The sequence below is a fragment of the Akebia trifoliata genome, unplaced genomic scaffold, assembly GCF_017979445.1.
Source record: "Akebia trifoliata isolate Shusen 1 unplaced genomic scaffold, ASM1797944v1 Contig00147, whole genome shotgun sequence".
Classification (NCBI taxonomy): Eukaryota; Viridiplantae; Streptophyta; class Magnoliopsida; order Ranunculales; family Lardizabalaceae; genus Akebia; species Akebia trifoliata.
The window spans coordinates 129,075-273,253 of NW_028236852.1; the positions used below are offsets into that span (position 1 = coordinate 129,075).

Consider the following 144,179-nt stretch of genomic DNA (forward strand, 5'->3'; position numbering starts at 1 on the left):
TTCAAAGTCCAAATAAATGATCAATAATTGAACCAACATAATAATAAAAACAAAAATAAATTAATAAAGAAACAATTAAAAAATGAAAATAAAAACCAACTAAAAATAAAAATAAAATAAAAAACTAGGTCATTTTGACAATGTTCCCTTACTTGGGGTTTTTCAAGTCTGATCCTCAATGATCCCCAGTGAAGTCGCCACTGAAAGTGCCTTCGATCCGCAGGGTGCGCAGATCCGCTTTTAACCTTTTAGATTTGGGAGTCGCCACATAGTTATTACGGTCTAGGAACTGAATATCGACCCTAAACAAATAAAAACAAGTAATCTATTTAAAAAAAATAACTGAGTTCGGGGATCAAATTACGGGGTTGGAAGGTGTTAGGCACCAACCCCGTCGGGCAAACGCAGTTCTCTACTAATTCCCAAATAAACTACATTGCTAAAAGACCTAAGTAATAAATAATAAAAATAAGAAATATATACATTTCCAAAGATAACGGTCTTATTCCCTCAGATATGATAGAACAGCTCCTTGTACAATACTCCTCGCTTCGTTTTGTCTCCGAATCTGATTTCTGATCTCCGAGACAATGTATCTCTTTCTTAGATCTGGATTCTTCGAATTTTTTTATGGATTTCTGGGTGTTTTTGAAGGGCTTCTAGGTGTTTTTCGAGCTAAAGTTGAGGTATGGGTGTTAGGTAAGGAGTTAGGACTTCAAAATTAGGATTTATAAGAGGCTAGCGAAACTTTTTGACCTACTTCACTTATGATTTATTATTTGATACGAAAATAGGGTGTAGACCCCTATTTATAAAAAAATTTAAGTGCCTTTTAGATATAGTTAATGTTTAATTATAATTCTTTTAAAGAAAGTTATTGTTTAATTATAATTATTTTAGGTAGAGTTATTATTTAATTAGAATTCTATTAAATAAAGTTATTATTTAGTTAGAATTCTATAAAATAGAGTTATTATTTAGTTAGAATTCTATTAAATAGAATTATTATTTAATTAGAACTCTATTAGGGTTTTGACTTTTAGTCTCATTTGATTGACTTTAAGATTTTGACTTTAGTCTTACTTGATTGACTTTTATATCTTGACTTTAGTCTTACTTGATTGACTTTAAGATCTTGACTTGAGTTTTACTTGATTAAATTTGAGATTGACTTTAGTCTTACTTGATTGACTTTAATTTTTTGGAGAACCCCCTTTTATTATATCTTTAATTCTTTGAGCCCCCAAATGGAGGGGTCCTTGAATAAATATCTTAGCAACCATCAACAATTTTGCCTAAGAACCTGATTGATCGATTTTTTTGTTTAAATTTTTAAATTAATTTTATTAATATTTCACTTTACATTATTTAATATTTTATTTATTAATTTCGAAATTATAAAATTTTTAATTGAAAAATTATCGTTTTACTCTGAAGAGAACTTTTGTGTTTCAAGTCGGTCTTTTATATTCCAAGATGTTTTAGAATCGATTTTTCGTAAGGAATTCAATGAGAATATTGGTTTGTGTCATTTATGAAGTTTTTTGTGTGAAATGATCGTGAACTTTATGAAGGGTATTTTCATAATTTTGTCAAATTTTGTGAAAATTTGTAAAATGATTTATTTGATTTTGATTTGTTGTTTTATGTGTTTGAAAGGGTTTTCTTAAGCGTAATGTAGGCTCTAGGGTTATTTTGATATTAGGGTATTTTAGTAATTTGGTTATTTTTTAGTAATTTTTATCCTAAAGCTTCTTTTTGTCGACAAGAAGATGATTTCTACGTTTTTGGGATTATATTTTCCTAGCGTAGTGTGGTTTCTATAGTTTTATCAATTCGAGATACCTTATCTGAATTTCTGAAACATATCTAGTAACAAAATAAAGCATTGGAATAAACATCCATCATTGAGAACTGTTGCGATTGGGTTGACGAGTTGATTAATCAGGCAAGTACAAAAATGAGGTGTCTACATGCTCAGTTATCGCCGAGGGTTTTCTGGGAATTATGCTCAGTTACCACTGAGGGTTTCTCGAAATTATGCTCAAATACTGTCGAGGGTTTTCTCAGAATTATGCTCAGATGCCGCCGAAAGTTTTCTCAGAATTATGCTCAGTTTATACTCACTTTATGTTCAGATTCTACTCAATTCCCACTTAAACTCTTTGAAATTTATCTTAGATTTTAAGTGCACGTACTTGCACATTTGTTTCGCTAGTCAATGAGAATTTTCTAAAATTCAAGGATCTGACATTGTTAGTGAGAGCTCGTGCTCAAGGACCTGACAAATTTTAGTTCGAAGAGAGTTTTACACTAAAGGATCCGAAAGCCCCAACGAATTACTAAATCAAGCTGCAAAATGAACTGTCACTACCTTTGGCATTCAGATATCACACTATCTACCAAAATAAATTTGCTATCTAGTTTGTTTCAACCCTCTGTCAAAGAGGGGGGATCTGTAGACACCCCATTTTTGTACTCGCCTGATCAATCAACTCGTCAACCCGATTGCAACAGTTCCCAATGATGGATGATTATTCCAATGCTATATTTTGTTGCTAGATATATTTTAGAAATTCGGATGAGGTATCTCAAATTCACAAAACTTTAGAAACCGCGATACGCTAGGAAAATATTACTCCCAAAACATAAAAATCATCATCTTGCAGACAAAAAGAAGCTTCATGATAAAAATCATTAAAAAATGACCAAATTACAAAAATACCCTAACATCAAAACAATCCTAAAGCCTACATTATGCTTAGGAAAACCCTTTCAAACACATAAAATAACAAATCGAAATCACATAAACCATTTTGTCGATTTTCATAAAATTCAATAAAATTACGAAAATGCCCCTCATAAAGTTCACGATCATTTCGTACAAAAAATTTCATAAATGACACAAACCAATATTCTCATTGAATTCTTTACGAAAAATCGATTCCGAAACATCGTGAAACATTGAAAAATAACTTAAAATACAAAAAAGTCATCTGCGAGGGCAAAACGATAATTTTACAATTTTAATAATAAAAAATTCTGAAATTAATAATTAAAATATTAATTAATCCTAATTAAAATTAAATTTTTTAAGTCAAATCAATCAAGTAAGACTTAAGTCAAAATCCTAAAGTCAAGTCAATCAAGTGAAACTTAAATCAAAACCCTAATCAATCTAGTAAGACCAAAGTCAAACCCTAACCTTAATAGAATTCTAATTAAACTCTAAAACTACCTAATAGAATTTCAATCAAACTCTAACACTAACTGTAGTACCCCGCCAAACGCTAACACAAATCCCCATGTCAGATCTCAAGGTACTAGGTGGCACCTCGAAATTTCGGCATGGTCTCCTCTGTTATGTTAGCATTACAAGGCGTTCAATCTGCACCTGATAAACGATATACAATCATGCATATACATACAAAATATAATAACTAGTGGAAGCGTATATACATCTAATATCGTACGATAGATCAGAGTGCGGAAGAAGGAATTAATATACAAGATTATACAAAACTCCTCACTCTAACAAAAGTCTTAACGCTCATGACAAAATCAATAAGACTACTTGGATGAACTGACACCACTAGGGGAGTATAGTCCCAATACTCACCAAGTAACGGACTTTGGTCGTTTATTTGACCTACCAGATAGTCCTCACTCGTGTTCTACACCTGCTTTGCCAAGCACCAGATCTGAAACTAAAAAAATGAAGAAGGAAAGGGTGAGTAACATTGGTTACCTAGTAAGGAAGCAAATAATTTCTGCCAATAACCTCTCCAGACATGAACGAATAAACATACTGAATCATTTTAAAATATGCAAAATTTTACAAAAAAAAACTACGATTAACTGGTACATATAACCAGGGATGAGCAACTAAATATTTTAAAACTCACATTACATCGATCAGTAGTACTCAGTATAACATTATCTTTTTATACAAATCTAATTGATCAAATGGAAACATTAAACATGCATTTCATTTTATATATCAAATTAAGATAATAGATACATAATACACAATGGTGGAGTATTAGAATTAGAGAGCTGGGATTCACGACTGGATCCTTCCCAGTCGGGACATGATGTTACAATTCTTCTCTAGCTTTTAGTTCCTATTTTGTGGTCGGTCGCTGCATTTACCATGTTTGGTTGACCATTTATCAGGCTCAGGCTGGCCGTTTGACGTGACCGTAAGCAATGAATCTCTTCTTGATGTGTTAGAACGTTCGACTACTATAGATTGTTAGTGATCACTAACTAATCATCTTCGTCTATGCCTATCAAGCGTGCATATGATTCCCAAATATACAAACCATTCATATACGACCACCTTTATAGTACAAGTTCACTGATAAAGATAGAGAGGAATATCCTAGATTCCAGTTGTGACTCCACTCTCATACGCGTCCCATACCACGTATGAGTTTGGTGGTCCCTACCGTACATCCCAGGATAGTACACCACTCCGGATGATATGACGCACTATCCCTTCAAGCATTCATAGACTCTTTAACAGCTCACAAAATAGCTACATATATATATATATATATATATATATATATATATATATATATATATATATATATATATATATATTACTTTCATTTGAAAACAAAAGAGAAATTAACAATACCAGGTTGAGAATGGATATCCAGTTTCCTACCATGTAAGTGTGGCCACCCGGCCTAAAATAAATAATATAACGGAAAAGTAAGCAGTGCCTCGCGCTAACAGAAATTTAAATAAACATAAACTAGCAATATTATCCCCGGATATCTGTTCACCAACCCACACAAAACATAACAACGTAAAATGCAAACATCACCCCTCGGGTGTGACTCTAACATTTTACCTTTTCATACCCTTTTTCCCTTTTTTCAATTTTTACAATTTTTAATCTCTTCAATAAAATATCCATTTTCTGATATTCATCAACTCAATATGAGTTCATTGAATATTAAATCACATTTTCCAACTATAGAATTTATTTTTATCAATAATATTGAAAAAGAATACAAATTTTATATTAAAACGGGGTCCGAGCAGTACACAAGACCCAATTAATGGAAATAACTCGTTAAAATATCCTACCCACGTATAATTTGTTAAAAAATACAATTAAACATATTAAACATGCAATTTCTGTCGTGAATTTTGAAATAACAAAAGAATTCTATATTTTTGGAAACTCACCATAAATTTTTAATAAAATCCTAAATGCAATTTTCACAATCTACGATTACTAATAGAAATTGAGAGTTCCTTACAATCTCTATGCGAGATGATCGAAGCACGTACGTAGAAATCGAGGCAAATGGCACGAAAATCAAGATGGATCGAACTTCAAGACGGCTGATTTTTGAATCTAGCCTAGTGATTTTGAAGATCTCGACGTCGTCATCCTTTCTCCCTTCTGCGCCGGAGGACAGTTTGACCTCGAAATCGATGAAATTCGATGTCGAAGTTTCAAAATTTTTGTATATAAATACGACTGATTTTTGACGATATCGGGTGAAATAGAAAGAGAAACGAAAAAATTTTGGGTGGATTTTATAAATGTCGAGGCTGCGAACGTTTCTCCCTTCTACTTCAGAAAACGGTTTGATCCCTAAACGGATGAAATCCAAGGTCAAAATTTCAAAATTTTCGTATATAAATACGGCTGATTTTTGATGATTTTGGATGAAAAAGAAAGTGAAATGGAAAGTGGTTGGGTGGGTTTTGTAGAGAACGCAGCTGTGGACATTTCTCCCTTTTGCGTTGGTCGTCAACGGCGAGCCGTTTGTGAGAGATCTGAGGTGGACGATCGGAAGAAATAAAAAAAAAAATTGTATTTTGTTGGCTGGTTTTGAACAGGTTGAGGATGACAATGAATTAAAAAATATTTTAAAAAAATTATTTATATAAAACTTGGGACGAAATCGGTATTTCGCCTATTATTTCGATCGATGATAACTTGACCGTGCGGACTCCAAAACTGACAAATGAATACTCTATTTCACATAATTTTTCATTTCAGATTCAATGGTATGGTCAATTTCTACAAATTTTATCTCTAAAAAAAATTTACATTTTTGACTAGAGATGACCTCTAAAATTGACGATATTTTCATTTTTGATGATAATTCGACTTTCTGTGCTCCAAAAATGATAAATAAACTGTCCATATTCAATAATTTTTTGTTACGAATCAAATGGTGTAATCGAATCTTAATAATTCTTACTCTAGCAAAAAGTCACTATTTTAGCCTGATCCGACTCGGTAATCGAGGATTTTGTAACTTTTATATTCGGACTCGCATTTGAGCGTGCTTACAGGCTAAAGTGTATTTTTCAATCATTTTGAATTCAATGGTAAGGTCAGATTCTATTAAAAATGATCAGAAACATCCTAAAGTTTTATCCCTAAGTCCCACTTTCAAGATTTTCTTAAAATTTCACTATTTATTTTTTCCTCGAGTACGAATTGAAAATTCAGGGTTTAACACTGACTCTATAATTCTAATTAAACACTAACTCGATCTAAAAAGCACCTAAAAAAATCTATAAATAGGGACCTCTACAACATATTTTCGTATAAAAAAATAAATCCTAGAAAAAGTAGGTCAAAAAGCTTCCCTAGCCTCCCATAAACCCTAATTTTGAAGTCCTAACTCCTTACCTAACATCCATACCCAACTTTAACTCAAAAAACACCTAGAAACTCTTAAAAAATACTCAAAAATTCATTAAAAAAATCAGAAAATTTAGATCTAAAGAAAGTACCTCGTCTGGGAGATCTGAAGTGAATCCGGTGATAGAACGAAGCGAGGAGTGCTGTACGAGGAATTATTTTATCAGATCTGAGGGAAAAAAACTGTTGCGTTCATAAAGGTAAATTTTTTTATTATTATTTAGGTTTTTTTAGCAATGTAATTTTATTTGAGAAAAGTAGAGACCAGTATTTGCCGGGCGGAGTTGGTGCCTAACACCTTCCAACCCTGTAACATAATCCCCAGACCCGTATTTTCTTTCATAGATTAGTGTTATTTGTCTTTTAGAGTCAAAGTTCGGTTCCTAGACCGTAAGAACTAGGTGGTGACTCCCAAACCTCAAAGGTCAAAAGCAGATCCGCCCACCCCGCTGATCGAGGGCGCTTTCAGGGACATAATTTCAAACTATTATTGAAATCTTGAAGATGTCAAAAAAATTCATATTGGATTTATGATAGAAATTCTAAGCGAGTGGAAGTCCAATCTTCCATTAGCATCCCCTCTCTTCCTATTTGATGGATTCAGTTTTGTGGGATTGTGTTTGTGAAAGCGCCCTCGATCCACGGGGTGCGCGGATCCGCTTTTGACTCTTGAGGTTTGGGAGTCGCCACTTAGTTATTGTGGTCTAGGAACCAAACTGACTCTAACATGGATAAAAAGAACTAATCTACCACAAAAAATCTGAATTCGGGGATCATGTTACGGGGTTGGAAGGTGTTAGGCACCAACCCCGCCCGGCCAAAGTCGGTCTCTACTAACTTCCCAAATATATCACATTGCTAAAAACCTAGATAAAAATAAAAAATTACATACCTTTCCGATAGCAAGGATTTTGTTCCCTCAGATCTGACAAAAAGAGCTCCTTGTACTGTACTCCCTTGCTTCGTTCTGTCTCCGGATTTGACTTCGGATCTCCTAGATCAAGGTATCTCCTTGTTTTTGGATCTGAACTCTTCAAGTTTATTGTGGATTTGGGGGTGTTTTTGGAGGGATTTTAGGTGTTTTCTAGACTAAAATTGAAGGAGGGATGTTAGGTAAGGAGTTGGGACTCCAAAACTAGGGTTTATGGGGGGCTAGGGGAGTTTCTAGACCTACTTCTCTTAGGGTTTATGATTTGATACGAAAATAGGGTGTGAGCACCTCTATTTATAGATTTTTTTAGGGGTTGATTTGGATGGAGTTAGTATTTAATTAGAGTTCTTTTAATTAGAGTTGTTTTTTAGTTAGACTTGTTTTAGGTAGAATTGTGTTTTAATTAGAATTGTTTTTTAGTTAGAACTCTATTAGATAGAGTTATTTTTTTTATTAGAACTCTATTATGACTCTTGGTCTTATTTGATTGACTTTTAATGTTTTGACTTTAGTCTTAATTGATTGACTTTTAATATCTTGACTTCAGTCTTGCTTAATTGACTTTAATTTTGACTTCAGTTTCACTTGATTGACTTTAATACCTTGACTTCAGTCTTGCTTGATTTACTTTAATTTTTGGAGAACCCCCCTCTATTATATTTTTAATTCTTTGGACCCCCAAATGGAGGGGTCCTTAAAGAAATATCTCCACGAACCCTCAACAATTTTACTTGAAAGCTCGATTGATCGATTTTTTAGTTCAAAATTTTAAATTAATTTCATCAATGTTTCACTTTAATTATTTAATGTTTTATTTATTAATTTCGAATTTTTTATTATGAAAATTGTGAAATTACCGTTTTGCCCCCGAGAGGACTTTTCACGTTTTAAGTCGGTTTTTAATGTTCTAGGATGTTTTAGAATCGTTTTTCGTAAGGAATTCAATGAAAATATTAGTTTGTATCATTTATGAAATTTTTTGTGTGAAATGGTCATGAACTTTATGAGGGGCATTTTCGTAATTTTATCGAATTCTGTGAAAATTGACGAAATGATTTATTTGGTTTCGATTTGTTATTTTATGTGTTTGAAAGGGTTTTCCTAATCGTAACATAGGCTCTAGGGTTATTTTGATGTTAGGGGTATTTTGGTAATCTGGTCATTTTTAGTGATTTTTATCGTGAAGCTTCTTTTTAGTCTACAAGATGATTATTTCTATGTTTCTAGAGTCGTATTTTCCTAGCGTAGCGTGGTTTCTAAGGTTTTGTCAGTTCGAGATACCTCATCCGGATTTCTGAAACACATCTGGTAACAAAATAAAGTAACGGAATACACAGCCATCATTGGGAATCATTGCAATCGGATTGACGAGTTGATTAATCAGGCGAGTGCAAAAATGGGGTGTCTACAGATGCCCCTCTTTGGCAGAGGGTTGAAGCAAACTAGATAGCAAATCTATTTTGGTAGATAGTGCGATATATGAATGCCAAAGCTAGTGACAGTTCATTTTGCAGCCTGATTTAGCAATTCGTCGGGGTGTTCGGATCCTTGAGGGTAAAGCTCTCCCCGAATTAAAAGATTGTCAGGTCCTTGAGCGAGAGCTCTCACTGACAGTGTCAGATCCTTGAATTTTAGAGAATTCTCCCTGACTAAAAAGTGCAAGTGTGTGCACTGTGTGAAATTGAGTAAAATCTGAGTAAAACAAAACTCGAGAAAATTTGAATGATATTTGAGACAAATCTGAGCAAAAGTTGGGAGAAAGTTAAATGTCCTACTCTACCTACTCTAGGTGAAAGAGTAATGAATTTATATTTTGAAAGTCTTATTCTACCTACTTAGAGTGAAAGAGTAATGCACTAAATTTTTTTTTGGGAAGTTCTACTCTACCTACTCGGAGTGAAAGAGTAATGAACTAAGCTTTTTAGAAGTCCTACTCTACCTGCCCAGGGTGAAAGAGTAATGAACTAATTTTTTGGGAAGTTCTACTCTACCTACTCGGAGTGAAAGAGTAATGAACTAATTTTTTAGGAGTCCTACTCTACCTATCCAGGGTGAAAGAGTAATGAACTAATTTTTTTTTTGGAAAGTACTACTCTACCTACTCGGAGTGAAAGAGTAATGAACTAAATTTTTTTTTGGGAAGTTCTACTCTACCTACCCGGAGTGAAAGAGTAATGAACTATTTTTTTTTTTGGAAGTTCTACTCTACCTACTCGGAGTGAAAGAGTAATGAACTAAGCTTTTTAGAAGTCCTACTCTACCTGCCCAGGGTGAAAGAGTAATGAACTAATTTTTTGGGAAGTTCTACTCTACCTACTCGGAGTGAAAGAGTAATGAACTAATTTTTTAGGAGTCCTACTCTACCTGCCCAGGGTGAAAGAGTAATGAACTAATTTTTTTTTGGAAAGTTCTACTCTACCTACTCGGAGTGAAAGAGTAATGAACTAAATTTTTTTTTGGGAAGTTCTACTCTACCTACCCGGAGTGAAAGAGTAATGAACTTTTTTTTTTTGGAAGTTCTACTCTACCTACTCGGAGTGAAAGAGTAATGAACTAAGCTTTTTAGAAGTCCTACTCTACCTGCCCAGGGTGAAAGAGTAATGAACTAATTTTTTTGGGAAGTTCTACTCTACCTACTCGGAGTGAAAGAGTAATGAACTAATTTTTTAGGAGTCCTACTCTACCTGCCCAGGGTGAAAGAGTAATGAACTATTTTTTTTTTGAAAGTTCTACTCTACCTATTCGGAGTGAAAGAGTAATGAACTAAGCTTTTTAGAAGTCCTACTCTACTTGCCTAGGGTGAAAGAGTAATGAACTAATTTTTTTTTTTTTGCAAGTTATACTCTATCTACTCAGAGTGAAAGAGTAATGAACTAAGCTTTGAGGGAACAAACGGGGGATTAACCTCGCATTTGATTTTTTTTTTTTAATAAAAAGTTGGATTTTATGAAGGTCCGGTAAACATTTTAACTCTCTTTGAATCTGAGGAGTTTTCAAAATTGCTATCAAGAGGGTAACCTTTAATTCAAAGTTAACCTTATCCTTTGGGGTTGAAATTGACCAGGCATCAGAACAAAAATGCCCCTAGTTTGACAAGGAACATTGCACTGGGGATAATTGAACATAATTTGAAAATAAATGCCCCTAGTGTAAGGGGGGAAACTGTACTCTTTAGAAAAAGGAAGTGCCCTTGTTATGAAAGTTTGAAATCCTTGATTACCGCAAGCGCAATAAAGGTTTAACTTTTAATTTTGACTTTTTATATTGAAGATTTTGAGTCAGGCTCAAAGACATTGGAACAAAATATTTCTTTCTGAAATTCATCATAGAATTTGTTCTTTCTCCCCGTCGGTTCGCTTAGGGACATGAAACTCTTCAGATCAATCATAGACGAGATACTTGTATCCACTGAGTCTATATTTGGTTCAAACTGGGTATTGAAACTTGATCATTCGGACTTCTGATATTTCGGCTCGGACTACCTTTTCAGCTTCTCAACTCAACGGAGATTTTCTTTTATTTTTTGATAGCTCTAAGTTTTGCCTAGATTGCCTATTCAGGTTTTCAATCTAGCGAGCATGCTCTAGCTTTTGCCTAGATCGCCTTTTTAGGTTTTCGATCTAGCGAGCTTACAATTTTTTCTCTTTTCTTTGCTTTGATTGTTGGCAAGGTCGTCCTTTCAGATTTTCAACCTTGCGAGCTTACCTTAATTTTTGCCTAAGCCGCCCTTTTTGGGTTTTCAACTTAGCAGATTTTTTTCTTTTTCTTCCCTTCTGAACTTCTGGAGTTGCTGTCTGATTATGCTTTGCTATCTTCCTTAACTTCTCGCACGGTACTTAGGAGGACTTTCATGGGTAAGCTTAGGACTAGGTATAAAAAGAAAGGGATTTTGAGGCTCAAAAACCCAAATGCCCCTTGTGTGACATTTCCTTTTAAATTATTTTCTTTTTCCTGGAATTTTCTTCCCCACTTTGACAATTTTTTTCTTTTGAATTTTTTTTTTTAGATTTTTTCTTTGTCGGGGAATCTATTTTTATTTTTTTGATGTGGTCGGGCCTGAAGTAACTTCTCAGGTTGCCTACGTACCCCAGAATTTTGGGATCAGACCAAAACGTAGTTCGAATATTTTTCCCTCCCTTAGGTTAGGTGATCGGGCTAAGAAAGAAGAAGGCATAATTTTTTTCTTTTTGAAAAGGCTGCGAAAGGGTTGAGAAAGGATATATTGAACTGGGTAATAAGAGAATTGATTCGGCCAAAGATGGCCTCCTTAAATGTAGTACCGTTTGATTTGGTCAAGGTTGGTTGATTCTGGTAATTCGATTCCATCATGATCTTGAAGTCTAACAGTTTTTCCAGATAATATTTCCTTGATGATTGAATCTCTCCAATTGAGTTCAAACTTTCTATGATCGAGAAGAATACTCAAAAAAAAATTTGGGTAGTCTGATGCTTAGATCTTTGACTTATAAGTGATGAACTTTGACTTTCTTGTCAAACATGCAAGTGACTCCTCTCCATTGACAGACCCAATCTGTTTCTAACAATTAACTTCTATCAAGACCTTGAGATACAGGATTTTCCCTTTTAACCGGTAAGATTGCTTCCATATCATACTAGAGTGACTCTAGTAGAAGACTGTATTGAAGTGTAATATGTCCATAATGCGAATGGTAACTTTTCTGGCCAATCCTGGTGTGATATGTGATTGACACATTTTCACGATGATTGTCTTGAGATTTTTACTGGCTGCTTCAACTATTCCATCGATTTTAAAATTCCAGCACTGATACATTTTATAATCCCTCCTCTGACTATGTTAGTCAATTCTGGTTTGTATATGTGGTGTTCTCATAGGATGGGTATATATTTCATGTTGAACAACACTCCAAATTTAACTGACATATCCTCATAGGACCATGTAAGCAAGTCTTTTGAATTTTCTGAATAAATTCATCATCTCTTTGTGATCCTCTGGGGATAAGTTAGTTCCAATATGAATTTCTTGGGAATTATTTTTATTTCGAGGTCAATGACCTTTAGTTCCTCGAGCAAGACATTTATCTTCTCATTCAAGAGGGGGTTCCTTATTAGAGGAATTTCTCTTTGAAGCCAGTTATTAGTTAACTCGTTAATGCGCTCAAGGTATTCAAAAATTTTCTTTATTCAATTAAATTTAGATGGGGCGACTGACACCATTGCAGACTCAACAAACTAACTTGACTAGAACAAAATAAGAAATAAAAAGACAGATTTGATTACTAACTTGATAGAAAGAACCGGACTCAAGACTCATAAACAACTAAAGACAATTACCCACAACGGGCTTGATTACAGACTGAGAATTCGAGAAACTATTTCCAAGCGGTTAGACTGAGTTTTCTTCTTCAGATTCTTTGCATTCTTCAGACTTACTTCTTCTCTCTTGGCCAAGACTGCATTTGGTGGTGAAAACCTCATTAGGGACCGTCACTTTGGTAAAAGGAGGGCTAGGAGGTTTATGATTGACTGATCGGATGAGAAGGATTGGGTCAAACAAGAGTTGAGTATTGGATACCATGTTCAAAGTCTGAGGAGGTTGGTAACTGGGTAGAGGGTTGGTAGTAACATTCGGTTGCTCAGGGGCAGGGACAGTAATTTTTTTGGCGTCGATGAGGTCTTGAACTGTATGACGAAGAGCGACACAACGATCAGTAAGATGACCGGGATTTTGGTGAAACTCACAAAATAGGTTGGGATTGTGAGAAGTGGGGAGTGGATTTGGTAAAGGTCGAGGTTGGAGAGGTGCAATGAGCCCTTTACTTAATAGTTTTTGAAGGACAATGCTCAAAGGCATCCCAAGATTGGTGAATTTCCTACGCGGTCGAGGTTGATTAGGGTTAACTTGGTTACTAGGCAAGATAGTAGATTGGACGGGTGTAGTAGACGTATTGGCTACATAGGCGTGATCAGTACTAGACTTAGAATTGGTAAAAGGCTTTTTGAACTTGTTGTCAGAAGGATTGGAAAGGATTCCGGAAGCGAAAGCATCTTCCAATTGGCTACCAGCTTGCAATAGAGACTCGAATGTAGGAAGGTATTGGGAAACTAGATGTCGGGCATACCCTTGCGAGAGGTTTTTTAAGATAATAGCCACTTGTTCTTTCTCTGAAGGTCTATCCCACATTTGTGCAGCCTTGGCCCTCCAGCGACCAATGAAATCAGTGAATGTCTCCCCATTTTTCTGTTTAGTTGCTTCCAAATCCCTTCTTGAGGTCTCAATCTCAGTACTGTATTTATACTGATGCCAGAAGGCCTTTGACATGTTTTCCCATGTACCCACAGTAACTGGATCTTGAGACATTAACCAACGTAGTGCTGATCCCGATAGAGTTCTTTGGAACAACAATGTCATTTGTTCGTCGCTGAGCCCCATAGTGCGCATGTTGGTAACATACACCTTAAGATGTGTTTTTGCACACCCTGTCCCACTGAACTTGTCCATTTCAGGCATCACAAACTTCTCTGGCAAATGGATTCTAGGGATGCGATTTAAAGCTTCAATGCCTGCTGCAATTTCATCAATACCCTTTATACTTTTCATCGCTGACTCCAATTGAGACATTCTATTAGATAATGCCGGATTCTCATCAACATACTCTTCATCTCCGTCGAGCTCGAAGACTTCACGTGGACGTTTCTCTTCAACCTTTTTCCCCTTTAGGTCATCTAGGGGAATTCCCGTTGATTCCGAGGTCTGTTCTAACATTTCCACTTTGCCTTTTATATTGCTGATATCATTGGCAAAGGCTGCCAAGATCTTACGGATCTCTGTGAGCTCAGATTCTGAAGCCATCTCTGCTTGTTGACTTGGTACTGTGGTTCTTTCTAACCGACTGGACTTACGACTCCAACTAGGAGGTGGACGCTTGAGTTTGGGCGCAATGATAATCCTATATGACCCCATCAAAGGTAGATTTAGTCAATTTCGGTATTAACCCCTTGATAACATTTTTAAGAATCCTGAGATTTTATTGAATATATCATTTGTAAATCATTTTTCCTTCATTCTCTTTTCTTCTAGAAAACATTTTTTTTTTTGAAAAATCTTGTTCTTATGGAAAACACTTTTTCTGGAAAATATATATATATTTTTTAGAGAACATTTCTTCTAGAAAATACTTTCCTTTTGTAAACCATTTCTCTTCTTTAAAAATGGGTTGAAACCCGAATTTAGAAAAGAATTTGATTTCCATTTTGATCTAAATGGCCCGACCCATCATGATTATTGGATCGAGATGGACTGGGTCATTATAAATTATTGCAAAAAATGGATTCTTTATTGGGTCGGTGCACCCATTTTAATTTTCAAAAAAAAATTTTTATCCTTGAGGACAACCATACATTCTTGATCTCATCATTCACATCACTCACATACATTCATCAATCACATGCATTCATTCAATAAACAACCCGGGAACACCCACGATAAGTTCGAGTCGTGACCTACTGGGAAGGTTTCTAGACTCTAAGCTTACTACGTGCAATGCATTTTTATCTGGCCACCCTTGCCCAAGCACACCTATATACCTTTCGATACGTGGTGACTTGGTTTGATATACCGTATAGGTGATAATCTAAAACCTCAATTCACTTCTCTGAAGTCAAAAACAGCCAGTTTGATCTCCAGTTGAGAGGTGGCGCACAATGCTGAGCAAGGGCCCACTTAAATACCTCTCGTCTAGAATAGACGTAGTCTATCCCCCTCGTACAGTAGGGTACAGCGGGGCAAGATCTTGCTTAGGCACCGGTTTTGACCAAGAAGTGCAATTGATATACTTAGACTATCTTTTATACCTACGGGTACGAGTCAAGAGTTGTAGCTTTCATAAATGGTTTGGCATCCCACGAGGGGACCGACCACGTACTAGTACTACGTTGGCAATCGGGACATGTGACTGTGTGGCTTACAATAGGTCAAAGGCTCAGGTCGCTCCAGCCTGGGTGCATCAACATACTTCTCAGAATCACCTGATCAGATGGTATTGATGCCCCCAGTTTGATATACCCTAAGGTACGTGACTGGAGTTGTGGGTTTCATGAATGACGTCGCATCTCCGAAGAGACCGGGCCACGCACTAGTGCCACGTTGGCTAAATGGGACGTGTAAGTGAGTAAAACAGTAAACGTGCATGTGGTGTGTGCAAAACAGGGTGGGGTGTGCCCGGGACCTTTTTCAAACAAATGGGCCCATGGATCCAATCAAACCAATCATACATTTAATCAAAACCAAAATCATTCAAATCATATGAATATTCAATTAAGATCACATTATTCCCATCACATAAGCACATTAACATTACGATCAACATCAATCATGTATTTCAAGCAAGATCATGGTAAATTAATCAATAAATATGGCATATGATAATGATCAAACAAACATTGCAATAGGCATAATTTTATAATTTTTAAGGTCCAATCAATGATCACTTTTGGGTGATCCAAAATAAATCGAGATTCCAATAGGTGTTACATTGATGATAGAATGACAATGGTTGAGATGAGCTCACTCTCAAGAACATTAATTGTGCCAACATTAGATAAATTCAGATTTTCTGTGAATTAGGAAAATACAATCTGAACTTGCATCGATGATATCTAAGGCTCCCGATAACGAAATCGAGTGAACTCAAGTTCTAAATTAATCTACTCGATGAGATCTACATTTTATTAATAGGTGTCCAGACTTAGTTCTCACCAGAATGTTCTGTAAAAACGTTTTAACGTTGCTGTCCCAACTTTCATTCAGAAATAATTCCAGATTTACAGATTGAACTTGCATCGATGATATCTAAGGCTTCCGATAACGAAATTGAGTGAACTCAGATTCTAAATTAATCTACTCGACGAGATCTATGTTTTATTAAGAGGCTCCCAGACTTAATTCTCACTAGAATATTCTCTAAAAAAGTTTTAACATTGTGTCCCAACTTTCATTCAGAAATAATTCCAGATTTACAGATTGAACTTGCATCGATGATATCTAAGGCTTCCGATAACGAAATTGAGTGAACTCAGATTCTAAATTAATCTACTCGACGAGATCTATTTTTATTAAGAGGCTCCCAGACTTAATTCTCACTAGAATATTCTCTAAAACATTTTAATATTTCTGTCCAACCTTCATCATTTCATCATTTTCATAGGTCAATTTGAATCTTTCATTATTTAGGGGTCATCAAAAAGTGATCCTTAATTGGAAAAAAAAATGCAATACCCAAAATCATCTACAATCAAGACAAAAAATAAATAAACAGAAAAAATAATAAAATAAATCCAACTAAATAATAAAAAAAAAAAAAAACTAAGTCATCTTGGTAATGCTCCCATACTTGGGGTTTTTCAAATTTGATCCTCAATAGTCCCCAGTGGAGTCGCCACTGAAAGCGCCCTCGATCCACGGGGTGCGTGGATCCGCTTTTGACTCTTGAGGTTTGGGAGTCGCCACCTAGTTATTGTGGTCTAGGAACCAAACTGACTCTAACATGGATAAAAAGAACTAATCTACCACAAAAAATCTGAATTCGGGGATCATGTTACGGGGTTGGAAGGTGTTAGGCACCAACCCCGTCCGGCCAAAGCCGGTCTCTACTAACTTCCCAAATATATCACATTGCTAAAAACCTAGATAAAAATAAAAAATTACATACCTTTCCGATAGCAAGGATTTTGTTCCCTCAGATCTGACAAAAAGAGCTCCTTGTACTGTACTCCCTTGCTTCGTTCTGTCTCCGGATTTGACTTCGGATCTCCTAGATCAAGGTATCTCCTTGTTTTTGGATCTGAACTCTTCAAGTTTGTTGCGGATTTGGGGGTGTTTTTGGAGGGATTTTAGGTGTTTTCTAGACTAAAATTGAAGGAGGGATGTTAGGTAAGGAGTTGGGACTCCAAAACTAGGGTTTATGGGGGGCTAGGGGAGCTTCTAGACCTACTTCTCTTAGGGTTTATGATTTGATACGAAAATAGGGTGTGAGCACCTCTATTTATAGATTTTTTTAGGGGTTGATTTGGATAGAGTTAGTGTTTAATTAGAGATCTTTTAATTAGAGTTGTTTTTTAGTTAGACTTGTTTTAGGTAGAATTGTGTTTTAATTAGAATTGTTTTTTAGTTAGAACTCTATTAGATAGAGTTATTTTTTTATTAGAACTCTATTATGACTTTGGTCTTATTTGATTGACTTTTAATGTTTTGACTTTAGTCTTAATTGATTGACTTTTAATATCTTGACTTCAGTCTTGCTTAATTGACTTTAATTTTGACTTCAGTCTCACTTGATTGACTTTAATACCTTGACTTCAGTCTTGCTTGATTGACTTTAATTTTTGGAGAACCCCCCTCCATTATTTTTAATTCTTTGGACCCCCAAATGGAGGGGTCCTTAAAGAAATATCTCACGAACCCTCAACAATTTTACTTGAAAGTCGATTGATCGATTTTTTAGTTCAAAATTTTAAATTAATTTCATCAATGTTTCACTTTAATTATTTAATGTTTTATTTATTAATTTCGAATTTTTTTATTATGAAAATTGTGAAATTACCGTTTTGCCCCCGAAGAGGACTTTTCACGTTTTAAGTCGGTTTTTAATGTTCTAGGATGTTTTAGAATCAGTTTTTCGTAAGGAATTTAATGAAAACATTAGTTTGTATCATTTATGAAATTTTTTGTGTGAAATGGTCATTGTGAACTTTATGAGGGGCATTTTCATAATTTTATCGAATTCTGTGAAAATTGACGAAATGATTTATTTGGTTTCGATTTGTTATTTTATGTGTTTGAAAGTTTTCCTAAGCGTAACGTAGGCTCTAGGGTTGTTTTGAGGTTAGGGGTATTTTGGTAATCTGGTCATTTTTAGTGATTTTTATCGTGAAGCTTCTTTTTAGTCTACAAGATGATTATTTCTATGTTTCTAGAGTCGTATTTTCCTAGCGTAGCGTGATTTCTAAGGTTTTGTCAGTTCGAGATACCTCATCCGGATTTCTGAAACACATCTGGTAACAAAATAAAGCAACGGAATACACATCCATCATTGGGAATCATTGCAATCGGATTGACGAGTTGATTAATCAGGTGAGTGCAAAAATGGGGTGTCTAAAATATTAAATAATGTAAAGTGAAACATTAATAAAATTAATTTAAAATTTTGAACCAAAAAAATCGATCAATCAGGCTTTCAGGAAAAATTGTTGATAGTTGCTCGGATATTTATTAAAGGACCCCTCCATCTAGGGACCTAACGAATTAAAGATATAATAAAGGGGGGGTTCTCCAAAAAATTAAAGTCAATCTCATAAGACTAAAGTTAAAACTCTAATTAAAACCCTAATCAAGTCAATCTCATAAAACTAAAGTCAAAATCCTAATTAAAACCTTAATAAGACTAAGTCAATCTCATAAGACTAAAGTCAAAACCCTAATTAAAATCCTAAAGGAAACCTAATTAAATACTACCTCTACCCATAAAAATTTATAAATAGGAGCCTCCACACCCTATTTTCATATCCAAGGAAAAATCCTAAGAGAAGTAGGTCAAAAAGCTTCCCTGGCCTCCCATAAACCCTAATTTTGAAGCCCTAATTCCTTACCTAACACCCATACTTCAATTTTAGCTTGAAAAACACCTAGAAGCCCTTCAAAAACACCCAGAAATCCATAAACAAATCCGAAGAATCCAGATATAAGAAAGAGATACTTTGCTCAGAGATCAGAAATCAGATCCGGAGATAGAATAAAGCTAGGAGTACTGTACAAGGAGCGATTTTACCAGATCTGAGGAAATAGAATCATTGCGTTCGAAGTAAAATTCTTTTATTTTTTTTATCTAGGTCTTTTTGTTAGCAATGTAGTTTTATTTAGGATAAGTAGAGACCAGCGTTGGTCGGGCGGGGTTGGTGCCTAACACCTTCCAACCCCGTAATGTGATCCTCGGACCCATATTTTTTGTAGTAGATTAGTTGATTTATCCGTTTAGAGTCCAAGTTCGGTTCCTAGACCGTAATAATTAGGTGGCGACTCCCAAATCTCAAAGGTCAAAAGTGGATCCGCGCACCCCACGAATCGAGGGCGCTTTTAGTGGCAACTCCACTGGAGATCATTGAGGATCAAACTTGAAATATAGGAGCATTGCTAAAATGACCTAGAATGTTTTTATTTATTTTTATTTGTTTATTTGTTTATTTATTATTATATTTGCATCTTTGTTTTTTATTTTTGGGTCGATTATTGAGCATGTGTTTTGACTTTGAATATTTTCCTTCAGCATATTATTTTTGTGAGTTAATCAAGGGTCATCTAAGGTGATCCTAAATAATGCAGGGTTTCAAGATGGTTGATTTTATTGAAGATAATATGATGACTGTTGGACCATGACGTTTGATTTCTTTTTCTTATTACATGTGTAGATCTATTTTAAATATATATATATATTTTTTTTAGGGTGTGTGCAATTGATCCATGAATAGCATTTTCTTTTCTTAGTTTTTTTTTTTTAATTTAAAAAAAAAAGTGTGATTAGTATGTTTTTTTAAAAGAAATAAAATAAATTTTTTTTTTTTAGGGAAGTTGTGCTGTCCATTGACAGCAAGCAAAAAATAGCAAGAAAAAAAAGGAAGGCAATTTGTTAGTGTGTTATTAGCAACAGCAACTATCCATCGTGTTAATGGGTGTGTCCTTAGTAAAACAAAAAAATTTAACCCTCACACCATCTTCTTAATCGGTTTTCAGCCATTTTCAACATTTTTTCAGCAGAGACTGATCTAGTCTCTCAATCCGATCGGTTGAGGTCAGTCCGGTCGATTTAAAACTCCTTATTTATCACCGATTTCTTGTGATTTAGTGCTTACAACCGTTAAATCATCTTGAAACCGATTGGAGTTCAAGTGATTTAATCAAGAGAAAATCATTTTTGTTCTCATCTGTCGAAGAGAGATTTCGAAGGTCGCTAGTTCAGATCGGTAGGAGATCTTTTGAACCAAAATTCAGCAATCTGATTGACTTATTTTCAGAGGACCGATTGGAAATTGGTTATATAAGTTACCAGATTTCTCTGTCTGTGGTTCTTTTTGCATGTGTATGCAATGCGTTTTATCTACCGAGGAAGCTACATGCACCCGTATTAACCAAGCGAATCAGTATTCACTAAAGTTAATTCCTCGACTTCGATTGAAACCGGGCCCCCTTTTAGCTATTACAGCCTCACTGCAAACCAGAAGGAGGGATAAGGAAAGTGTGGAGAATTTAGGAAGCTCCTAATGGGAGTCAGATTGACAACTCCTCACATCGATTCTGTATGAACATAAACGAGTATCTATCTATGCATTACGAACCCACTAAGCGACCTTGAAGTCAAGCTAATGAAATAGAGAATGCCTCTATTCTTTGGGAGTTGTTATTGCCACACCTATTGTTACTAACGCAGCATCAGTTGAGCACGGTTTTTTTTTTTTTACATGAGAAGCGATGAGGGGCATTAGTAAAAGTTGATACGGTAATAACAGCCCTCTTGTCATTTACGTGGGCAGTACGCTAAGAATCTTGCTGGAGTAACAAAATATTACATGTTGCTTTGAAATCTAGCAAAGAGAATGTTTTTTTTTTAAAGGGAAAAAAAGGAGTTTTGTTTTTTTGGTGTGTGGCAGCAATATAATAAAAGAAAAGAATGGATTCATGCATTGGCAATGACTAAAGAGTTTTTTTTTTTTTTTAAGAAAAAAAGGTTGTTTTTTTTTTTAAATAAAAAAAAAATTTATATCATCAATCATTGTTCTATTTTCAATATCCCTTGAGATGTCGGATTATTTCGGGTTGTCAAGAGTAACCCCCGATTGGACCATTAAATTTTTTTTTTTTTTAATCTCCTTAGTTAAACTCATAGTATACCATGCGATATTCGATTTTTTTTTGGTGGGGCATTTTGTTGTGATATGTGGGTAATTACGATTTAACTAAGCTATTGATTGGTATATATCTTGATTATTGACCTTAGACCATGCTTTGATGCATAAGGTATATCCAACCTTCTTAAATACCTTGATCACATGCCATTGATTGACGATCAATTCATTTATTGATTTGATAGTAAATATTTATGTGATATCTCATACACATGCTATGATCCTAATTTTGATGTACATGCCCTGATTTGGAATTAGATGCTATGGTTTATGTATTTTGATATGTTAATAGTATGATCAGGCCCATTTGTTTGGAAAAGGCCCCGGGCACACCCCACCACGAGCACGTTTACTGCTTTGCACGCTTGCATGTCCCATATAGCCAACGTGGCACTAGTGCGTGGCCCGTCTCTTCAGAGATGCGATGTCATTCACGAAAGTCACAATTCCAGTCACGTACCTTAGGGTATATCAAACTGGGGCATCAATACCGTCTAATCAGGTGACTCTGAAAGGTATATTGATGCATCCAGGCCGGAGCGACCTGAGCCTTTGACCTATTGTGAGCCACACAGTCATATGTCCCGTTTGCCAACGTAATACTAGTACGTGGTCGGTTCCCTCGTGGGATGCCAAACCATTTCTGAAAGCTACAACTCTTGACCCGTACCCATAGGTATATCAAAGATAATTCAAGTACATCAATTGCACTTCTTGGTCAAAATCGGTGCCTAACCGAGATCCTGCCTCGCTGTACCCTACTGTACGAGTGGGATAGACTATGTCTATTCTAAACGAAAGGTATTTAAGTGGGCTCTTGCTCAGCATCGTGCGCCACCTCTCAACTGGGGATCAAATTGACTATTTTTCGCTTCAGAGAAGTGAGTTGAAGTTTAGATTATCACCTATACGATATATCAAACTAAGTCACCACGTACCGTCTGATTGAGTACGCTCGAGAGGTATATAGGTGTGTTTGGGCAAGGGTGGCCAGATAAAAATGCATTGCACGTAGTAAGCTTAGAGTCTAGAAACATCTCCTATAGGTCACAACTCGAACTTATTGGCTATTCCCGGGTTGTTTATTGGACATTGTGATTGATAAATATATGTGAATGATGTGAATGATGAAATCAAAATGTATGGTTGTCCTCAAGGATTAAAGTTTTTCTTTTACCTAATTAAAATGGGTGCACCGAACCAATAAAGAATCCATTCTTTTGCAATAATGACCCAGTCAATCTCGATCCAACAATAATGATGGGCCGGGCCATTTAAATCAAAATGAAAATCAAATTTTCAAAAAAGAAAAATGATTTACAAAGGGAAAGTATTTTCCAGAAAAAGTATTTTTCAAAGGAAGTGTTCTCTAGCAAAAATATTTTTCAAGAAAAAATGTTTTCCAAAAAATATTTTCCATAAGAACAAGATTTTTCAAAAGAAAAAGTAATTTTACATGGACCTTGGAAGTGTACTAAAATACCCTTTTGTGTCAAACTAGGATGCTAGTCGCAGGCAATAATCCGATCGACCAGTTAATCAAAACAACCGTCATAGGGATGCACCCTGTAGAGAAGATCAATTTTGGGAGATTCATGTTGAGGGGTGTTCTCTACTTCTATGAGTTTGAAATAGATTGGAACCTCTTACGTGCTATGGCTAAGCGCTAGAACCCTTACCTTCACATATTCCATATAGGGCATATGCACTTGTGCCCCACTCACGAAGATTATTGTGGCATCATGGGGATATCCATTTCAAGACCTCTAGTCAGGCCCTCATTGAAGATCGGATATTCTGGTGCCCTTGCTACAAGACTGAATATTTTCAAGGAAGAAGCTAAGGCCTTAGTCCATAACGGGAGATTGGACTTAGTACCTTTATTGGGCCCGTATCGCTCCCGCAGTCATCCTGTCAATGTAAAACCCGAAGCTTAACGATCCACTAGAGACTATCGATTGTCCCTAGGAATCCTAGCCCAATACATTCTGACCTCCGAGAGTGATGGCCAAACTATCCCTGAGTCCTTTATAGATATAGCCTCTCAACTTTCAGAGAAAGCCAACTCTATACCTCTTATCCTAGCAGAAACTTTCTTAGGTCTAAATGGCATAAAGAATCGGGAGAGGGAAAGCTTCAAGGGAAGTCCACACCTACTCTATATGTGGTTTTGTGATCGTCTCAAGATTGTAGATGTTCCTCAAACCTCAAGTATGGGCCAGATTATTTTTCCAAAAGAAACCTGTTAGTGCGTCACAGCTCCGTCAAGGCTTGAAGCAAATGGTTGGATTCCTGCCTTGCCCGTTATATCGGTTTAGGATGCCCTTGGTGGATGACTGACCCCCCTGTTCTAAGAACCAAAGGATCCCATTATGTTCGTTTAATTAGACTAAAGGAAACATCTTTTTACCCTTCTAACTTGATCCCAGAACAGTACGAAGTACCTACAGAGGTCTTTTTGCCTCAACCCAAAGCTTTCTTTCCTCCCGAGCCACTGACTGAAAAGTTAGTGCATCTCATTGAAAAGGCTTGGAACAAACGCACCTTAGGTTATCCAGACGGACCAGCAGAATTCAAAAAGTCTGTTGTTAGAGCCAAGAGGGTCAAGCCTGACAGCAATCTTGATAACCATCAAAACAAAGCCAAGCGTCCATGTAAAAATAGTTTAAGTCAAATTTGTTGAAAGATGTTTTAATAAGAACATTTCTTTATCAATCATTTTCAATAAAACTATTTTTCTTTTGAATAAATATTTATTTTCTTTTTGAATGTTCATTGCGTGAATGGATTAATTAATAGATTGGTGCACAAATCTCAATAAAATGATTTCTTAAAATGTTATCAAGGGGGTAATACTAAAATTGACTAAATCTACCTTTGATGGAGTCATATAGGATTATCATTGTGCCCAAACTCAAGTATCCACCTCCTAGTTGGAGTCGTAAGTCCAGTCGGTTAGAACGAGCTACAGTACCAAGTCAACAAGCAGAAATGGTTTCAGAATCTGAGCTCACAGAGATCCGTAAGATCTTGACAGCCTTTGCCAATGATATCAACAGTATAAAAGGCAAAGTGGAAGTGTTAGAACAAACCTCAGAATCAACGGGCAATCCCCTAGAAGACCCAAAATGAAAGAAGGTAGAAGAGAAATGTCCACGTGAAGTTTTCAAATTTGACGGAGACGAAGAGTATGTCGATGAAAATTCGGTGTTAGCTAACAGAATGTCTCAATTAGAGTCAACTATGAAGAGTACAAAGGGAATCGAAGAGAAGTTTGTGATGTCTGAAATGGACAAGTTCAGTGGAACAAGGTTTGCGAAAACACATCTTAAGGTGTATGTTACTAACATGCGCACTATGGGGCTCAGCAACAAACAGATGACGTTATTATTTAAGAGAACTTTATGAGAATCAGCACTACGTTGGCTGATGTCTCAAGATCCAGTTACTGTGGGTACATGGAAGAGCATCTCAAAAGCCTTCTAGCATCAGTATAAATACAGTACCGAGATTGAGACTTCAAGAAAGGGATTTGGAGGCAACTAAATAGAAAAATGGGGAGACATTCACTAATTTCATTGGTCGTTGGAGGGTCAAGGCTGTCCAAATGTGGGATAGACCTTCGGAGAAGGAATAAGTAGCGATTATCCTAAAGAATCTCTCACAAGGATATACTCAGCACCTAGTGGCCCAATATCTCCCTACTTTTGAGTCCTTGTTGCAAGCCGGAAGCCAACTCAAGGATGATTTTACCTCTGGGGTTTTTTCTAACCCCTCGGATAACAAGTTCAAGAAACCTTATGTTCCCAAACCTAATACCAACCATGTTTACATAGCTAATATGCCAGTTACCCCAACTCAATCCCCAGCCCGGACTAATAACCAGGTTCACCCAAGTCAACCTTGAACTCCGCGTCAGTTTACCAACCTAGGGATGAGTCTCACTGTAGCTTTTCACAAATTGATGAAAAAAGGACTTATTACCCCTATCTAACCTCGATCTTTGTCTATTCCCTTGCTAGCTGGACACAATTCTAACTTGTTCTGCGAGTTCTATCAAAACTCTAGTCATCACACAGATCGATGTATCACCGTGCGCCATGCCATTCAAAACCTTATTGACAACAAAAAGGTCACAATCCCTAGCCCACCAAATGTCACCACTAATCCACTACCTACCTATCAACCTCCACCAACCCTGAATATGATTTTTCACACCCCATTACTATTCGATCCCATCTCTCTCATCCATCCAATCCAAGTCAAACCGCCTAGTTACCCCCTTGCTAGGATAACTTTCATTGATGAGGTTTTCACTACAAACTATAAACCATTTGATTTAACCTCAGATGATACGTATTGTTTATCCCCGCCTCGCTATAGTAGCCCCGTATTCACTAGTTACCTGTTGGCTCAAATGAACCCAAAAAGACCAGTATCTTTGACAAATGAAAATCTATACTTATTAACTAAAGAAGATGAATATTTCTCCCTCTCATGCGATGAAGTTAGAAATATGACCTGAGGGGAAAGATTCTTTAAGCCACTAGAACTCCGTGTTGACAATCCTGCAATCTTGGCGAGAAAAGAAATAGATCCCATTAAAGAGAATATCGAAGAAGATGACTCTGTGATCAAGCAATTAAAGAGATTAGGAGCCAATATCTCGGTTTGGGGTTTACTCATGGCTTCCACTGCCCATAGGGAGGCTGTTCTCAAAGCATTAAGTACAGCCCAAGTCTCCCTTGATACTTCTCTAGATCAGCTGGCCAGCATAGTAGGGGCGACTTACGTGGAGAATATCTTATCCTTCTCGGACTTAGATCTCCTAAAAGAAGGAGCAAGCCACACTAAGCCATTGCACATCACAGTTGACTGTAACGGGGTGAGGGTACCTCTAGTATTAATTGATAATGGGAATGCATTGAATGTTTGCCCTTTGAAGATTGCTACTTTCCTTGGGTTTAAAGTTGAAGATCTCAAACCCACTAATCAAGGGGTTAGGGCCTATGATAACACCAAAAGGGATGTACTAGGAATTTTATACCTTCGATTGTTCACAGGCATAGTTGAATTTCCTGTGGAATTTCAGGTTATCGATATCCAGTCTTCTTTCAATTTACTGTTAGGGAGACCATAGTTACACCAGATCAAAGCCATCCCTTTCACGCTGCACCAAAAGGTCAAGTTTATCAAGGATGGACTAGTGATTACTCTCCATGGAGATACTAAAATTATAGGAATTATAAACAGTACTGAAACTAAGGATAAGCCGTTGCTTGAGATTCAGCCAAAACAACGGGGGATAGAGCTTAGCGGGTTTGAATTTGAGAAGATTTGCTCAGTTCAATGGGATCACTCCGTAAAAGAATATTTTCCTATTGAGAACACCTCTAACTGTTACATGGCTAATATGTTCAAAAAAATGAAATTTTTCCTTGGTATGGGCCTAGGTCTCAAGCAACAAGATATTAAAGAGGCACCAGTGATTAAAGAAGTCATCGGCACATTTGGACTAGGATATAAGCCTACTAAGGAACATTGGGCCCAATATTGGAAGATAAAACGGGACAAGACAATTGCAAAAATGTAAAGGCGTACCACGGATCTCATTAAAATAAAGTCCTATCGTAAGACCCTTAATGGTTATTTCGTGAAGGAAGGAGAAGATTTCCGTTACTGTGGGTTCCCAGAACCGTTCATTGATCACATCATAGGTACTTGTCTGTCGGGGTTTGAGATCTTCTTTGGTATGGATTGGCCTGAAAAGGAAGTAAGCATAGAAGTTGAAGACTGGCAGCTCAATCTGGACTCCCTTAATATTGACCAGTTATTCATTGAAGATCACAGTGTCCTGGTGTTGTCAATTGAAAAGAAGGTCCCAAATCCTCAGCCTGTAATCAAACCCGCTGTAGGGTGTCTCTTTAGCTATCATGTAATTAGTCATGTGTTGCATGTCAAGACTGGATCTGTTAGTCCCATTAGTCCTATTCAGTCTGAGATGCCAGATGAATCCTTTATTTCTGTTGAGTCAAGTGAGTTAGTTGTTTCTGTTAAATCAAGTAAGTCCGTTATTTTTGCTGAGTCAAGTGAGTCTGTCAAATCTACAATGAGTCCTGTTACCCCATCTCTTTTTAATGAAATGAAAGAAATTTTTGATTACCCTGAGCGCAATAATAATTTAACTAATAATCTGGCTTCGGAGGAAGAGTCTTCTGATGAATAACCTCCCCCTGAAATAATAAAATTACTTGAACAAGAGAATGAACATCGAGCTCAACCTCTAATAGAGGAAGTAGAGGTCATCAACCTCGAAACAAAAAAAAGCCCTCAAGTGATTCGGATTGGGGTCACCTTATCTCGCGATGAATGCAAATGGATAGTAGACTTGTTCAAAAAGTACAAAGACGTGTTCACGTGGTCTTACGAGGATATGTCGGGAGTAAGCACAGACATTGTTCAACATCGGATTCCGTTATATCTTGATGTTCGACCAATCAAATAAAAACTTTGACGTATAAATCTGGAATGGACTCTGAAAATTAAAGAAGAAGTTACGAAGCATATTAACGCTGGATTTTTAGAAGTAGTAGAATACCCTGAGTGGATTGCCAATGCCGTTCCTGTGCCTAAAAGGATGGAAAAGTCAGAATGTGTGTGGACTTCAGAAACCTAAACAAAGCAAGCCCAAAAGACAGTTTTCCTTTACCACACATAGATATTTTAGTAGATAGTACGATAGGACACGCTTTGCTGTCCTTCATGGATATTTTTTGGGATACAATCAGATAAAAATGGATACTCGAGATATGCTAAAAACGTCGTTCATCACATAGTGGGGGACATTTTGCTACAAAGTTATGCCTTTTAGTTTGAAGAATTCCGGAGCCACCTATCAAAGAGCAGCCACGACTTTACTACATAACATGATACACAAGGAGGTCGAAGTCTATGTAGATGATATGATAGTCAAATCCAAGGAATGACTAGGGCACATTGCTACGTTAGAAAAATTTCTCACAAGAATTCAAAAGTACCAACTCCATCTCAACCCGTATAAATGGGTATTTGGAGTAACTTCTGGAAAATTGTTGGGATTTGTGGTCAGTCAAAGAGGGATCGAAATGGACCTTGTGAAGATTAAAACTATCTGAGAGATGCCACCGCTTGAGAATAAAAAGTAAATTCGAAGTTTTTTAGGCAGAATCCAATATGTCAGCAGATTCATTACTCAACTCACCAACGTCTGCGAACATATTTTCAAGCTTCTCAAGAAGAATGAACCAACAGTTTGGAATGAGCAATGTCAAAAGGCTTTCGACCAAGTCAATGAGTATCTCTTGAACCCACTTATTTTGGTTCCACCTACATTGGGTGAACCACTTCTTCTTTATCTATCAGTCACAGAAGAAGCTATGGGATGCATGCTTGCACAGTATGACAAGGATACTCGCAAGGAAATGGCTATATTCTACATCAGCAAAAAGATGTTAGAGTATGAACGAAGGTATTCGGCCCTCGAAAAAACTTGCTTAGCACTGGTATGAGCTACTTAGAGACTCCGACACTATATGTTATCTCATTCAATTATCCTGTTATCTCGGATGGATCCTCTCAAGTATCTCTTCGAGAAATCGGCATTGACAGGGAGAACCGCGCGATGGTTATTGTTGTTATTAGAGTTTGACGTCACGCATGTTAGACAAAAATCTATCAAGGGGAGAGTTGTGGCAAAATACTTGGCAGATCACCCGGTAGTAGAAGGAATAAGGCATGTTGATCAGTTCCCAAATGAGAATATCTTGCATGTTAAAGCAGAACCGCAGAATGGGTATGGAATAGGGACAGTCCTATTTTCTTCGGAAAGATGCACATTCCTATCGCTATTAAATTAACCTTTTCAAACACCAATAACACAGCTGAATACGAGGCATACATCGCGGGGCTTAAAGCTGCTTTGAACCTGGGCATTACAGAAATTGAAGTTTTTGATGATTCAACCTTGGTCATACATCAATCATTGGAATAATGGAAGACTAGGGACGAAAAGTTAAAATCTTATCATGAGTAACTGTTAAACTTAGTGAGTAAGTTTAAAGTTATCCTGTTCCAACACTTGTCAAGGAAAGATAACAGATTTGCTGATTCTTTATCCACTCTATCTTCAATGATCTATTTGTTCCCTGGCATTGAATTGAGGCCGATCACTATCGAAGTCAAAGACAAACCTGCATATTGATATTAGATCAACATTGCTACTCGACTATCTGATGGAAAGTCGTGATACACAGACATTAAAAAGGTGTTGGAAAAACAAGAATTCCCGGAAGAAGCTTCGAGGAAGGAACGACAAACCCTACTAAGATTAGCGTTTCAATTCATCCTATGCGCAGGAAGTTTATACAAAAGGTCTTGTGATGGGATTCATTTGTCGTGGGTTGATGAAGATCAAGCCGAATAGATAATGGTTATACTATATTCAGGAGAATGTGGCCTTCACAAGAGTGGAAAAATGTTAGCTAAGAAAATTATGAGACAAGGGTACTACTGGCCCACGATGGAAACAGATTGTCATCACATGGTCAAGACCTGCCACAAATGCCAAATACAAGCAAATCTTATACATGTGCCACCTTCTCGATTAGTTGGTCTGACTTCACCGTGGCCATTCTCAATTTGGGGAATTGACATTATTGGTAAAGTATCGCCTAAAGCATCAAACGGGCATGAATACATTTTAGTTGCTATCGATTATTTTACTAAGTGGGTCGAAGCTGCGTCTTATGCTGTCCTCACTACGTCTTGAGTTGCAAAGTTTATCCAAACAAACATCATCAATCGGTACGGGATACCTTCGTAGCTGATTTCTGATAACGGGTCACACTTCAAATCTGAGGTTATTACATTGTGTTCAAAGTACAAAATCTCACACCACAATCATTTCCTTACCGCCCTCAGACTAATGGAATAGTCGAAACAGTTAATAAGAATCTTAAGACTATCATCAGGAAAATGTGTCAATGATGAGACTATCGTTGTTCTTCTCACCGGAGTTAATAAAATCTTACGTTTACCTTACTTGTGGGGCAAGTAAGGGATCGAACCCAAGAGAAAGGAGGAATAGAGTTAAGCTAAGAAGATAAAATTCAAATTAACTAAAAGGAATTAAAACTGTTTTTCTTTGTATTTTTGAACTTATAAGAAAATGTAAAATTACTAGAAAAGAAACTAAAGTAAGTGAAATTAAAAGCAAGTAAACTTGTGAAATTAAAACACCATTAGAGGTGGATCTACTTAGAACATGTTGATGAGCAATTCTTAGTTTCAAGCCTTTTTATAACTCAATCGTAAGGGCTTGGTGTTAGCTCCTTAGATCGGAAAGTTTTGCAAATGAAATGAAATAAGGGAACATAAACAAAGTAGAATTCTTTGAAAACTTCCTACTACCAATTATCTAGTTTAAGCATACTTTATCTTGATCTAATCTAAGCATAAAGTATCTATATTAAGAATAAAAAGTGCAAGAAACTTAAAGAGAATTCATAAGCATTTTAAATAAAAGAAAGGCATGAAATTAAAAATAACACAAGAACTTGCTCTAGGCTTTTCCACTTTCCAATGGAGGGGAACTTAGCCTAATGTCATTGCAAGAGAGGGAAGATAAGAGATGAAAGAACTTTTCTTCATTTCATGGAGAAAATTACAACTTCTTCTTCTTCTACTTCTTACAAGACTAATTAGCCAAAAGAAAATAACTAGAAAATGAAAATACAAAAAAATAAGAGAATAGGCAAAGAGCCTTAGATTAAAGGAGTCTTGGATAAGAGAACCAAGATGGGACCTTTTATCTAGAAATGAAGGCTCTATTTATAGAGAAAAATGTGTGTAGAAGAGTCTAAAAGTAGCCTCCACTTTTCTTTGCACAAAAAGACAAAAGAGGAGAATATGAGTTAAGGATTAGGGCATTCCAAAGTGTTAGGGCATTCCAAAGTGGGCCCAAATGCTTTTGCCTTGAGATTTTGATTCCAAATTGTTGATTTTCTGCACAAGAAACACACGTAATTAGATTTATCTAGTAAATGAATTTATTTATATATAATTAAGCCTAATTAACATGCAACGTGGTGGTTTGAGGCTTATCATGATTATTATCTTAACATAGAGAAATAGGTACAAAAATCAAGATAAATATCCGGAAAATGTGCGTATAATTGAGTGTTTGGAGACACTCATCACACCCCCAAACTTACCTTTTTCTAGTCCCTAGAAAATAAAACTGCCACTTTCGCAGGCACCTCGACTGCATTTAGCGAATGCAGCAAGTCCTTGAACCGCTAGGTTACCCCTAGTGGACGAGTTTGACTCGTGAGGGTTTGCAGAAAATATACCCACAAAATTTGAAAATAACTTTGAAGTAAAAATAGTCAAAATCAAACTTATATTGAAAAGCACAAGTTTTTTTTTTTTTTTTGTCAATCAATTAGAAGTACTGCTTGGTATAGAGTCCCAACCCTTATTTCTCTACGACAAAACTTAGACTTAAATTGACCTTTAAGCGATAGTGATTCTAACTCAGAAATTTAAGAGATTCGATTTCCCAAAATGAGTTTCAACCTTCTAACTACTCAAGAATAACTGGAGTAACTTAGGGTTTAATTCTAAACTTAGCATCCTGTCTGGGGTAGTGAGAAGTGTGGATATTCACTTTAATACCTCTAAGGGGCTTTATCTGTGATATTCCAGTATACTCACATTTTTACACTTAATGACTTTCATCCTACTAAAACTTTACATAAACTTTTGGATCTTTAACTTTTTTTTTTTTTTTACTTCTTCACTATTTTTCTAAGAAAAGTAGGCAGTCCTTTTCAAGGTACCCAGTCTAATTCAATGGTTGCTATACAAGGTGTATACAATCCAGTTCTGTTTTTCTTCTAATCAACCAACCAATTGAACAAGGAAGTCAAAGTTCATCAAACCTAGTTTTCCTTAAACTCTAGGTAGAAAGAAGGTAACAAGCTCTTTTAATACAATCTAGACTCTTGGTAACCTTATTAGAAGTGACTATAAATCAAAAGATAACTTTGCTCTAATTTTTGCCTAAGAGAAACATAAATGGGGACTTCAGATCATAGCTTCCAATTGAAGACTGATTAAATATTTTCACTAAGTGCTTAAAAGATACAAGCTAAGACTTTGAGAAAAATACAACAAAGTTGCCAATCAAATATTTTTCAATTTTTTTTTGTATAAAAGAAGAAAATAATAAGTGGAAATCCAACCCATACACCCCCAAACTTAAACATTATATTGTCCTCAATATTTCAACATATACATGCAAAGGTAAAATTGAAATTGACAAAATGAAATGAAGTAGGTTAGATAGCACCTGAGAAAGACCTTATAGTCCTGTTGATATTTAACACAATGTCCCTTGAAGTGCATGGATTGCCTCCCAGAAGCGCTAAGTTTAACGTCTTTAGCTAGACGAAAACATAGTTAATTTTGATAGACGGGATCATCGAGAAAAAGAACTTCCTCCTGTGGAACATACTCGAGAAACGGTTTGAGACGTTGGCCATTCACTTTGAAAGTGGATCTGTCCTTAGGATTAAGGACTTCAACAGCACCATGGGGGTAAACTGTTTGGATAATATATGGGCCAATCCATCGAGACTTAAGTTTTCCAGGAAAAAGGTGGAGTCTATTATCATACAACAAAACTTTTTGATTAGGAATGAAATTCCTCCTAAGAATGTGCCTATCGTGAAAGAATTTGGTACGCTCTTTGTACCTTTTGGCACAATCATACGAGTCATTTCTAATCTCTTCTAACTCGTCTAGTTGTAACTTTCGTTTCTCACCGGCTTTATCAAAATCAAAGTTGAGGCGTTTGATCGCCCAATATGCACGATGTTCTAGTTCTACAGGGAGATGGCAGGCCTTGCCAAAAACTAACCGGTAGGGAGACATCCCTATGGGTGTCTTGAATGCAGTCCTATAGGCCCAGAGTGAATCACTCAATCTCAAAGACCAATCTTTCCTTGAAGGATTGACTGTTTTTTCTAAGATAGTCTTTATTTCCCTGTTAGAAATCTCCACTTGTCCACTTGTTTGTGGGTGGTAAGGTGTGGCAACCTTATGCGTTATGAGGTATTTCTTTATCAACACAGCAAATATCTTGTTGCAAAAATGCGAGCCACCATCACTTATGATAGCTTGTGGAGTACCAAATCTTGAAAAAATTGTCTCCTTGATGAATTTTATCACAACTTTGTGATCGTTAGTTCTACATGCCACAGCTTCGACCCATTTTGACACATAGTCAACGGCAAGTAGGATGTATTGGTAACCCTGGGAGATAGGAAAGGGTCCCATGAAGTCTATACCCCACACGTCAAAAATTTCGATGATCAGGATAGGATTTTGAGGCATTTCATTTCTCTTAGAGATTTTTCCTAATCTCTGACATCTATCACAAGATTTGCTAAACTCGTGGGCATCACGAAAAATACTAGGCCAGAAAAAACCGCATTGTAAGATTTTCATGGCGGTCTTCTTACCACTGAAGTGCCCTCCGCAGGCATGATTATGGCAAAACTCTAGGATACTGACTTGCTCATAGGTTGAAATACAACGTCTAATGATTTGATCGGGACAATACTTAAATAAGTATGGTTCATCCCAGAAATACCATTTTGTTTTTTACAGAAGACGAAGTTTCTCTTGACTAGTCATTTTGACTGGGAATTGACCTGTAACTAGGTAGTTGACAATGTCCACATACCATGGAACCTTGGCTTGAGAGATTTGCATAAGTTGCTCATCGGGAAAGGATTCAGAGATGGGTAAGGATTCCTCGGATGGCTTGTTAACTATCCTAAACAAGTGATCAGCTACGACATTTTCTGCCCCTTTTTTATCTCGGATCTCGAGATCAAACTCTTGTAGAAGTAAAATCCAACGGATTAATCTTGCTTTAGCATCTTTCTTTGATAGAAGGTACTTCAATGCTGCGTGGTCTGTGTAGATTACAACTTTAGATCCTATAAGGTAGGGGCAGAATTTTTCAACGGCATAGACCACTGCTAGCATTTCTTTCTCCGTTGTAGAGTAGTTAAGCTGAGCATCGTTAAGGGTTTTACTAGCATATTGGATAACATGAGGTTGTTTTTCAATTCGCTGACCCAAAACAACGCCTATTGCATAATCTGAAGCGTCGCACATAACTTCGAATGGAATGCTCCAATTTGGAGGTTGAATAATGGGTGCCGAGGTTAACTCGGACTTGAGCTTGTTGAATGCAGAGAGACATGACTCTGAAAAGTCGAAAGGAACATCTTTTCCCAATAGCTCACATAAAGGCTTCGAGATTTTTTCGAAATCTTTAATGAATCTACGATAAAAACCCGCATGGCCTAGGAATGACCTAATTTCTTTGACCGTTCTAGGAGGTGGTAATTTTTCAATTAGACCTACCTTTGCGTTATCTACCTCAATCCCTTTAGCAGAAACAATGTGCCCTAGCACAATCCCCGATGTTACCATGAAATGGCATTTTTCCCAATTGAGGACTAGATTGACCTCTTTGCAACGTTGAAGGACCAAAGTCAAGTGATGGAGACATTCCTCAAAACTTGATCCGAAAATTGAAAAATCGTCCATGAACACTTCGAGATATATTTCTAGCATGTCAGAAAATATACTCATCATGCACCGTTGAAAAGTAGCGGGTGCATTGCATAATCCAAAAGGCATGCGACGATACGTGAAAGTTCCAAAGGGACAGGTGAACGTTGTTTTCTCTTGATCGATTGGAGCAACAGGTATCTGGTTGTACCCGGAATAACTATCTAAGAAGCAATAATAAGAGTCGCCCGTGCGTTTGACAAAAATATCAAGGCCCATCACTTACAAGTATGGGATTTAGTACTAAAAGATAATCAGACACCTATATTTGACCCTAGAGGGAAGTTCAAATCAAATTGGGGAGGTCCGTTCATCATCAATGAAATATTACCAGGAAAAACTGTCAGGCTTCAAGATCATGATGGAATTGAATTACCAGAACTAACCAACCTTGACCAAATTAAACGATACTACATTTAAGGAGGCCATCTTTGGCCGAATCAATTTTTCCTACTACCTAATTCATTATCTCCTTTCTCAACCCCTTTGCAGCCTTTTCAAAAAGAGAAAAATTATGTATTTTTATTTCTTAGCCTGATTACCTAACCCAGGGGAGGGAAAAATTCGAACTACGTCTTGGTCTGATCCCAAAATTCTAGGGTACGTAGGCAACCTGAGAAGTTACTTCAGGCCCGAACACATCAAAATTAAAAAAAATAGATTCCTCGAAAAAAATCTAGAAAAAGTTCAAAAGAAAAAAAAAAGAAATATCTTCAAAATGGAAAAATAAAATTCAAGGAAAAATAAAAGAAATGTCATAGTAGGGGCATTCGGATTTTTGAGCCTCAAAATCCTTTTCTTTTTATACTTAGTCTTAAGCTTACCCATAAAAGTCCTCCTAAGTACCGTGTAAAAGTCAAGGAAGATAGCAAAGCATGATTAGACAGCAATTCCATAAGGAAGAAAAAAAAAGGCCTGCTAGGGTGAAAACCCCAAAAGGGCAACTTAGGCCAAAATTAAGTCAAGCTCGCAAGGTTAAAAATCCGAAAAGACAACTTTGGCAACAATCAGAGCAAAGAAAAAAGAAAGCCCGCTAGATCGAAAACCTGAAAAGGGGATTTAGGCAAAAGTTAGAGCAAACTCACTAGATTAAAAACTTGAAAAGGCGATCTAGACAAGAGTTAGAACAACAAAGAAAAATCATAAGTGAGAATAATTAGGTTCAACACTTAACTTAAACCAGGCGGAGACTCAGAAGCCACAAGTATATTGTCTACGATCGATCTGAAAATTTTTACTTCCCCAAGTGAACCAAAGGAGAGATGATGAATTTTATGATGAGTTTCAAAAGGAAATATTTTGTTCTCTTGAGCATGACTCAAGATTTTCAATAAAATTAATCAAAATTCAAAATTGGATCTTTATTACGCTTATGGTAATCAAATATTTCATACAAGGGGCATTTTCTTTGTTCTCTAAATATGTAGTTTCTCCCTTATACTAGGGGCATTTTTTTAATTTTGCATGATGTATTCAATTATCTCCAATGCCATATTTGTTATCATACCAAGGGCATTTTGTGTTTGAGCAATGTTAATCCTAAAAGATAATGGGAACCCCAAACTTAAGGTTACCCTCTTGATAACAGTTTTTCGAAAAATCCTTGAGGTTCAAAAGAAATAAAAACTCAGGTTTTAAATTCATAAAACTTTTGGATAAAACCTTGATGTTCAAACAAAAGTATTTTGGATCTCACATTTGGTTTTACCTAGAGATTAACTCATAAGGAGATTGGGCATTCATTCTTTCCTAGATCTATTCATTCCCAGATTCAATCACTATTTTCCAGATTCATTTTCAATCATTCTTTCCCAGATTTATTCCTTCATTCTCAGTTTTACTTAGACAGATACCGCCGAGGGTTTTCTCAGAATTACACTCAGTTACCGCCGAGGGTTTTCTCAGAATTATCCTCAGTTACCACCGAGGGTTTTCTCGAAACTATGCTCAGATGCCGTCGAGGGCTTTCTCGAAATTATGCTCAGTAACCGTCGAAGGTTTTCTCAGAATTATGCTCAGTAGCCGTCGAGGGTTTTCTCAGAATTATGCTCAGATGTCGTCGAGGTTTTCTCGGAATTACGCTCAGTTACCGCCGAAGGTTTTTTCGGAATTACGCTCAGTTACCGTCGAGGGTTTTTTCGGAATTATGCTCAGATGCCGCCAAGGGTTTTCTCAGAATTATGCTCAGATGCCGTCGAGGGTTTTCTCAGAATTATGCTCAGTTGCCGCCAAGGGTTTTCTCGGAACTATGCTCAGATACCGCCGAGGGTTTCTCAGAATTATATTCAATTTATGCTCAATTGATGCTCAGTTTATGCTCAATTTATATTCATTTTATGCTTAGATTTGACTCAATTCCAACTTAAACTCTTTGAAATTTATCTCAGATTTTAAGTCCACCCACTTGCACAATTGTTCCTTTAGTCAAGGAGAATATTTTATAAAAATTCAAGGATCTAACATTGTCAGTGAGAATTTTCTCTCGATGACCTGACAACCTTTTAGTTCGAGGAGAGTTTTACGCTCAAGGATCTGAACATCCCGACGAATTGCTAAATCAGGCTGCAAAATGAACTGTCACTAGCTTTGGCATTCGGATATCGTACTATCTATCAAAATAGATTTGCCATCTAGATTGCTTCAGCCTTCTGCCAAAGAGGGGCATCTGTAGACACCCCATTTTTGCATTCGCCTGATTAATCAACTCGTCAACCCGATCGTAACGGTTCCCAATGATGGATGTTTATTCCAATGCTTTATTTTATTACCAGATATGTTTCAAAAATCCAGATGAGGTATCTCGATCTGATAAAACTATAGAAACCACTCTACGCTAGGAAAATATGACCCTAGAAACATAGAAATCATCATCTTGCAGACAGAAAGAAGCTTTACGATAAAAATTAATAAAAAATTATCAAATTATCAAAATACCCCTAACCTCAAGACATTCCTAGAGCCTACATTAGGCTTAGGAAAATCCTTTTAAACACATAAAACAACAAATTGAAACCAAATAAATCATTTTGCCAATTTTCACAAAATTCAATAAAATTACAAAAATATCCCTCATAAAGTCCACAACCATTTTGCACAAAAAACTTCATAAATGATAAAAACCAATATTCTAGTTTAATTCCTTACGAAAAATCGATTCTAAAACATTCTGGAACATCAAAAACCGAATTGAAATGCAAAAGTTCTCTCCGAGGATAAAACAATAATTTTACAATTTTAATAATTAAAAATTTTGAAATTAATAAGTAAAATATTAAATAATATAAATTGAAATATTAATAAAATTAATTTAAAATTTTGAACTAAAAAAATCGATCAATCAGGCTTTTAGGCAAAATTATTGATGATTGCTCAGATATTTATTAAAAAACCCTTCCATCTAGGGGCCAAAAGAATTAAAGATATAATAAAGGGGAGGTTCTCCAAAAAATTAAAGTCGATCTCATAAGACTAAAGTCAAAACCCTAATCAAGTCAATCTCATAAGACTAAAGTCAAAACCCTAATTAAAATCCTAATAAGACTAAGTCAATCTCATAAGACTAAAGTCAAAACCCTAATTAAAACCCTAAAGGAAACCTAATTAAACACTAACTCTACCCAAAAAAGTTTATAAATAGGAGCCTCCACACTCTATTTTCGTATCCAAGGGAAAATCCTAAGAGAAATAGGTCAAAAACTTCCCTAGCCTCCCATAAACCCGAATTTTGAAGCCCAAACTCCTTACCTAACACCCTTACTTCAATTTTAGCTCAAAAAACACCTAGAATCCCTTCAAAAATACCCTGAAATCCATAAACAAATCCAAAGAATCCAGATCTAAGAAAGAGATATCATGCCTCGGAGATCAGAAATCATATCCGGAGATAAAACGAAGCGAGGAGTACTGTACAAGGAGCAATTTTATCAGATCTAAGAGAATATAATTGTTGCGTTCGAAGGTAAAATTCTTCTATTGTTTTTTATCTAGGTCTTTTTGTTAGCAATGTAGTTTTATTTGAGATAAGTAGAGATCGGCATTGACCGGGCGGGATTGGTGCCTAAAACCTTCCAACCCCGTAACGTGATCCCCGACCCATATTTTTTGTAGTAGATTAGTTGATTTATCCGTTTAGAGTCCAAGTTCGGTTCCTAAACCGTAATAACTAGGTGGCGACTCCCAAACCTCAAAGATCAAAAGTGGATCCGCGCACCCCACGGATCGAGGGCGCTTTCAGAAGGTAAGAGGTCCAATGCTTCTACTGTTCAACAAGTAGCACGAGATAACAAAATAATCAAATAACTCATTGGAGATAAAAAGAAGATAACATAGCCAAAATGATATAAATTCCAAGATTACAGAATTGCACATAAAGAGAGCGAACTGAGGTCGGGGAAGGGGTTCATGGTTCTTCACTAGACTTACACAAGAAAATTGGAACTCTTAAAGGTTCTAAAGCACTTACATCTTAATAAAAAGGGGTTCGTATAAACGAGAAGATAATCTCAATTGAGCAACCAATACGAAACCAAACACGCCAACCAAATTATAAATGGTTCCCTGCCGATCCAAAACCAAATTGATATCCTTACCAGATCAGGTCCTTATCACAAACCTTCCTTTTTAACTTTTACACGCATGCACACACCCACAAGCCATACCAACACTCACGCTATCACCTAGAGACATGTTCACATGTGCGCACACACACACATACATGTTCATACATACGTGGAAGGATAAAGTCTTAACATTTTTATCAGAAGATAAACATGACAACAACACTTTATCAAATACACTCTATCAAAACTTGAAGGTTAATATTGTCTTCGACGGTTTATGAGATGATTGTAGTCAATATCAAGATAGATCAAATGAAAATAAACGCTCCGACAGATGTAGCCTGGACCTTGTGCCATAGGTGACCTTTGATTTGAGGAAATTTGAACTTAGTGTTATTTGGATTCATGCATTTAATCTCTTCTCTGGTTGGAGTCCCCAGAATTTGATATAATGTTAGAAAAATCTCAATTAAGAGACAGCAAAATGTTAACTAAGAGCAGAAATAAAATGAACTATGCCAATTGCCAGTAAACCTTAATGACTTACCCCAGCTGATCAACACCGCTTTCTCCAGTAAAAAAAAAAATACCTAAATTGATATGCTCTCAGCTGACCTTGCTTTTTAGGTGAGATTTCCTGAACCTCAAATTTATGTGACAAATTTAAAAGTAAAGTTTATATAATGGCAATAAGACCAGTTATGTTTCATGGAGTATGTGGTTAACAGATAGTATTAGAAATTAACAAATCAGTGAAAATGTGGTTAATCGCATCTTATTCTCTGCATCCTTTCTATCTATTTTGAACCTCACAAGTAGATGTAATCAAAATACCTGACAAAAGGGATGATCCTTATCAAGGAAACTTCCACAGCGACTACGAAGCAGGTTGGAAATCAGGGGTCGAACTAAGCCTCTAAACGGTAGGGTCAACTAAAACTCCAATCGGGACTCAAATTGATGAAGAACAAATCGTTAAAACTTCAAGTTTTTAGGGATTTCAAAGAGATAAAGAGAATGAGAAGAAGATAAGAGAAAATGACGGAGAAAGTGACAGAGTTTTGAGCTTCTGATTTCACAGAGAGAGAGAATGAGAAGAAGAGAAGAGAAAATAACAGAGAAAGTGACAGAATTTTGAGCTTCTCTAAACTTCCCGCGAAAATTTTCGCCAATCGATTGATTTTGTGCGACATTTCTTAAGACCCCCTGTTTGCTCTACAGCTGCGAAAAACAAAATCCGCTACTATATTACAATTTTAAAAAAAATTGATAAACATAACTCATCACTAAATCGTAGTTTTTATTTAAAAAAATTGATTTTTTATAGTGGCGGATACAATAATCCGCTGCTATATTCAATTTTAAATTGAAGTTTTTATTTAAAAAATTTATTTTTTATAGTGGCGGATACAATAATCCGCTGCTATATTATAATTTTAAAAAAAAATTGTTAAAAAGAACTCATCACTAAAACGATGCTTTTATTTTAAAAAATTGATTTTTTTATAGTGGCGGATACAACAATCCGCTACTATATTTAATTTAAAAAAAAATAGATAAAGAGAACTCACTTGAATTGTTTTGATATTTTTAGAGGCGGATACAATAATCCGCTGCTAAATTCAATTTTAATAAAAATAGATGAAGAAATTTTGATATTTTTAGTGGCGGATATAATAATCCTCTGCTATATTCAATTTAAAAAAAAAAAAAAATAGATAAAGAAGAACTTACTATACCAAAAAAATTTTGATTTTTTAGTGGCGGATACATTAATCCGCTGCTATATTCAATTTAAAAAAATTGAAAAAATTTGATTTTTTTTAGTGGTGGATCTATTAATCCGCTGCTATGGTTAATTTAAAAAAAAAAATAAAAAAAATTGATTATTTTAGTGGCGGATATACTAATCCGCTACTATATTCAATTTAAAAAAAAATTTAATAAAAACAATGATTTTGTAGTGGCGGATATATTTTTCCGCTACTATATGGCTTGAATAAGCATAGGGTGAAATTTTTGGTATGCACGGTGTCCCTATAGCGGCGGATACAATTATCCACTACAAAAAAATGTATCTATAGTGACGGATAAAATTATCCACTGCAACAAATATATCTATAGAGGCGGATAAAATTATCCGCTGTTGTAAACTGCCACTGTACATAAAAAATGTTGTAGTGTATGAACTTGAAAAAAAAATTCGAAAACAGAAGTTATTTTCACTGTTGAATATTAATTTTAAGATTTTGAGTTAAGTGAAAGTTTGTTAGCCATCTATTTTGAAAACCTTGGATCAAGTCAAAAGAAATTAAATCCTTATTATTACTTTTTATCTGAGTTTTTTGATGAGATCTAGAGGATTGTAGTGTTAGATTGCTAATGTGTTTATCCTTTCGAGCAAATCAACCCCAAGTAAGGCTTAAAATGTTACTAACTTAGTAAGAAAAATATTTCCCTTTTGAATCTTAAAAATCGTGTCTTGCAAGGAGAAACATTTTGCTTACTAACTAAGTAAACATTATAAGCCTTACTAACTAAGTGAACATTACAAGCCTCACTTAGAGTTGTTTTACTCAAATCGATTACCACATGAGCATTCCAACACCACAACACTCTAGATTTCAATGAAAAACTCATATCCAAAAAAAAAAAAAAAAAAACAGAAAAGAGAACTTTGTTTTTTGGTTTGATTCAGGGATTTGAAATTGGACGGCTAACGAACTTCCACTTAACTCAAAAAATTAAAATTAAAATTTAATGTTAAAAATTACTTTTGTTTTTGAATTTGTTTTTTCAATATCATTGAACTTTGTCCTCTAGTATCTTGAAGCATCAGATCATTTTTTTGATGCCCCAAGGTGAGTCCAAGGACCCTTAGTAAGGGTGAAATACTTCCTAATTTAGTAAGGCTGGCTAATACTCTTTTCAAGAAAAATCAAGGCGCCACTTTAAGTGGCGGAGAATTGTTTAAAAAAATAAAATAAATTAAAAGTACTCAACTTGAACTGGCTGAACCTTTAAAAAAAGTAAAATTAAATAATGCTGGGTCACTTCAACTAGCGGAAAACCTTAAAAAAAATTAATAATAATAATAACAATAATTTGTGTGCTACTTCAACTGGCAGAATATCTTAAAAAATTTTAAAAAATAAATATCGTCACGTACATGAAAAAAAAATTTTGATAAATAATTTTCTATTTTGGTTTTCTCTTATTTATTTATAATTTTCCCAAAAAAAATTATTTTTTCAAAACCGTACATGTTATGTTATGAAAAATAATTTCAGTACATGTTGATCCGATATTTAAATAATCTTTCGCGAATAATTTGGTATCCCTAATCCCATACCCAGATGGTTGATATGAATGTTTACCATATGTGAGTCAAGCATGGAAGCCAAATAATCTACAGTTCTTGACTCGTGGTGTATCATCAGTGCAAGGTAATTTGATCAACAAAGGCAGTAATTAACCCACCTGTTTGCTTTGTCCTTGTGGTCCAAATGATACAACAAATGATCAAACCCAACGAAAGTACTCCAACAACTATTAATACAGATATCATCACAACGACTCGTTTCGTCTTCTTTTTGGAATCAACACGTACTGTTGTACCTGTCACTTTAATACAGTAAAATGTCTTATGAGTTTGTCTAAGGAAAACACTTTCGAAATACATGATCAGATGCTATAGGAAAGTCAAATACAAATTTATAAGAACTTTGAAAAAATTAACTTGAAAAAAAAAAAATTTCTGTTTAATTTGAATTATAAATTTGGGAGTTGATGATCATGTCGACAATAAATTTCAACGGACCTACCTCGAGATTCGTGAAATAAGATCGTAAATGATTTTATTGATTTTTGATTAAAAGTAGATACAGATCTCAGTGTTTCCTTTGATTAATAGTCAAATACAAAATAATGATGATGACGTATGTAGTTTTTCTTCTCTTCGAGCTTCCCGTTTATCGACTAAGAATGATACTTTGATGTTGGCTTTGTTTTGTGCTTGATCTTCTGTAGAGGCTTCTGTAAATCTTCTTCTCTCCGAGCTTCACACTTTATCGGTTGAGAATGTTTTCTTGACTTTTGGAAAAGAGCTTTATGCTTGATCTTCTCTTTAGTCGGAGTCCGAATCTTTGAAGAACTTTTACTTTGTCTCTAGAGGAGGGTTTGAGAGCTTCTTTTTCTTTAGAATGAGAGCTTCTATTTTCTGAGAGAAAGTAATCCAGATTCCTTCTCAATGAGAGAGGCTCTTGTATTTATAGACTTAAAGGTAATTTAACTTTCCAATTATACCCTCAACTTAAAGAGGTTTAATTGATTTATTTAAAGGTTAAATTTGTCCAAATCCAATTTTAAGGATTTAATGGATCATTATTGGGCCGAACTCATTTGTTTGGGTATAGGGCCCAATACTTAATGTGTGGATCACTTGATTTTTATATAGATCATGGGCTTTATCTGCGAAAACCCAAAACCCATGCTTGTAAAAGGCATGTTCCCATTTAATGGACCAAATTTGGATTTGTGGCCCATTAATAAAATTAGAGATTTTTTATTTATAAAATTTGTAAAGGCCCAATATTTAATATGGATCACTTGGATTTGCTGCATCATAGGCTTTATCTACGAAAACCTAAACCTAAACCATATGAGGCCTGTCCTGATTAACAGACCCCAAATTTAGATTTGTGAGCCCAATTTTGATTTGATAGGCTTTTTGTTAACTTAAAAGGTTACAGGGGCCCGTTTTAATTTTGATGCCTACAAATGCCCCCTCAAGGATGAGTTGACGACAATATAGTTGAAGGCAATGTATCCTTGATCTTGTTTGTGAGTAGATGAGTGCTTGAATTGAGAGATATTGGCCACGTGATTTCGTCCTGCAACCCTTCAATTATCAACAAACAAGTACCAATATATATATATATATATATATATTTTTTCGGGAACTTATTTGGTGGATTGTAAGATCTTGAGTTTGGAGTAGTTAGCAATGCAGAACTTCAACATACGACGCTTCCATAAATTAGAGGTTCACAAATTTTAACAATTCAAGAAAATATTTTCTAAATTTGCAAATATTTTCCAAAAACTTTTTCTAGAAAGCATCTTGAGAGAAAGCAAGCCCATGCAAAAAATCTTTGAGGCCAATTACTTCAACCCCAAAGTTTGATGTGCACTTGAGATGCATGGAATCAAAACAAACCAAATATCTCAACTCATATTTAGCTGTATGTATGATATCAAACTCCAAAATATCTCAGCTCAAAATTAATTGTACTTGAGATGCATGAGATAAAGACCTCATTTCTATGTTTTTTCATTCATACAATTGACAGGAGGCTTTTAACTTTTGAAAGATTGGGGTTATCCATCAAATATACGGTTGAAATGTTTGGAAAACATTAGTCTCAATTGGGCTATTACAATCTTGTACAATTGATGCTTTAACAATGATGACGTGGTCTCATATCTTCTCCCATTATTTTTCAATGGACTTGGGCTTTAGATGTATTGAACCATAAGGTGAGCTCAATGATTTAAGTAATATTTGACTCTTACTAAGTTAGTAAGCTTAGCTTAATATTCTTTTTTTTTTTTTTACGGTTTTATGCAAAACTTTTGAAGTATAATAATTAAAAACTGGGGTGTCAATAGAGGTTTTAACAAAACCAAAATCCAAATCTCTTTCTCTGTTTTATTCAAATCGTTCTTGAGAGTTTGTTTGATGAAGAACCAATGCTCTCTCCCTTGCCCTTGGCCGACCAACTTAAATTGCAGCACCGCGATGAACTGTTCCCCCATCTTCATAGATTTCGGCGATCCTTGATCATCTAGTCTCTCTCTCGAACCTTCCTTTCTTCTTTTTTCACGTCTCTGCCCCCAAAACCGTGTCCAAAAAGGACTCCTTCTTCCCCAAACCGATCAAACTAGTTTCGTGAAGTTCGTTCAATCATTCTCTAACATAAATAGCTGATTTCAAGAACGATTCATCTCCTATAAAAAGAGCACATGGCTGCTACTGATGATGGTTAATTCTTGAAGAAATTTGCAACGACAAATCGGTTCTTGGACTGCTATATACCCACTGGTACCCTCCTCTTCTTCTTCTTTCAATTTTTTTTTCTTTGAATAAATTTCAAAACAGGGGCTACAACCTCCATGTTAGGGATTCGTAGCCGGATTTTTAATATCAAACATCTATCTACAACTTGATTTCCGCTTCTGAGTTCTTCGTTTGAGAATGAAAGATAGCGAAACTCACATCCCTCAAGACACACACACACACACACACAGAAAGAGAGATTAAAAACCCTCTCTTAGATTTCATGGTTTCAACACCGATTCATCTATTTTTTTTTTTCGCTGAAATTTTTTTTATTTTCAGATTTTTGAGGAAGAAACATCAGTAGGTACGTCTTCTTACTACCACGTTTTATTTTTACCTTTTTATTCTTCTTGTCTTTGTTGATCAACTTCATCTCTTACATGGGCTTGAATATCGATCTAAAAGTCGAAGCTTCCTTTCATCAATCTGCAATCTTATAACAAGATCTGAGCTGTTTTTTATTTTTATTTTTTTATGTTCACTGTTAGTAAATTAGAATTTAAAAATAAATAAATAAATAAATAAATAATTCTCAGCCCCCCTTTTTTTCCTTCCAAGCCCTCTTCAAAAAAGTAGATTCTTCGCATCGCATGCTAGTGCTTTGTATGGTGGGGGCATCTCCATTGGAATAGTCTTAAGTGTCCATGCATTGTTGAGCCAACAGGGGCTGCCAATGTCTTTCCATGCATTTTTGCCAACGTCTTTATACCACCAAGAGCAGCCCTTTATGTTTTGAGATCTAAATTTTGAGATCTGAGTTTTATTTTATGTTGTTTCTGCTGCCACATGACTCATATGCACACGTGCACAAAATTCTGAATTTTAATCATATTCTCCACTTGTGGTTTGCTTTTGATTACTTCATTGATATCCTAAAAATTTTCAGACTTTTGAAAAGGAACTCATTATTCAACATCAAACCTTAACTTTGGACTTGGATTGTCAATATATCAAAATCTTTATAGACCCACGACCCTAATAAAATTTGGGGTCTTGTTGAGGTCACCAACCCATTAGGTTTCTTTAGTAAAAAAAATCCATGTAGATTTTGGAGGGAGTGGTCTTTTTGGACTCAATGAGTTTGATTCATTGTCTGAGTCATCATCATTGAGGGACAAGAAAATTCTTTTGTTGATTGATCAATTCAAGTCAAATAATATTGATTAATTTGACAAGAAACTTGATTCTACAGGTGATTTCTTTGCCTAATCTCTAATTTTTTTTAATTCAATGAAAACATCGTCTAGCCACCCATGACTCAGTAACTTCCACTAAAGTATAACAAACCCTCTTTTTTTTAAAGGTGTGTTGAACAATATGGATAGAGGTCTTGAGTATATATATAATATCCTTCTTGAATTGATTCCAACTTTGGTTACTTTGTCTCTTTTTCTCATTGGGTCTTTTTTTTTTTTTCAGAACTTGTGGATGAATAAATATTGAAATTTCTTTTTTTTTTCTTACAGATCCAAGACTATCAATAATATTGATACAACGATCTGATTCTTTTGAATCGATTGTAGCCTGGCTACAGCTTTGAAACCACAAGAAGGTATGGACCTTAGTCATTCCTTCCCTTTTTTTTTTTTTTGAACTTCATCTTCGCATATCTATTTTTTTATAGGAATTGTAGCAAAAATTACAAATCGGAAACTTATAACCCTTGGTAGCCAATTTCTGGAACATCTATTTGTTAATTTGCTTAGTGGTAGACAATGTTGACTTGTTCAAAAATATTGCGTGATAAACGATGTACACGTAAAAGAACCATGTGACGAACTATTTGTCCATCTAGTTAGCCAATCTTTAGCATAGCTGTTCATCATTAGTGTAATGTTTAAAAAAAAAAAAAAATAAAAAAAAAAAAAATAAAAAATGTTGACTAAGTCAACTAAAGTTGACTCAAGTCAAGTCAAGTAAATTATTGTTGACTAGTCAAACAACTTTGACTAAGTCAAATTGACTAAGATATTTTTAAGAAATTCTAAAAGAATTAGAATTTTGTAATATCTAGATATTTAAAATATCTAGATATTTTTTTTAAAATATCAAATAAAGATATTAGCTGATTTTTTAGTTGTTGTTTCATTTTCTTTACACAAAGAAAGAAGAGAAAAGTAAGAAGAAAAGAAGGAAGAGAAAGAAAGAAATTAAAGTTGTTTTGTAAATTTTTAACAACATGCATATTCTTTATACATATTTATATTATTGTTTTTATAATTTTAAAGCATGCTAGTATTTGTTATTTTGTTTAAAAAAAAGAATTATTACATGTTAGAAATTGATTTATACATGTTTATATGTAATTATACATACTAACAACAAAATACAGCAACTATGAAAGTTGCTATTTTTGTATTAAATTGACACCATGATTGTTGGATAGAATATAATAAAAAATGGTTGCTTTATACGTACGTTATACGTGTTTATACGTACGTTATACGTATTATACGTATTAAATATAAAATACAGCAACTATAAAAGTTGCTGTTTTTATATAATATATTACTATGTTTACTTTAGTTTCATGCTAAAAATATTTGTTAATTTATAAGTATTTTATAAGTACTTAATACGTATTTTATACGTATTTTGTACTTGTCAAAAAGAAAATACAGCAACTATATAAGTTGCTGTTTTTTTTTACACAATACATATTTTGTTCACATTTTTATAAACATACATGATTTTTGAATAAGTTAAACTGGTGGACAGTTTACTTTAATCATTTTAGTGATGGATTTCCAAGAAATGTTTCTAATTAAAAGTTGGGTAGAAAAGTAATTTATTAAAATAAATATGAGAACGAGTTCTCAATTGAATGTCGTGCTTTTAAAATATCCAGTTAGTGAGATGCTTCGGCGTATGCCGTATAAGACACGAAAAGGAGAGAAAATATGAAGTGATGCTTCAGTCATAGACTGTGTAAGACACGAATGAGTGAAATGCTTCGACTGAGGGTCGTGTAAGACACGAAAGAAAGAAAAAGAAAAGAGAGATAAGACTGTACATTTAAGAGTGGACTGGGTATTTAAAACACGTGTATGTTTTATTTTTCATTACGTTTTGAAAAGAAAATAAATACTTATATGTAGTATTTTAGTGATTTATTAAAGAGATTGTGAAAACCTATAAAGAATAACATGTTGTGATATTTCCGGAATGACGTGTTATTCTAGGATAACAGTTGCGTTGTTTGAGTTCTTATGTATTATGGGATGCATAAGAACACAAAATCACAACAGGAATCCGGGAGTTTCTTTTCTATCTTTAATAGAGAACAAGATGTAGATAGTTGTATGATTGATAGAGAATATCGAGGATCACATGCACGCCAGATTGGCATAGATGAAGATGGCTAGTTAATGATCATTAATAGTATAGAGTAGTCAAGAAAGAATGACCTACTTGATTTGGCCCGTTTCTTAAGGCCTTGGTCAACGGCCAACCTGAGCCGGAAAACAGTTACCCAAATTATGGCAAAGGCTGGCCATAGAATCAGGAACTAACGGTGGGGTTCCACACTGGTGAAGTATTGGAATAATCGTATTTTGACTGAGATGTTCACATCAGTCGTGACCCTCAACTCTCTATTATAGTACTCTATTATTTGATGTTATATTATGAACAATTGTTTTCTTCAGATTTTTTTAGTGTTTTAATTTCCTACTAAGTTTTATGACATCGGTGTTCAATTATTTTTAATTGTGTTAAATATCAAATATGCATGATTTATGAATTCTTAGAATGTTTAAACTGCATATGGGATGCTGTTATATAGAATTGTAAGATTCCCCTATTGGGTAACTCCCCTGTTACTCACCACTACGACATCACAAATTTCAGGCGCACCTGGTTTAGGTGATCCTTCCGAGGAGACTCAGTGCCAGGGCCTTATAGATGATCAGTCCAAGCTTCCAGGAGTGGAGCATGGGTATTACTAGTAATAAGTCTTAAACTAGAGTTAGGTTTAAGTCTTTAGCTATCGTTTTTGGTTATGTAATTATGAACACCATAGTATGACATTACTGTTTTATGTATATATGTCAAGTGTTTCTGATGTTTGAGGATACGTGTTTGTTCTGTTGAGCAATGATCAGGTATGACATATAGTTATATTATTTGTCATTTAAGTTTATGTATTGATTATCATGACATGGGTTTTATATCATGCCTCGGAATTCAACTTGGGAATCATGGGGATTCGGGTTGAGTTTTTGGGGCGTGACAATTAGTGCTTAGGAGGTGACAACACCAACTGGCTTGCAGAATCACGGGACGCAAGATTTGTATACACAGAAGAACCATGCGACGAAATATTTGCCCAGCTAGTTGGCCAATCTCTAACACAACTGTTCATTAGTAGAGCTTAAGAGGTGACGACATCAACTGGCTGACAAACGTCAACTGGCTTGCAGAATCACGGGACACAAGATTTATATATGCAGAAGAACCATGCGACGAACTATTTATCCAGTTAGTTGGCCAATCTCTAGCGCAGTTGTTTATCAGTAGAGCTTAAGAGGTGACGACGTCAACTGGCTGACAAACGTCAACTGGCTTGCAGAATCATGAGACACTAGATTTGTATACACAGAAGAATCATGCGACGAACTATTTGTTCAACTAGTTGGCCAATCTCTAGTGCAGTTGTTTATTAGTAGTGCTTAGGAGGTGATAACGCCAACTGGTTGACAAACGTCAACTGGCTAAAAGAATCACGAGGCTCCAGATTTGTATATGCAGTAGAACCATGTGACGAACTATTTGTACAGCTAGTTGGCCAATCTCTAACTCAATTGTTCATCAGTAGTGCTTAGAAGTGGACAACACTAACTGGTTGATAAACGTCAACTGACTTACAGAATCACGGGATGCAAGATCCGTATACGTAGAAGAACCATGCGACGACCTATTTATCTAGTTAGTTGGCTAATCTCTAAAGCAACTGTTCATCAGTAGCGCTTAAGAGTAGACAATGTCAACTGGCTAGAAAAATCACAGGACGCAAGCTTTGTATACGTCGAAGAACCATGCGACGAACTATTTGTCCAACCAGTTGGCTAATCTCTAAAGCAACTATTTATCAATAGTGTTTAGGAGTGGACAACGTCAACGGGTTGACAAACGTCAACTGGTTTACAGAATCATGAGATGCAAGATTTGTATATATAGAAGAACCATGCGATGAATTATTTTTCCAGTTAGTTGGCCAACCTGTAAAGTAACTATTTATTAGTAGTGCTTAGGAGTGGACAACGTCAATTGGCTGACAAACGTCAACTGGCTAGCAGTATCACAACGCCAACTGGCTAGAAAAAATCATGCGACGAATTATTTGTCCAGCCAGTTAGTCAACCTCTAATGCAATTGTTCATTAGTAGTGCTTAAGAGTGCACGTCAACTGACTAACAAACGTCAACTGACTAAAAGAACCATGTGACGAATTATTTGTATAGTCAGTTGGCCAAACTCTAGCGCCAAAGCATTATTGAGCATGATGATTCTTTTATTATTTTTTTTTACATTTTTTTTTGTTGTTGTGGTTGAACCTGAAGTAACTGTATAGGCTGCCTACGTACCCAAAATAGGATCAAACCATAACGTAGTTCAGATGGATAATGCCATAAGTTTTGCCTAGATTGCCCTCTCGGGTCTTCAATCTAGCGAACTCAAATTCTTTTTTTTTTCCGGACAATTTACAGTTTTAACTCATGTGGGTCAAGAGTATCATGTAGTTTAAACTCATACGATAATTAGTGTTGTCAAATAGTTTAGGCTCGTGCTGGGGAGCATTGTCAAACAGTTTAGGCTTGTGATGGGGAGCAACATTCTTTTAAACATAGTATCTTTTGAGGAATTTGCCATTGATTAAACCAAGACGTAATCCTTCCGGTGTTTTAAGAAGGTATGCACCATTAGTATATACTTCTTTCACTACATGAGGCCCATCCCATTTTGGATCAAACTTCTTTTCAGAACGGTGTGAGAGGATGATTGGTCGTTGTACAGTGAGAACTAAATCGCCAACTTGAAAAGAACGTGGTCAAACTTTCTTATTGAATGCACGTGACAAACGGGTTTGGTAACATTCTAGCAGTTGTTGTGCTTCCAATCTCTTTTCGTCAAATGCTTCAAGTTCAGCCAGACGTAACTTAGCATTCTCATCGTAGGTCAGACCTTCTTGGATCGCAATCCTTAGGGAAGGTATCTGACGTTCCAAAGGGAGAATAGCTTTAACTCCATAAACTAATGAGTAAGGTGTGGCTTGTGTGGAGGTGCGGTATGAGGTTCTATATGCCCATAATGCTTCCCCAATTCGTTCATGCCAATCCTTTTTCGATTTTGAAACCACCTTTTCAAGAAGCTTACAAAGAGTTTTGTTAAATGCTTCGGCGAGTCCATTTGCTGCAGCGTTGTACATTGTAAAACATCTATGCTTAATGTTAAACTTCATGCAGAATTGATCCATCAGCGTATTGCTAAAAGATTTTCCATTATCTGTCATGACATATCGTGGAATGCCGTAACGGAAGACAATATTATTTTTGATGAAGTCGACTACCGTTTCTTTCTTAACCTTTCGAAGGGGAACTGCTTCAGCCCACTTAGAAAAGTAATCAGTTGCAGTAAGGATATAAAGATGTCTTGAATATTTTGGGAGTGGTTTAATGACATCAAGTCCCCACCCGTCAAAGGGCCAAGATGCGATTGTAGGATGCAATGGCTCTGGTGGTTGACGAATGTAATCCCCATGCAATTGGCAAGTTTTACACCTTTTTGCATGGTTTAAAGAATCTTTTACCATAGTAGGCCAGTATAATCCCATCATCTTCAGAGTATGATGGAGTTTCGTTCCTGACTGGTGTGAATCGCACACTTTAGAGTGTGCTTCTTCTAAAGCATCTCAGATTTCATCATCTCCAAGACATCTCATTAAGATATCGTCGAAAGAGCGACGATATAACTTATCATTGAAATATAAAAATCGAGGTGCCCTACGACGTATTTCGATTTTGTGTTTTAGATCGTCTGGCAGCTTTCCATGCTGTAGATAGTCGATAAGTGGCTATCTCCAATCTTTGACTTCGACTATTTCGACGGTGTTTGCTTCGTGCGATTCGGAATTTGCCTCTATCAAAAGAGGTAGTACCCACCTATGACAGATAGGGATACTCATTGTCTTTCCTTCTAGTATAGTCAAACTTGTAGCAAGACTAGTTAAAGCGTCAGCCTACTTGTTTTCTGCTCTTGGTATGTGCTTGATGATGACGTCTTCAAACTGACTTAGAAGTTGTGTAGCATACTGGTAATAAGGTACTAACTCATGTTTTCGAACGTCATACTTTGTTGAGAGTTAGTTGATGACAAGCTGTGAGTCCCCATATACATAGAGTTGGTGTAACTTCATCTCTACCCGAGTTCTAAACCAATGATTAGAGATTGGTATTCTGTAACATTGTTTGAATATAATTTCGCCAAGGCAAATGAAAATGGCAATACCTCATTTTGTGGCGTGATAAAAATTACACCTGCCCCTGCTCCATCTCTTCTAGCTGCGCCATCAAAGAACATTCTTCAAGCTGGAAGCACATCAATAGAAAATACTTCTTTGCCAGGCAAGTCGTGAGACAATTCCCATTCAACTGAAATAGGATGATCAACAAGAAAGTCGACTGATACTTGCCATTTTATAGTCTTTTGAGGGATGTAAATAATCTTGAATTCTGATAAGAGAAGGGCCCATTTAGCTAGTCTACCCGACAAAACTGGCCTTGTTATGATGTACTTGAGTGGATCAGCTCGCGCAGTGAGTCGAACTGTGTACGATAACATGTAATGTCGAAGTTTCTTTGTGGTAAAGATGAGTTCTAAACATGTCTTCTCGATGGGTGAATATTTTACTTCTGCTCCAATAAGAGTTCGACTCAAATAGTAGAGTACACCTTCTTTTCCTTCGGCATTTTCTTGAGCCAACAATGCTCCTAGTGACATTTCTTGCACACTAATATAGAGAATCAGTGGCTTCTCGGGAATTGGTGCAAAAAGAATAAGAGGCTTGAGAAGATACTCCTTGATACTTTTCAGAGCGTTCTCACAAGCTTCATCCCATTCAAATGATGTATATTTCTTCATCAATCAACTGAAGGGATGACAACACCCAGCTAAGTTTGAGATGAATCTACGAATGTAGGCAAGTCGACCTTGTTAACTTTTGAGTTCATGAATGTTCTTTGGTACTGGCATTTTTTGGATGGCTTCAATCTTGTTTCGATCGATTTCAATACCACGATGCCGAACCACGAATCCCAAAAATTTGCCCGAGGTAACTCTAAAAACACATTTTAATGGATTCATCTTGAGCTGATACCGTCGCAATCTGCCGAAGGTATCACGTAGATGTTGTAAGTGATCTTCTATTTTCTTGGATTTTACTACTAGGTCGTCAATATAACATTCCACCTTGTCATGTAGCATATCATCAAAGATCTTTTGCATAGCTCGTTGGTAAATGGCACCAGCATTCTTAAGTCCGAAAGGCATAACTTTGTAACAATATATACCTTTCGGGGTACGAAAGGCTATGAGCTCTTCGTCTTTTGTCGACATTCGAATTTGATTGTAACTAGAAGATCCATCCATGAAAGATAAAGCTTCATGTCCTGTAGTCGCATCAACCATAAGTTCTATGATTGGGAGCGAAAAATCATCTTTTGGACAGGCATTAATCAAGTTGCGAAAATCGACACATACTCGAATCTGTCCATTATTCTTTCTTACTAGAACTATGTTGAAAATTCAAGTCGGATATTTTACTTCTCGAATGAAGCTAGCTTCGATCAATTTGTTGACTTCTGTCTCAATTTGTGGTACCAATTCTGGTCAAAAAAGGCGTTGTGCCTATTTTATTGGACGAACTCCGTGTTTAACTGCGAGCTGATGAACAACGATCTTCGGGGCAAGTCTTGGCATTTCTTTGTAAGTCCAAGCAAAGACATCTTTGTATTCTTGTAACAACTTGAGGTACTCGAATTCTTCATGCTGGTTTAGAAGAGTACTGACGAACGTAGGTCGTGACTCTTCAATTGTCTAAAGATTTATTTCTTTCAAGTCGTCGACAGTGGCTTGTCCGCCTTCTTCAAAGATCGGTGGAACATTTTCGAGTTCTTCATCTGACAACGTAGAATCTTCTTCAGGGAATTCTTCAATGGTAATGCGATTTACATAAGCAATATCTTCAGAATTATCTATCCCCATAGTTGAAGTTTGACTGTCGCTCTTTTGATTTGTAAGGACAATAGTACGTCGCTTCACAACTAATGTATCTAATATTGAGACTTCTAAAGCTGCTTGTCTTTTCATGCGAGACGGAATAGTGCTATACAAGCCACTACTATCTTTATGCTCAACATGTTTATTTCTTTGCTTAGGTCGACATCGTGATTTTCTTCGACCAAGTCTAGATAGAGCAGATGCACGAGATTTATGAATTTGAACATCATGGTGATCATTTAAAGCACCCAATCCATCAAATACCGACGTGGTCGAGATGTGGCCACCAATTCGATCAAAGACCAATGTTCGTGGAACTGGTGTTTTTACAGACTCATCAATGACTTCTACTGTAGTATGTTGTGAAGAAGCTGTTTTCATCTTAGAAATTTTGATTGGAGCTTCTAGCGTATACCCTAGCCTCGCTCGTGTTCTCCAGCTCGAACGAGTTTGACTTGTGTTGCAGTTAAACCAGGAATTTGATTAGTTGGTAGTAATTCACCCAATCGTACGGGTTCACATTTTCTGTAACCGGTAATTTCGATTAACTTTGAAGTTTTAGGACCAAACCAACTTTTAGATTCAACCTTCGCGATGTTGTTCGTGATTGATGTAGCTGGGATTATACTTTTCATGGGTGTCCTTACGACGTAAGATTTCTGAAGTGGTGTAACTGGTAGGGTTAACTCTTCTTTCAGTATTTTCAATTCGACTTTAGAGATAGAAGACTTGGTCTTTGAAGAAATCTCTTCGAAAGGTGATTGTCTCGGCTTTCGTTGCGATTGTGGCACGTAGCGAAGCATTGGGGTTGGCAACACAACTGTGGATGACGCGTCCACTATCAATTGACTAACCTTGATCCGTTGAGTTTTTGGTTCTTGTTTCTTTACTTGTTCTTTCTGAAGTTGAAGACCAAGAGAAATTTTCTCGGCATCATTCATAGTATGTTTTCCTTTGTCAGGTTTTTGCTTACTAGAAGGGGGTATCGAAACTAGAAGTGCTTCTTGAATGACGTCGCCTCCAAAAGAAAATTTTGCATCAGCAAAATACGTTTCTGCCTTGTCAAACGGTTGCTCTTCGGCTACTACATAACTCTGCACACCATCTTGGTAATACTTGAAGTATTGATGTAACGTGGATGGTACTACTCCAGTTTCATGTAACCACGGTCGACCGAGAAGTAAGTGATATGAAGTTTTACAATCAATCACGTGGAAGAGCGCTGTTGACTCCAACTTTGCGATGGAGAGCTTGACTTTTATCATGCCGATAGCTCTTTGACCACCTAAGTTGAAGCCTTGGATCATCAACTTACTGCAAGCAAGTTGATCCGACGAGATCCCAACTTGTTTCATAATACGAATTGGTATGTTGTTGACCGCAGAACCACAATCCAAGAGGATTCTTTGAACTTTATTCTCCCTTACATAACTTGTGACGTAAAAAGGCCTATTGTGAGGTCGAGACCCCAATTGGAGATCCTCATCAGTGAAGGTAATTGTGGCCATGCACATACTGTCTTGTTGTGGATCTATGTCAGGTTGAACTTTTTATTTTGATTCAGTTGAGCTTTACTATGAAGTAAGCTGAACTTTTTGGAATTTACTAGACAAATCCAAGTCAACCTGCGAATCTTCTATTTTCGAGGTGCTATTGTCTTTCTCAAGTCGTTGATTTCCATCATTGAAAGTAGTAGGATTTTTTTTTAGACCTATCATCAATATTATCTTCTAGCACTTTCGCTTCCACTTGATGACATGACACCGTGCAGACTTCCTTCAAGAGCTTCTTGGGTAAGAATTCTAGAAGAGTAATCGGCATACGGGGCGGTTGGGCAGAACTTGGAAAGCCTTCTTCTTTGTTGCTCTCTCTCGTTTCTTTGACCCTGTACTTGATTTTGACTTTCTTCTCTTTCTCTTTGACTTCGAAATAGAAGGAGTTGGTACATATGTAGGGCGCCTTTTTCGACGAGTGACAACTGTCCACCCTTCGTCATCAATTGAAGTAGACTCTGAGATGTCTGACTTTGAATTTGAAGTCGAATGAGATTGTGGTCCTTGTTAAAGTGAAATGGGAAATGTGATGATTTTTCTTTGATTTGGCTTGCCCCTAGCGTGGGATAGGCCTTTTCAACATCAGAATGTACAGATATGAGTTGTGATAGTTTAGGTAAAACTTTGGTGATTTGAGGAAATGGAGTCTGCATAGCATACATATTTGCTAAGAGTATTGGATCAAAAGATCTAAAAGTGACAGAGGTCATGTTGGAAGTAGCAACATTTTCAATACAATCAAGTTCAATTTTTCCTTAACGTGCCAAATCCATAATCTTCTCTTTGAAGATGAAGCATTTTTCAATCGGGTGACTAATCACCCTATGATATCGACAATATTTTGGATCATTGTTACGACCTGCTTCCTCGGGTCGTTTGGGCACTGGAAGTTCAATGAGTATTAATTTTAGCAACTCTTCGAACATGCCCAGGACGTCAGCATCAGGAAAATGGTACTCTTTTGCCTCAAGCTATTTGAGAGTTTTCCAAACTTTTCCTTTTTCTTGTGTTGAATCAGCTCGTGGCTGATCTTCTCTTCTTTTACTTGTGATCTTGACAGGTTTGCTGGTGATGGTAGACAAGACTTCTTTAGTTTTGAAGGACTTGCCATCCTTCTTTTCTTGTCTTCGAGGCTCGCTTGGTCGTGGAGTCTGATGAACAGCTATACTCTGCTCCATGTCGTGGGCTCGAGTAGCTAGCTCTTCGAAAGTATGTGGTTTAATTCCTTTCAAGATGTAAAGGAGTTGTCAGTGCATCCCTTAAATACACATTTCGATAGCAGAAGATTGAGAAAGTCGATCCATGTAGTTGATGGAAAGATTTCTCCAGCGTTCAATGTACTCAATAACCGGTTCATCATTCCTTTGTTTGATGACAGCAAGCTCTACTATACTCACCGTTCTTCTAGTACTGTAGAAGCGACCGAGGAACACTTTTTCAAGTTGATCCCAACTATCTATTGAGTTGGGTTCCAAATCGGTGTACCAATCAAACGCATTGCCGCGGAGGGAGCGAACAAATTATTTCACCATGAAGTCACCGAATGTACCGGCGTTGTTGCAAGTTTCAATGAAATGGGTAATATGTTGCTTTGGATTGCCTTTTCCTTCGAATTGTTGGAATCTTGGCTGCTGATATCCTTTTAGAAGACGCATTTGTTCGATGCGTTAAGTGTAGGGTTTGGAATAGACCAATGAAGACTATGGCATGCCCCCATACTGAGCACGAATGGTGTCAGTAATCATTACTTGCAGCTGTTGAATGGAAAGTGAACCAACAGACCCCTGTGGTGGGTCTCGCGTAGCTTTACATGAGCTAGCATAGTCTTTTTGTTTTTCTTTACGCGAAGTTGTGTATGCTTCATGAGTGAATCCTAGAGGATGCGAAGGTTCAGTATTCGATTCATTCTCCTTGTCTTTATACTCCAAACGACTAACAAAGGTTGCGATTTGAATGTCTTTGTCCTCCATTGCCTTTGTTAATTTGTTGATGGTGTCTGCTATCTGGGTAACTTGTTATTCCATTGTTAACGTTCCAGCTATCATCACTACTATGATAGAGGTGTGGGTTTGCGACGGAGAAGTGATCGATAAAGATCTAGACGATCCCTCGCTTGATTTTGAATCAGATCCAGAATCTGACAAGTCGTCTTTTACAACGTCTGCCCACGATGCCTTTGTTGTAAGTGTTGTTTTTGTGGCATGTTTCTTGGAATGATGCTGGAGAGGCTCCACCAACTTATATCCACAAGTTTTCGTCATTGTTCGAGTTACATGATGATCACGACTGATAACCTGCGCAGATTCAAGGTTTGAAGAATTGATTTTCTTACCTTTCTCAACAGTAGTTGATGCGATAGCGTTAACGTTACGAGATGCCATCGATGTTTTGGTTGATATTTTTGTAGTTGACTGAAAGATGAGAGGTTGAGATGGTCCCATCGGGCGTGCCAAAAATTTGTTGACAATAAATTTCAACTGATCTACCTTAAGATTCGTAAAATAAGATCGCAAATAATTTTATTGATTTTTGATGAAAAATAGATACAGATTTCAGTGTTTCCTCTGATTAATAGTTAAATACAAAATAGTGATGATGACGTATGTAGCTTTTCTTTTCTCCGAGCTTTGCGTTTTATCGACTGAGAATGATGCTTTGACGTTGGCTTTGTTGTGTGCTTGATCTTTTGTAGAGGCTTTTGTAGATCTTCTTCTTTTCGGACTTCGGACTTTGCGATTTATCGGTTGAAAAGGTTTTCTTGGCTTCCGGAGAAGAGCTTTACGCTTAATCTTCTCTTTAGTCGGAATCCGAATCTCTAAAGAACTTTTGCTTTGTCTCTGGAGGAGGGCTTGAGAGCTTTTTCTTCTCTAGAGGGAGAGATTCTGTCTTCTGAGAGAAAGTGATCCAGATCTCCTCTCAATGATAGAGGCTATTGTAATTATAGACTTAAAGGTAATTTAGCTTTCCAATTATACCCCCAACTAAAAGAGGTTTAATTGATTTATTTAAAATGCTAAATTTGTCCAAATCCAGTTTTAAGGATTTAATGGATCATTATTGGGCCGAACTCATTTGTTTGGGTGTAGGGCCCAATACTTAATGTGTGGATCACTTGATTTTTATATAAATCATGGGCTTTATCTGCGAAAACCCAAAACCCATGCTTGTAAGAGGCATGATCCTATTTAATGGACCCAATTTGGATTTGTGGCCCATTAATAAAATTAGAGATTTTTTATTTATAAAATTTGTAAAGGCCTAATATTTAATATGGATCACTTGGATTTGCTGGATCATAGGCTTTATCTACGAAAATCCAAACCTAAACCATATGAGGCCTGTCTTGATTAACAGACCCCCAATTTAGATTTGTGGGCCCAATTTTGATTTGATGGACTTTTTGTTAACTTAAAAGGTTGCAGGGGCCTGTTTAAATTTTGATGCCTACAGATCATTCATTTTCAAAGACTTCGATCATGTCAAAAAAAATTATTTTAATTTCCTCTTAAATCTTGATCTAGACCATGAACACTGGAAGCCTAAGGTAATTTAACTAAAAAATTTATTTGTTTGAAGAAATAAAAATAAAGAAGGAATTTAATTTAAGGTATGTAAGATATTGTTTAAGTCGAATTCTTCGGCATACGATAATCTTTATGGGTTAATCCTACCATTGTGTCTAATCTCACAACTCACATACCACCTACCCTAATTAAGTATGTGATGAGAGGGGGGAGGGGGGGTTGGAGACATTGGAGAGAGAGAGAGAGAGAGAGAGAGAGAGAGAGAGAGAGACGTTGGAGAGGTGGGCTGTGTCTATGTGAGCACAAGAGGGTGAGGGGGAGTGGTTAGGCCGATTGGTTTAGGAGGGTATTTATACACTATGTGAAAATTGGAAAATTTGTCAAGAAAATTCGATGGGGCAAGGCCCATGAATTTTATAAATTTAATTTCGATGGCCCAAGGACGTCGAATTTTTTTATGTCTCCCATATTTGATGGCTTGGAGCCATCGAATTTCAATCTGTTGAAAAAAATTTGATGGAAAAAAAAAAGCCTTGATTTGACGAATTTTATAAAATTGTTGGTCTTCAATTGTTAAATATAGGTTTTTTAAATATTGTGATACGGTAGTCAAGGTAAACATCTCATAATGGTGGTTCATGGCTCAAAGTTCATGAATTAATGAGTGAACCTTGGCTTCCTTAAAAATTAACTAAGGGGGCGGGTGAACATGCATGGAACGTCCAACAGTGTACGCCCATGTGTGTTTACACCTGGAACGTATTTTAATGTGTTCACACCTCCCAATTAATCTTCCTTGGGCCATGTGACTTTTTAGGTGGCTGCTAGGTCGCGTCCATGTATCCAAGCACATAAATTCCTTAGAACAAAATATAATATAAGGTAAGAGCTTAGGAGATTTATGTATGAACTTATATTTAATCTGATATAACACTTAATTAATAACAATGAATAATATAATTAATTAGAATTAAGTTAAACCTATCCACTTTCTTATTAATAATTAATATAAAAATCATCCAATATACTGCGAAATATTTTTTCGGGACCTACTATTGTAAAAAAAATAAAAAATAAATAAAAACAATCGTGACATTGATGCCATGAAAACAATTCAAGTTGGATTGATTATCTTGAATTTTCCACGAGTTAACTACAGTCAACCCTAGCTAATAAGTTTTATGTAAGAAAATAAATCCAATATATCTATTAATTAGATCCCTTATATATAATAGGATCTTAATATCTATAGAAATGATTTGATGCATATAAGTACACTTTATTACATTGCTTCTTATCTAATACTCAAACCCTAAGAAATTTGTGGGTATGTATAAGAATAGATTTATTACTATGTTTTGCTTAAATTAAAATATTGTGGAATTAACGTTTTAGGAAGTTTCTCAAAACATAACTTTTTTTTTTTTTTCTTGAGCAAGCAAAGGAATATGTTAAGAAAAGGTAACAAAGGCTTAATTAATTTTGTAATAACTAATGCCGTTGATGATCAAGAAAACAATAAAAGATAATAATGATGAGAAAAACACAGAACAGATGGTGATTTATTCGTGTTAGATTTTTACCTAATTCTGAAGATGCCATCCGAAGATAAAGATCTTGCCCACCAGTGGTGAACTGGGTAATATCAACCAAATCCCCAAACCATAGGTAACAGCCACTGCCTGCTCCTCTAATATCAGAATTAGCATAAGCCGTTCAAGAACAATTGTTCAAGCAGACCACTTGCATTCCTTAAGACTCATGTTTTTGTTCATCCACAAGATTGATACATCTGGCAATTTCCTAGCTGAAAATTTCACAAACCCATCATTGTTACAATCTAGTGGTGTTCTCCTTATGCATCCACCTGACCAATCAAGCCCTTCCCAATCTTTTGGAGATTTGGGTGTAAATCCATATATACAATCGCAAACGGATGCATTATTGATGTTACAAATACCGTAAACACCACAGATGCCATAATTCTCGCATTGGTCTTTCTGCATTGAGTAAATGACTCTCCACTCTTTGCTTCGATCATTCCATGAAAGGCATTGAATCAAGCCCGTTGGTTCCAATACACATCTAAACATATTGGAATATTCAATCCATTCATACTTGTAATACATCTCTTCCTTGTTGACAACCAAACTTGGTTAATTTGTAGACGGAGTTATTCTTCCGCACAGGTGCACCACTAAATCGAATCCCATTCCATGGCCCAGATCGATATGTCTCAATCCATCCGTTACGCACAACTAGTTGAGGAACTCCACGAGGATCCATGGCATAACTGTTAGCACCAGCTGGAGAAGGGTCTTCAGTGCTCTTCCAAGATGTCAAATTCCAATTCATTCCAGTTTTTAAGTTGTATCCCAGCTTCATGTCCGGTAACAATGTATTGGACGGATAATCAAAGCTCTGCCAGATATACACTACGTGAAAATCATAAAAATTGGAAAAAAAAATTTGATGAGCGTAGCCCGACCGACAATTTTTAGAAGTCAAAATTCCGCGGCCAGCGGCCTACGAATTTTGAGTTTTTAAGAATTTTTCCCCTCTTTCTTTCATCTCTCTCGCTATTGTGAGAAGCTCCCCCTCAGATCAATCTCTCTCTGTCTCTCTTCCTCTCGATCCCTCTGTCTCTATCTCCCTCGACCTCATCTCTCGCTCTCTATCAGATCGCTCAATATCTCTCTCCGTTTTGAAATGATTTCGATCTCTCAAACATTGAAGATGATGGAGTAAAGTAGAAGCCATTAACCTAAGCATCGAAGTCACTTTCTCACATATTGAAGATGGGATCTAGGGTTTCTGATTCCACAAGCTCTTCGATTTCAAAGCTAAGTCGAAGCTAGATCTGTTGAACCAGTTGAAAGATCTGAAAGCCCCCACAAGCTTTGCTCCGTATTGCAAAGATCACTGGTGGAGCCCCCAACAAGCTTTTCCAAGATGTATAAATCTCTCTCTCTTTCACACACATACACACACACACATTTTCACTTTATATCTCATTAATTGAATCATTGGATCTGTTGTTTAATTGCTACCGAGTACATCAATTTAATTTAATTTTATTTTTTGAATTCTTATGGATGTAGTAAGGTGGTGAGGTTGTCCATCGCTCAGTTTAGTTGGTTGGGACAAGTTTTCTTCAATTTTTACAAACCAATTACATTCACAGGAAGAAATCAAAGGTGTGTGCCTCATATGCATACGCTGATGGTGGCAACTTGAAGTTGTTGTTCCTCATAACAACATAAAAATCAGATACTTGAGATGGTGTTTGGTGTTTGCTTAGTCTAGTGTTAGAAATTTATATGTGATTCTACAACAAATGTTGTCTGTTATCTCCTTCAAATTTATAATAATAGTTTCAATTGTGTGGTGGAACTTAGCTTCAACTCTCCAGCTGTCAAAATGCTGAGTTCTTTTTTTTTTTTTTAGAGAAAAAATTTATAATAATATTTTTTTAAATCTTATTTAGAGATGGACCAAGCAGAGCAAGACCTAGATCTTGTAGCATTGTCTCGCCAATTCAAAGCTACTGCCATGGAGCAAATCTTCGTTCTTGAGCAGGTAAAACATTTGAAGGATTATCAATGTAATCTCTATTCTTGAGTAGGTAAGACAATCTTGACTGAAACATTCCAGGACAATCTGATATATTCAATGTTTCATTCTGATCTTCGCCAAAACCAAAATGCCTGGGAAGAAATATTCCGAATTGCTATAGAGCTTTAAACTAATGTTTCATTTGTCAATTCGTTGTTCTTTTCCACTCTTTTGGTGGTTAAACTGGGATTGAACTTGTGATTTAGCAACCTTTATGTCCTGGTGACCAATGTAGCTTTGATAACAACATGGTTATTGACATTCCAAAATTTATGACACATTGCCAATCTTCTTTTTTACTTCATTTTATTATTTTTGGATTTGAATGCAGTTTACCTTTCACATTTCTTTGCAGTTGTTTCCCTACCACCTTGCAGAGTATGTTTGTTGAGTAATGAGGGTCTCACCTTTCAGATATTACTGTGACATGATCTTCGAGGTTATGAAAAGTGGTAAGAGATTTGTTCCTTTTCAGATATTGCAGTTATTTCCCTACAACCTCATACATCTGTTGTTTTGGACACTCATAGGGAAGGGCTTGAAGTTTTTGCTTCAGATTTTTCAAATGATGTACTCTTTAGCTACAATTACAGTTATGATCCAATAGCTGAGTATCTATAATTTGTTGACAGCGGTAACTTCTCTGTTGATGGTTTGCTGTTTGACTTCCCTATAATTCCATCAGAGGGCATAGGTAAGTTCTTAAGTTGCATCACAATGGCCATACCCTAGAGATGGGCATCAATTACAACTATTGTTTTTACTGTAATCCTGTTTTACTGCTTTAGATGCAAAGAACAAATTTAATCCAAGAATTGATACAAATGTGTGCTCCCACATCTTTTAGCACTATCTTACACTTCAGTTTTTCAAATTTTTGATAATTATGCATGGATTTTATCTTTCTATAAATTTTGCAACCTTGAATGTGATCTTTTGGCTCTTACAACTTTTTTTAATTGCTGGAAACTATGTTGGAGACCTTAAAAATATTTTATGTGATTTATCTATCAAATAAAAAAAAAAATTCTTTTTTAGTATAGAATTGGTTTTGCATGAATCATGATTGTAAGTGTTTATGTTTTCAGGCTCTCCTCGTGATATTAGATAGCCCACTTAATAAGGCAGGGAGATTACAAGCCCTTTATGTTAGAACCAAGAAAGGGGTTCCCTTTGAAGTTAAACCACATGTTCGAATGCCAAGAACGTTTAAGAGGTTTTGTGGCATTATGTGTAAGTTTATTAATTTACATCCATTTCTCTTTGGAATGTTTTGATACTTGGAAATGAGTTTGTGTTACACTTAATCATCCAATTAGTGAATAGGGTAACCCCTTTTTGTGCCCCTGAAAATAAATCTAGGCGATATATAACAAGGATGATTGATTTTGTCATTTCACAGCAATTGTGGAGAAAATTTTGAGACTTGGCTATTCAATATTTTCCTTCATTTTTTTTTATAAGTGTAAAATGTCTGTATAATGCCAATAATGTCTCTTTCTTAACAATCATCACAGTGCAGCTGCTCCAAAAGCTGAGAATAAGTGCCAGTAGCAAGCGTGAAAACTTTTGCGTGTGATTAAGAACCCAGTACCTCGACATTTACCTGTCAACTCTCGTAAAATAGGTGAACATTTGATAATTTTGCTACTCTTTCTGTTTTAATTAGTAGCATTAGAGATAAGAAACTATCTTGCTGGCATTTCAGGCCTCTCTTATGGTTCGGACAAGTTGGTTCAGTTACGGGACTATGTTGCTGCTGCTAGTGATGATGTGAACCTTGTTTTTATTGTAAGTTTTGAATTTTTTTTGAACATTTCCATTATCTCATCTTTTCTCGGGTTTATTATTCCATTAGTGCTTGTTTATTGCAACTGCATAACTGATTGAAACATGTATCTAATCTCATATGGTGTACGTTCATGTTGGTGCAATGTCCCATGGGAAAATTGATAAGAATATGCAGATGATTTTATTTCAGGCTAGTTCCCTTTCATTTAAACAGGTCTTATGTGATCTCAGTGTACTGACCAAACTACAGGAATAATAATACGAGACACCTGTATGACTACCCGTGCAGCATGGAGTTGAGTGTTGGGAAGTTAAGAAACGTGTTCATAGAATGATCATAGAATAGAGGAGGATAAAGAATTTTAGATTGGTGAGTGGTAAGTATAGGAAAAGACTAAATTAAAAAAAACATAAACTAAACAAAGTTAGTATATTTGAAGGAATTCATGAATAGCCCCAAATAAAATAACAGCCCAACGAAAGTAGCCCTGTGGTGAAGGTTAATAAAATAGTACATGGGACTTGGGATGATGAAACACACTAGCCATCTTTTAGAAATAATAATTTTTTTAATAAAAATATTGAAGTGGAGGATGAGACTGATTTAAGTGTTAGGATTTTTCTCGGGATGTGGTAGCATGCATTTAGATGCGGGAACATTCTACATGATGAACTTGATTTATAGTTTTTTTTTTTTGCTAAGCAAGGGAGGTGGTTAGTAGTCAAAGTAAAAGTGAGCTCAATGGGATTGAACCTAGGTTGTGGGATCAACACTCCACACTCCTTTACCAACTTAGCTAAGTTAACACTTTCAGTTCATTTACAACTATGGATACTATAGTACAGAAATTACCCAATGCCCCCAGTAAGCAGGCCACAGTTTTCACCTTCATTACTAACCTACCTTAATGCCCTTTTTTACCCATCCTTCTTCAAAAGATTTTGTTTTAATTTTTCTTATTTTTCTACCATTCCATTGGTTTATCTTCTTGGGATTTATTACTATGCACATAAGAAAATTCTCCTTGGAACCAAAAGTGATTAACCATATTTCCTTATCTTGAACAACAATATTTATTCCATAATTCCATAATTTATTTTCATTTTTATTTCACTGTAACGGAACTATCAAATCCATAGTTTGAGTTCAGATTGTCACGAAATCCGGCGAATAAAGATGCAGGAAAGTTTGTATCATTGGATGACTTTTTGACCTTTTGCAAAAAGCAAACCTCTTGCTGGTGTCGTGATTATCATAGAGGTGAGTGTATAGTACTAGTAGGTGTCCTATTGGTACAAATGACAGTAATTTATAACCTTTTAATTCATACAAAACATGATGCGTACCACGGTTTTAAATATCATCTGAAACCGAGATGATTGTTACTGTTCTTGAATGAGCAGGATATTTAACGTGAATTTTCCTTTAAATTGATTCTTCCCAAATCCGAGGTGACTCATCCATGATTTTGAATGGAGAAAAGGGTAAGCCTATTGTTTCCAATCATAACTCTGATTTACGTTATGATCTCTTCCACTGAGGATGCTTAATCGATACTTTTATAGGAAGCCACAATGCTTTTACCGATGAAAAAAGGAAGCCACTATGCTTTTATCTATACTTGTGGATTTAGTATACTGTGCAGTTCTGCAGAGTTCTTTTAGTGCCCTTTCTATGTGTATACTAATTGAATGTTCATTGCTTTCAAGAAATGTCGTAAATTTGATAATTTAGTATACTGTGCAAGAATTTTTTTAATTTTTTTTTGGTGGTGTGGTTATTTGATCAAGGGTTGAGCATGTAATATAAAGCTTTCAGCCTTTTTTTACTTTTCTGAAATTATTTTGTGAAATAAATATACTTTTGTGTTGGTGGGTCAAGCTCAAGGTCCTGATGGTCATTTGGATTCCCTCTAAACAAATATCGAGGATCATTTGATGCAATGCTTAAATTAGGAGAAAAATTAAAATTATCTCGATCAAAATATTTTATGATAAAGTGATTGTTTAATATTTCAGAGTCATCAATGTTATATTTTGAAATAAGATGTGAAATCTCGTATCTAGATCTGAAATCGCTAATCAATTAAGTTAAGAGACCATATTGAAATATATATTACAGTCTATATGATAATGATCAAGTGTCATTGCTTATCGATCATACCAAAGAATCAAGAAATCCTAAGTGGAATTATATAAATAGATACATGACTCCAAATTTATAAATTTCTAGTCAACCTAGAACCTTAATTACTTGTACTAATTGCTAAAAATAGAACATTCTAAGAAATAATTGCTGCCATTGTTAGCAATTTGGCACTTCATGAAAGTAAACATTAGAAGAAAAATATTTAAAGTAAAAGAATTAAAATTATATATAGAGAATGATATAAAGTAATACTACTAGTTGGGGGTAAACCCTTCTTTTCATTAATTTTCTTGAAGCTGCATTGTTTTTACAGAGAGTTCTTGTTGCAGTGCCCTCATGATGGATCTTGTCCTTTAGAAAATGCTGGAAAATATTGTCATTTTGTTCAGCGATTAGAGAAGACGTCATCACAACGTGCATACAAAGTGAGTTCCTCCCGAAGCTACGTTTTAAGTCCGTTTTACAACAAAGGAAATGAATCAATGATTCAGGACCAATATCATATATGTGAGATTATGTAGGACAATGATGTTTATAAGTTCAAATGTTTTTTAATTGTCGTGCTTAACTGAATAAAAAAAAAAAGAAAAAAAGATACTTGAACATACTCAGCTGACATGGAATGTGCACAAAACCATATTATTTTTTTTCTTCTAGATGCACAAGGAAAAAATCTATGGTTTTGTGCACATTCCACGTCAGTTGAGTATGTTTGAGTTTAGTATTATTCTTTTTAATTAACTACACAACATGCTTTGTTTGTATTCCATCTTCTGTATGGTCATTGATTTCTTCTTCTGCGTATTGTTTTGTAACTCCAGCATTGGAATCAGAAAAAATGTCATACTTCTGTTGATGAACATTGGATATTGAAGGTATGGAGTAATATCTTGGTAATCATATTTTGTGTTTATGAGGCATGGGAGAATGTGGGACTTTCTTTGACTGTTGGTTGGTATTAGTAGTTTAAATATGGTGATTGATCCCACGTGGCATTATCTTTGAACTTGAAATTTTGAGCATACATCACATAACACTACAGGAAAATTGAGAAATAGCAACGACATTAGCGACAGCCAACTTATTTCCGTCGCTATGTAGCACTATAGCAACCGAAAAAAAAAAATGTCGGTCAGTATAGAGTTTTTAAATCTTGCCTAATTTCTTCTTTCATTTTAATTCTCCTTCTATTCTCGTGTTTTATTTTCGAAATCTCACAACCCCCTCACTCAGATCCATCGAGCAAGCTTGCCCTCTCTCTCGATCTAAAACCTCACAACTCCCTCACTTCAGCAGAACCAGACATGTCCATCGAGCAAGCTCGCCCTCTCTTTCTCTCTCTCTTTCTCTCGATCTCGATCCAATTCCTCTCAACTCCCTCACTTAGATTGATTGAGCAATCTCTCTCTTTCGATCCAAAACCTCACAACTCACTTACTCAGATTGACTGAGAAAGCTCGTCCTCTTTCTCTCGATCTCTTCTGGTTCTTCTTAAATGAATCAAATTACTTGAAATACATGATTTCTATGTGATCCCATGTCTATCTCTTTTGGTTCTTCTTCTTAAACAAATCAAACAGCCTGAGATCTAGGGTTTCTCATCGATCACATCAAGGTAACTCTCTCTTTGTGTTTTTGTGTGTGTTGTGGATCAAGGGGTGTTGAAAAAGAGCAATGTTGATTTTATTTTTCCTAGTTGATTCAAGAGATCTAAGGTATTCGATTCCACAAAACCTAATCGAAATTTGCTTCTTCAACAGGTGATGTTGCTACTGCGAGGGTTTTTTGTTTCGATCATGAGGTTTGCTTCTAGGTTTTTAATATCAAGAAGAGATCCGCTTAGTTGAGCTTCCTGCACCGACATGCAGGTTTTTTAAGATCTCATTGGTTGAGATTAGGATACCACAGCTCTGATCTCAATCACGTTTTGGGAGTTCATGATTTAATTTCAGTTTAAAAAACTTAGATTTAGGTTTTCACTTTGATTTTTTTAGAATTAAACCTTAATTTCAGTTTAATCATCTGTTTCAGTCAGTCTCTCTCTCTCTCTCTCAATCGATCGAGTCTTCTGTCAAGATCCCCAATTGGATTAATCAAGTAAGTAATTCGTTGTGATAATGAGGTTCAATTTTTTTTTTTTGGTTTTATTTATGAACTTGTTTTACTCAGTTTGATAAGCTCTTTAAGAAATCAACAATAAACAATCTGAGTAAAGGACAAGACATCTACACCTCATCATAGATCATTGGGTTCAAAACATGAATCCTATGCCACAATCTATTTTTTCATACTTCATACCCATTTTGATCAATTCTAGTGATTGTTATTGGAAAATCTGTAATAAAATGTAGGGTGAATTACTATTTCGTGAGCTTAAATTAGTTATTTACAATTCCTGCCCTCTGTTCATTTTAATTACCGAAATGTGAACAATCATGTTTTCATCAAAAAAAATTCAGAAGTGACTATTTCGCGGGTTTAAAATGAAATTGTCACTTTAAACCTGCGAAATAGTCACTTTAAAAACCTCTAAATTTGTAATGCCCTTTGTAATGGATGCTTATGTTTCAATTTTCTGGTGTTATGAATAAAGACATATTATTACTATAACTTGGAAGTAGCTGATTGAGTTAGTGGAACTTCTTATGAAAGAATTAAGTTTCCTTCTTCATACAAAATTACACTGAACACTGCATTGGTTATTTTAATCTTCCCTCTTATTCAGTCTATTGTGATGTCATTTTTTTATATAAGTATATCTCATTTTTTTAATGGTGGAATATTTTTATTTGCTAATGTAATCCATAATCAACTCCAGATTGACAGACAGTAAATGAAGGAGTGACTATGGGTAGTGACACATCTCCAGATTGACAAAGAAGTTATGCACACCTAGTTATTTGAGGCTTTTTGTCATCAGTGGGATCATGACCCAACCTCTTCAGTTTCTAAATGAAAGGATGTAACAGTGATATCAAGTATTGAGGTTCTATTTTTGCCCCAACATTCTAATAAAGTCTGTAAGTTCAAGCTTTCTTCTATGTTCTATGTTATTCATTTTAGTAATTCGTGTCATCATTTTTAATGTTTGGGTATCGATTTTTTGGGACTCAATATGGTAATGTGAGGTAAAGACTGTTATGTTCTTTGATTTGATCTATTGGGTTTTGTGATGTAGAGAAATAGAAGGTTGCATGTTCTTTTATTCGAAGTGTTGACACAGAACATGGCCAGTTAAGTCCACCAACGATCAATGCTATAGTCAAATCAAGGTAATTTTCCAATACAAAAATTGTATAAGGTTAGATTCTATGGGCATTTATCATATAATCTAATCAGTGACCAATAATCTACTTCGATAGATCCTATTCTGCTTAGGGTGTACATTCAATTTTCTTTGACTAGGCTCATGGTGTACGTTCAATTTACTGTGACTAGTTCTAATTATTGCTTCATTTGGTTTGATGTTGAATTGTTGATCTGACACACTTTAGGTGAAATAAAAGTCACTTTACTTTGTTGTGTGCAATTGACTATTGATTTCATTCTATTTAATACCTTGGACTTGAGCTATGTCCATAGCTAAGAAACTGATACTGATGGGGCCGTGACTGAAAAATTACTTGATTGTTTATCTGGTGTGTGGGGATTAGTGTGTCTGACAGCCCTAGACCTTAAAGAATGTGCATCATTATTCATATTAGATCATCAATCCATAATGTCTGAATCACCCTGATTTATCCATCATGTCTTGAGAGTTTTTTGAATGTTTAATTTGGCTCTATGTGCCTCACATAGTCTTAGCTTGTATTGACAAAGACATGAAACCATGTAGAAAATTAGAAAGGACACCCTATATTCAAACTTATATAGAACATAACTAATCATCAAGCTCTTCCTTAAAAATGCATCCTTGCTAAGAAATTTTGTTGAATAAAACAGGAAAGATGAAGAACCAAAACTCAATCGTACCTCCAGACAGTTTTCTCCACAAAGTCACACGTTAGAAATTGGCTTAGACACCATATGTTAAGTAACCAACTTCCAAGTGGCTCCTAGATTACACCTCTGTTGGATTAGTGCTTACAATTGTGATATAGCCGGTGTGTTTGAGTGGTCTGTCTCAGATTTGTCTCCACCTAGGAATGAATCCAACTGTCTTCTTTGTTCAAGTTTTTTTTTTTCTTACTTACTTCTGTTGGACGTTGGTATCATGGTTTGAAATGTCTCACACTGAACTCTAACTGTGCCTTTCCAAGGTACCACACTACAGCGTATGCATGATAGACAGGTTCCTCCCATATCTGTAACACACAAATAGTGTTACTTGATTGTGTTTTACGCATTTAGGCAGTTTACATTTTTCGTGGAGATCTCAACCCTCCAGAATTCCATCATTATGGTCTTGCCACACCCCTCCATACTTATTTCACTTCTCCCATTATGGTCTGGTCCAATCCCACAATACATATTTTAATATGATCCCAACTTCATAATCCCACCAAAACCTTCTTTGTTTCCTTCAATCCAAGTATTCTTATCTTTCTTCAAAGATGGTTCAAAGAAATGCCCCTGACAAGCTTGGTATCCAAGTTGATTCCAAGAATCATGTTTCCAAAGACACTAAAGCCATTATCTTCTCAACATCAAGATATTAGAAACAAGGGAGGAGGACCTAAGTAGAAGAAGAAAATGAACAAGTCAAGAACATTCAAACGTTTAGATTTGGAGAACTTGGGATCATATCCAGAAAGACAAGCAAAATCACGAATCGATAAGCCTCCTACCCATGTAATTGTTGCTGCTGCTACACCACAGAAACCATCCACAATCAAGTTATCGGATACCTCACCGAATTATATGAAATCGACAAATTATTCTAATGCGAGGAAGGAGCAGTCTCAGGTAACTCCTAAAAGTTCTGAAGCTAGTTATATTATGAGTCCGAAATCGAAACTTTCTTCTAGTTCTAGTCACAAACAATTGAGGACTGTAACAAAGACATCTAGCTTAAAACCAGTGAGGACTTTAACAAAGACATCTAGTATGAAATCAGGAAGGCCTTCAACCAAGGTCAAAATCCTGAGTTAACCTAGGTGCTTTACTGTTTTTACAACACTAGGATTTTGCCTGAGATTTACCTGTGGGAAACAAGTCCAATTGTCACAGTGGATGTTGTGGACATAACACTCTTTCCAACTACTTCAATAGCATCACATACCTTGCCTGTATACAACAGAAAAAAAAATCCTTTGTGAGCAAGATGCATATTGCCACAACAAGAATTAAGAGCCTAGAGAAGTTCTTCAAGCAAAATGAAAATAATCGAGAGCAAAACAAATACCTTGCCTTCCCTTACGAGTCTGCCCTTCTCTTCTGTAGCTATTGTCCCATAGATAAGCTTCATAGTCCATCTATGCTAGTACATTGAAACCCAAAAAAGTCAAACCGTGGAAGTCTTTTTTTGGTGTTGGGTTGGTGGTGGTTGTACCTACTGTTAGTGGTATCTCCTTTATCAGCACACATACCATAATCCCGTAATAGCTCACGGTTATTGTCAGGGTTAAGCCACACAAGCTGCAAAAAAAGTTGTAAGGATTTAGTCCATCATATATGGGATATCTTAATACCATTATTAATAGTCTATACAACTCAAGACTTCAGATTTTTCCCTACTAATTAGGATAAAATGTGGATTGCTATACAAGACACAATACAGGAAAAAAAAAATAGTTGAAAGATTAAAAGGCTTACCAACCATGGACACACAACAAATCAGAACTTCTGAAGATGTTTCGCCAAAATCTTCCTAAAAGTAATGCTAATTATTTGTTTTGAGATACAAGAAAATCTATGTTCCTAATGGTTTTATCATTAGTCAAGTGAGGCCTTGCATTCATTCCTCCAGCAAACATAACAGGACAGAGTGTGTGTGTGTGTGTTTTGATAGAATAAAATTCTGATCTATCCGACTAGTAATCTAGAAAAAACCTTGTATCTTATATATCAGTCAGATTCGAAGACCAAGCCATTAGGAACATAGATTTTTTATAGACCATGTAGTATTCTTATTATTGACCCATTGATACAGATGCACAACATAGGGCATATATGGCATCAAATGGATATTTAGCCAAGTTTTTACAGTATAGATATTGAAACAGTGGGGGAATTAAAACTCAATGCATAAGCATATAACACAATAATCAACAAACATGTTTACCTCATGTTGGTTGCAGCAGCTTCATCCCATGCTTTAGGTTTTCAGATTTCCTTTGCTTGAGAATTTTTATATGTTCAAATTCTAGCTGAGAAAGTCATTGCACAGGCCTAGTTAAATTATCCATAGTACCTGAAATAACAATGCATAACTCTATTAATGTGCATATATAAGACTTTAACTCTATTAATGCGCATATATAAGACTTTTTAACTCACAAACAGTTAGTTTATGTTGCACCCTTTATAGTGCTATCATGTCACAAGTACTTGCTTTCTGGGAACTCAAAGAAATCACTTCACAGATACAGATATAACCTTGTGGACTAGCATCTAAGATCAACCAATTCCCCAAACCACATCACACATCCACCCACTACCTACTCCTCTAATATACGAATTAGCATAAGTTGTACAAGAACAATTGGTCAAGCACTTCACCTCACATTCATTGAGATTCATGCTCTTGTTCACCCATAAGCCTGATGTATCAGGCAATGATTCCCCAATGGAACATTTTGTCTATCATTACATTAACAAGCATCATACATGAATTAACTCAAGAAAACGAAAACAAAAATAAAGAGAAGGGAAGATTGTAGAATATAGACGAAGTATCAACTCGAGAGGTTTAAAAAATAAGCGAAGGGAAGAATATTTCACCTGAATATAATCAATCCATTTGAATCAAAGGCCTGCTGAGTTGCATAAGAGGGGCTCCAGAGGGAACATAGCCGACTCCAGGCATGTTTTCACCAATTTGAAAATAATAAGACTCAAACGCAATATTAATGTTATACTAATTATATCACCTATAACAAGAAAAAAAACAAAACAGAAAACCCATGTTCTTACTTGATCAATCAAGATGGTAGCTGAAACATTGTTGTACTTGGAAATTAGGCAAGTGTCATCATATTCCTACAAATTTGCAGATTGTCATTTGTTAAACGCGTTTAATGCTCCAAACTCGATTTTTTTTTCTCAAAAATACATTATAAATTTAGAATAAATCTCTAATATATTATACATTACGTTATGAATATATATTTTTCATAATATATATTATCATTTTTTTTTCCATTTTTTTCTCGTTTTTTTTCTGAAAATTTCCCTTGCTGTTATAAATCCGTACTTCGACTTGGTGACTATGGTTCTAACTAGATAGATCTTTGTGAGCTACGTAAAAACATATATAATAATAGTCAAAGAAACCTTTGGATCTAAAGTTATGTCCTGGTTAGGATTCCATTTCACAACTTTAATTTTAAGCAAAGAGCAGTGAATTTGCAACTTAACCTATTTTCATAATAAAAAGTTATTTACAAAATTGAATATAATAATATTTGTAAGTTGTAATTATCTTTTCATACCCAATTCTGGAATTTTCAAAACGATTATACTCATTTTTGTAATTCTATAAAGAATTTAAACATAGGTGGGGTAACAAAGTTGGTAACCCTTCAAATCATGTCCCCATAGAAGGTGTAAGAGTTTTCATCTGCTTGGAATATGTATATTCATCCCACAATTATTCTAATTTGCGTCCTCAAGTCTGTAATGCCATGTTCATCAAAGATCTAGCATTTGTATGCATTATGGAAACCTAATGAAGCAAAGACAATGAGAAAGTATTTGGGTACAAAATAACTTACAGATTTAAAAATTCTAATTACATCGATAATCAAACCGAATAAAAGTAGCTTTTTCTTTAAAAAAAAACTACCATAAGTTCCTGCAATTAAAGTCCAAACAACCACACACTACAACAAAATCGAAATCCGGCTTTCCTATCCTTTATTCCTCAAAGATGTCATCACAAACATCAAACAATTCACACCATATTTGATTCTTCAAACAATTAATTTCCATAAATAGCCAAAAATTCAACAAATAAAAAATGAAAATTTGAAGAAACACGAAATTAAGAATTCAGATCTAAAAAGATCGATCGAGAAGTTGTTTGGTTGCAGATGGAGACGGCTGAAGAGCTCAAGCTCATGAAGATTGTTTATACTCAACCAATAATAGAACTAACAAAATTATGTTTAATCACATCTAAAAATCTAAATCTTCAATCAAAATCCCTAATACAATTTATATAAAGAAAAGAGGGATTAGAGAGAGTACCTAGCCCGAGAGATCGATTGAGCGAGCGATTGAGTGAGAGAGAGATGAGATCGACGGAGAGCGACTGAGCGAGAGAAACGATCGAGCGAGCGACTAAGCGAGAGAGAGATGAGATCGATGGAGAGCGACTGAGCGAGAGAGACGATCGAGCGAGCGACTGAGCGAGAGAGAGATGAGATCGAGGGAGAGCGACCGAGAGAAAGAGATGAGATCGAGGGAGAGCGATTGAGATCCAGAGAGACGATCGAGAGAGAGAGCGCAATAGAGATCGAGAGAGAGAGATGATCGGGAGAGACGACTGAGACAGAGTTTCGTTCCAACTAAACAGATGGATATCGGGTCGAATAAAATGCGGATAAAACCATTTTTAAATGTAAAATGGTTTAAACTCGTTTTTAATTAGAAACGGATAAAATCCATTTTATAATTTTGTTCCTGATTCACTGTTTTTTTTTGTAGTGTGTGCTTCCAAGTAGTGAAACAACAAGAACTAAGATGTTGGCATCTTTGAAGGGAGAAATGAAAACATATAAAGATGAAGTAAAAAAGTCATGGGTTAATTCAGGATGCAATTTGATGTTAGAGTCATGGACTGATGATGGGAGAAAAAGATCACACATTAATTTGTTGGCATCTTGTCCTAAGGGAACAATTCTTTTTGAAATTAAAATGCATAGTTTGACATGAGAAAGATGTCAATTATATTGCAAATTTTATTTTCACTGAAATTGAAGAAAGGGACCTCACAATGTAGTCAAGCCATCTTAATTTGTTAATACTTCAAATTATACTTCGACAGTCTATATTACTGAAGATAGGTATCCTAATATAATCAAAATTCCATATGCAGTACATTGTTTGGACCTTATCTTAGAAGAGATAGATAGACTACCCAATGTCACGCCCATTTTAGTTGGTGCACGAAAGTTGATAATTCTTTTTCACAAATTCATACATGTACTAGATTTAATGATGTATGTTCATCGTAGATTATTAAGAAAATAGCATAAAACAATTAAAAATATTACCAATCATTTTCTAACTGTCGATTTTTCGGCAATTTTTTTGTCAGACTACCCTTTTCTACTATTTATTTTTTATTTTTCCAAATTTTCACAAGAAATTGACGAATTTTATGACTAGGATTATCAGAAAGAAAAATGAGAACCGTAAAAAATAATAGGAGCAAACCCTCCTCTTCATTGTCTAACCCAAAAAAAAAATTCCATTCAATTAGTTCTCTTTTCTTGTCCTCTTTCTCTTTGTTAAGTTTAGTCCCACATCAAATACTCATTGCCTAATCTCTCTCCTTATAAGCTCCTGGGCCTCTCCAATCATTGTCAATTGGGCTTGAGTTGGACCCCGAAACTTATCATGGTATCAGAGTAGGCCTTTTGCACCTCCACATAATCCAATTCATATCTCCATGTGCTTTGGCCAAGTCCAACCCACGCGTGTGGGGACGTTTAAGTTTAGTCCCACATCGGATACTCATTGCTATATCTCTCCTTATAAGCTCTTGAGCCTCTCCACTCATTGCCAATTGGTTTTGAGTCGGACCTGGAAACTTATCACTTTTTACCCTAAGAAATAAGTCTGATATGAATTAAATAGTAAAGTGTTTGCCCTAAGAAACATTTTCTTACTTTTAAAAAATGCATAAAAGACTAACAAAGTTTTGAATTATTGACATAAATGTTTGGGACACCAGTATTAGACTTTAATGCGAATGACAAATCTCATTTATCGTGGCTACCCCACTTGATTTTAGTATTTTTTTTCTTCATGGTCATATATACTGGCCCCCAAAGACAAAATGTTGGAATCAAAGTCTAGAGATCAGTAATCATTGAAAAGTATACCACATTTTTACCTGTGTGGTAACAAAATTATATCATGGAAGGTGAAACCTTGACTTGACTTGGATGAGTTCTTACAAGTTTGCAGGACTTACTCTCATTAACAAACCAAAAAAGTTCCATTATGTGCTATAATTCAGATGATATCTTAGAAATATTCTCTTAATTAATGGACGGTCTTCTCTTCCTTTGTTTCAGCTTCACCTTGTTCTCTTTCTTCTCAAAATTCTCTACTGCAATCGATACTCTAATTCCAAGTCAACTCCTTAAAGACAATCAAATCTTAGTTTCCTTAGGCCAAACCTTCGAATTACGATTCTTCAGTTCTGGAAATTTGAAGAACCGATATTTGGGAATATGGTACAAGAACATCCCAATTAAAATAGTAGTTTGGGTTGCAAATAGAGACAACCCCATTAAAAACTCATCAGGAGGAGTTCTGAAAATCGACATCAATGGAAATCTTGTACTACTTGTCAATGGAACCAATAGTGTTTTTTGGTCGTCTTCCAATTACACCAATGTCGGGAATACAATTGCTCAGCTCTTGGAGTCGGGGAATCTTATTTTGAAACCTGAAGGCAATGATGATCCCAAGAGCTATCTATGGCAGAGTATTGATCATCCATCCGATACAGTGTTAGAAAACACGAGATTTGGATACAACCCAAGAATTGGTTTGAATAGGAAATTGACATCGTGAAAGGGTCCGGACGATCCTTCTTCTGGTGATTTCACTTACAGCATTGAACTTCAAGGATTACCTGAATTTGTTCTTTGTAAAGGATTTGTCGAGCAATTTCCTAGTGGGCCATGGAATGGGCTTCAACTTAGCGGCACTCCTAAGATGACTCCCAATGTAGTCTCCGTATTTAATTCTGAAGAAGTGTATTTCTTGTACGAAAATATTAGCAACGTTCCTGTACCGTGCAATGCGTTCCAGGTTTGTGCTGAATCCATCTGACCTTCTCCAGCACCTTACATGGAACAATCAGACCATGGAGTGGGACATTATATTGTCAGTGCCGAAAGAAAAATGAGATGTTTATGGCAAGTGTGGTGCTTATGGTATTTGTGATATTGTTAACTCACCTATGTGCCAATGTTTAATGGGATTTTCGCCCCCATATTCATACAATTGGGGATTTATTGATCCGTCAGGTGGATGCTTTAGAAGAACACAATCTATGTGCTATGATAAAGATACGTTTGTTAAGTTTTCTTTTGTGAAATTGCTTGATACATCGACGTCCTGGGTGAACAAGAAAATGAGTCTTGACGAATGCGAGGTGGTCTGTTTGAACAATTGTTCTTGTACGGCTTTTGCTAATTCTGATATTAGAGGAGCAGGCAGCGGCTGTGTCCTATGGCATGGAGATTTGATTGATATTAAACAGGTTATAGATGGTGGGCAAGATCTCTACGTTCGAACGACAGCTCCAGAAGTAATAAGTATGGATGGTCATTATTGGCGCTCTAATGTTCCTCCATGAAACATAAGTCATTAGAGTTTTTTCTATCTTTATTGTCTTTTAAAAAGGTACAAAATCAATTTTACGAAACAATTGAATATGTGATGAAGGAACATAACATATTATTAGATATGACAACCCCAAGGGTGTTGGCCTAGTGGCAAGCCGAGCCTTGATAAGCTCCTCATGAAGGGTAGGTCAAGTGTATGAAACCCCAAGATGCAATGAATTCCTTGGGGCCACCCTCCAGGGTCCGGTTTACCCTCGACTCTACCATCTGCACGTAGGACTTTCCGAGGGGGCAGTGCGTGTGACCATGGGATTAGTCTAATCTGAAAGGTGGGGACACCCACGATAAGCCAAAAAATTATATATATATATATATATATATATATATATATATATATATATATATATATATATATATATATATATTAGATATGATGACAGAGCAATAGATATAATGCATCAAATATGCTATATTAGAACAAAGTTTATGGATAATTTTGTAGCATCTAAATCAATGTGGGGTTAAATCTCATGTTCTTGTACTTAGGTTAGGCCATGATCCTTTGAAAATGAAAATTGTGCTCGCCTGAAAATACACCAAGTTATATAAAATTACTGAAGCCAAGCCTATATTATAAATCATTTATGTTTCGTTCTCTATGAGATTGTTATTCTAAGGTAATTAGCCAAGCTTATGTGTGTGTTTTTAACTTTCTAGTCATGATGGAAATGTAGATGTACAAGGCGATTCAACCAAGAAGAAAAAACGAGTGATTGTGATATCAGTACCAGTTATTTTGGGGATGCTTATCTTTTGTTCGATCATCTATTTTATTATTTGGAAGAACAAGAGAAAGAAAAGAGGTAAAATGATTCATCTCTTCCCTTACCAACATTTTTCTTTTGCAATCATTTGGTTGCCATCATCATTTTGTTTCTTTTAATACAAATGTTTCAATTGTTTTTCAACTAAAAAAAAACTATTACACAGATGAAAGCCAAATGGATGAGATGGACTTACTTCAGTTTGATTTTGCTACCATAGCAACTGCCACTAATAACTTTGCTTCTGATAGTAAGCTGGGTCAGGGTGGTTTTGGTCTTGTTTACAAGGTAATACTACTTTCCATAATGTTGATTGAATTAATGCTCAAACATAAATAATTTTTAGGTGAATAATGTTATATGATCTTTCTTATAGTTATTTTAGAAGAATTTGAGAATAATTGTGTCAAGTTTCGTTGTGAGAGCTTGGCAGGAATTTATATTAATTACCAAGGTCAAATTACAGAAAAGTCCTTATAAATAAGGATTAAATAAAAGACTAGAAAATAACTATATCAACTAACTAAATTATTTCCAATACTCTCCCTCAAGTTGGGGAGAATATATCAACTAAACCCAGCTTGACAAGATGAGAATTAGTGATAGACGGACCAACAGACTTCGTAAGCATATCGGCAAGCTGATCTGAGGAAGGAACGAAGACTGTCTGAAGGTCACCAGATCGAACTTTCTCTTTGAGAAAGTGAATATCAACCTTAATGTGCTTAGTTCTTTCATGAAGAACAGAGTCAGAAGCAAGCATAATAGCATACTTGTTGTCACATAGTAGAGTAGAAGGACAAGAAACAGGAAAGTCCAACTCTGTCAAGAAAGACCGAAGCCAAGTTATTTCACATGTACCAAGGGCCATAACACGATACTCAGCTTCAGCAGAAGAACGAGATATCACATTTTGTTTCTTACTTTTCCACGAGATAAGATTATTACCATAAAAGGTACAAAAATCAGAGGTAGATCTCCTATCTGTAAGAGAGCCAGCATAATCAGCATATGTAAAACAAGATAAATGCGGCGAAGCAGTAGAAGAATAGAAAAGGCCAAAATCAGGACGTGACTTCAGGTAGCGAAGAATACGATAAACTGCATCAAGGTGAGATGTACGCGGAGTATGCATGAACTGGATGACCACACTAACCGCAAAGGACAAATCTGGTTTAGTATTAGTTAGATAAATCAGACGACCTACAAGTCTCTGATAAGAGGAGGCGTCTGATAAAAGATCACTAAAATCAGCATGAAGACGATTCTGATCCATAGGGGAGGAAGCTGGACGACAACCAAGCATCCTAGTGTCTTGAAGAAGATCCAATGTGTATTTACGCTGAGACAATGATATACCACGACTAAAGCGAGCCACTTCCATCCCCAAGAAGTACTTGAGTGGATCTAAGTTTTTAACCTCAAAAACATGACCTAATAGCGTTTTAACCTTATCGATCCACTGTGCATCATCTCCAGTCACAATGATATCATCTACATAGACCAAAACAATAGTGCAACAACCATCTACTCCTCGACGAATAAAGCAAGTATGATCTGAGTGACATCTAAAAAACTCCAGAGAAAGAATAACCTCAGAAAAACGCTGAAACCAAGCTTGCGGGGACTGCTTCAGATCATGCATACTTTCCCAGAATAATCCCCCTGAAGACGAAACCCTGGAGGAGGGTCCATATAAATAACCTCAGTCAAATCACCATTCAGAAAGGTATTTTTTACATCAAGTTGGTGAAGTGGCTAGGAGTTACACGCAGCGAGGGAGATAAGAAGGCGAACAGTGGAGAGTTTGGCGATAGGAGCAAAAGTGGCACCAAAATCTTTCCCTGGGGTCTGTGTAAATCCCTTAGTAACAAGTCGCGCCTTATACCGATCAACCGTACCATTTGCGAGATATTTCACTGTGAAGACCCATTTACAACCAACAGTCCGCGCCCCAGACGGAAGAAAAACAAGTTCCCAGGTATTATTGGTTTGCAAAGCATCTATTTCCGTAGTTATAGCTTTTGTCCACTGTGGGTCTCTTAATGCTTCTGAGATAGACCGAGGAACCCGAATAGAATCAGTTGCGGTAAGGTAGGCCTGATAAGAGGAAGAAAGACCCTGATAGGAAACAAACTGAGCAATAAGATGATCAGTAACACACTACCGCTTACCTTTGCGTAGGGCAATAGGTAAGTGAGTCAGAAATAGACGGAAGAAGAACAGGTATATGTGTGGAGGTAGAAGAAGGTATACTTGAATCCAAGGAGGAGGTTGGTAAGGGTGTAGAGGGGTGAGTGTAGACCTGAAGCGACGGCGAAGGCGGAGGAAAAACTGGGGAAGGTAGCACAATAGGAGAGGAGTCCTGCAAAGTAGAAATAACATGATAGAATGGAACATTTTCAAAGAAGGTAACATCAAGAGTGTGGATGATACGACGAGAAACTGGATCATAACACCGATACCCCTTTGACATAGAAGAATAACCCAAAAAGATGCATCGAATGGCTTTGTCATCCAATTTTGTACGATTGGGGGTCTTATTCTGAACAAAACACGTGCACCCAAAGACACGAGGTGTAATAGGAAAAAGAATGCTATCAGGTTGAAGGACATGAAGGGGCACCTGCCCTCTCAAGGTGCGACTTGGAACACGATTAAGAAGAAAAGCCGCAGTAAGGACTGCCATATTCCAAAATGACTTTGGAGCGTGCATTTCGCGAATAAGACAGCGGCCAATGTTCATGAGGTGGCGATTCTTGCGTTCCGCCACCCCGTTCTGTTCAGGAGTATAAGGACAAGTCAATTGGTGAAGCATACCATTCTCATGAAGATGGGAACGAATCCCATCAGATATATATTCACCCTCATTATCAGACCGAAGTGATTTAACAGTGATATTGTATTGAGTTTGAATCATTTTAAGAAAGTTAACAAAAATTGGGAGCACCTCAGAGCGTGAACACATCAAATAAACCCATGTGCAACGAGAGTAATCATCTATAAAGGTAATATAATAGCGATGACCATTAAAAGCAGTAACAGGGGAAGGTCCCCACACATCAGAATGAACTAAATCAAATATTGCATTAGATCGATGCATACGTGGAATATAAGATGTACGTGTGTTTAGAAAGTTCACACACAGAACATTGAAATTTATATCCACTACAAGCAGTTTTTAAAGTAGGAAATAAAGAACACAAATGTTGAAAATTGGTATGTCCTAAGCGAGCATGCCATAAATCTAGAGTATGTGATGTAAAAATGTGACTACTAGACGATGGAAGTACAGAAGCCGGAGCAGCGCTAGACTGAGATCCAAACACGTACAGTCCATCCTTCTCATACCCCTTGCCAAAAATCTTCTTCGAAGTCAGGTCCTGAAAAATGCAGTGAGTAGGAAAAAAGGTAACTGAGCAATTATGAGATTTAGTAATACTGCTAACAGACAAAAGATTAAGAGATAGGTGAGGGACATGAAGTACAGAATCAAGGGAAAGCCCAGAGAATAAAGAGATGATACCCTTACTGTGGATAAGTGTAAAAGATCCATTAGCAAGGCGAATTTCTTTATGGGTGGTGGAAAAAGTAGAAAAAGTAAAGTTGCTAGACTCACCGGTCATGTGATCAGAGGCACCAGAATCAATAACCCATGTTAGAGGAGTAGAGCTAGATTGAGTAACATTGAATGCAGAGGATGTACCTGGAGGCGTAATACCTGAGGCCGCCGTCGAAGAGGGTTTGGTGTGAGCTTGAAACTGATCCCGGATAATAGTGACAATCTGAGTCTGTAGCTGTTGCAAGTCAATCGTGCTAAGTGAAGATGGATCAGTAGATGAAGATTCCACTGTAGCAGCACGAGGAGCAGTCTGTACCAAAGATGAAGTGGAGGAAGCTCGTGGTATCAGATGAGGATAGAGCTGAAAGCAACGAGCCTTCTCATGACTAGTCTTCCCACAATGACTACAAGTAAGGCCACTCCCCTTACCATGACCACGGCTACCACGGCCACGATTCCCTGATTCAGGGGTACGGTGGTCAGAGAAATTCGAGTTGGCAACTAAGGCCATCTGATTTGTAGTTGGAGCAGAAAGAATGCCAGGGGTCTGAGTCTAAAGAGGAATACGGCGGTGACGCTTATCACTGTCAATGGTCGCAAATATCTCAAACAAAGACGGTAAAGGAGTGGTGTTGAGGATCTGTGTGCGAAGTGCCTCAAATTCTGGATGGAGACCCATAAGAAATTGATATGTTTGATGTCGAGCAATCCGCTTGACAACATAATCGGCTGCCTCGGAAGACAATTCAGCCATAAACTCATAGTGAGAAAGTTCTTCCCAACGTGACTGAAGGTAGCCAAAGTAATCAGCTACACTCTGAGTCCCTTGAGTAGCCTGGGCAATGTCTCGATAAAGTTCATAAATCCTTGAGTCATTCCGAGAATGTGCGTATGTCCAAGTAAGCGCTGACCATAAAGATGAAACTATTTCATGGTACATGAACATGATATAAATACGCTGCTCCATGGAATTGAACAGCCACCCAAGGATAGTGCAATTGTCGATCTCCCATGATTCAAATTTAGGATCAGTTAGGGGTGGTTTAGTAACAGTCCCAGAGAGCCAACCAGATTTTCCTCTACTTCCGAGAAAGAGCCATACAGATCGAGACCACGATTGGAAGTTCCGACCATCAAGAAGAGCAGTAGTAATACGTTGAGCAGAAGAGGTAGACCCAAGGACTGAAGTTGTAATTCTTTGTTCCAAAGACATTATTTGGTTTGAAGGGAGATCTGAAGGAGCAGTTATGTAAAAATTTCTTAAAGAAGAGTCCAACTAGTGTAGTACTCGCGCCACGAGGTCTAACAAACCAATCAATAACTACTCCAAAAGACCAATCTCAGGTAAGTCTGAAGGTATTAGGGCTGTCACAAGGTAAACCACAGCCACTGACCAACAAACCAGACCAGAAACTGTTGCTGTGAAGTCGTAGGCCAAACCAATGGCAAATCTACAGCCATTGACCCAAAAACGAAGCCAAAAAAACACCTGGTTGGAAGTCGTAGCTCCAAAACGACGTCAAAGCTTTAGCCACTGACCAAAAATGAAGCCAAAACCACCTGGTTTGAAGTCGTAGGTCCAAAAACGACACCCAATCTACTGTTGCCTAACCAAAACGATGCCAAATCTATAGCCACAGATCAAAAACGAAGCCAAAAACACCTGTTCTGAAATCGTAGGTCCAAAACGACACCAAATCTACTGTCGTCTGACCAAAACGACGCCAAATCTATAGCCATAGATCAAAAACGAAGCCAAAACCAACTATTCTGAAGTCGTGGGTCCAAAACAATACCAAATCAACTGTCGCCTAACCAAAACGACGCCAAACCTACAACCACCAACCAAAAACGAAACCAGAAACTGCTGCTGTGAAGTCGTAGGTCCAAGACGAAGCAACTGTGATTAACGCAGAACTGAAACAAAAGTGATAGGGCTGTCATAAGACCAAAAACTAAGGTCCTAGGGCTGCTACAGAGTTATTGGGACCAAAAACAGAGTCGAGCTTCTGTTTGGCTTGTTCCAAGTTATCGCAGGATCTAAAAAAAAATATTATATTCCTTTTACAAAGAAACAAACCCTAACATAGGGTAAACCCACAACGCATTATTGCAGCATGTGATAAAACGAAAAATAAAAAAAATGAAAGACCCCGAAAGGGAGAAGATCGAATGAGGTTTGACTCTTGGTTTAGATGAGTAAAGAGAAGAAAGGGAAAAAGGAGAATTCCTTGGCTCTGATATTAAGAAGAATTTGAGAATAATTGTGTCAAGTCTCATTGTGAGAGCTTGGCAGGAATTTATATTAATTACCAAGGTCAAATTACAGAAAAGTCCTTATAAATAAGGATTAAATAAAAGACTAGAAAATAACTATATCAACTAACTAAATTATTTCCAATAATTTTCACCTATGAAATCTCTAGGGTGAGCTATTGAATGGACTAGAAATAGTGGTGAAGAGGCTTTTGACAAATTTCGGACAAGGCCTCAATGAGTTTAAGAACGAGGTTATTTTGATTGCAAAACTTCAACACCGGAACCTTGTTAGGCTTCTGGGATGTTGCATTGAGAGAGAAGAAAAGATGTTAATCTACGAATACGTGCCCAACAAAAGTTTGGACTACTTTATTTTTGGTTAGGCCCTCTTAATCTCAAAACTATGTTAAAAAATATCGTCCATGGATCCAAAGAAGCTCGAGTTAAATTTTTTTGTTAAAATGGTGCAGATCAGGCAAGAAGTACTATACTCAATTGGCAAAAGCGCTTCCAAATCATCATAGGAGTAGCTCAAGGACTTCTTTATCTTCATAGAGATTCAAGATTCAGAATTATTCACAGAGATCTCAAAGCCAGCAACATTCTATTAGACAGTGAGATGAGAGCCAAAATTTCAGACTTTGGTTTGGCAAGAAGTTTTGGAGGAGAGCAGACTGAAGGAAATACAAATAGGGTGGTTGGAACATAGTAAGTACCACTACACTTATATCTTTATTCATCCACTTCTCTGCTTACCAATTTTTTCTTGAATGATGACATGTAGTGGTTATATGTCACCGGAGTACGCGATAGATGGACTATTTTCAATAAAATCTGATGTCTTCAGCTTCAGTGTTTTGGTCCTAGAGATAGTGACTGGAAGGAAAAACAGAGGATTTTTTCATCCTGATCATGACCTCAACCTTATAGGACATGTAAGTGTACAGATGAACATATTCTTCTTACCTTCTCTATTTTATCATTTGATGATTAAAGGGTAATTGGATTCTTTTTTAGGCATGGAAACTGTGGAATGAAGACAAGGCACGTGAACTAATGGATTCATCGATGGGGAGTCAATTACCCGAGTCTGAAGTGTTGAGATGTATCCATGTTGGTCTCTTGTGGGTGCAACAACGCCCGAAAGACAGGCCAACCATGTCATCTGTGGTTTTTATGTTGGGTATTGAGGGTGCAATTTTCATTACGTGAGAACTGAAAAATTCTACAGAAAAAATTGACGGGCCAAGGCCCACGAATTTTAAAAATTGAATTTTGACTGTCTAAGACCGTTGAAATTCTTGATGTTCCCAGATTTGATGGCTTAGAGCTGTCGAATTTCTCTCATCCTTCATTAATTTGACAGATTCAGCCTGTCAAAAAATAAAAATTTGACAATGAAAAATTCGTCGCTAATTCGACCTCTTGGTCCGTCAAATTTGGGCTTTTTTCACATTGTGTTTGTCCAAACCTAAACAACCTGGTTTCTACAATGAAAGAGGTCTAACTGAGGGAAGTTCAGGATCAAGTGAGAATATGTTTTGTTCTTCAAATAAAGGTTAGGGGGTCGATAGAAGATTGTCTCAAAACATTTCAAATTTATATCTTTCTCTTGTATGTAATTGACACTTAATTACGAGCTTTTACAACAAAATGGTTTAAAGATAGACTTACTTAAACATGGAAGGTGGGTGATAAAATTCACAAAACCCCCATTTTGTGTCGCAAATGCAACATTAATGTAAACCATCTTGTATCTTTGGAAAAATAAAGCTTATAGTTATGTAAAACTGCTCTTGATCTTGTCTAGATAGAAAATAATAAAATTTAATTATTGAAAATCACTAATATGACTAAACTTGGGTGAGTAAACCAACAACCAAGTCTGGTGAACAAAAAAGGATGTGCATTCTACTACTCTTCAAATAGAAAAAAAAAAAAAAAAAGCATTATACTGCTTCTCTTTTCTTCTAATTTTGTTTTTCTTTTTGACTAATGATAAATCAACGTGGCAAAATATATGTAGTTGACGTGGCAAGGGCATAGGACGGTTGATCTTTTCCTTATGTATCCTGAAGAAAAAGATCTACGGTTATGTGCCCTTGTCACGTCAGCCATGTACAAATTGCGTAGGTTTTGCTGCGTCGATTTATCACGGCTCTTTCTTCTTTCTTATTTTCTTGTTCTCTTTCTATTAACCCTAAGAAATAAGTTTGATAGAAAAGAAGTATTTTACTTTTGAATAATGATTTTGTAACTCCCCCTCTGATATACTCCCCTGGCGTGGCAATGCATAGAATGAGAGATTTTTTCCTCAGGATAGAGAAAAATCTTTGGTTCTATGCACTACCACGCCAAAGGAGTCAAATTATCATGACTATTTACTTTTACAGAGAGTCGTGATTTTCTGATGTCCCCTCTAACATATGCTCTCTGATGTGGCATGGGTTAGAACCATAGATCTTTTTTCCTCTGGATACACAACTGCACATATTTATGGGGATGTATAGTTGTGTATCCCAATTAAAAAAATCTATGGTTCTACCACATGCCAGTCAGGGAGCGTATGTCATAGGAGGGCATCAAAATATTGTTATAAATGTTTGGGACACCTTTAATAGATTTTGATTCCAATGACTAGTCTCATTTATCGTCAATAGACTATGTTGAACAATTCTAATTCTATGTTCTTGAAACAAACAGATTCTAAATAATATTAGAATATAAAAGTAGGAAGAAATTGGAAGAACTTATTGTTGACTGAGGTACGAAGAAACCATTGTCCTTAAAATCAATTTCACCCCCTCAAGATTGAAACAACCTGTCCAGACATCTAGTTTCCAAGGTTTGACAGTCTCACTTTCTACTAATCGTTTACTAGAAAAATCAAAGTGGCCTTTCACGCCCATCCACGTGAGGCTTAAATCCGATATTTTCATCCTCGCTGCGTGCACACTAAGATTTTCAGGCGGGTTAGCTGTAGTCACACAGTGCCTTGGCCCCTATGTGCACTCGAAGCCCACTTTCTTTCTTACTCACATCCAAGAGAGAGAGAGAGAGAGAGAGGTATCCTTTATTAGTTGAACACTATTCTTATATTTATTTGATGTGGGACTAAAGATTTGAAAAGTTATCATTACAACTCTCATAAACAAAAAAACTAAAAGAAGTTTTGACTTTCAACTTATACAAAAAAGAAAAAAGCTCATTTAGCTTGTATTTCACCAATTGAGGAAATCTCTATACTTTACAAATAACACTTGAAAGATCTTGCCCTCAACAAAATACATGAATAAAACTCTAAATTTTACAACATACTACCCATCGTCAAGATAACAAATGTTGGAATGAGTCTAAAGATCACTAGTCAATATTATTCAAAGATTTAGTGGTTCGTGCATATATGGGTTCAAAAGAGTTTTCATCCACGTGGTGGGAGTAAAACCCAAGGAGTAGAGAACTCAGTTTCTACGATCAACATTTTCTTCTCCTTTCCAAAGTCTTCAATGAATTACATCACACGACTCCAAGAAAAAATAGACAACTGAGGGTAGTTTAGTAAATCACCTTACCCTCTACTTCTGAAGGGATGTCAAAGAATTGAATCTTCTTACCCTTTATTTACCATGTAAGTTAGAGAATTTCACAACTCTAGGTTTTTAGGCACTTGATAAGGTAATTTCCTCTGGAATGACCATAATACCATCTGCGGGTCCTTTGGTATGCAATCCGGGGTGGACCCTGAGAATTTCTCTTGTGGGGGCTAAATATTAGTATGAAGATGAAATTAAAACAATTATAAATCATAATGCATATGTTTGTATTCTCTAAGAAAACCCAAGTAAAAGAAATTATACAAATCTGATTTCTTCTTTTAAACCCATGGAAGTCACACCTGCACTAGAGTTATCCCCACTTGAAAATAATGGAGTTTGATACTGTGTCCTCAAATTAAGAAGTTCCAAGTAAAAGAAATTAGAAGGATCTGAAATTTTTTCCCTCAGAAACCCACAAAACCCTACTTTTTTTAATTGTAATGTCTAGAGTTCTAAGAAAACTCCAATGAAAGAGCTAGATATGAAATTTGTGTGCTCAAAGAAACCCCAAGTAAACAAAAATCCTTCTTTTCACCCTATAATTACATAAAGAAAAGAGTTCTCAATGTCCCATTAAGATTTGAAATCTTACTAAGGCTAGCCTTAATCAACTGTGAAAGACTTTTCTTTCTCAAAATATAAAAATTATTGTGGTGGTCACACACCATCCACATGTTCAACCCGTGAAATTGTGAGTTTTATTTTTTCAAGATTTTATTTATAAAAAGACAGATTTACCCGACAGACCTAAATGTTGCATTTTTATTACAAAAACCTCCGTAGCGTTCAGACAACTCCCAGAGAATCTTATTTTGTGAAGTTTGTTTCTCAACAAACCTTACTTTATCACACTATGTGAAAAAAGCCTATATTTGGCAGTCTTAGCCCGTCAAATTTTGAGAAATTTGACGGACCATCCTGTCAAATATTTTCTTGTAGAATTTTTTGTTTGACAGCCCTGGACTATCAAATTATTAGAGAATGAGCTTAAAAAAAATAACAAAAATCCATAAAGTATAGCCGTCGAATTTAGAGGTTTAACAAACAATAGCACGGTCCTCTAATTCACCAATCACAATAAACGAAATAATAATAAAAAAAATCAGAAAAAAATAAAAAAATAAAAGAATAATCATAAACCAAGCTCCAAATTAAACTAAACAACTCAAAATTCATATTATATATTGAAATTTCATTATTAAACAAGCTCTAATAGAAGCAATTGGGCACTAACTAATGAAATTGAGTCACATAATTGCTTAGAAATAAAACAAAATCAGAAGCAAATGGTCGTGATGCCTTTTATCTCTTCTGGCTCTCTCCGCTCTATCGTGTCCTCTTATTTTTCTCAAGGTTTGGATTTCCCCTACATTGCTAATGTTTCCTAGATTAGATATTCCTTATTGATTCGATTTTGAGATGGCTAAAGACTTCGTCGTCATGTTAGACATATTGTTGTTTGGGATGACCGCTTTAGAATTCATTTTTGGTAAACCTCCTCTCTTCTTTGAAAATGACCAACCTTTGACCGTGTCTGATTTTACGAGGATGGGAAGCCCATTACTCATCTTTGATTACACAAGTATTCAAAGAAATGGTCCGTCCTTGCCTGGCTAAAGATCCAAAAAAGAGACCCGCTGCAAATGAGTTACTGAAAGACCCATTCTTTGAAAACTGCATGAGTGTGTATTCTCTTGTCAAGTACATCAATGAAGAGATATCACTTTCAAACCCATTTAAGAACATAGTTGCTGAATGGGATTTTAAAAAGCATTTGTTGAAGTTTCAGGTGATATATAAAATAATAAAGAAGTCTAACCTGAAAAAGGAGATTTAGAATATATGCTATGTTGATGATTATAAAACTAGTAGTAAAGAAAGTGGAACAGAGTGGCTCATCAGCAACACAAACAAGATGTTGGCCGGCTTGAGCTTGGTGAAAGAGGGGTACTTACCTCGAGAAGTGGTCAGTCATGTTCAGCCTTTGGAAGAACAGATGAGAGTGATCATACGCACTGATGCCACCTGGATCAGATTTGGTCTGGGTAGCAGCAAGGAAGGCAATATTTTAAAATGAGTAATAATCTGTAAAAGTGTGTAAATAGGGTGGCTTCCACTAACAACATTTGTGATGTTTTGTTCTCTAGTTTCAGCGAGCCCTTCTTCATAGAACCACATTAAGAATGCCCTAATGCTCTATGTCAAGGCCAGAAGAAACATAAAACCATCCAGAATTTTCATTTTAGAGAGGTAAGTGTTTTTTGCCTATTTTAATAGCATCTATTTGATGTAGTTTCCTTCTATATATGCACAAAACTTGCATGCCTAGAGAAGAACTCACAAGGAAACAAGGTTTATGCTGCATCATCCACAACTAAATAATCTCGTCTATAGCCAAGCAAACTAAACACATGTACAAACTAAACCTGAAAATGCCAATTCAAACAAATGCACAAGTAAAAATACAGCACCCTTGTATTATCCAAATAAACCTGAAAATGGTTGAGTTTCATACAAAATGGATCCCAAAAGGATCAATTGAGGGAGCCAACCTATACCCAAGACCCCTAGTCTAGTAAAACGAAAAATAAACTATCCCAAATTTTCTTGCGTCCTCCCCCCGGGTACTCTTGTGGCCTTATATAGGCTTTCAATAATTAATAAAAACCAAACCTCCCTCCTATGTTAAATATGCAAGTCAAGGAAATTTTAGTCGACATTAACCACAATTACAGAATTTTGCATTAAAAAACAATGACCACATTGATGTTGGTTCAATCAACAACTCAGACGAAGCTTTTGATTGAAAGGAGAAAAAAAAAGTGCCAATACAATAAAGTAAGCCATGATAGCATACCATGCATGATGTCTTCATTGAGAATTTCACCATACAAAATAGAAGACTTCAGATTGCTAAAAATTCTCCACGGAAGCAGCCTGATTGTAAGTAGTGGGCATAGATGATCAAACAGATGATCCTTAAATTTAACAGAATAATCAATTGTATAGGTTGCAGTTGTCCCTCTGGACAACAATTTTCCATCCATCCTGCACAAACCAAAGCAGAACAGTTCCAAGTTTACAATCACAATTTAAGATGCAAGCACAAATACATACACCAGTATAGGAAACAGGGATAAATTTAAGAAACCACATGAGGGGTGCATTTCTATTTTTTTGGTAGGTAAAATTAGCAATTACATGATAAAATATAAGGATCTGTATTTTTGGTCATAATCGGGATAACCTGACAATATGAAAAACCTTTGTATTACTATAAAATGTGCCTATGATGCAAACAAATAAAATTAGCAATTACTTGTGCATTGTTCTTGCCTTATAATTTATTTGTCAAACTCAACCATACCCAAGCAAACTAAACACAAGTTTCATAGTCTAGTTCCCCCACATCACAAAATCAAAGATTTAACAATGCCAATTCAAACAAATAAATGAGGAAATTGAATAAAACCAGAGAAGTTAAATAAATGAGTAAATGATGAAAAATAGGAAAGGAAGTTGAAAATTTATGGTAGTGGTTACGATAATCTCAAGTTTCCAACTATTATCAGAAGTTCCAGCAACCATAAAATGGATCATGAGAAAAATAATCATTTATAATGAAAATATGAAACCAAGGGAAAAATACATATAAAACACACGCCAGTATCAAACACAAATACGTGGCATCATAACCTCCAACAAGTTTAAAAAATATAGCAAATTAACAGAGGTACATTGGCAACAAACTTGAACTACAGTCATAAAAGAAACAAATTTACACTATGAGAACCGAGAATCTTAATTCAATATGATGAGCACCTTTGCATTTGTGTGCCCTGTGAATGTTTGGAGAGGATTGTCAAGTACTCGCGATGTGCATGCCGATAAATCCCAAAGCTTCAACGTGTTATCCGTGGACGCTAAAACAATAGTCTTTGAGTCTAAAAACTTGACATAAGTCACAGTCTTACTGTGATCAATTAATGTGCACAAAGGCATTCGTGTGTTACGAAGATCATAGCAATAGATTTTATGATATGCATAACCTAATGCAAGAGAACATGAAGAATCTGGAAGGAACTGAACCCAGCAAACATTGGCCTTTGTTTTGATTATACCAACATTTCCTCCCTGCAGTTGGCACACAACATGAGAAAAATAATTTATTATACATTTAAATTTGGAATCAACATAGTAATGATAATTAGATGACTACCATACACTTAGTTTCAAAGATGACATCCACCAAGTGCAAAAATAGAATTCCCTGATTGATATTCCATAGCTTACCAGAACCGTCATCACTTCCACTGGCCAATTTCGTTGGATCTGCTAATGAAAAATCAACGGACCATACACATCTCTCATGCTCCCTCATTGACATGCAGACTTGACTTCGTGTAACATCCAATACCTATTGTGGGTTCAAAAATTGCATTTTCATTCATCTTGATGAACCATGGTGCTACGGCTATTTCAGGTTTGCTGCCCCCAGGAACGCAGTTTGATTTGTTTCGAGGGACAGCTGCAATGAAACAAGATGAAGATGATATGTATCCAACTACTCTTGGGCACACAATCAAGGTAAAGTATAGCCGCATATATTTTCTTGTTAACACATTCAATGCCATCTATTCTAATAAGTGCAAAATTTATGCAACCGTTATGTGTATGGGGTGTTATTTAATTTATAAAATGGTGCTTGGCTTCGTGTTACTATGTTTCACTGTTGCTTCTAATCAAATGATAACTTTGTGCTTTTGTTTTTTTGAGTTGTATAAAAAAACATAAAAGTGTAAAGAAGGCACACATGCTGGTTGTTCGGTTTATACGTTTGGCACTTCTCAATTTAACCATTTTGTTTCAGTCTTCAAGTTTTTCTCCACTACGACATGACCCTAATTATATAAGCTTAAACATATTTCAACCATATATGTTTCCGCCTTAATGTGTTTGGGGGGTGCCTCCGTGCAGTTTGGGAAGAAAAGTCATCCAGAATGTGCTCGCTTGTTGCCTGATGGACAGTTCCTTGTTTCTTGCTCTGTTGATGGATTTATTGAGGTATATTTTACGGGAAAATATTCTTATTATGGATGTATTTTTGTTTTGGTTCATCATATTCTCTTTGATTTGTGGAGTCATTCTAGGTTTGGGACCATATAAGTGGGAAGCTCAAGAACGGTCTTCAATACCAGGCTGATGTGAGTTCTTTTAAACTTGTTATATCCACGATGGAGATGCCTCTCAAATCTACATATTTTATTCGTTGACTTTCCTGGACCAATAACAATTGACCATGATAACACATTACTGCTTTTACTACTACAAACATTTGCTAGTGTTTTATCTAGGCACTATTTTCTTAATTTTTGTTCGTAGCAATTTACATGCAACTTTGACATTTGTTTTGTGGGATTACCAATGAAATTCCTAGTTAGAGATACTCATTTCAAAATTTTAAATTCTCTTTACCAATTTTTCTGTTCATTTCACTCACATAATAGGATTCGAAACCCCATGAAGCAATGAATTCCTTGGGGCCACCCTCCAGGGCTTGATTGACCCTTGACTCCACCAGTTGCACATAGGACTTTCCAAAGGGGCAGTTCATAAATCAGTAAACTATTGCAGGATGCTTTTATGATGCATGATGATATTGTGCTTTGTGTCGATTTTAGTAGAGATTCAGAGATGCTTGCATCTGGATCCCAAGATGGAAAGATTAAGGTTACTTTGATTATGTACTTTTGGCTTTTACTGAATTTTCCTTGCTCTATTTGTACATGTGGTAATTCTTAGGTCTTTTTCTTCCTTTTGTTTCTATTGCTATGTTTTTTGTGATAGTCTGTGCCATTAACAATTCCATTTCATTATCTTTTATATGCCCTATTTTCAAAGGTTCGGCTATGCATAAAGTGTTTTTTACTTTTAGCTGGTTACTTACCCCCTACCCTTGACACTAAATTTGCTTTCATTTCAATTTATTCAAACAAACAAAAAGTAGAATAAGATTGTCTTCATTGGGTTGCAACAACAGCACGAGCAATGAAATGGACAACAACGTTCAAAATCTTCACTGATCTTAATGTCAAAAGGAAAACCATTTTGGATGTCTCTGACATCTAAAAGGGTGATTAGCCCAAAGTTAATAAAACCTTGAGAAAATGGTGGTTGAGGCTTAATTTTGATGTGATTCTTGCCCTAATATGGATATAAATATGAGTATGGGTGCAAACATAGTTTGGGGACACCCTTATTTGGTAGTTTTTTAAAGGTAGATTTACCAAAACATGCACAACATTTGCAATATTTACCAAAATGGTACACTGTAGCAAATATTTTCGAAAATGGTAAAGTTACCGTTTTTGGAAATAATTTTTTTTACCAAAATAGTAAAAATAGTAAAAGGGAATATTTTTGTACCGAAAATACCCTTTTCTTAATTTTGACTGAAATTACGAATCAGTCCTCTCCAAAATCATAAAAATATAACTGTGGTTTCATTTGTAATGGTTTTCCTTCGAACAAACTCCGTAAGAGGTCGAAGACGCGAAGAGGTAGGCAACCTCCCTCTCTCACTCAAAGAAAGTAAATAAATATCGAAGATTATCTCAGCGTTTAAAGAAGCCCCTCTCTTTCTCTATCTCTCTCTCTAGTTGAAGAAAGAATAAGAACAAGGAGCAGGGGTCAGGACGTCCCTATCTTTAAAGAAAGTGAACAATTTTTAATATTTGAAAAAAAGAAGAATTTGACTACAATATGTAAAAAGGAAAAGCTTCGTGCAAAGGAGAATTTTAATGGCGTACCATGGAGATCTCTTCGTTACAACCAAAACTCCTTTTGGCCATGGTTATATTGTACATTGAATTTTAGACATGGAGAAGATGAAGTTCAACTTTTCCTCTAAATTTTTTTTGGATTTTAAGTTGTTGTGAGGAGATCTCTTCGTTACAATCAAAACTCCTTTTGGCCATGGTTATACTGTACATTGGATTTTAGAGATGGAGAAGATGAAGTTTAGCTTTTCCTCTAAGTTTTTTTTGAATTTTAAGTTATTGTGAGGGTTATAAGTGTAAATGCATACTAAAAACAAAAAGGGATATTTTCGGTACACAAATTTATGTTCTTACTATTTTTACCATTTTGGTAAAAAAAAATTATTTTCGAAAATGGTAACTTTACCATTTTCGGAAATATTTGCTACAGTGTACCGTTTTGGTAAATAATTTCCAAAACTCTACTGTTTTGGTAATTTATTCTTTTTTAAAAGTATATATTTAATCATAAAGGAAAATAGAGAAAACAAACTGAAAGAAATGAGATAAGGAGATTGTCCTGAGAACAAAGAGCAAGCAAACCAGATGACCCCCTGTAGACACTTCATTTTTGCATTCGCCTGATTAATCAACTCGTCAATCCGATTACAACGGTTTCCAATGATGGATGATTATTCCAATGCTTTATTTTGTTACCAGATATGTTTCAGAAATTCGGATGAAGTATCTCGAACTAACAAAATTATAGAAACCACGCTACGCTAGGAAAATATAACCCCAAAAACATAGAAATCATCATCTTGCAGATAAAAAAAGCTTTACGATAAAAATCACCAAAAAATGATCAAATTACCAAAATACCCCTAATCTCAAAACATCCCTAGAGCCTACATTACACTTAAGAAAATCCTTTCAAACACATAAAATAACAAATCGAAATCAAATAAATCATTTTGCCAATTTTCACAAAATTATGAAAATGCCCCTCATAAAGTTCACGACCATTTCGCACAAAAAAATTTCATAAAAGACACAAACCAATATTCCCATTGAATTCCTTACGAAAAATCGATTTCAAAACATCATAGAACATCAAAAATTGACTTAAAACGCAAAAAGTCCTCTCCAAGGGCAAAACGATAATTTTACAATTTTAATAATTAAAAATTTTGAAATTAATAAATAAAACATTAAATAATGTAAAGTAAAATATTAATAAAATTAATTTAAAAATCTGAACCAAAAAATCGATCAATCATGATCTCAGGCAAAATTGTTGATGGTTGCCTAGATATTTATTAAAGGACCCTTCCATCTGAGGGCCCAAAGAATTAAAGATATAATAAAGGGGGGTTCTTCGAAAATATATTCTAAGTCAATCAAATAAGATTAAAGTCAATCAAGAAAGACGAAAGTCGAAATCTTAAAGTCAATCAAATGAGACTAAAAGTCAAAATCCTAATCTAAATTAATCAAGTCAATCTCATAAGACTAAAGTCAAAACCCTAATTAAAACCTTAATCAAGTCAATCTCATAAGACTAAAGTCAAAATCTAAATTAAAACTGTAATAAGACTAAGTCAATTTAATAAGACTAAAGTCAAAACCTTAATTAAAATCCTAAAGGAAACCTAATTAAACACTAACTCTACCCAAAAAGTTTATAAATAGGAGCCTCCATACCTTATTTTCGTATCCAAAAATAAATCCTAAGAGAAGTAGGTCAAAAAGCTTCCCTAGCCTCCCATAAACCCTAATTTTGAAGTCCAAACTCCTTACCTAACACCCATACTTCGATTTTAGCTCGAAAAACACCTAGAAGCCTTTCAAAAACACCCAGAAATCCATAAATAAAAAAAATCCGAAGAATCCAGATCTAAGAAAGAGATACCTTGCCTCGGAGATCAGAAATCAGATCTGGAGACAAAACGAAGCGAGGAGTACTGTACAAGGAGCTGCTCTATCAGATCTGAGGGAACAAGACCATTGTCTTCGAAAATGTATAAATTTCTTATTTTTGTTTTATTAGGTCTTTTAGCAATGTAGTTTACTTGGGAATTAGTAGAGACCGGCGTTTGCCAGACGGGGTTGGTGCCTAAAACCTTCCAACTCCGTAATGTGATCCCCGGACTTAGTATTTTTTAGTAGATTAGTCGTTTTAATCCGTTTCGAGTCTATATTCGGTTCCTAGACCGTAATAACTAGGTGGCGACTCCCAAACCTCAAAGGTCAAAAGCGGATCCGCGCACCCCGCGGATCAAGGGCGCTTTCATCCCCTACATCTTGGCATTCAATTCTGTATTGATCTTTATCTTCTATCACTGTGCTATGTCTTCAATTTTTTTTTTTAACTATCTTAATCCATGCCATCTTTGTCCTTTTCGCCTTTGTGGAGTCTTCAAATTCACTAAAGTAGTCCTCATTGGTGGCACCATTGATCTCCCATGCCAAACCCATCACTTTTGAATATCTTCCATCTCAATCATTTGTCCTAGCTTGCATGAGGTGTTATCTTAGTGCAAGGATAAAGGTTCCCAAGTCCTGAGATAGTCTTTTTTCTATTGGTCCGTCTTAATTTACTTCACTTATACATTTTACCAAGGTTTAGGTGATTCATTCTTCAGTGTTTCCTAAGGAAAAATGTGAATATATCCCACAAAAAGGTTGGAGGCCTCTTTGTTGGGTTGGCTCTTTTGTTTATTTGTTGTTGAATGCCTCGTCGGTGAAAGCGCCCTCGATCCGCGGGGTGCGCGGATTTGCTTTTGATTTTTGAGGTTTGGGAGTCGCCACTTAGTTATTACGGTCTAGGAACTGAACATTGACTTTAAAATGCAAATAACACTAATCTACGAAAAATAAGAAACTAAAGTTCGGGGATCACGTTACAGGGTCGGAAGGTGTTAGGCACCAACCCCGCCCTACAAACGCCAGTCTCTACTTTTTCCAAATAAACTACATTTCTAAAAAGACCTAAATAATAAAATAAAATAAAAATACTTACATTTACGAACGCAACGGTTTTTGTTCCTCAAATCTGGCGGAGAGATCTCTTAATTAATATTCCTTGCTTTGTTCTGTCACCGGATTCGCTTCAAATCTCCAAGACGAGGTATTTTCTTCTTAGATCTGAATTTTTTTAACCTTTTTATGGATTTCTAAGTGTTTTTGAAGAGTTTCTAGGTGTTTTTTGAGCTAAAGTTTGGGTATGGGTGTTAGGTAAGGAGTTAGGGCTTCAAAATTAGGGTTTATGGGAGGCTAGGGAAGCTTTTTGACCTACTTTTTTTAGGGTTTATTTTTTCATACGCAAATAGGTTGTAGGAGGAACCCCTATTTATAGATTTTTTAGATGCTTTTTAGATAGAGTTAGTGTTAGATTAGAATTATAGAGTTAGTGTTTAATTAGAATTGCTTTAAATAGAGTTATAATTTGATTAGAATTGTTTTAAATAGAGTTAGAGTTTAATTAGAATTGTTTTAAATAGTTTTGGAGTTTAATTAGAATTCTATTAGGGTTAGGGTTTAATTAGAATTATATTAGGGTTAAGGTTTGACTTTGGTCTTATTAGATTGATTAGGGTTTTGACTTAAGTCTCACTTGATTGACTTTAATTGAGGACTTTGACTTAAGTCTTACTTGATTGACTTTAATTGTAGGATTTTGACTTGAGTCTTACTTGATTGACTTTAATTTTAATTAGGATTTCACTTTACATTAATTAATATTTTAATTATTAATTTTAGAATTTTTAATTATTAAAATTGTAAAATTACCGTTTTACCCTCGGAGATGACTTTTTGCGTTTTAAGTCGTTTTTCAATGTTCAAGGATGTTTTAAAATCGATTTTTCGTAAGGAATTCAATGAGAATATTGATTTTTATCATTTATGAAAATTTTTGTGTAAAATGGTCGTGAACTTCATGAGGGGCATTTTTGTAATTTTGTCAAATTTTGTGAAAATTGGCAAAATGATTTATTTGATTTCAATTTGTTATTTTATGTGTTTGAAAGGATTTTCCTAAGTGTAATGTAGGTTTTAGGGATGTTTTGAGATTAGAGGTATTTTGGTAATTTGGTCATTTTTTAGTAATTTTTATCATGAAGCTTCTTTTTGTCTACAAGATGATGATTTCTACGTTTTTGGGGTTATATTTTCCTAGCGTAGTGTGGTTTCTATAGTTTTATTAGTTTGAGATACCTCATCTGAATTTCTGAAACATATCTAATAACAAATAAAGCATTGGAATAATCATCCATCATTGGGAACCGTTGCAATCAGACTAACGAGTTGATTAATCAGGCGAATGCAAAAAATGGGGTGTCTACAGTCGGATGTGGGTTTCTCAGGGTGACTTATATTTCCCCTCCTCCCTTGGTTAAAAAAGCAGCTGCTGGATCCCAGTGCTGTATAGTTTTGTGTCTGAAAGTCTCTTTGCATATCTACTCTATTTTTCATCTTCTAAGGGCCTGTTTGAATTAGCTTTAGGCTTCTGCTCTGGCGGGGAGCGAGTAGAAGCTCAAAGCAGCCTTTAAGTGCTTTTTAAATTGTAGATTAGAATTTTAATTGGTAGTTAGATTTGCATAATTGTTTGATTTTACTCGGTTTATAATTATAATTATATACATATATTATTTTATATTACAATATTACTTATGGGCTGGGTGGACCATCAGACAAAACTCCTAAACTTGAATTGGACCAATGTGGCCCCGCCTGATAGTTAAACTAGTGTAGTAACACTACCAAAACCTGATCCATGACAGGTCTGGACAATACCCATTGACAATCCTAAGGTTATCCCAACCTCAAAGCTTTCTTCTTCTTTTTTGTGTTTTTATTTTTCATTATTTATATCGTGGGTATCCCCACTTTGAGTGGGACTAATCCCATAGTCACACACACTGCCCCTTCGGAAAGTCCTACGTGCAACAGGTTGAATCAAGGGTCAACCATACCTTGGAGGGTAGCCCAAAGAAATTCATAGCTTCGTGGGGTTTCAAATACTTGACCTACTCTTCCTGAGGAGCAAATCAAAGTTGGGCCTGCTACTAGGCCAACCCTCAAAGCTTACTTATTACCCGGGGGGGAAGGAAATGAAAAGGGAAGGTACATTGTTGTCAATACTCGTTTATATAGGATTTAGATATTACTAGTGAAAACACTGTCAAAAAATATTAGGATGACAAGTGCCCTACCAGATGAAATCATCATGTTTTATAGAGCATCGGTAATTCACTTCCATATCCCATACCAAATGCACATTGAATAATTTCTTCTTACTCATGTGGTTCACCTCATCGATGTGGCTACATCCGCGAAGAATAAACTTCTCCACTATGATAAAAAAACAAGCAAGGAAGAAAAACTTGAAAAGAGTGTCTTGTAATTTTTATTTTGAAATATTTTCTTCCTTGCTTCTAAGCATAGTAAATAGGCTGAAACCATATAGACATTGGATGAACTGTGAATGTATTTTTCTTTTCTTTTAAATACTTCACATCCTATCAATTCATGTTCCTAACATGCATTTGAGTTTTCCTGCTTATAGTCTGCCCAAAAAAGTTTCTAACATCCATTACTGTTTAAAGGTGTATAGCCCTGACCAAAAATGAAAAAGTATAGTCTCTTACCTAGATTGGACGCCACCCCCCCACACGTTGTCCTTTTGACCCCTCAAAAGGTCGGAACAGGGTGAGTTGCCCAAACTACACTTGGGCAACCAAAACGGAGTCAGCCATATTCACAAGATGGGCCTTACTCAATCAAGCAAAATCATACATTGAGTATCACCACTATAAGTAAGATACTGTAAATCCGTAACCAAAATAAGTATGATCTGTAAACAAGTAATCAAAATACTGAAATATTCTATATCTACTTGTAAGTCTTGAATGAATCACTACTATAAGTATGATATTGTAAACCCGTATTGCCGTCTTCCTTTATGGATATTTCGGGGGTATATCAGTGCCCTTGAGGCACAGAACTATTCTTTGTAAGTTTGGTTTGAGCTTCTCACAAGACCATGTGTTGAATTATTGGTTCATAAGTCGAAGGCTCTGTTTTGTTATTTTCACTTTACTTAATTTTTTGCTACAGAAAGCAAGTAAACCCATTACAAAGAGGTCATCACCAATGGATGGGCAACTTTTCCTTATCAAACATCTTCTTATCTTAAGGGAGCAGGTTCTCTTATATTTATTTATCTGTTTCCTACCTTCTTTCTCTCGTTTTAGTATTTATTTGTCAAGTCTTTATGTATTTATTTATTAGAGAAGTGGAAATTAAGTTATTTTATGGCTAAAAGAACCTGAGAATCTCAATACGTTTTAACTTTCTCCTTAATCATGTGGTCAATATTGGAGGATTTTGATTTCAAAAGAGGACTATGTGGAAGATGTTCCCACTGTCAATGGAGTTGGGTATTTGTAAGGAGAGGAATGGTCATATAGTTGAAAGACAAGTGTATTGCATCACGGTGGTTTAAAAGAAACTTTCATATTCATTGGGTTGTCTTTCTTAAGGAGTTCAATGGTGTAAGTTTTGATGACTTTATGTAGTTTTGATTCCATTAGCAAAGGAGTTATTAACTTACTTTATACATTTTTATCTATTTTGAGCTAAAGAGGTTGCTTTTCTGTAGTTTTTGTGTTCTTGGATTTCTTTGACAAAGGAGAGCAAGCTGATAGGTAGTTATATGTGTGTGTGTGTGTGTGTGTGTTTGCGCGCGTGTGTGTATGTGTGCACACTTTTGTGTGTGTGTGTGAGTTGGAGTGTATGTGTGTGTGCCTGTGCGTGAGTTGGATTCCGGTGACATTTTATTATGTGTGTGTGTGAGTTGGATTCTGTGAGAATTTATATCAATCTATGTATGTAGTAACACAATACGTTCTAGTAGAGAGAGCATTTGGGTCTTTTCATATTGATAGTTGGGGTCGAGGTCATCAATTTCAAAACATAGGGGTATTTTCAATATTCAGCAATACATGAGAGGGTTGGTGTAAAAATAATTTTTTTTTCCAAAAGCTTTTATAGCGACAGCCAAAACCATAGTTGAAGAATAATTTTTTTTATAAAAAGACTACCCTATAGCGATGGCCAATAGCGGTTGTCGCTATAAGTCCTGTACCTAACGAGAATTGTTGACAGTCGATATAACTAGCGTTGGGACTATTAGCGATGACTATCGACGGTCTCCCTGTCTGTCACTAGATGCTTTTGCGACGTTATTTTGTACCTATAGTGACTATCGCGGCCATCGCTATAGCCCTATTTTACTGTAGTGATTCTAAGGCTGTCAACGGATAGCTATCTGATCGGATAGTGCTATATTCGAATTCGAATAAAAAAAAAATATTGATATTCGAATTCGAATTCGACTCCGATCGGGTATCGTTAACCAAGATTCGAATTTGAAAAATATATCGGATATTCGATAATATCTGATTTGATAAAAACCCTAACAAAATTAGATTCGATGTATACCAACATCTTCAATCGAAAAAAATCAAATTGATTTTCCTAATTTTTTCAACTTCAAAAGTTATAATCTTCAACGTATTTCAGTCTTAAAATCAAATAAGCTTTGATTTTTGAAAAAAAAATGATTTTAAAATCAAATAAACTTTGAATTTTGAAAAAAACTATGAAAAATTCGAATAAAACATAGGGTTTTATTGAGAGAGAGATAAATGAAGTATCTACCTGATGTTCGCCGGTCAAAGAAGATGGTGGTTATGGAGCTCGCACAATAATAATAAAAAAAGGGTTTTAATTTTACTTTGAAAGAGAGAGAGGTAGGAAATACCTACCTTGATGTTCGCCGATTGGAGAAGAGGGTGACTATGTGGAGCTTGCACAGTCGAAACCCACCTAGTTCTGCGTCTTTGGTTGAGAAGATAAACATTTCAAGTTAAATTTCGCTGCGAAACTTGAATACACGAGAGTATATATATATATATATAAGTTTTGTTGTGTATCATGAATACGTAACACATGTATTTATAATCGGAGTGGATATTATCGCATCGGATTTAGTAACATCCGAATTCGTATCCGAAACTCATTCTAATGTTACAATAACATCTGAATCCGAATCAAATATTCAAAAATTTCGTATAATATCTGATTTTTCAAATTCGAATTCGGATTTTGACTATCCATTGACACCGTTAACTCATTCACACCCAAACCAATGTAATCATTAGTGATATAATGACCTAATAAAAGGTATGTTGGACTAGCATAATGGGCATTTTTGTTCATTAAAAAATCAGAGGTACTTTTATTAATTTTCATTTTAAAATTGAGTCTATCTATAGCCTATATATAAATATTGGATAAGTACTCCCCTAGAAACCGTAAGGAAAGTAGATTGGAACCTTCTTTTCCTCTAAAGTTTCCGGTTCTACCCCTCCTGAAGAATCGTCCAACCTCTTACCACCTTTACCTTGGTTGGCGTTCACGACCTCTCCTTCCTCGAACCCAAATTCTCTCTTTATTTATTTATTTATAAAACCAACTCTTTCAACCCAAATCTCAACTCAATTTTATTTTTCCATACTCTTCTCTTTCTCAAGATATCTCTAATGGAAGTACCCAATTCTGTCAATTTCGAGGATTTTTTGCCGACAATGGCGGATAAATTGGGAGGGGAAGGACTGATTGGAGAGCTCTGTAATGGGTTTCAATTGTTGATGGACAGTGATAAGGGATTGATCACGTTTGATAGCTTGAAGAGAAACGCTGGTGTTCTTGGGTTGCAAGACTTGAGAGATGAGGAGTTGTCGAACATGTTGAAGGAAGGAGACATAGATGGCGATGGGGCACTTAATCAGATGGAGTTTTGTGTTTTAATGTTCAGATTGAGTCCTTATTTAATGGAGGAATCTGAAATTTGGTTGGAAGAAGCTCTGCAACAGGAATTGAAGGCTTTATGATTGTTTCATTAATTTTCTTGTACAGACGATGATTGATGATCTTGATTTTGAAAAAAAAAAAATAACTGTTGGAATTTGTTATTTCATTGATCTCGAGAAATTTATCAAATAATTAATAACTTTACAAAAGGGAAATTTATCAAATAATTAATAACTTTACATAATGATGAACGCACACACTTTAGGTACACGGCTGACGTGGTGAGGGTACCGAATCACACATTTTTTATCTATGTATCTCGATGAAAAAGATTTATGGTTCTATGCTCTTGCCACATCAGTCGTGTACCAAAACTGTGCGCATTCATCATGACTCAATAATTAATGGGTTCGGCACTTTACTATTTATCCTATGTTTTACCTTATGTGTTTTGTCTTAAATGTTCAAGGGTTAGAAGTTTTGGAATGGGATGATTTTTTATGAGAATGATATTTATGATGAGGAGATTATGTTCACCAAAAATCAGTTTATTTTGAAACTTCTAATCCCTTTAAAAATAGTTTACAAAAAAAATGACAGTCCAGGATTTTACAATTTGTAAAAATGGGACTACAAGTTTCAGAATTGGCTGATTTTTTATAAAGATAATTTACTTACCATAATGATCATCCTCACCAAAAATTGGCCAATTTCAAAACTTTTAACTAATGTAGGACAAAACACGTAGGGCAAATACTAAGGTGCTACACATTTCCCATAATTAATAACTTAGTAGTATTTTCTAAATCAACATTACTTTTTGACCTGTTTGTGCAATTAAAACTTTGCAAAAGGAATTATGATTTTACAATCAAGTGCCAAGTTGATTCGTTGGAGTCATCTTATTGAAATGATGACTTAGACAAGTCAAATCATTTAAATTGATTTTAAAAAAAAATTATTAATATATTTTTTAATAAAATATTTATGAAGAATGCTAATGTTTAGGATCTCATGGGGCATTGGGATTATCCACCACATTCACTTTGCAGTTATAATCGTCAACCCATTTTAATGTTTTAATGCCTTAATAGTAAATCTTACCTTTCTCAACAAGTAAGACTCAAAATAAGATAAAAGAACAACAAAATATGTCACTCAATGGGCTGGCCCATTGATAACTCAGATCCCATGACCTTCCTCATAGACGGACACATTCATGGTCCTTACACTAGACCATTAAATGCCGCATCCATCAGACACTGAAAATTTTATCTGACAAAATAGAACAAAGCAATGTTGTCCATTGTTTGTTTTTTTTTTAAAGAAAAAGTCCCCTAGCCTTACTAAGGTACTAAGGATCTCACCCTTACTATAGAGGGCCGTGGTGTTGGATTTCTGATGTGCCAATCCATTTGTGTAAAACAACATGAAGGAAGGCTCAAAATCTTACTATATTAGTAAGAGAAGGGTTTCAAAAGGAAAAAAAAAAAAAAAAAAAAAGACGAAAGATGGATGCATAACATCCTCTACTGAAACACTAATTACATTGTGATGAGTTTAATTTGTGTGGAAGTCATTAAACACACGTGACACACCATATGATGCCAGTTTTCATCGTATCCCCTTTTATGTACATTCACGAAAAAAGAGAGTTTTAATGGTAAAGTGGTAACCAACCAACGTGGTCCCTGCAAGTGCAAATTGTACATCATTTCTTCCCATTCTATCATCTTTAAACAACTTCTCTAGACAAATTTCTAATAGGTTTCATAACTCTTGAAGGAATAAAGGAATAGTGTACTTTAGTCATATGGGCATTGAAGGATGCAAGAAAATACACAAATAGAGAGAAAATAAAGCTATCTACTTCTAGAAATGATATTAATATCCCATGCTTGCATTAATTGATGACGGAAAATTTCATTTCCTATTTTGGGATGCATAAAATAATAGGATAATTTGGTATTGTTTTTTTTTTAATTTTCTTTTTTTGCATTGATGATTATGGTGTAAAGATCTCAACTTACACTAAGCAAGGATAAAGATGATGAAAGCAAATATAAACTCACTTTCATAACAAAAGAGTTCACTTTAAACATAGTGGAATGGAGGAACATGAAGATTCATTTAGCTCACCCCAAATTCTTGGAATGGAGGAGGAATATGATCTTTTAATCCTTCAAATGAGCTAGTGTCCTTAATTTTCTCTTGAGGATTATAGTCTAGATATATATCATTGAAAAGGCTTTGCTTCTTCTCTAGAGAAGGACTTATGAACATGATACATAATCCTCTCAAGTGTTGAAATCTAAGTACTCTCAACATGCGATCAAGTTCCCCTATCAATCGTGATCTTGGTGTTGAAATCTTTGTCTTTGATTTGATTAACTATTTCAATTCACAATCCAATTGAATGGTTTCAGGAATTTTTATGTGCCCCAACCATCTCTTTGAATATGGGACCATGATCAGTTATTTGGTTGACCCATTATTAATGCATTTGTGGGCTACATTTATTTATTTTTTTAATGACGGGAGTTTTGGACTCATAGGCCCGACTAGTAAGGGCGAGGCAACTAGCCTCCTAGAGCACCATATCTCGCCCAAATCCATTGGGTACATGCAATACCAGACATACTAGGTAAGTAGGGATAAATCCCTGTGGGTGGCCAACGAGGGAGCTTGAACTCAAGACCTCTCCCTTTTTACAAGAATATCTTGCCCATGTGGGCTTAATTAGTATTCAACCATCTTTATTAGATCACCTAAACTTATTTGAATTTTAAAAAATAATAGGCCTTACAAGTGTCCTGGGCTATGCTGGACTCAGCCATGTATGGCTATTTTTTAAATCTTCTGATTCACTAGATTAATTTGTAAGGAACTTTCTACAATTTTGACATTTACACCACTTACCAAATAATCAATTTATGCCAATATACTAATGGTTTTTCTTTTTTTTTTTAATTTGCTAAGGAAAATTATATTAAAAATCAAACCAAGATACAAGAGAAAATCTTAAAATACAAGGCGGATATGAGGAAGCTTCAATCTGTCCCCCAACAAAGCTTACTTGGCCGGCAAAGGAAAGACAAATAAAGAATGGAACAACATGGGAGAATTACAAGAAATAGTAAATTTAGCTAATGCATCAGTAACAGCATTACCCTCCCTCCATGAGTGCTGAATTTTCTAGGTGAAACAGGAGAGATGCTTTTGAATCTGAAAAATATGATGTTCAATTATCCAAGGCACTCCTTCTCCCTTGATTCCTTTGACTAAGAGCATAGAATCAATCTCCACAATAACATTGAGATAATATTAAGAACTTCCAATGCATGAAGAAGGGCTGAAGATTCAGCCACATTATTAGAGCCAACACCTAAAGGGCAGCAGCCTGCACCAAGCACCTTCCCAAAAGAATCTCTGAGAATAAAATCACTTCCACTCAGACAAGGATTAGGATTACTCATACCATCCACATTCAATTTCAGCCACCCAAGCAGAGGAGGCGATGTAGAACAGATTGCAAAAGAATTCCTAGCACGGACGGACCTCCAGAAAAAAAAACACTAGTAGGGAGAGAAGGGTCAAATGTCAGAATTGCATGAAATTCAATGGGTGACTTGGAATCGATGTGTTGTCCAATACTCCTACTGTTGGCCAGGACCTATGCCGCTTTTCAGGCAATTTCTTTCATTTTGGCAATAATGCATTGCTTAATTTCGGAAGCTGCAGTTGCCGTTTGGAGTTGTCCTTTTTTTTACCAGATTGCTACTTAAGTTTAGGATTTTTGATTTATGCTTTTAATTAGAATTTTCTTATTTTTGAAATTGTTAGTATTTTTCCTTATTTTAGTTATTTCTTTCCTAAAGTTATAGATCTAGTCGAATTAGATTTTGCTATCTATATAAAGGCTGTTTCTTTCCATTGTAAGGTCAACTTTCAGTCAATAAAAAATCTTCTGTCTGAGATCTTATTCTCTGAGCTCGTGGATTCGAATGTGTTACTCTTTTATTCGTGGATTCGAACAATTTTCCAAGAAGCAAGTGATGCCTACTTCTATATAAGCTTCCGCTATGTCAAGAGGAGACCATGAAATTGAAATGGCTCTTCCCGAGGGACAAGACCGAATAGACACACCCACTAGCCGCAAGATTCTGTTCTGAGGTACGGAAGAATTGAGTCTGGAATGCCCAACAATGCTGAGCTCTAACAACCATGTTGATATCCTCTAAATCTCTCTATTGATTGAAGGTTTTAACCCTACAAATAAGTACTGATTCCTAGCTATCCATAATGTTCATAAGATCTCCAACGGGGCAGAGTTGAACAAAGAACCAAAGTGAGTTAAAAGAAGATCCTTGCCAATTGCAAATATCCTGAAAAGAATTCATTGGACCTGAGCCGTCATTAAACGCCCAATATACTAATGGTTGAAGACATGTTAATATGGTAAGTTAAGACATACCATATAGTTATTCCTAATGGGCTTAGGAGTCACACTGGAGTAAGATTGAAATTGACATCGTTTAACACATTGAGTTCTCCAACCTTATGTGCTTCTTACTCATATCTCAATGAAAAGCATCTGTACACACATTCATGTCAGCAATGTGTGAGACGATGTAAATTTCAATGTTACTTCAGCATTTTCCCATGGTAAGACATAGGCCAATGTTAAAATCATACTGAACTGATACCGTACCTAAGTTCGATTGAATTTTGCAACAATTGGTTTTGCTCTATATGGTAGGATACAAAATCTTGTGTTCAATTGTCAATAGTGATTGTAAAGTAAGCTGTAGTTATAAAATCTCAAAAAAGGTATTCTTGAATCTCGGATAAAAAATCAATAAAAAATTTCTGATATATATATTTTCTTTTTTTTTATATGTAAGGTAGGGTTGGAGGGTCCCCTCCCTTTATTTATTCCTTCAACACGAACATAGTTACAAGTAAGATCATTGAGTACAATGTTCATTAGTTCTTGAGGAATTGAATCACTATCCTCAACTACAAGAAACTCATCACCACATGCTACCTTATATTCTTGAACGCACATATAAAACTTTGAACATACCCCCTTATTTAAGGAATGATTTTTTACTCACAATCACGTGTGGTGCAAATGACATCAGCAACAGGGAGAAATTTCTTTCTCCTGCCTGCACATCCTTTGCCCACAAATTTCAATTTTAAGATTTAATAGGTTCCTAGACTTAATTCTCACTGGAATGTTTTGTAAAAACGTTTTAACATTACTGTCCCAACCTTCATCATTCCATCATTTTCATATGTCAATTTGAATCTTTCATTATTTAGGGGTCATCAAAAAGTGATCCTTAATTGGAAAAAAAAATGTAATGCCCAAAATCATGTACAATCAAATCACAAAAATAAATAAATAAAATAAATCGAACTAAATAAAAAAAAACTAGGTCATCTTGGCAATGCTCCCATAGTTGGGGTTTTTCAAGTTTGATCCTCAATAGTCCCCAGTGGAGTCGCCACTGAAAGCGCCCTCGATCTGCGGGGTGTGCGGATCCGCTTTTGACCCTTGAGGTTTGGGAGTCGCCACCTAGTTATTATGGTCTAGGAGCCAAACTGACCCTACAATAGATAAAAAAGAACTAATCTACTATAGAAATCTGAATCCGGGGATCATGTTATGGGGTTGAAAGGTGTTAGGCACCAACCCCGCCCAGCCAATGCCGGTCTCTACTTATTCCAAATATAACTACATCGCTAATGACAAAACCTAGATTAAAAAATAATTAAAAATCTTACCTTCGATCTGCAAAAGTATTATTCCCTAAGATCTGGTGAAAATAGCTCATTGTACCGTACTCCTTGCTTCGTTCTGTCTCCGGATCTGATTTCTGATCTCCGAGGCAAGGTATCTTCTTCTTGAATTTGGATGCTTTGAATTTGTTGTGGATTTTTGGAGTGTTTTTGAAAGGTTTCTAGGTGTTTTTTAGGCTAAAATCGAAGTAAAAGTGTTAGGGAAGGAGTTGGGACTCCAAAATTAGGGTTTTGGGGAGGTTGTGGAGGCTTCTTCACCTACTTTTTCTAGGGTTTTTTCTTTGATGAAAATAGGGTGTGGAGGCTCCTATTTATAAAGTTTTTAGAAGCATTAGGGTTTGATTAGGATTTAGACTTTAATCTCATGAGGTGGACTTAGTCTTTAGGGTTTTGACTTAGGGTTTTGACTTTAGTCTTATGAGATTGACTTGATTAGATTAAGGTTTTGATTTAGGGTTTTGACTTTAGTCTTATGAGATTGACTTTAATACTTGACTTTAGTCTTACTTAATTGACTTTAATTTTGACTTTAGTCTTATTTGATTGACTTTAATATCTTGACTTTAGTCTTGCTTGATTGACTTTAAATTTTTGGAGAACTCCCCTCTATTATATCTTTGATTCTTTGGACCTCCAAATGGAGGGGTCCTTAAAGAAATATCTTGCGAACCATCAACAATTTTTCTTCAAAGCCTGATTGATCAATTTTTTTGTTTAAATTTTATAATTAATTTTATTAATGTTTCACTTTACATTATTTAATGATTTATTTATTAATTTCGAAATGTTTAATTATTAAAATTGTAAAATTACCATTTTTCCCTTGGAGAGGATTTTTTATGTTTCAAGTCATTTTTCAATGTTCCAAGATGTTTTGGAATCAGTTTTTCGTAAGGAATTCAATGTGAATGTTGGTTTTTGTCATTTATGAAATTTTTGTGTGAAATGGTAGTGAATTTTATGAGGGGTATTTTCGTAATTTTATCGAATTTTGTGAAAATTGGCGAAATGATTTATTTGGTTTCGATTTGTCGTTTTGTGTGTTTGAACGGATTTTCCTAAGCGTAATGTAGGCGCTAAAGTTGTTTTGATGTTAGGGGTATTTTGGTAATTTGATCATTTCTAGTGATTTTTATCATGCAGCTTCTTTTTGATTTGCAGGATGATGATTTCTATGTTTCTGGGGGAGTATTTTCCTAGCGTAGCGTGGTTTCTAAGTTTTGTCAGTTCGAGATACCTCATCCGGATTTCTGAAACGTATCTGATAACAAAATAAAGCATTGGAATAGACATCCATCATTGGGAATCTTTGCGATCGGGTTAACGACTTGATTAATCAGGCGGATGCAAAAATGGGGTGTCTACAATATCTTAAAATGGGTCATTGAGACCAACCACATGGATAATCACATTGTCAATCTAATACCACAGCCTTCTATATTTTAAGAGAAATCTCATATTAAGAAAGATGTTTTCAAGCTTGATTTGTGGATTTGAAAATGGACACTTACCTAAAATTGCCTCGACACTTTTTCATTAAATAATAAAAAGGCATATAGTTGGTAAATTGGGGATTTTCTAATAATTGGGAGTTGCCATCTAATTTAGGTTTAGGAATCAAAATAACTCCAAAGCGAATTTGAATCAGTCCACGGGTAATAAAAATGGCTAAGAGGTCACATTACAGGTTTCAAAAGGTATTAGACATTGAATCCATCCGATCAAGATGATCGATCTCTACTACGATCCAAAATCATCTTATGGTCAATAGTAAAAAGTAAAATCAAGCTAGAGTCCAATTATCATCAATTCAAATTGGATTTGCTAAACAAATCCTATAGTCAAAATCCCTCCAAATATTACATGATACCTTGAATTTTGCACAAAAAGGAAAAAAAAAATGTATGAAAAAAAATAAAAAAACTCAATTTTATCTCATGTTTTAAAGTTCACATGGTAATATATTTTAATTAAAGAGCCAACATATAGAAATATTTTCCAAATCGATTGAATTTTGCACATGCACGGACAATTTCAAATTTGAAAAATATTCCCCATATATGAATAATTTTTAGATATTTTTAATGGGGATTGCAGTTATGTATCCCATGGGAAAATATCTATAGTTCCATGTCTATGCCACATCAACCGAGTATTGATTGAGTGAAGGCTTTCTAGTTCGAAAATCAGCACTCTTTTTATAGATGGTATATCTTTTTGAAAACAAAAGAAGTAATTCAGAAAAAATGTATTAAGTGCTTATACTTATACATAAGTTACGTAAAAAAGTCATTGTGACTTACAGAACCTCTATTAACAATGATGAAATTATTTAAAGCAGCTGCATCACCTAAGGACACGTGTATTCCACGTGGTTACCGTTTGTCTAATAATGACACCAACAAAGCTCAACAATCATTGATCGCACGGCTGTTATCAATTGAAGCATAGAGTTTCCATACGACAGTGTTCTACATTAAACAATCCGTTATAGAATGAAACTGATTCTGTTTGATGTCATTGTTACTTGTCCTCTTCTCCGTAATTATAGTTTTCTCAGACTCTAAAGTACGAGATACGATTTCAAAATATCACGAGAAAATTAAAATACTTAAGCCGTTAATGATACCTTATCTGCTTCATTATTCACTTGGAACCTATGTTCCAGGAGTTGAGTAACTTTATCCACGTGGCAGACCCAATGTTCTAAAAAACCAATGGATATCATATAAGACAGGAGGTTAGCTTGTCCAATTGGTTGGATTTGGGCGGGTCTTCGTTCACTTCGGTTGGATCCAATTATATATTTATTACAGAATTTTAGAATTACTTATACTTATTATTTAAATTAATTTCTTTCATTTTTTTTTCAATATAATAATAGGATCTTAAATAAAGAAAGATTTACCTAGGCCCAACTGTTGCACTTTTATTACAACTAATCTCTTAAAGCACCATATCTCGCCCAAATCATTTACATCCAATAATACTTCACAAATCACATATTCCAACTAAGTCGTAAACCCTAAGAGTGGCCAAACCTTATATATTTTAGAATTATTTTAAAAAAATCGATGGTTCAACAGTTATCCCAACCCAATTGTGTAAACTTGAAATCTAACCATTAGAATTTATTCAAATCACGATGATGTATATGTCCTTGATACTCATTTAGAAAAGAAATCTTGACTATCGAATGTATTTGTTTAAGATTTGAAGTTCATTCATATTTTTTTAATATATCAAATTAGATTCTATCTCATCTAACCTCGATCAAATTATTATTAAATCAGACTTGGACCCTAATATTGAGGTCCAGAAATGAAATCCATTTCAACAACAGTCCCATCCAATTCATCTTGAATTAGTTCTAAGTCAACAACCGGAATCTAATTTGGAGTACTTGATTCATTGACAACCTTAATTCATAATCCACAAAGAGATTTATATATCAAAAGTTATGTGATGGTTGATTTCTATTCATTCGATTCAAGCAAATTTTTTTTCTTTTTTTTCATATTTGATTATCTAATCCTGAAGCTCATTATGGTTTTTTTAATGCCACGTGGCAAAAAAGAAAGTGGGGTTGTGTACCGTTAATAAACTGGTGGAATAAATGGTAGTGTCGGAAAGTGCCCTCGATCCACGGGGTGTGCGGATCCGCTTTTGACCCTTGAGGTTTGGGAGTCGCCACCTAGTTATTAAGGTCTAGGAACCAAACTGACTCTAAAAAAGGTGAACATTACTAATCTACGAAAAAAAAAGGGTCAGGGGATCACGTTACGGGGTTGGAAGGTATTAGGCACCAACCCCGTCTGGCCAAAGTCGGTCTCTACTAATTTTCCAAATAAATTACATTGCTAAAAAACCTAGATAAAAACATTAAGAAATTATACCTTTCCGAAGACAACTTTATCGTTCCCTCAGATCTGACAGAGTAATTCCTTATTCAGTATTCCTTGCTTCAGTCTGTCTTCAGATCTGATTTCTGATCTCCGACGTGAGGTATCACTTCCTTAGATCTGGATTCTTCGGATTTGTTTATGGATTTTTGGGGTGTTTTTAAAGGGCTTCTAGGTGTTTTTTGAGTTAAAATTGAGGTATGAGTGTTAGGTAAGGAGTTGGGGCTCCAAAACTAGGGTTTATGGGAGGCTAGGGAGGCTTTTTGACCTACTTCTCTTACGGTTTATGATTTGATACGAAAATAGGGTGTGAGGACTTCTATTTATAGATTTTTTAGGGGTTGATTTAGATAGAATTAGTGTTTGATTGTAATTCTTTTAGTTAGAGTTGTGTTTTAATTAGACTTGTTTTAGGTAGAGTTGTGTTTTAATTAGAATTATTTTAGGTGGAGTTGTGTTTTAGCTAGAACTCTATTAAATAGAGTTATTATTTAATTGGAACTCTATTAGGATTTTGACTTTTGGTCTTATTTGATTGACTTTAAGGTTTTGACTTTAGTCTTACTTGGTTGACTTTTAATATCTTGACTTTAGTTTTACTTGATTGGCTTTAATCTTACTTGATTGACTTTAATATCTTGACTTTAGTCTTGCTTGATTGACTTTAATTTTTTGGAGAACCCCCCTCTATTACATCTTTAATTCTTTGGACCCCCAAATGGAGGGGTCCTTAAAGAAATATCTTGCGAACCCTCAACAATTTTTCCTGAGAGCTCGATTGATCGATTTCTTTGGTTCAAAATTTTAAATTAATTTCATTAATGTCTCACTTTAATTATTTAATATTTTATTTATTAATTTCAAAATTTTTAATTATTAAAATTATGAAATTATCGTTTTACCTCCGGAGAGGACTTTTCACGTTTTAAGTCGATTTTTAATGTTCTTGGATGTTTTAGAATCAGTTTTTCGTAAGAAATTCAATGGGAATGTTGGTTTGTGTCATTTATGAAGTTTTTTATTTGAAATGATCGTGAACTTTATGAGGGGCATTTTCGTAATTTTGTCAAATTCTGTGAAAATTGGCGAAATGATTTATTTGATTTCGATTTGTTGTTTTATGTGTTCGAAAGGATTTTTCTAAGTGTAATGTAGGCTCTAGGGTTGTTTTGATGTTAGGGGTATTTTGGTAATTTGATCATTTTTTAGTGATTTTTATCGTGAAGTTTCTTTTTGTCTGAAAAATGATGATTTCTAAGCTTCTAAGGTCGTATTTTCCTAGTGCAGCGTGATTTCTACAGTTTTGTTAGTTCGAGATACCTTATCTGGATTTTTGAAACATTTCTGGTAACAAAATAAAGCAATGGAATAAACATCCATCATTAGGAACCGTTGCGATCGGGTTGACGAGTTGATTAATCAGACGAGTGCAAAAATGAGGTGTCTACAGATGCCCCTCTTTGGCAGAGGGTTGAAGCAAACTAGATAGCAAATCTATTTTGGTAGATAGTGCGATATCTGAATGCCAAAGCTAGTGACAGTTCATTTTGCAGCCTGATTTAGCAATTTGTCAAGATGTTCGGATCCTTGATCGTAAAACTCTCCCCGAACTAAAAAGTTGTCAGGTCCTTTAGCGTGAGCTCTCACTGACAGTGTCAGATCCTTGAATTTTAGAGAATTCTCCCTGACTAAAAAGTGCAAGTGTGAGTGTATGTATTATGTAAAACTGAGCAAAGATTGAGAAAAAAAAATTAAGCATAATCTGAGCATAAATTGAGCATAATCTGAGTAAAGTGAGCATAATCTGAGTAAAATTTGAATGTCTTCCTCTACCTACCCTAGGTGAACGAGTAATAAACTAATTTTTTTGAAAGTCCTACTCTACCTGCCCAGGGTGAAAGAGTAATGGATTAATTTTTTTTGGGAGTCCTACTCTATCTGTCCAGGGTGAAAGAGTAATGAACTAAATTTTTTTTTTTTTGGGAAAGTTATACTCTACCTACTCTGAGTGAAAGAGTAATGAACTAAGCTTTTTGAGAGTCCTACTTTACCTGCCCAGGGTGAAAGAGTAATGAACTAATTTTTTTTTTTTTTGGAAAGTTCTACTCTACCTACTCAGGGTGAAAAAGTAATGAACTAATTTTTTTGGGAAGTTCTACTCTACCTACTCGGAGTGAAAGAGTAGTGAACTAATTTTTTGGGAAGTTCTACTCTACCTATTCGGAGTGAAAAAGTAATGAACTATTTTTTTTGGGAGTCTTACTCTACCTGCCCAGGGTGAAAGAGTAATGAACTAATTTTTTTAGGAAGTTCTACTCTACCTACTCGGAGTGAAAGAGTAATGAACTAATTTTTTTGGGAAGTTCTATTCTACCTGCTCGGGGTGAAAGAGTAATGAAATAATTCTTTTTGGGAAAGTTCTACTCTACCTACTCGGAGTGAAAGAGTAATGAACTAATTTTTTTTGGGGAAGTTCTACTCTACCTACTAGGAGTGAAAAAGTAATGAACTAAACTTTTTGGGAAGTTCTACTCTACCTACTCGGAGTGAAAGAGTAATGAATTAAGCTTTGAGGGAACAAACGGGGGATTAACCTCGCATTTGAATTTTTTCTTTTTTTTAAATAAAAAGTTGGATTTTATGAAGGTCTGGTAAACATTTTAACTATCTTTGAATCTGAAGAGTTTTCAAAATTGCTATCAAGAGGGTAACCTTTAATTCAAAGTTAACCTTATCATTTGGGGTTGAAATTGACCAAGCTTCATAACCAAAATGCCCCTAGTTTGATAGGGAATATTACACTAGGAATAATTGAACATAATTTGAAAACAAATGCCCCTAATGTAAGGGGGGAAACTTGAAAGCGCCCTCGATCCGCGGGGTGTGCGGATCCGCTTTTGACCCTTGAGGTTTGGGAGTCGCCACCTAGTTATTACGGTCTAGGAACTGAAAGCGCCCTCGATCCGCGGGGTGCGCGGATCCACTTTTGACCCTTGAGGTTTGGGAGTCGCCACCTAGTTGTTAAGGTCTAGGAACCAAACTGACTCTAAAAAAGGCAAACTAATCTACGAAAGAGAAAAAGAGTCCGAGGATCACGTTACGGGGTTGGAAAGTGTTAGGCACCAACCCCGCCCGGCCAAAGCCGGTCTCTACTAACTTTCCAAGTAAATCACATTGCTAAAAACCTAGATAGAAATAAAAATAATAATAAAAAAACTGATACCTTTCCGATAGCAAGGATTTTGCTCCCTCAGATCTGACAAAAAGAACTCCTTGTACTGTACTCCCTTGCTTCGTTCTGTCTCCGGATTTGACTTCAGATCTTCTAGATCAAGGTATCTCCTTGTTTTTGAATCTGAACTCTTCAAGTTTGTTGCAGATTTGAGGGTGTTTTTAGAAGGATTTTAGGTGTTTTCTAGACTAAAATTGAAGGAGGGATGTTAGGTAAGGAGTTGGGGCTCCAAAACTAGGGTTTATGGGGGACTAGGGCAGCTTCTAGACCTACTTCTCCTAGGATTTATGATTTTATACGAAAATAAGGTTTGAGCACCTCTATTTATAGATGTTTTTTTAGGGTTGATTTGGATAGAGTTAGTGTTTAATTAGAGATCTTTTAATTAGAGTTGTGTTTTAGTTAAAATTATTTTAGGTAGAATTGTGTTTTAATTAGAATTGTTTTAGGTAGAATTGTTTTTAAGTTAGAACTCTATTAGATAGAGTTATTACTTAATTAGAATTCTATTATGACTTTTGGTCTTATTTGATTGACTTTTAATGTTTTGACTTTAGTCTTAATTGATTGACTTTTAATGTTTTGACTTTAGTCTTAATTGATTGACTTTTAATATCTTGACTTCAGTCTTGCTTAATTGACTTTAATTTTGACTTCAGTCTCACTTGATTGACTTTAATACCTTGACCTTAGTCTTGCTTGATTTACTTTGATTTTTAGAGAACCCCCCCTCTAAAATATTTTTAATTATTTGGACTCCCAAATGGAGGGGTCCTTAAAGAAATATCCCACGAACCCTCAACAATTTTGCCTAAGAGTCCGATTAATCGATTTTTTAAATTCAAAATTTTAAATTAATTTCATTAATGTTTAAATTTAATTATTTAATATTTTATTTATTAATTTTAAATTTTTTAATTATGAAAATTGTGAAATTACCGTTTTACCCCCGAAGAGGACTTTTCACGTTTTAAGTCGGTTTTTAATGTTCTAGGATGATTTAGAATCGGTTTTTCGTAAGGAATTCAATGAGAATGTTGGTTTGTATCATTTATGAAAATTTTTATGTGAAATGATTGTGAACTTTATGAGGGGTATTTTCGTAATTTTGTTGAATTCTGTTAAAATTGGTGAAATGATTTATTTGCTTCTGATTTGTTATTTTATGTGTTCGAGAGAGTTTTCCTAAGCGTAACGTAGGCTCTAGGGTTGTTTTGAGGTTAGGGGTATTTTAGTAATTTGATCATTTTTAGTAATTTTTATCGTGAAACTTCTTTATGGTCTGCAAGATGATGATTTCTATGTTTCTGGGGTCGTATTTTCCTAGCGTAGCATGGTTTCTAAGGTTTTGTCAATTCGAGATACCTCATCCGGATTTCTGAAACATATCTGGTAACAAAGTAAAGCAATGGAATACACATCCATCATTGGGAATCATTGCGATCGGGTTGACGAGTTGATTAATCAGGCGGATGCAAAAATGGGGTGTCTACAGATGTCCCTCTTTGGCAGAGGGTTGAAGCAAACTAGATAGCAAATCTATTTTGGTAGATAGTGCGATATCCGAATGCCAAAACTAGTGACAGTTCATTTTGCTGCCTGATTTAGCAATTCGTCAGGGTGTTCGGATCCTTGAGCGTAAAACTCTCCCCGAACTAAAAGGTTGTCAGGTCCTCAAGCGTGAGCTTTCACTGACAGTGTCAGATCCTTGAACTTTAAAGAATTCTCCTTGACTAAAAAATGCAAGTGTGAGTGTGTGTACTGTGTGAAACTAAGTAAAAATGTGTCAGGTCCCAGAGATCTTCTCTCACTGACAATAATGATTCAAAATTGAAATGTGCTTATGCATCAAAAACAATCATAGCAAGGTTTAACAATAAAGTAATTTGAGTCATAACAATGTAGGAACTTCGTTAAATCCTATTTGAAATTCTTTTTTAGAGTTTGAAAAAGTATGAGTCTTGTTTATCGAACATGAGCCTATTGTAGCCAAGCTTCTCAGGCTAAGGAACTTAAACAATCCTATTAATTCAATATGATTTCAAACAAAGCTGGAGTCTCGTTTCTCGGACTCTGGCTAAGGTTTACAGGAACTTAAACAATCCTATTAAAATTGGAGTCTCGTTTCTCGGACTCGAACTAAGGTTTGCAGGCACTTCAAAAGCCTATGATTCAAAACGTTGGAGTCTCGTTTCTCATACTCGAACTTAGGTTTATAGGCACTTCAAAAAACCTATATATTATTCAAAAAGTTGGAGTCTCGTTTCTCGGACTCGAACTTAGATTTATAGGCACTTCAAAAAGCCTACTCATTCTATGATTCAAAAAGTTGAAGTCTCGTTTCTCGGACTCGAACTTAGGTTTATAGGCATTTCAAAAAGCCTATTCATTCTATGATTCAAAAAGTTGGAGTCTCGTTTCTCGGACTCGAACTTAGGTTTGTAGGCACTTCAAAAAGCCTATTCATTCTATGATTCAAAAAGTTGGAGTCTCGTTTCTCGGACTCGAACTTGGGTTTGTAGGCACTTCAAAAAGCCTATTCATTCTATGATTCAACAAGTTGGAGTCTCGTTTCTCGGACTCGAACTTAGGTTTGTAGGCACTTCAAAAAGCCTATTCATTCTATGATTCAAAAAGTTGGAGTCTCGTTTCTCGGACTCGAACTTGGGTTTGTAGGCACTTCAAAAAGCCTATTCATTCTATGATTCAACAAGTTGGAGTCTCGTTTCTCGGACTCGAACTTAGGTTTGTAGGCACTTCAAAAAGCCTATTCATTCTATGATTCAAAAAGTTGGAGTCTCGTTTCTCGGACTCGAACTTAGGTTTGTAGGCACTTCAAAAAGCCTATTCATTCTATGATTCAAAAAGTTGGAGTCTCGTTTCTCGGACTCGAACTTAGGTTTATAGGCACTTAAAAAAGCCTATTCATTCTATGATTTAAAAAGTTGGAATCTCGTTTCTCGGACCCGAACTTAGGTTTGTAAGCACTTCAAAAAATCTATTCATTCTATGATTCAAAAAGTTGGAGTCTCGTTTCTCGGACTCGAACTTAGGTTTGTAGGCACTTCAAAAAGCCTATTCATTCTATGATTCAAAAAGTTGGAGTCTCGAGTCTCGTTTCTCGGACTCGAACTTAGGTTTATAGGCACTTAAAAAAGCCTATTCATTATATGATTCAAAAAGTTGGAGTCTCGTTTCTCGGACTCGAACTTACTAAGTCACGTTTCTCGGGCTTAGTTTATAGGAACTTAAACAATCCTATTAATTGATTCTATGATTCAAAATCGAGCTCAAAGTTTGAAAGATCAGGCCTTTACTAGCTTATCATGTATTTGGATTCATAATTATCATTGACTTCATTAGACTTTTAAATAAGATTTTCATTTTTATCATGTGATTAAGAACAAGACTTTGGAATTAAATGACTTTCAAAAATGCCCCTAGTTTCAAGGTTGGCTTTAATTGGAACTTGAGTACGAGACTGATAGAATGGATTACGCTTGAAAAATATGAACTCTGATGTATGACAGATAGAAGAACTAACATTCTCTTAAATTTAAGATTCTTAAGATTATCATATGTGCAATAAAGAATTGATCATTTTCTTTCGAATTTCTTTTGAAAAATGCTTGAGCTGGACTTAAAAAATCTTGATAAATATTAGAATAAAAGATCTTCCTCTTTAAAGTGGTTGATGATTCTACATCTTCCATTAGCGAACACTTGAACAAGTGAACATACTTTTGAAAATCCTACAATGTTCAAGATGACTTCTGATTTTTTCGACTTCAATATTGTCTTTGTCGGATGTGAGCTCTTGGCTAAAAGACAAATATCGTGGCTTGAATGGTTCTGCAGTTTCTGCACAAGCTTCCTTCTGAATTTTTCTTCTTGACGGGACCTTTCCTCCCATTTGATGATGCCCTAATTTTTGCCTAGATCGCCTCTTTAGGTTTTCAATCTAGCGGGCTTTATTTTTCTTTTTCTGATGATGCCTTGATTTTTGCCTAGGTCGCATTTTCAGGTTTTCAACCTAACAGGCTTTCTTTTTTATGGTTATGTCCTAAATTTTGCCTAAGCCGCCTTTTCAGGTTTTCGACTTAGCGGGCTTCTCTTTTTTTTCTTGATGATCTTGTATAACCAACTCGACAACTTCTCAGTTCCCTGCACCTTAACCGAGTCAATTAGCCTTCAGGAGGACTTAATAGGTGGGCTTAGGATATGGTTTAGAAAGAAAAGATATAAGGCTCAACTTCCCAAAATGCCCCTAGTTTGATATTCTCTCTTTCTTATAAATTATTTTGATTTTTTTCTAAATGCCCCTAGTTTGGCATTCTTTTCTTTTTATCAATTCTTTTGATTCTTTTTTTCTAATGCCCTTATTTTGGCATTCTTTTCTTTTGAACATTTCAATAGTAGATTTTTGTTTTGGATGACACTTTCCTTAAGAGAATACATTTTTCTTTTAATGACCGGGCCTGAAGTAACTTCTCAGGTTGCCTACGTACCCCAAATATTTCTTTTTTTCCTTTTAGGATTAGGTCAAAACGTAGTTCATACTAAGATTCCCTCCCAAGGTTGGTCGGCGTGGTTTAGAAAAAAAGGCTATTGATTTTTTTTAAAGGCTGCGAGAGGCTAAAGAAGGTTATCTTCATCTTGGTAAGACAGGAAAATGGTTCGACCAAAGAAGGCCTCCTTTTATGAATGCTGCTTAACTTGGTCAAAGTTTCAGGAATTCGATATCTGGATTACTCTGTCAACTTAGATTTTCTTTTGGAGAATGAATATTCTTCAGTCTTCTTCTGAGAAGGAGTAATCTTCAGTCTTCTTCTACGGAATTGAGTGAGACTGAGTTCTTTGTATTTGACATTGACTCGTTCAACTATTTTCAAACTTCAAAAGAAATCTCATATTTTTTTGTGAATTAGAACTTTCTTCACTTGAGTGAAAAATATGGTAGATCCACTTGTAAGTCTTAGCATCTTTGTTGATGATTTTAGCTATATCATCTTTGACCGATAATCTTTGACTTTGAATCACTCTTGACTTGATTTATGTTTTTGTGTAATTCATCCATATATTCTTACGAGACCATGAAGGAACGTTGTTGAATTTCTCAAGTAAATTTATTATTCTCTCATGTTCTTCTAAGGAAAATGTAATACCCATTTGCACTTCTTGAGTGTACTCTTTAATTCCAATATTTATTAAGTTCAGTTAGTGAGCTTTAAGTCATTTCTCATGTTAGATATTGTGCTCAAATCATTATTACACGCATGATAATCAAAAGCTTCTATATTTTATTGGAATTGAAAAACATTGATTGACAAACTCGACTACTGGATTTAAAGAATGACAAAAACTGGATTGAAACTCAAAGAAAACTCAGGGACAATTATCTACAAAGAGAAAAGGTCATTTTGGGTGGATGGACTACTTGAACTTAACATTGGTACTTTGACTAGACGACTCTTTTGACGGACCCAAAATGACATAGATGAGGATTTAAAATATTTGGGACCAATTATCACCCGATTGGAAGTAAACCAAGGTTAACCATTGACTCTAAAGGTTTGACTCTTAACCACATGATTAAAGTTTTGATATAGAATAGTCCAAGTTCGATGGAAAATATCGAATCCAAATGCACTATAAGTCTATGGTGACCAAGAAAGAGAGAAAGATTAGGCACAGGTCTACCCCTGATTGGGATTGAACCTTTGATCAGACAAATTAATTTGATCCTAAGATCGAATCTTTCTATATAAAGTGGTCTGGATCTTTAAAAGTGAAACCAATTAGTCCAACTGATTTGGTATTGATCAGTTTGAACCATTTGTCAATTGGGCCAACTGGTTTAAGTGATTCAAATTAATTGGTACATTTCACCGATTGGGTTGGACCGATATTGCGAGTTCTGTTTGATTATTCTGGATCGGTCCGACCACTTACCTATTGGTTTGATTGAATAAAGCAACCCGGGAACACCCATAGTCAGTTCGGGTCATGGCCTATAGGAATGCTTCTAGACTATAGGTTTACAACGTGCAATGCATTTTTATCTAGCCACCCTTGCGCAAGCACACCTATATACCTCTCGATACATGGTGACTTGGTTTGATATACCGTATAGGTGATAATCTAAAACCTCAACTCACTTCTCTGAAGCCAAAAACAGCCAGTTTGATCTCCAGTTGAGAGGTGGCGCACAATGCTGAGCAAGGGCCCACTTAAATACCTCTCGTCTAGAATAGACGTAGTCTATCCCCCTCGCACAGTAGGGTACATCGGGGCAAGATCTTGCTTAGGCACCGGTTTTGACCAAGAAGTGCAATTGATATACTTGGATTATCTTTTATATACCTATGGGTATGAGTCAAGAGTTGTAGCTTTCATAAATGGTTTGGCATCCCACGAGGGGACCGACCACGTACTAGTACTACGTTGGCAATCGGGACATGTGACTGTGTGGCTCACAATAGGTAAAAGGCTCAGGTCGCTCCAGCCTGGGTGCATCAATATATCTATCAGAATCACCTGATCAGACGGTATTGATGCCCCATTTTGATATACCCTAAGGTACGTGACTGGAGTTGTGGGTTTCATGAATGACGTCGCATCTCCGAAGAGACCGGGCCACGCACTAGTGCCACGTTGGCTAAATGGGACGTGTAAGTGAGTAAAACAGCAAACGTGCATGTGGTGTGTACAAAACAAGGTGGGGTGTGCCCGGGACCTTTTTCAAACAAATGGGCCCATGGATCCAATCAAACCAATCATACATTTAATCAAAACCAAAATCATTCAAATCATATGAATATTCAATTAAGATCACATTATTCCCATCACATAAGCACATTAACATTACGATCAACATCAATCATGTATTTCAAGCAAGATCATGGTAAATTAATCAATAAATATGGCATATGATAATGATCAAATAAACATTGCAATAGGCATAATTTTTATAATTTTTAAGGTCCAATCAATGATCACTTTTGGGTGATCCAAAATAAATCAAGATTCCAATAGGTGTTACATTGATGATAGAATGACAATGGTTGAGATGAGCTCACTCTCAAGAACATTAATTATGCCAACATTAGATAAATTCAGATTTTCTGTAAATTTGGAAAATATAATCTGAACTTGCATCGATGATATCTAAGGCTCCCGATAACGAAATCGAGTGAACTCAAGTTCTAAATTAATCTACTCGATGAGATCTACATTTTATTAATAGGTGCCTAGACTTAATTCTCACCAGAATGTTCTGTAAAAAAGTTTTAACGTTGCTGTCCCAACTTTCATTCAGAAATAATTCCAGATTTACAGATTGAACTTGCATCGATGATATCTAAGGCTTCCGATAACAAAATTGAGTGAACTCAGATTCTAAATTAATTTACTCGACGAGATCTACATTTTATTAAAGGTTCCCAGACTTAATTCTCACTAGAATATTCTGTAAAAAAGTTTTAACGTTGCTGTCCCAACTTTCATTCAGAAATAATTCCAGATTTACAGATTGAACTTGCATCGATGATATCTAAGGCTTTCGATAACGAAATAGAGTGAACTCAGATTCTAAATTAATCTAATCGACAAGATCTACGTTTTATTAAAGATTCCCAGACTTAGTTCTCACTAGAATATTCTATAAAAAAGTTTTAACGTTGCTGTCCCAACTTTCATTCAGAAATAATTTCAGATTTACAGATTGAATTTGCATCGATGATATCTAAGGCTTCCGATAACGAAATTGAGTGAACTCAGATTCTAAATTAATCTAATCGACGAGATCTATATTTTATTAAGAGGCTCCTAGACTTAATTCTCGCTAGAATATTCTTTAAAATCGTTTTAATATTTCTGTCCAACCTCCATCATTCCATCATTTTCATAGGTTAATTTGAATCTTTCATTATTTAGGAGTCATCAAAAAGTGATCCTTAATTGGAAAAAAAATGCAATACCCAAAATCATCTACAATCAAGATAAAAAAATAAATAAAGAAAAAAAATAAATAAAATAAATCCAACTAAATAAAAAAAAACTAGGTCATCTTGGCAATGCTCCCATACTTGGGGTTTTTCAAGTTTGATCCTCAATAGTCCCCAGTGGAGTCGCCACTGAAAGCGCCCTCGATCCGCGGGGTGCGCGGATCCACTTTTGACCCTTGAGGTTTGGGAGTCGCCACCTAGTTGTTAAGGTCTAGGAACCAAACTGACTCTAAAAAATGCAAACTAATCTACGAAAGAGAAAAAGAGTCCGGGGATCACGTTACGGGGTTGGAAGGTGTTAGGCACCAACCCCGCCCGGCCAAAGCCGGTCTCTACTAACTTTCCAAGTAAATCACATTGCTAAAAATCTAGATAGAAATAAAAATAAAAAAATAAAAAACTGATACCTTTCCGATAGCAAGGATTTTGCTCCCTCAGATCTGACAAAAAGAACTCCTTGTACTGTACTCCCTTGCTTCTTTCTGTCTCCGGATTTGACTTCGGATCTCCTAGATCAAGGTATCTCCTTGTTTTTGAATCTGAACTCTTCAAGTTTGTTGCGGATTTGAGGGTGTTTTTAGAGAGATTTTAGGTGTTTTCTAGACTAAAATTGAAGGAGGGATGTTAGGTAAGGAGTTGGGGCTCCAAAACTAGGGTTTATGGGGGACTAGGGCAGCTTCTAGACCTACTTCTCCTAGGATTTATGATTTTATACGAAAATAGGGTTTGAGCACCTCTATTTATAGATGTTTTTTTAGGGTTGATTTGGATAGAGTTAGTGTTTAATTGGAGATCTTTTAATTAGAGTTGTGTTTTAGTTAAAATTATTTTAGGTAGAATTGTGTTTTAATTAGAATTGTTTTAGGTAGAATTGTTTTTAAGTTAGAACTCTATTAGATAGAGTTATTACTTAATTAGAATTCTATTATGACTTTTGGTCTTATTTGATTGACTTTTAATGTTTTGACTTTAGTCTTAATTGATTGACTTTTAATATCTTGACTTCAGTCTTGCTTAATTGACTTTAATTTTGACTTCAGTCTCACTTGATTGACTTTAATACCTTGACCTTAGTCTTGCTTGATTTACTTTGATTTTTAGAGAACCCCCCCTCTAAAATATTTTTAATTATTTGGACTCCCAAATGGAGGGGTCCTTAAAGAAATATCCCACGAACCCTCAACAATTTTGCCTGAGAGTCCGATTAATCGATTTTTTAAGTTCAAAATTTTAAATTAATTTCATTAATGTTTAAATTTAATTATTTAATATTTTATTTATTAATTTTGAATTTTTTAATTATGAAAATTGTGAAATTACCGTTTTACCCCCGGAGAGGACTTTTCACGTTTTAAGTCGGTTTTTAATGTTCTAGGATGATTTAGAATCGGTTTTTCGTAAGGAATTCAATGAGAATGTTGGTTTGTATCATTTATGAAAATTTTTATGTGAAATGATTGTGAACTTTATGAGGGGTATTTTCGTAATTTTGTCGAATTCTGTTAAAATTGGTGAAATGATTTATTTGGTTCTGATTTGTTATTTTATGTGTTCGAGAGAGTTTTCCTAAGCGTAACGTAGGCTCTAGGGTTGTTTTGAGGTTAGGGGTATTTTAGTAATTTGATCATTTTAGTGATTTTTATCGTGAAACTTCTTTTTGGTCTTCAAGATGATGATTTCTATGTTTCTAGGGTCGTATTTTCCTAGCGTAGCGTGGTTTATAAGGTTTTGTCAATTCGAGATACCTCATCCGGATTTCTGAAACATATCTGGTAACAAAGTAAAGCAATGGAATACACATCCATCATTAGGAATCATTGCGATCGGGTTGACGAGTTGATTAATCAGGCGGATGCAAAAATGGGGTGTCTACAGGAACCGATCAATGACTCTAAGTAGATAAGAACTAATTTAAAACAGAAAAACTGAATTCGGGGATCATGTTACGGGGTTGGAAGGTGTTAGGCACCAACCCCGCCCGGCCAAAGCCGGTCTCTACTAACTTCCCAAATAAATTATATTGCTAAAAACCTAGATAATAATAAATAAATAAATAAATAAAATACCTTTCCGATAGCAAATACTTTGTTCCCTCAGATCCGACAAAAGTTGCTCCTTGTACCGTACTCCCTTGCTTCGTTCTGTTTCCGGATTTGGTTTCCAATCTCCGAGGCAAAGTATCTCTTCTTTCTTGGATCTGAATTCTTCATGTTTGTTGTGGATTTTGGGATGTTTTTGGAAGACTTTTAGGTGTTCTTTAGGCTAAAATCGAAGGAGGGATGTTAGGTAAGGAGTTGGGGCTCCAAAACTAGGGTTTATGGGAGGCTAGGGGGGCTTCTAGACATATTTCTCTTAGGATTTTTCATTTGATATGGAAATAAGGTGTGAGCACCTCTATTTATAGAATTTTTTAAGTGTTGATTTGGATAGAGTTAGTATTTAATTAGAGTTGTGTTTGAGTTAGAATTATTTTAGGTAGAATTGTGTTTTAATTAGAATTGTGTTAGGTAGAATTGTTTTTTATTTAGAACTCTATTAGATTGAGTTATTATTTAATTAGAACTCTATTATGACTTTTGGTCTTATTTGATTGACTTTTAAATTTTTGACTTTAGTCTTAATTGATTGACTTTTAATATCTTTGACTTCAGTCTTGCTTAATTGACTTTAATTTTGACTTTAGTCTTACTTGATTAACTTTAATACCTTGACTTTAGTCTTGCTTGATTGATTTTAAATTTTTGGAGAACCCCCCTCTATTATATCTTTAATTCTTTGGACCCCCAAATGGAGGGGTCCTTAAAGAAATATCTCACGAACCCTCAACAATTTTCCATGAGAGTCCGATTGATCGATTTTTTTAGTTCAAAATTTTAAATTAATTTCGTTAATGTTTCACTTTAATTATTTAATGTTTTATTTATTAATTTCGAATTTTTTAATTATGAGAATTGTGAAATTACTGTTTTACCCTCGACGAGGACTTTTCACATTTTAAGTCGATTTTTAATGTTCTAGGATGTTTTAAAATCGATTTTTCGTAAGGAATTCAATGGAAATATTAGTTTGTATCATTTATGAAGTTTTTTGTGTGAAATGATTGTGAACTTTATGAGGGGCATTTTCGTAATTTTGTCAAATTTTGTGAAAATTGGCGAAATGATTTATTTGATTTCAATTTGTTGTTTTATGTGTTTGAATGAGTTTTCCTAATCGTAACATAGGCTCTAGGGTTGTTTTGATATTAGGGGTATTTTGGTAATTTGGTCATTTTTAGTGATTTTTATCGTGAAACTTCTTTTTGATCTGAAAGATAATGATTTCTATGTCTTTGGAGTTGTATTTTTCTAGCATAGCGTGGTTTCTAAGGTTTTGTCAGTTCGAGATACCTCATCCGGATTTCTGAAACACATCTAGTAACAAAATAAAACAATGGAATACACATCCATCATTGGGAATCATTGCGATCGGGTTGACGAGTTGATTAATCAGGCGGATGCAAAAATGGGGTGTCTACAAAACTATACTCTTTAGAAAAAGGAAGTGCCATTGTTATGAAAGTTTGAAATCCTTGATTACCGCAAGCGCAATAAAGGTTTAACTTTTAATTTTGACTTTTTATATTGAAGATTTTGAGTCAGGCTCAAAGATATTGGAACAAAATATTTCTTTCTGAAATTCATCATAGAATTTGTTCTTTCTCCCCGTTGGTTTGCCTAGGGTCATGAAACTTTTCAGATCAATCATAGACGAGATACTTGTATCCACTGAGTCTATATTTGGTTCAAACTGGGTATTGAAACACTATAATTCGGACTTCTGATATTTTGGCTCGGGCTACCTTTTCAGCTTCTCAACTCAACGGAGATTTTCTTTTATTTTTTGATAGCTCTAAGTTTTGCCTAGATCGCCTTTTTAGATTTTCGATCTAGTGAGCTTACAATTTTTTCTTTTTTCCTTGTTTTGATTGTTACCTGAAAGCACCCTCGATCCGCGGGGTGCGCGGATCCGCTTTTGACCCTTGAGGTTTGGGAGTCGCCACCTAGTTATTACGGTCTAGGAACCGATCAATGACTCTAAATGGATAAAAACTAATCCAAAACCAAAAAAACTGAATTCGGGGATCATGTTACGGGATTGGAAGGTGTTAGGCACCAACCCCACCCGGCCAAAGCCGGTCTCTACTAAATTCCCGAAGATATCACATTGCTAAAAATCTAAATTAAAATAAAAATAAAAATTTCATACCTTTCCGATAGCAAGGATTTTGCTCCCTCAGATCTGACAAAAAGAGCTCATTGTACTGTACTCCCTTACTTCGTTCTGTCTCCGGATTTGACTTCAAATCTCCTTAATCAAGGTATCTCTTTATTTCTGAATCTGAACTCTTCAAGTTTGTTGCGGATTTAAGGGTGTTTTTAGAGGGATTTTAGATGTTTTCTAGACTAAAATTGAAGGGGGGATGTTAGGTAAGGAGTTGGGGCTCCAAAACTAGGGTTTATGGGGGGCTAGGGGAGCTTCTAGACCTACTTCTCCTAGGGTTTATGATTTGATACGAAAATAGGGTGTGAGCACCTCTATTTATAGATGTTTTTAGGGTTGATTTAGATAAGTTAGTGTTTAATTAGAGATCTTTTAATTAGAGTTGTGTTTTAGTTAGACTTGTTTTAGGTAGAATTGTGTTTTAATTAGAATTGTTTTAGGTAGAATTGTTTTTAAGTTAGAACTCTATTAGATAGAGTTATTATTTAATTAGAATTCTATTATGACTTTTGGTCTTATTTGATTGACTTTTAATGTTTTGACTTTAGTCTTAATTGATTGACTTTTAATATATTGACTTCAGTCTTGCTTAATTGACTTTAATTTTGACTTCAGTCTCACTTAATTGACTTTACGACCTTGACTTCAGTGTTGCTTGATTTACTTTTAATTTTTGGAGAACCCCCTTCCATTATTTCTTTAATTCTTTGGACCCCCAAATGGAGGGGTCCTTAAAGAAATATCTCACGAACCCTCAACAATTTTGCTTGAGAGTCCGATTAATCGATTTTTTAGGTTTAAAATTTTAAATTAATTTTATTAATGTTTCACTTTAATTATTTAATATTTTATTTATCAATTTCGAATTTTTAATTATGAAAATTGTGAAATTACCGTTTTACCCCCGGAGATGACTTTTCACGTTTTAAGTCGGTTTTTAATGTTCTAGGATGATTTAGAATCGATTTTTCATAAGAAATTCAATAGAAATATTATTTTGTGTTATTTATGAAATTTTTTGTGTGAAATGGTCGTGAACTTTATGAGGGGCATTTTCGTAATTTTATCGAATTCTGTGAAAATTGGTGAAATGATTTATTTGGTTTCGATTTGTTGTTTTATGTGTTTAAATGAATTTTCCTAAGCGTAACGTAGGCTCTAGGGTTGTTTTGAGGTTAGGGGTATTTTGGTAATTTGATAGTTTTTAGTGATTTTTATCGTGAAGCTTCTTTTTGGTCTGCAAGATGATGATTTCTATATTTCTGGGGTCGTATTTACCTAGCGTAGCGTGGTTTCTAAGTTTTGTCAGTTCGAGATACCTCATCCGGATTTCTGAAACATATCGGTAACAAAATAAAGCAATGGAATACACATCTATCATTGGGAATCATTGCAATCGGGTTGACGAGTTGATTAATCAGGCGGATGCAAAAATGGGGTGTCTACAGATGCCCCTCTTTGGCAGAGGGTTGAAGCAAACTAGATAGCAAATCTATTTTGGTAGATAGTGCGATATCTGAATGTCAAAGCTAATGACAGTTCATTTTGCAGCCTGATTTAGCAATTCGTCAGGGCGTTCGGATCCTTGAGCGTAAAACTCTCCCCGAACAAAAATGTTGTCAGGTCCTTGAGTGTGAGCTCTCACTGACAATGTCAGATCCTCGAATTTTAGAAAATTCTTCCTGACTAATGTAAAAGTGCATGTGTGTGCAATGGTGTGATGCTTACTGAGTAAAAATGTGTCAGGTCCTAGAGATCTTCTCTCACTGACAATAATGATTCAAAATTGAAATGCACTTATGCAATGAAAACAATCATGGCAAGGTTTAACAATGTGGTAATTGGAGTCATAACAATGTAGGAACTTCGTTAAATCCTATTTGAAATTCTTTTTTAGAGTTCGAAAAAATGAGTTTCATTTATCGAATTCGAACCTATTGTAACCACGCTTGTCGGGCTAAAGGACTTAAATAATCTTGTTAATTCAATATGATTCAAACAAAGCTGGAGTCTCGTTTCTCGGACTCCGACTAAGGTTTAGAGGAACTTAAACAACCCTATTAAAATTGGAGTTTCGTTTCTCGCACTCGAACCTAGTTTTGTAGGCACTTCAAAAAACCTACTCATTCTATGATTCAAAAAGTTGGAGTCTCGTTTCTCGGACTCGCACTTAGGTTTGTAAGCACTTCCAAAAGCCTACTCATTCTATGATTCAAAAAGTTGGAGTCTCGTTTCTCGGACTCGAACTTAGGTTTATAGGCACCTCGAAAAGCCTATTCATTCTATGATTCAAATAGTTGGAGTCTCGTTTCTCAGACTCGAACTTAGGTTTGTAGGCACTTCAAAAAGTCTATTCATTCTATGATTCAAAAAGTTGGAGTCTCGGTTCTCGGACTCGAACTTAGGTTTGTAGGCACTTCAAAAAGTCTATTCATTCTATGATTCAAAAAGTTGGAGTTTCGTTTCTCGAACTCGAACTTGAGTTTATAGGCACTTCAAAAAGCCTATTCATTCTATGACTCAAAAAGTTGGAGTTTCGTTTCTCGGACTCCAACTTAGGTTTATAGGCACTTCAAAAAGCCTATTCATTCTATGATTCAAAAAGTTGGGGTCTCATTTCTCGGACTCAAACTTAGGTTTATAGGCACTTCAAAAAGCCTATTCATTCTATGATTCAAAAAGTTAGAGTCTCATTTCTCGAACTCGAACTTATGTTTATAGGCACTTCAACAATGCCACTCATTCTATGATTCAAAAAGTTGGAGTCTCGTTTCTCGGACTCGAACTTAGGTTTATAGGCACTTCAACAAGCCCATTCATTCTATGATTCAAAAAGTTGGAGTCTCGTTTCTCGGACTCGAACTTACTAAGCCACGTTTCTCGGGTTTAGATTTATAGGAACTTAAACAATCCTATTAATTCATTTTATGATTCAAAATCGAGTTCAAAATTTGAAAGATCAAGCCTTTATTGGCTTATCATGCATCTGGATTCATAATTATCATTGGGCTTCACCGGACTTTTAAGCTTTTATAAGATTTTCTTTTTATCATGTGATTAAGAATAAAAACTTTGGAATTAAATGACCTTCAAAAATGCCCCTAGTTTCAAGGTTGGCTTTAACTGGGACTTGACTACGAGACTGATGGAGTGGATTACGCTTGAAAAATATGGACTCTGATGTATGATAGATAGAAGAACTGACATTCTCTTAAATTTAAGACTCTTAAGATTATCATATGTGCAATAAAGAATTGATCATTTTCTTTCGAATTTCTTTTGAAAAATGCTTGAGCTGGAGTTAAAAAATCTTGATAAATATTAGAATAAAAGATCTTCCTCTTCAAAGTGGTTGATGATTCTACATCTTCCATTAGCGAATACTTGAATATACTTTTGAAGATCCTACAATGTTCAAGATGACTTCTGATTTTTTTCGACTTCAATATTGTCTTTGTCGGATGTGAGTTCTTGGCTAAAAGACAAATATTGTGGTTTGAATGGTTTTGCAGTTTCTGCACAAGCTTCCTTCTGAATTTTTCTTCTTGACGGGACCTTTCCTCCCATTTGATGATGCCCTAATTTTTGCCTAGATTGCCTCTTTAGGTTTTCAATCTAGCGGGCTTTGTTTTTCTTTTTCTGATGATGCCTTGATTTTTGCCTAGGTTGCCTTTTCAGGTTTTCAACCTAGCAGGCTTTCTTTTTTATGGTTATACCCTAAATTTTGCCTAAGCCACCTTTTCAGGTTTTCAACTTAGCGGGCTTCTTTTTTTTTCTTGATGATCTTGTATAACCAACTCGACAACTTCTCAGTTCCCTGCACCTTAATCGAGTCAATTAGCCTTCAGGAGGACTTAATAGGTGGGCTTAGGATATGGTTTAGAAAGAAAATATATAAGGCTCAACTTCCCAAAATGTCCCTAGTTTGATATTCTCTCTTTTCTATCAATTATTTTGATTTTTTTTCTAAATGCCCCTAGTTTGGCATTCTTTTCTTTTTATCAATTCTTTTGATTCTTTTTTCTAATGCCCCTAGTTTGACATTCTTTTCTTTTAAACTTTTCAATAGGGGATTTTCCTTTTGGATAATACTTTTCTTAAGAGAATACATTTTTCTTTTAATGACCGGGCCTGAAGTAACTTCTCAGGTTGCCTACGTACCCCAAATATTTCTTTTTTTTTTCTTTTGGGATCAGGTCAAAACGTAGTTCATACTAAGATTCCCTCCCAAGGTTGGTCGGCATAGTTTAGAAAAAAGAGGCTATTGATTTTTTTTTTTTAGGCTGCGAGGGGCTAAAGACGGTTATCTTTTTCTTGGTAAGACAGGAAAATGGTTCGACCAATGAAGGCCTCCTTTTGTGAAATACTACTTGATTTAGCCAAGGTTTTAGGAACTTGATGTCTCTTATTGCTCTATTGAGTAAGGTCTTCTTTTGAGAATGAGTCTTCAATCTTCTTCTGAGATTGAATAATTTTCAATCTTTTTTTGATAAAGAGAAATCTTTAGTCTTCTTTTACAAAGTTGAGTGTGATTGACTTCTTTGTATTTGACGTTGACTTGTTCAACATTTTCCAAACTTAAAAAAAAATCTTATATTCTTTTGCGAATGTGAACTCTTCTTTCTTTTAAGTGAGAAACATGGTAGATCCACTTGTAAGTCTTAACATCTTTGTTGATGCTTTCAGCTATATCATCTTTTACCGATAATCTTTGACTTTGAAATCACTCTTGACTTGATCTATGTTTTTGTGTAATTCATCCATATATCCTTATGAGATCATGCAAGAAATGTTGTTGAATTTCTCAAGTAAGTTTACTATGCTCTCATGTTCTCTTGAGGATAATGTATCACCAATTTGCACTTCTTGAGTGTACTCTTTAATTCCAATATTTATTAAGTTCAGTTAGTGAGCTTTAAGTCATTTCTCATTTTAGATATTATGCTCAAATCATTATTACACGCATGATAATCAGAAGTTTCTATATTTTATTGGAATTGAAAAACATAGATTGATAAACTCGATTACTAGATTTAAATACTGACAAAAACTGGATTGAAACTCAAAGAAAACTCAGGGACAATTATCTACAAAGAGATAAGGTCCTTCTGGGTGGATGGACTACTTGAACTTAACATTGGTACTTTGACTAGACGACTCTTTTGACGGACCCAAAATGACATAGATGAGGATTTAAAATATTTGGGACCAATTATCACCCGATTGGAAGTAAACCAAGGTTAACCATTGACTCTAAAGGTTTGCCTCTTAACCACATGATTAAAGTTTCGATATAGAATAGTCCAAGTTCGATGGAAAATATCGAATCCAAATGCACCATAAGTCTATGGTGACCAAGAAAGTGAGAAAGATTAGGCACGGGTCTACCCCTGATTGGGATTGAACCTTTGATCAGACAAATTAATTTGATCCTAAGATCGAATCTTTCTATATAAAGTGGTATGGATCTTTAAAAGTGAAACCAATTAGTCCAACTAATTTGGTATTGATCAGTTTGATCCATTTGTCCATTGGGTCAACTGGTTTAAGTGGTTCAAATTAATCAGTACATTTCACCGATTGGGTAGGACCGATATTGCGGGTTTTGTTTGATTATTCTGGATCGGTCTGCCCACCTACCTATTGGTTGGATTGAATAAAGCAACCCGAGAACACCCATAATCAGTTCGGGTCATGACCTACAAGGAAGGTTTCTAGACTCTAAGCTTACTACGTGCAATGCATTTCATCTGGCCACCCTTACCCAAATAAACCTATATACCTCTCGATACGTGGTGACTTGGTTCGATATACCGTATAGGTGATAATCTAAAACCTCAACTCACTTCTCTGAAGCAAAAAACAGCCAGTTTGATCTCCAGTTGAGAGGTGGCGCACAATGCTGAGTAAGGGCCCACTTAAATACCTCTCGTCTAGAATAGACGTAGTCTATCCCCCTCGTACAGTAGGGTACAGCGGGGCAAGATCTTGCTTAGGCACCGGTTTTGACCAAGAAGTGCAATTGTTATACTTAGATTATCTTTTTATACCTACGGGTACGAGATAAGAGTTGTAGCTTTCTTAAATTGTTTGGCATCCCACGAGGGGACCGACCACGTATTAGTACTACGTTGGCAATCGGGACATGTGATTGTGTGGCTTACAATAGGTCAAAGGCTCAGGTCGCTCCAGCCTGGGTGCATCAACATACTTCTCAGAATCACCTGATCAGATGGTATTGATGCCCCCAGTTTGATATACCCTAAGGTACGTGACTGGAGTTGTGGGTTTCATGAATGACGTCGCATCTCCGAAGAGACCGGGCCACGCACTAGTGCCACGTTGGCTAAATGGAACGTGTAAGTGAGTAAAATAGTAAACGTGCATGTGGTGTGTGCAAAACAGGGTGGGGTGTGCCCGGGACCTTTTTCAAATAAATGGGCCCATGGATCCAATCAAACCAATCATACATTTAATCAAAACCAAAATCATTCAAATCATATGAATATTCAATTAAGATCACATTATTCCCATCACATAAGCACATTAACATTACGATCAACATCAATCATGTATTTCAAGCAAGATCATGGTAAATTAATCAATAAATATGGCATATGATAATGATCAAACAAACATTGCAATAGGCATAATTTTTATAATTTTTAAGGTCCAATCAATGAATCACTTTTGGATGATTCAAAATAAATCGAGATTCCAATAGGTGTTACATTGATGATAGAATGACAATGGTTGAGATGAGCTCACTCTCAAGAACATTAATTGTGCCAACATTAGATAAATTCAGATTTTCTGTGAATTAGGAAAATACAATCTGAACTTGCATCGATGATATCTAAGGCTCCCGATAACGAAATCGAGTAACTCAAGTTCTAAATTAATCTACTCGATGAGATCTACATTTTATTAATAGGTGTACAGACTTAGTTCTCACCAGAATGTTCTGTAAAAACGTTTTAACGTTGCTGTCCCAACTTTCATTCAGAAATAATTCTAGATTTACAAATTGAACTTGCATCGATGATATCTAAGGCTTCCGATAATGAAATTGAGTGAACTCAAGTTCTAAATTAATCTATTCGATGAGATATATGTTTTATTAAGAGGTTCCCAGACTTAATTCTCACTAGAATGTTCTGTAAAAAAGTTTTAACATTGCTGTCCCAACTTTCATTCAGAAATAATTTCAGATTTACAGATTAAACTTGCATCGAAGATATCTAAGGCTTCCGATAACGAAATCGAGTGAACTCAGATTCTAAATTAATCTACTCGACGAGATCTATGTTTTATTAATAGGCTTCCAGACTTAATTCTCACTAGAATATTATCTAAAAAAGTTTTAACATTGATGTCCCAACTTCATTCAGAAATAATTCCAGATTTACAGATTGAACTTGTATCGATGATATCTAAGGCTTCCGATAACGAAATTGAGTGAACTCAGATTCTAAATTAATCTACTCGACGAGATCTATATTTTATTAAGAGGCTCCTAGACTTAATTCTTGCTAGAATATTCTCTAAAAATGTTTTAATATTTCTGTCCAACCTCCATCATTCCATCATTTTCATAGGTTAATTTGAATCTTTCATTATTTAGGAGTCATCAAAAAGTGATCCTTAATTGAAAAAAAAATGCAATACCCAAAATCATCTACAATCAAGATAAAAAAATAAATAAAAAGAAAAAATAAATAAAATAAATTCAACTAAATAAAAAAAAACTAGGTCATCTTGGCAATGCTCCCATACTTGGGGTTTTTCAAGTTTGATCCTCAATAGTCCCCAGCGGAGTCGCCACTGAAAGCACCCTCGATCCGCGGGGTGCGCGGATCCGCTTTTGACCCTTGAGGTTTGGGAGTCGCCACCTAGTTATTACGGTCTAGGAATCGATCAATGACTCTAAATAGATAAAAACTAATCCAAAACCAAAAAAACTGAATTCGGGGATCATGTTACGGGATTGAAAGGTGTTAGGCACCAACCCCACCCGGCCAAAGCCGGTCTCTACTACATTCCCGAAGATATCACATTGCTAAAAACCTAGATTAAAATAAAAATAAAAATTTCATACCTTTCCGATAGCAAGGATTTTGCTCCCTCAGATCTGACAAAAAGAGCTCCTTGTACTGTACTCCCTTACTTCGTTCTGTCTCCAGATTTGACTTCAAATCTCCTTAATCAAGGTATCTCTTTATTTCTCAATCTGAATTCTTCAAGTTTGTTACGGATTTAAGGGTGTTTTTAGAGGGATTTTAGATGTTTTATAGACTAAAATTGAAGGAGGGATGTTAGGTAAGGAGTTGGGGCTCCAAAACTAGGGTTTATGGGGGGCTAGGGGAGCTTCTAGACCTACTTCTCCTAGGGTTTATGATTTGATACGAAAATAGGGTGTGAGCACCTCTATTTATAGATGTTTTTTAGGGTTGATTTAGATAGAGTTAGTGTTTAATTAGAGATCTTTTAATTAGAGTTGTGTTTTAGTTAGACTTTTTTTAGGTAGAATTGTGTTTTAATTAGAATTGTTTTAGGTAGAATTGTTTTTAAGTTAGAACTCTATTAGATAGAGTTATTATTTAATTAGAATTCTATTATGACTTTTGGTCTTATTTGATTGACTTTTAATGTTTTGACTTTAGTCTTAATTGATTGACTTTTAATATCTTGACTTCAGTCTTGCTTAATTGACTTTAATTTTGACTTCAGTCTCACTTAATTGACTTTACGACCTTGACTTCAGTGTTGCTTGATTTACTTTTAATTTTTGGAGAACCCCCTTCCATTATTTCTTTAATTCTTTGGACCCCCAAATGGAGGGGTCCTTAAAGAAATATCTCACGAACCCTCAACAATTTTGCCTGAGAGTCCGATTAATCGATTTTTTAGGTTTAAAATTTTAAATTAATTTCATTAATGTTTCACTTTAATTATTTAGTATTTTATTTATTAATTTCGAATTTTTTAATTATGAAAATTGTGAAATTACCGTTTTACCCCCGGAGATGACTTTTCACGTTTTAAGTCGGTTTTTAATGTTCTAGGATGTTTTAGAATCGATTTTTCATAAGAAATTCAATTGAAATATTATTTTGTGTTATTTATGAAATTTTTTGTGTGAAATGGTCGTGAACTTTATGAGGGGCATTTTCGTAATTTTGTCGAATTCTGTGAAAATTGGCGAAATGATTTATTTGGTTTCGATTTGTTGTTTTATGTGTTTAAATGAATTTTCCTAAGCGTAACGTAGGCTCTAGGGTTGTTTTGAGGTTAGGGGTATTTTGGTAATTTGATAGTTTTTAGTGATTTTTATCGTGAAGCTTCTTTTTGGTCTGCAAGATGATGATTTCTATGTTTCTGGGGTCGTATTTACTTAGCGTAGCGTGGTTTCTAAGTTTTGTCAGTTCGAGATACCTCATCTGGATTTCTGAAACATATCGGTAACAAAATAAAGTAATGGAATACACATCTATCATTGGGAATCATTGCAATCGGGTTGACGAGTTGATTAATCAGGCGGATGCAAAAATGGGGTGTCTACATTACCAAGGTCATCCTTTCAGATTTTTAACGTCGCGAGCTTGCCTTAATTTTTGCTTAAGTTACTCTTTTGGGTTTTCAACCTAGCAGGCTCTTTCTTTTTCTTCCTGTTTGAACTTCTGGAGTTGCTGTCTAATTATGGTTTGCTATCTTCCTTGATTTTTCGCACGGTACTTAGGAAGACTTTCATGGGTAAGCTTAGGACTGGGTATAAAAAGAAAGGAATCTTGAGGCTCAAAAATCCAAATGCCTCTTGTGTGGTATTTCCTTTTAAATTATTTTCTTTTTCCTTGAATTTTCTTCCCCACTTTGACAATTTTTTTCTTTTTAAATATTTTCTTTGTCGGGGAATCTTTTTTTATTTTTTTTATTTTGATGTGGTCGGGCCTGAAGTAATTTCTCTCAAGTTGCCTACGTACCCCAGAATTTTGGGATCAGACCAAAACGTAGTTCGAATTTTTCCCTTCCCTAGGTTAGGTTATTAGGCTGAGAAAGAAAAATGCATCATTTTTTTAAGGCTGCAAAGGGCTGAGAAAAGAGATATTGAACTGGGTAGTAGGAAAATTGATTCGACCAAAGATGGCCTCCTTAAATGTAGTACCGTTTGATTTGGTTAAGGTTAGTTGGTTCTGATAATTCAATTCCATCATGATCTTGAAGTTTGATGGCTTTTCCAAGAATATTTTCTTTAATGATAAACAGACCTCCCCAATTAGGTTTGAACTTTCCTCTAGCGTCAAAGATAGATGCTCGATTCTTTTTTAATACCAAATCCCTGATTTGTAAGTGACGAGCCGTAACTTTTTTATCAAACGTGAAAGTAACTCTTTTTTGATAGGCCTACACATGGTACAAAGTTTTTAGTCATTTTTCTTCAATTTTATTTCTTCATACCGATAATAGACCCAGTCTATTTATAAAAGTTGACTTTCCATCAAGACTTTGAGATATGGGATTTTCATTTCAACCGGTAAGATTGCTACCATATCATATACTAGATAACAGGGAGTGACTCCAGTGGAAGACTGTATTGAAGTACGATATGCCCAAAATATGAATTACAGCTTTTCTGACCAATCTTGGTGCGATTAACATATTTTCACGATGATTATCTTGAGACTCTTACTAGTTGCTTCAATCGCTCTATTAATCTGAGGACGATAGGGGGATGATCTGTGATGCCGAATCTTGAACTTTGAACACGGAGTAATGACCTAAATTTTGAAGTACGACCCATTATCAGCTCAAAATGTACCTCCATATCGACTGATAACATGTGCTTAAATGAACTTTTAAACTCGAGATATAGTGAAGATAACGCTAATATATTTTTTAACATCTTCTTTGATTCCATCGATATAAATGAGTATATATTCCGTGTTGAACAACACCCAAGCTTGTACCTAACATACCCACATATGATCACACGAACAAGTCTTTTGAAATTTCTGAGTAAATTCATTATCCTCTCGTGTTCCTCTAGGGATAGGAGGGTTTCTATTTGAATCTCTTTAGGAATTATTTTCTGTTCTGAGGTCAAAGACCTTTCCTTTCTCGATTAAAGGTTGAGCCCGACTCTTATCTTCTTGTTCAGAAAAGAAATCTATCAAATTATTAATTAATTTGTTAATGCGCTCGAGGTATTCAAAATTTTTTTTTATCCGATCAATTTCAGATGGGGCAACAGACACCTCTATAGACTCGACGAACTAACTTGACTCAAGAGGAGAGACTAGACTCAATCTAAGGAAGACATGATCTTGTTGGAAAAAAGAACTCGAGCTAACCCAAATGACTCATGAAAACTCAAGACAAGTACCCCACGAGTTTGATTAGGATTGAGGACTGAGATATTGCTTACAACAGGTAGGATTGAAGCACTATGATCTTTAAAGAACAACTGGACGATGTTGAGAAATTTTGAGGTCATTTCTGACTATTGACTTGATATTGACATTTACTCTAACTGACCGGATTTACAACCCTAGCTAGACGATGGACGATTGAGCTTGGATACAATGATAACCCTAAAATCTAATCGAATGTGGATTTAATCAACTTTAGTGTTACCCCCTTAATAACATTTTAAATGAACCCTGAGATTTTATTGAATTCTATGCACCAATCCATAAATCAATTCATCCGTTCAATGGTTATTCAGAAGGAAAATAATTTTATTGCACTCTTGAAAATTATTGGAAAATAATGTTTTTATTATATAAAAATTTTCACAAATCTGATTATTTTTTTGCAACATATTTTGGTAATTTTCCATGGCCCATGCAAAAATAGATTTTTTATAAAAAACATATTTCAAAAAATTTTCATGCAAAAATAGATATTTTGTAAATCATTTCCTTCATCTTCTTTTCTTTTTGGAAAATATTTTTTTTTTGGAAATATTTTTCATTTGGAAAATATTTTTCTTTTGAAAAACATTTTTCTTTTATTAAAATAGATTAAAACCCGAATTAGAAAAGAGTTTGAATTCCATTTTGATTCAAATGGATCGGCCCATAATGATCGTTGGATCAAGATGGGTTGGGTCACTATGACTCATTGCAAAAAATGGATTCTTTATTGGGTTGGTGCACCCATTTTGATTTCCAAAAACAACATTTTTGATCCTTGAGGACAATCATACACTCTGATCTCATCATTCACATCATTCACATGCACTCATCGATCAAAAGGTTCAATTCAATAAACAACCCGGGAACACCCACGATAAGTTCGAGTCGTGACCTACAGGGAAGGTTTCTAGACTCTAAGCTTACTACGTGCAATGCATTTTTATCTTGCCACCCTTGCCCAAGCACACCTATATACCTCTCGATACGTGGTGACTTGGTTTGATATACCGTATAGGTGATAATCTAAACTTCAACTCACTTCTCTAAAGCCAAAAATAGCCAGTTTGATATCCAGTTGAGAGGTGGCGCACAATGCTGAGAAAGGGCCAACTTAAATACCTCTCATCTAGAATAGACGTAGTCTATCCCCCTCGTACAGTAGGGTACAGCAGGACAAGATCTCGCTTAGGCACTGGTTTTGACCAAGAAGTGCAATTGATATACTTAGATTATCTTTTACATACATATGGGTACGAGTCAAGAGTTGTAGCTTTCACAAATGGTTTGGCATCCCATGAGGGGACCGACCACGTACTAGTACTACGTTGGCAATCAGGACATGTGACTGTGTGGCTCACAATAGGTCAAAGGCTCAGGTCGCTCCAGCTTGGGTGCATCAATATACCTCTCAGAATCACCTGATCAGACGGTATTGATGCCCCAGTTTGATATACCCTAAGGTACGTGACTGGAGTTGTGGTTTTCATGAATGACGTCACATCTCCGAAAAGACCGGGCCACGCACTAGTGCCACGTTGGCTATATGAGATGTGTAAGTGGGTAAAACAGTAAACGTGCTTGTGGTATGTGCAAAACAGGGTGGGGGTGCCCGAGGCATTTTTCAAACGCATGAGTTCAATTAAACCATACAACCTTGATATCATAGAGATAATAAACAAGATAATGCACAAACCAATCACATCAACATTATGACCAAAATAAGCAATTCCCACATACATATCAATCAAGATTACGGCAATCAATGGGTATACCACACAGCTTAATAATTAGAGTCAAGCACTTTATTTGATCCAAAAGAGATTTTTATTTTTATTTTTTATGGTTCAATCAGGGGTTATTTGGGGTGACCCTAGAAAAATTAGGATTTCAAAAAACGCTAAACCAAGAATGAAATAATAATTGAAAACTAATATGATTATCCAAGATTTTTTTTTTATTATATTAAAAAAAAAAAAAAAACAACAGGAAATTTAATAAAAAAAACTACTTTAAAAAAAACAAACCAAAGTCAATCTAAAAGAAAACTTATTGCCACACCGGTCCGTTTGTAATCGAATAGAGAAAGCATTAATCAACAACATGATATAATGTGCTCTATGCAGAAAATTCGTGTGATAATAAAATAGTCCAAAATCAAAT

The 144,179-nt window shown here is 35.5% G+C and overlaps 4 protein-coding genes and 1 pseudogene across 34 annotated transcripts; 3 read left to right on the forward strand and 2 right to left on the reverse strand.

The window, feature by feature from the left end:
* Positions 1-45,515: 45,515 nt before the first annotated feature.
* LOC147381900 (suppressor of mec-8 and unc-52 protein homolog 1-like) lies at positions 45,516-104,448 on the forward strand. Of its 20 annotated transcripts, XR_015174266.1 has the most exons (21): positions 45,516-45,899; positions 46,197-46,221; positions 47,384-47,469; positions 63,758-63,849; positions 64,241-64,337; positions 64,518-64,579; positions 64,974-65,118; positions 65,403-65,512; positions 65,594-65,676; positions 68,155-68,250; positions 68,647-69,440; positions 69,586-69,626; positions 69,861-69,922; positions 70,644-71,097; positions 80,250-80,378; positions 80,506-80,627; positions 91,904-92,006; positions 94,240-94,343; positions 94,734-94,820; positions 94,907-94,960; positions 102,635-103,176. XR_015174266.1 is itself a non-coding variant. In XM_086429831.1 (18 exons), the coding sequence occupies exons 15-18, from the start codon at positions 94,290-94,292 to the stop codon at positions 102,806-102,808; spliced, it is 369 nt and encodes a 122-aa protein (XP_086285957.1). In that variant the 5' UTR covers positions 45,516-45,899; positions 46,197-46,221; positions 47,384-47,469; positions 63,758-63,849; positions 64,241-64,337; positions 64,518-64,579; positions 64,974-65,118; positions 65,403-65,512; positions 65,594-65,676; positions 68,155-68,250; positions 68,647-69,922; positions 70,644-71,097; positions 80,250-80,378; positions 80,506-80,627; positions 94,240-94,289; the 3' UTR covers positions 102,809-104,448. The 20 variants fall into 20 exon arrangements, 6 of the variants coding, with proteins under 6 accessions (XP_086285957.1, XP_086285958.1, XP_086285959.1 ...); XR_015174263.1 differs by adding an exon at positions 59,439-59,698 and having other exon boundaries at positions 68,647-69,922; positions 102,635-103,182; XR_015174261.1 differs by adding an exon at positions 66,828-66,937 and having other exon boundaries at positions 68,647-69,922; positions 102,635-103,179.
* Positions 72,352-76,308, reverse strand: LOC147381901 (AP2-like ethylene-responsive transcription factor AIL6). Of its 9 annotated transcripts, XM_086429841.1 has the most exons (9): positions 76,175-76,308; positions 74,900-74,965; positions 74,708-74,782; positions 74,049-74,177; positions 73,321-73,402; positions 73,170-73,239; positions 72,967-73,051; positions 72,613-72,629; positions 72,379-72,500 (listed from the first exon to the last, which is right to left on the reverse strand). In XM_086429841.1, exons 4-9 carry the CDS (start codon positions 74,051-74,053, stop codon positions 72,472-72,474), a joined length of 288 nt encoding a protein of 95 aa, XP_086285967.1. In that variant the 5' UTR covers positions 74,054-74,177; positions 74,708-74,782; positions 74,900-74,965; positions 76,175-76,308; the 3' UTR covers positions 72,379-72,471. The 9 variants fall into 9 exon arrangements, 6 of the variants coding, with proteins under 6 accessions (XP_086285968.1, XP_086285967.1, XP_086285962.1 ...); XM_086429836.1 differs by having other exon boundaries at positions 74,708-74,965; XM_086429838.1 differs by lacking the exon at positions 74,900-74,965 and having other exon boundaries at positions 74,708-74,856; positions 76,175-76,290.
* LOC147381902 (G-type lectin S-receptor-like serine/threonine-protein kinase SD1-1) lies at positions 80,636-89,585 on the forward strand. 2 transcript variants are annotated; one of them, XM_086429827.1, is made up of 4 exons: positions 80,636-86,538; positions 86,631-86,868; positions 86,945-87,095; positions 87,178-89,585. In XM_086429827.1, exons 1-4 carry the CDS (start codon positions 86,487-86,489, stop codon positions 87,370-87,372), a joined length of 636 nt encoding a protein of 211 aa, XP_086285953.1. In that variant the 5' UTR covers positions 80,636-86,486; the 3' UTR covers positions 87,373-89,585. The 2 variants fall into 2 exon arrangements, with proteins under 2 accessions (XP_086285953.1, XP_086285954.1); XM_086429828.1 differs by having other exon boundaries at positions 87,014-87,095.
* LOC147381903 (protein SPA1-RELATED 3-like) lies at positions 90,878-94,244 on the reverse strand. Of its 3 annotated transcripts, XR_015174259.1 has the most exons (5): positions 94,050-94,244; positions 93,579-93,890; positions 92,614-92,804; positions 91,712-91,797; positions 90,878-91,430 (listed from the first exon to the last, which is right to left on the reverse strand). XR_015174259.1 is itself a non-coding variant. In XM_086429829.1 (3 exons), the coding sequence occupies exons 1-3, from the start codon at positions 94,059-94,061 to the stop codon at positions 92,754-92,756; spliced, it is 375 nt and encodes a 124-aa protein (XP_086285955.1). In that variant the 5' UTR covers positions 94,062-94,244; the 3' UTR covers positions 92,598-92,753. The 3 variants fall into 3 exon arrangements, 1 of the variants encoding a protein (XP_086285955.1); XR_015174258.1 differs by having other exon boundaries at positions 90,958-91,797; XM_086429829.1 differs by lacking the exons at positions 90,878-91,430; positions 91,712-91,797 and having other exon boundaries at positions 92,598-92,804.
* Positions 104,449-104,915: 467 nt separating the features above from the next.
* Positions 104,916-105,558, forward strand: LOC147381904 (calcium-binding protein KRP1 pseudogene; annotated as a pseudogene).
* The last annotated feature ends 38,621 nt before the right edge of the window (positions 105,559-144,179 follow it).

Excerpts from the sequence above, each read along its gene's own strand:
- LOC147381901 (XM_086429841.1), bottom strand. Across the intron at positions 73,240-73,320 it reads TAAAGGAGATACCACTAACA|ATGGACTATGAAGCTTATCT; the intron begins GTAGGTACAACC and ends GTACTAGCATAG. Across the intron at positions 73,052-73,169 it reads GACTCGTAAGGGAAGGCAAG|GCAAGGTATGTGATGCTATT; the intron begins GTATTTGTTTTG and ends TGTTGTATACAG.
- LOC147381902 (XM_086429827.1), top strand. The coding sequence starts at position 86,487 with ATGTTAATCTACGAATACGTGCCCAACAAAAGTTTGGACTACTTTATT. Across the intron at positions 86,539-86,630 it reads TTTGGACTACTTTATTTTTG|ATCAGGCAAGAAGTACTATA; the intron begins GTTAGGCCCTCT and ends AAAATGGTGCAG. Across the intron at positions 86,869-86,944 it reads AATAGGGTGGTTGGAACATA|TGGTTATATGTCACCGGAGT; the intron begins GTAAGTACCACT and ends GATGACATGTAG.
- LOC147381903 (XM_086429829.1), bottom strand. Across the intron at positions 92,805-93,578 it reads CAGGGCACACAAATGCAAAG|GATGGATGGAAAATTGTTGT; the intron begins GTGCTCATCATA and ends TGGTTTGTGCAG.
- LOC147381900 (XM_086429831.1), top strand. The coding sequence starts at position 94,290 with ATGAAACAAGATGAAGATGATATGTATCCAACTACTCTTGGGCACACA. Across the intron at positions 94,821-94,906 it reads CTGTTGATGGATTTATTGAG|GTTTGGGACCATATAAGTGG; the intron begins GTATATTTTACG and ends GAGTCATTCTAG. Across the intron at positions 94,961-102,634 it reads GTCTTCAATACCAGGCTGAT|AAAGCAAGTAAACCCATTAC; the intron begins GTGAGTTCTTTT and ends TTTTTGCTACAG.